We start from the raw sequence: 130,987 nt of genomic DNA, 5'->3' as shown, positions 1-130,987 counted from the left end.
CAGTATTTTTTTTTTTCCCTCCGAGTGAACTAGAGACTGGGTATACCAAAAGGGTTTGATTTTCTCTATTGTTTCTTTGTGATCAAGGATTGCTTTTATCATTTAAAACCATGAGAAAGGATGTAGGAGCAACACTCATCTCTCAGCCTCCTAAATGAGAGCCCTCACAGCTTCACTCCTTCCTCAGATGTTGTTGTATCCCCTTGGGCTACCTTCCAAGGAAACCTTTTCCACCTTGCAAATGGAAGAAATGGTTTTCAAAAGGAGACTGGAGAGGGGGCAGCTGCTACTGCAACCAGATAAGGAACGCTGTTTGGAGTTATTCTTTTCAAGTCTGGATCCTTCTGCCCCTACCAGCTGTGTGACCTCGGGCCAGTTGTCTCGCCCCTTTCTGCTTCCTTTCCTCTTCCAAGAGAAGCTGGCTGAACCTGGTCAAGCTCTGCACTTGTCCTGAGACTTCAGCACTCCCGGTGGGCCAGTGCTCAGAGTCACGTGTTGCACGTCAGAACAGCCAGGGTGCTCAGTATCTCCTGCTGCTGTTAATTGGGTTTCACGCTGCTTTGTGCCACGCTGGATTCCAGTTCTTTCGGAGCCACAGTTCTAACGCTTCTTCTTTTGCCATAGTTTTAGGATTAAAGAAAAACTGCAAAAACCAAAAAATGTTGCAGGGGGATTTTGCCGTTGATTGATATTTGAAGCAGGATTTCAAGTATCCCGGGATGGCCTTGAACTCTTTATGAAGCTGAGGGTAACCTTTGCTTCTGCCTCCTGAGTGCTGGAATAGCAGGCATGTACCTCCTCACCTTGTTTATGTGTTGCTAAGGATCAAATCCAGGTTTCATGTATGCTAAGCAGGGGCTGCACCAACTGGGCCACATCTCCCTCTTTTTCAGAATGACTTAGCATCCCATTCATCCAAACTCTACTGTTAACATCTTTACATTACCAAGGCACATTCATTAAGCTAAGAAGCAGGCTCCAGAATCTGGCCCAAGGAACCAACTTACCTTTCAGGTTTCCCAGACTGCTCTGCTCTGGGAACAGGTCAGTCTTCTCTTGTTTTCCATGACCTTAGCATCGTAAGCTCTGGGATCCCTAAAGAAAGTAGAGAATCCAAGCTGGTTCCATAGTTCAGAGCTTTTCTGTTCCAGAGACTTCTGAGCCTGAAAACTAACAGAGCAAGCAGCAAAGTATGTTGAGCGTCTTCTGTAGCTCTGTGTCGTGTGTGCCAGCTGCCTGCTGTGTCCTAACAGTAATGTAAAGCTGAGAGGGAGCAGGTGTCCTCTCTTCTGAGGGAGGAGGAGCCTCTCAGATGAACCTATTTGCAGACAAAACTTGTCAATGGGGGATAGAATAGGAATATGAGTAGAGAATGGACGGTCCTAGGGGAAACTTGTTTGGACTACTCCTGGACATGGGGGGTTTTGCTTCTTGTCTAAAGGACATCGCAAGCTCTCCCCCATCAACTTCCATCTCGATGGTCCTCTTGGTCCCTATTGGGTAGCCCCTCAAGTGCCAGGGCAGGGAATACTGAATGAAGAAGAAAGTCTCCCATAAGACAGATGCACAGCTGCACATGTGAATACCTTCCAGGGCTTTAGACTTTTCCATTCATGGTCAAGTTCAGACCGCCTCAAAGGGAAGGACATCTGAGGCTCGTTAAACCCAGATTTACATTCTTCCTTAACAAATCACAGTCCTTTAGAAAGTTTGTTTATTTAACATAAAGTGCAATTTATAAAATACGGCTTAGCCTCTAGATTGCAGGAGTTTATGTGACTTCATGTCCCGCTTTCTGGAGTAGGATAAACAAACAAGGAAATGGTGAAGCCTATGGAGAGGTTTCCCGCCTTCTCATGGATGCCTTGCCGTTGTTTATAATGTTGTTGGGTGAAACTCACATGTAGGAAGGGGAAAAAAAGATAGTTTCCTCTAACATAATTGTTTATGTTTCTGGAAGTTGATTAGTTTTGGAAAAATAGAAATTCCACCTTAACATTCTGTAGTAACTTTATTTTTTTCCACTCTAAGTCGAGAAACCGATTTTATGACCCACGGTAAACAGCCTGCGGAAGAACTGTGGATTGGTGGTGCTTCAGACGCTAAAGCTGTCCCCTGTGCATAGGGGACATGGTGGCATGGTGGCACTTGGGGATGTGGAGAAGTGTCCCCAAAAGGCTCATACATTTGAGCACTTGGTTCCCAGCTGGTGGCGCTCTCTCTGGCGGTTGCTGGAAGAAGTGGTCGCTAAGGACAGGCTTTAGCCTGCCCGCCCCCCTCGCACCGGTATGTAAGCTGCGCCCACTGCCGTGCACGACCATCCAAGGTTTGAACTCATGTGTCCAGTGGTTTGGGGAATAGTGGAAACTACCCAGCTCCTATTTCTGAGGTGAAGGTTGGAGAAGGAGAACTGTCTTGTAAAGCCATGCAGCCGAGTGTCCCGGGAGCTACACTGGGATGGTTCTCGGAGTGAGCAGACTTGGCAGACAGGTATGCAGAGCTAATGCCAGGGGCCTAGTGCAAACATGATCAGCCTGGGGGTAGGGCCTGGCATTGACTGGTACCCCTCAACCCTCAGTCCAAGGTGCCAAGGAGACGCCTAACAGCGGGCCCCACCTTTCAACTTCCTTCCCAGGAGACTGGCAGTCTTCCTCTCGGGCCCGCTCTCGCTAGTGTCTTTCATCGCGATTCAACCATCCATCACGTCAGCATACTATCTGTGAGGGCCGTCGGAAAGGCACCACTTTCGGAGTCTATGCCAAAGGAGAGCCGCTGGCTCGACTTCCTTCCCTGCTTGCCGTCGTTCCTTCCCCTAAATGAGCCTGTTTAATGAGTCAAGGATATTCCATTAACCAAGTGAGTGCGACTGCCAACAGAAATGTTCCAAAGCAAACACACGAAAACATATCTACTTCTCACTGCTTGGATGGGCAGCTTCCCTTTTAAAATCGTGGTTCCCGGTCGCTCTCCCCTCGGGTTGTAGAGCATTAGAACAAACTTCCCTGGAGCCCACGCTCAGTCACAGCTCCATCTTTTTTTTTTCCAGCTCTTTATATCCATCTCCCCCACCCCCATGTCTGTTCACAGCCTAAGGCACTGCATGGGAAGAAGCTGAACAGTTAAACACACTAACACTTTGGAGCCATTGGCTTGCAAACATAAACTCAGCATTCAAGTCTAACAGCAAAGCGATTTATTTTAAACTGTGACCTAGCGTTTCTCCCATCCCTTCATGTGACAAATCTCTGTCAAGTGAGGTTGCACAGTCAATAAAATGCCAACATCTCCACATGACTGATATCAACCTCTTTTTCTCCTTTGGCAAGTGGGGAGCCTTCTTGGTTGAAGGCAGACGGACAGCTGGCCTAATCTGCCTTACAGACCCACCACAGGTGCCTGGTGGACCAAACTCCTCTTTTTGGAGCCTCAGGAGAAGGAACCTCTCCCAGCCTCATCCAGGTTGCTCGCAGAATACAGGCCCAAGTGGTTATAGGACTCAAGTCCCTATTCCTTGCTGCCTGTCATCTGAGAACTCCACTTAGCTTCTAGAAGCTTCCAAAAGTTAGCCTTGCCAAGAAGAAAGAAAAGAAAATGTTACTCAGACTTGAAAAAGGTCTCTTAAGCAAAAAATACAAAATTGGAAAAAGAAAGCATATTTAACAAATGGTGCTGGCATAACTGGATATCAACATGTAGAAGAATGAAAGCAGATCCATATCTATCACCATGGACAAAACTCAAGTCCAAAGGGATCAAAAACCTCAACATAAAACCAACCACACTGAACCTCATAGAAGAGAAAATGGCAAGTACACTGGAATGCATTGGCACAGGAGACCACTTCCTAAATATAACCCCAGTAGCACAGACACTGAGAGAACAATTAATAAATGGGACCTCCTGAAACTGAAAAGCTTCTGTAAAGCAAAGGACATAGTCAGAAAGACAAAATGGCAACCTATAGAATGGGAAAAGTCTTCACTAACCCCAATCAGACAGAGGTCTGGTCTCCAGAATATACAAAGAACTCAAGAAACTGGTCATCAAAAGAACAAATAATCCAATAAAAATGGGGTACAGACTTAAACAGAGAACTCTCAACAGATGAATCTAAAATATTAAGGAAATATTCAACATCCTTAGTCATCAGAGAAATGCAAATCAAAACAACTCTGAGATTCCATCTTACACCTGTCAGGATGGCCAAGATCAAAAACACTGATGACAACTTATGTTGGAGAGGATGTGAGCTAAAGGGAACAGTCCTCCATTGCTGGTGAGAGTGGAAACTGGTACAGCCGCTTTGGAAATCAGTATGGTGAATTCGAAGAAAATTAGGAAATAACCTACCTCGGGATCCAGCAATACCACTTTTGGTATTACAAGGACATATACTCAACTATGTTTGTAGCAGCATTGTTTGTCATAGTCAGAACCTGGAAATGACCTAGATGCCCCTCGACCAAAAAATGGATAAAGAAGATGTACATTTACTCAACGGAGTACTACACAGCAGAAAAGAAATGACATCTTGAAATTTGTGGGCAAGTAGATGGATTTAGAAAATATCATATTGACTGAGGTAAACCAGATCCAGAGAGACAAATATAATATGTACTCACTCATAAGTGGCTTTTAGACACAAAGCAAAGAAAAACCAACCTACAATTTACAATCCCAGAGAACCCAGACAACAATGAGGACTCTAAGAGAGACATACATGGATCTAATCTACATGGGAAGTAGAAAAAGACAAGATCTCCTGAGTAAATTGGGAGTGTGGGGATTGTGAGAGAGGGTAGAAGGGGAGGGGAGAGGAAGGGAGGGGAGCGGGGAAAAAGATATAGCTCAATAAAAACAATAAAAAAAGAAAAAAATAGAAAAGGTCTCTTTACTTTGTAAAGTCTAAGTTCTTAGGGGCCATCAAGAGACATTATGCTTGTGGAGTGTGTTTGTTTACACTTTTATATGTGGGTGTACTTGTGTGTACAGACGTGTGTGTGTGTATATATATATATATATACATATATATGTATATATATATATATATATAGAGAGAGAGAGAGAGAGAGAGAGAGAGAGACCAGATGTTGCTATCAAGTCTTCTTGACCTCCAATAAGACGAGATATGTCACCGAAGCTGGAGCTCCCCAGTCTTTGGCTAGGCTGGTTGTCCTGAAAACTCAAAAAATCCTTGCATTCCCTCCCCAACTCCTGACCCCAGCTCGACTTACAGGTGCACACCCCTGTACCTGGTTGTTTTATGTAGGTCCTAAGGCTCTGAACTCAGGTCCTCGTGCTGTGGGACAGGCCCCTTTACCCTTCACCCATTAAGTCGTCTTCTCAGTTTCATGCCTGTGGATTTTTGATGTAATGCCCCTTCCGGGTAGTTATTGGGTATATAAAAGTTCTCATGGTTTAGTTGATTATTTTATGCTGTTCATACCTCTCTTATGTGGCCACGTCAGGGAATCCTGGTGTTGGGAAGTTTTTGCTTTAGTGGTCAGATCTCTCCAAGTAATTGCATTGAATATTATAGTATTTTTAAATGCCAGGCCCCCATAACACAAGCTTGGCTTCTAAGGGTTTTTGTTGTTGTTTTGGTTTGGTTTTTGATGGTGCTGAAGAGCAAGCCTACGGCCTCATACATTTTAGGCATGCGCGCCACCACTGTGTTAGGAACCCAGCCCTTAATTCAAGAGTTTTAACATAAATTTTTAGGCAGTTTACATGTAATCAACAGCATCTATGCTTAGTTCCATTTTGATGGCTTTGAAAAGGGTAAGCCTCTGTGGAATCACTGTGGTCAGTGACACTTCCCACTCACGGTCCCGGTCACTCTCGCCCCTTGTTCCTCTTCCCACCTCAGGCACTGTTGGTTTTGCTAACTGTCACTTGATTCGTCATCTCTGGGGCTGTGTGGACACAGAGCCACACATTTCTATTTTTCCACATATATTTTAAAATCCAGTTTCTTTGGCTTAGTGTAGTATTAATATTTTTGTGTTTTGTGAATGCTGTTATGGATATTGCTATTTTGTTCTTTGTTATTGCTGGATAGTTTTCTATTAGGTGAATATACCATGATGATCTTTTTTTATATATTGTTAGAATCAAGTTGCTAATATTTAATCAAGTTTTTTTTTGCATCTACATTCATGAACAATATCAGTCCGTAGTTTTTCTCTCTTTTAGCTTTCTTTTTTTCTAAATCTGCTCTTTATTTTTATTTTGTGTGCTTCTGTGTGTCTGTGGACGGGTACCCTCAAATGGCAGAAGAAAGCCTCAGGGTTTCTGGAACTGGAGTTAACAGATGGTTGTGGGCTGCCTGGTATAGGTGATGTACTTGAGCTCAGATCCTCCTCAAGAGCAGCAAGTTCCTTTTAACTACTGAGCCATCTCTTCAGCCCCCAGGTTCCATTTCTTTGTTGTTTGTTTGTTTTTAGAAACAGGGTTTCTCTGTTTAGCTTTGGAGCGTGTCCTGCAACTTGCTCTGTAGACCAGGCTAGTCTCGAACTCACAGAGATCCGCCTGCCTCTACCTCCTGAGTGCTGGGATTAAAGGCGTGCACTACCCGGCCTCCAGGTTTCATTTCTTACAATGCTTTGTTTCCATGGGATACCAGAGTGCTACAGGCCACATGAGTGGCGTGGAGAAGTGTTGGGGGTATTTATTGCTATTTGTGGGTGGTTTTTCTTGGCTGCCTGTTGGGCATTTCTGCCCCAGAGGACCAGTGATGTCTTTCCCGGAGCTCTTCTACAGGCCCAGGGACTGTTTAGAAGCCCCTGGCGTTACTCTGAAAGTTTTGTGGCTTCACAGTTATTCTCCATTCCTGCTCAGCACATGGTGTGCCAACAGGGCACAGATGTTCAAACACTATACACGGAAACTCCTAAGCCTTGACCTTGTAAAGAATTTCAGCCACCCTATTGAATCTGGCTGCTTCTGCTTCTTCCCAAAGCAGTGGCCTCAGCCACCAAAAATGCAGGTTCTTTCTAAGAGCAGAAATGGGGAGAGGGAGTAAGTGGCGAGAGAAGGAGGCTGCTCAGCCCTCCAGAAAACAAATTAGGCTTTGCCTGAGTGGAATGGGGTGAGGGACACACCTTAATTTCCCGGGGGGAAGTCCCTGAAGGAAAAAAATGAAAGAAAAAGGTGAATTCCTCCTTAAAGTTGACTGGTAAAACAAACCAAAGAAAATTTAGTTGTACACACAAATTTCTGGAAAAGGAATCTTGCACATCATATAATGCTCCCCTCAACCATTTATCGTTCACAAATATTAACGCTGTCCCTCTTTCCCATCCCATAGAGTTAGCCAAGATATTTGAAAACCACTGTTTCATGAGGTCTGGGGGCCTCCAAGGAAATCAAATTCCTGTGGATCAAGGCTGATTCTCTGTTCTTCTGACTTGGCGTGCAGATCAGGATCTTGGAGGTCTGAGCTAGCAAAGTCAGGACAAAGAGCACATTATGCTGACTTCCCAGCCCAGAACTGGAGCTGCATGGTGATAGAGACACAGCTTGTTGGTGTTTGGGCTAAACATTGGGAGAAAAATCATCAACAGCTGGAGTGGCATTTCAAATGTATTTTAATAAATAAAGACTCCCTGAAAATCTGAGAGTAATCCAGTCCCACTGGTCAGCCTGACAGACCAGATTATGGTAACACACACCTTTATTCCCAGTAGCCACAATAACACACACCTTTAATCCCAGTGGTGCATACCTTTAATCCCAGTTCTAGAGAGGAATATAAAATGGGGCTAGACAGCTCTCACGCATTCTCCTGAGATTCCAGGAGGCAGGATCGCCATTTCAGACTGAGGTGGAGGTTAAGAGCCGATGGCTGGCTGTTTTGCTTTTCAGATCTTCCGATTGAACCCCAATTTCTGGCCCTGAGTTTTCATTTAATCGTGCTTCAATCACCATCAATAAATGTGCTCGAATTCTTACTGTGTTAAGTGAGTGTGTATGTGTGTTCACATACAGTTATAATGGCTGCTTGATGAAGGCATTAGCAGATCTACAGTGCAAAACACAGTTTTGAGATCCTCACAGTGACCTCCAGAGGGTCTGAAACAAGTTGACAAAGAAGTGGCCATTTGTGGAAGCCTAAGAACGTCAGCCCTACACATCTGGCAACTTCATTGTACACCAGTCATGCAGCTTAGACCGGGAAGCCAAAGCAGGTAGGAGGGTTCTGACACAGAGGTTTCATTTGTTAGCAGAGTTGGAATTTGACTCGAACACATAAGACTTGAATAAAGCAGCTGCCAATGGTGCCAGAACCAAGATGGTCTGGGGACACCCAGCAGTACAGACCCAAGGAGGAACATCCTTTCAGACAGGAGCAATCATTTTGTGATGATGGTCCTTCCCCTATACTTTTTGGATGTTTTCTTTCTAAAAACTGTAAACAAAGGACTGGAGGTGTGCTCATTGGCGAGGAGCTTGCCTAGCATGCTCGGGGCTCTGGGTTTGATGTCTTTCCCAGTGTGGAAGGAGGAGGGGAAAAAAGGAAGCTATAAATGTGTGTCCTCATTCATAAGAGAAACGTTAAGGAGGCTGATGATTGCATTATGTCTAGATTTCAGGGCCTAAATAAGAGCGTGAGGAAATGGCTGTTCCTTATTTTGTTTGCTTGTTTTATAATCCTCTATAAAATTTCCAGGAGGTCTGAGCCATTATCACTGGCTTCAGCTGGAGGTGGTGGAAGACTCAGAGATGGCTGAATATCCGTTTCTCCCAGAAGACTGTTGTCTAAAAAGTCTGAGTATTTTTTGTTTGTTTTAAGACAGGATCTTACTATGTAGCTCTGGCTATCCTAGAATTCACTATGTAGACCAGGTTGGCCTCAAACTTACAGGGACCTGCCTGCCTGTGCCTCCCAAGTACTGGGATTAAAGGCATGCACCACCACACCCAGCAATGGAATATTTTTTAATGTAGTGATTTATTAATTTGAGAATTTCATACAATACATTTTGATTATATTCATCCTCAACCCTTGCCCCAATTCTTCCCAGATCTACTCCCACTTCCTATCTCCTTCCAACTTTGTATCTGTTTTTCTTTTTTCTCTGTCTGTCTGTCTGTCTGACCCATGGAGTCCGGTTTGCACTGCCTACATCCTGATAGTGTGTGGAGCCACCCATCGATTGGCTCATGGTCCATCTACCAGAGGTGAGCCATTAAAGAGAACTGATGGCCTGGAGAGATGGCTTAGCAGTTAAGGACACAGGCTGCTCTTCCAGAGAACCTGGGTTCAATTCCCAGCACCCACGTGGCAGCTCACAACTGTCTATAACTCTAGGATCCAACACCCTCACACAGGCAAAACACCAATAAAATAAAAATAAATAAATTTAAAGAAAATCGAGTCTTCTTCCTCCAGAATCCATTGGCTGTCAGTAGCTTCGAGCTTCTCCCCTCTTAGTGCTGGATTTTTGACTGACTTGATCCTGTGCAGGTCTTCGGCAGGCAGCCACAGCTGCCGCCAGCTCCCCAGTCTCCTCTTTTACTTTTAATTGTTGAGACAGGGACTCTCCAAGTTACCCACGATGGCTTTGAACTCACTCTGAGTAGCAGGTAAGCCTTGCAACTTTTGACCTTACTGCATCAGCCTCATAAAGAGCTGGGATTATAAACCCCTGCCAAGAAGCCCAACTGATACCATGAATTCCTTTTTTTTTTCCTTCACTGAAAATCAATCCATGGATTTCCATTTTAGTTTTTTAATCTTTTTAAGAATTTATTTATTTATTTTAATCCCGACAGCAGTTTCCCCTTCGTCCTCTCCCCCCATTCCCTCCCTGCTCCTCTCTGCCATGCCCCCATCCACTTCCGTTTCTGTTCAGAAAGGGGTAAGTCTCCCATGGCTATCAACAAAGTACAACATAACAAGTTCCCATAAGACTAAGTAAGCACTGTTCCATGCATTAAGTCTAGAAAGGCAATCCAGTGTGAGGAATATGTTCCCAAGAGCCAGCCAGGGCATTAGGGCCAGCCCCTGCTCCCGTTGTTAGGAGTCCCACAAATAGGCCAAGCTATACAATTGTCACACATATGTAGAGGGTTTGGGTCGGTTCCATGCAGGCTCCCTGGTTGTTGGTTCAGACTCTGTGAGTTCCTATGAGCCAAGTTAGTTGAATCTGTGGGTTTTCTTGTGATGTCCTTGACCTCTCTGACTCCTATAATCCTTCCTCCCTCTCTTCAGCAGAATTTCCCCGAGCTCAGCCTCATGTTTGACTGTGGATCTCTGCATTTGTTTCCATCAGTTACTGGATGAAGGCTCTCTGATGACAGTTGGTACAGTCATAGTGTGATCATAGGAGATTGTATACACTTTTTCGTTGGGACTACCAGCCCTCAAATAATGACGTGGAGACTTATTTTAATTATGAAAGCTTGGCTTTTAGCTTAGGTTTTTCTCAACTAGCTCTTATAACTTAAATTAACCCATTTATATTAATCTATGTTCTGCCACCTGGCTTTTTACCTCTCTCCTATTCTGTGTGTTTGATTTGTTCTGGATCTTGGTGCCTCCTGTTTTTCTCTATTACCTCCCCTTCCTCTCTCTGCCCAGAATTTCTGCTTATCTCTCCTACCTAGCTATTGGCTGCTGTTCCTCTTTTTATTACACCAATCACAACAATATATCTTCACACAGTGTACAAACATCCTATAACAGGAGATGGCCAGTTCAGGCTATAAGATACCATGAATTCTTAAACAAAGTTTGTGTATGTTTTGTAACAATATCTTGTAAACACAAAGCAGGTCTTACAAACAATTACAGAAAGTGTAAGTACTAAAAGCCCCTGGGAATCCTCAGAGGATCCTGTGATCAGTCTCTCTAACCTTAGACAGCCCCTTCCTGTCTTCATCCCCCCCACCAAGGAGTGCCCTTCCCCATGCCTGTTCTCCCAACCCAGGGTTCAGTGGGCATGTCTATATGATATGCTGATTCTCTGGCCTCCCAAGACTGAGAAAACAGCACAGGAATCATTTTGTACTTTGGGGTTCAGAATCTTCCTGGTCAGTATGGGAAGGGAAACAGGGACCAAAGGAAAGCAGGTGGTTTATTACCCACCAGTCAGTGCTCAGTGGCAAGTTGAACCAACTGGCCCACAACTCTCTACAGGAGCTCAGATGCAGGTTGGGAATCAGTCTTGAAGTTTCCTTGAAGGCATGAAAACAACTACAGCCACCCACGATGGCTAGAAGAGGCTCTTATAGACCCTGAGGAAGAAGGCCAACCTAAAGAGATTGTGGAAGATGGGGAGGACGTGGGCCTGTATCGTTCCATAGTTCTCCAGTGGAGCAACCTATGGTTTGTGCACATGCTCTCGGCCTGTTCTACAGATCTCTGCTTTTCATCATCTCCAATGTCAATATTTCCATCATACATTAGTATCCTTGCTTGTCTAGCATTATGCCCAAGTGCACCATGAGTTTTTGAGAAAATGAAATAAAATGTCTGAGTATTTCTGTCATGTTTGGCATCTGTTAACTGAGGTTTCTGTCCCACCAGGTCCCACAGCCATTTAGTTCTAAATAAACACACAGAGGTCTACATTAATTATAAACTGATTGGCCTAGTATCTCAGGCTTCTTATTAACTCTTATAATTTATATTAGCCCATAATACTTGTCTGTGTTAGTCTGTGTTAGCCATGTGGTTTGCTGCCTTTTTTGGTGAGGCAGTCACATCTTGCTTGCTCTGTGTCTGGCTTCCTGTGTCTGGGTGACGACTGCAGACTGAAACTTCCCTCTTTCCAGAATTCTCATTGTCCTGCCTCTACTTCCTGCCTGACTACTAGCCAATCAGCATTTATTTAAAATACAAGTGACAGGGTACAGACCATTGTCCCACAGCAGTCATCCTCTCCATTCTACTAGACCACAAAGGTGCCTATTAGAACCTTCTGGAGAGATCCAGAAACAGAAATTACAGAACTCTGCTAACTTTGCTTTAGACTAAATGAAACAAGTATGGTTGAGAAGCCATCTTTTAGCTTCTTAGTGGTTCATTTGATTTTAAAAATAAGCTTCAAATCTTTCTGTAAAAATATTTCTATTGCATTTTATTTACTTATTTAGTGAGTGTGTGTATGCCTATGCCTGTATGCACAGAGATCAGAGAACACTTGCAGGAGATAGTTCTTTTTTCCACCATGTGGGTCCTGGGGTCTATTTTTTCTTTTAAATGTAGGGTAGAAGAAATCACAGCAATTGCTATTACTGCTTAACAACATTCCATAAGCTTCCTCCCTTACACCCCTCTCTCAAGACCCTCTCCATTTCCCATGGATTTCTCTATATCTTAAAACTGGCCAAAGATCACTATCTGGGAAACGTTTCTTGTGAATTTACAGTAGAAGGTCCATATTTCTACTCTTGTCCCGAATCTTCTCTATTTACAGATCTTGGCTCTTGGCTTAGCAGCAAGTGATTTTACCCTCTAAGCTATCTTGCCAGCCCACTTTGTACCTTTCTTTTAATAGATGATCAACAAAGGAAGGGACCTTGGTCCCTGTGGGCAAGCAGGAGTGTCATGGAGTCAGATAAAATCTAGTTTTGAATGTTATCCAGGGCTTTGCAAGACCTTTTTGGCCCATTTCCTTCTATTCTCACCAGGAGCTTGTTTCAGTAAAGTCTCATTGCTTCCTCCATTTCTAGAATACTGGAGTCAGACTTGGGGCGGGGGAAGAAAAGTTTGGTTGAGTGAATAGTTTCATGTTTGGGTTCACCGGTCACGGAATAATGGACACGGCTTCAATGTGACCTATATCCTCAAGGTTTATTTATGTATTTAATATGCAGGTTTTACACACACACACACACACACACACACACAGACACACACAGACACACACACACACACACACAGAGTTTTCAGTTGAGTAAAAGAAAAGGAAAAAAGGAATACTTGGTCTCATTTCAAAATTCACAAAATGTGTAGCTTTTGTAGGCATCTCATGCAGGGAGCAGTCGGGACGTCATCCTTACTAAAAGGCCTATGGAAAATGGGCCACTTCTCTTGCTTTCTCTCCTTCCCTTTGGGTAAAGGTGGATGTTCCTACATTTAGGAAAGCCTAGCACTTCTTCCTCTTCTTGTCTTGGCCTTCCTGTTTGGTTCATGACCTGGCACAGCGCTTGTGGTCAGAAGCGGGGTGGGTGTGGGTCATTTCTTAAAGCAAAGTGCTTCTGTTTCTTTTTCTGTTTGAGTGTAAGGGAATGATCCCTCGAAGTTGCTCCTGAGCCTCCCGCCCTCCACAAGACCAGTGATGAGGTTGATGAGGTGTTGGAAGATAGCAAGACAGTCTCCAGCGGCCCACCTTCCAACTTCCTAATTAGGAGCTCTGATGAATGGCTTGCTTGTAAAATACTCACTCACTGGGTGACACCCCAGCACAGCAAGGGGAGGCGAGGAAGTACACAGGGAGATAAAGCAGGGTGCTTGGCTTGCTTCCTCCCCAGTTCTTCCAGTTCATAGCCTTGCAGCTGCCTGCAGCTGCCATAAATAATGTCCCACAGGGCTTCCTGAGGCCAGAGAAGCCAGTGCAGCATAAATTATCACAGATACATAAAATAGCTGGGAGCCTTCACTTGGTGTTCTTCTCTTGAGACTAGAGGTCTGGATCTAGAATTCCCAACATCCTTTTATGTCGGTTTGATAGGATCTATTTGCAATCTTGAGAAACAGGCTGTTTCCAGGTCCTCAGAGTCACACATGAAACTTTCAGGGTTTCTGTCTTTAAACACCTAGGGTCATTGAGCTGTGAGAACACACGTCTTCCAAGTTTTCCCTCTGGAGAAGGAAGGAGCACCTGCTCGTGCCGTGTTGGATATGTGGCCTGATGTTTCCCAGGACTCTGGGACGTTATCTCTGGGACATAGCCACATTTCTTGTTCCCAAGTGAAAAAGTTTTGTACCGGAAAAACTTGAAAGATGAAAAGACAAGCTGATTGCAGATGGACGAGATGCAGGGAAACGGGCCCCTTCTAAGAATAGAAATACGGACCCTTTGTTACAGTTTTACAAGGCATGTTTCCCAGATATGATCTTCGGTCAATTTTAAGAGATGGAGAAGTCCATGGGAAACAGAGTGGCTTGGGAGAGGAAGCACTTATGGGCGGATATGGGAGCAACAGAAGCAATAGTTGTCAGTTTTTCTACCACACCTTTCTGGAGCTTGACTTTAGAAATTTTGATGACTGGAACCTATGCATTTTTATAGCTGTATAAATTCATGGTATTTATTTCCACTGCAGTCAGGTCCCATCACACCAAAGCATTTCCTTTTGCCATCCTCCACGATGTGCTGGAAGCCACCAGTGTGGTCTCGGTCCCATTTTGAGAATGTGACTCACTTAACCTAATTGCGTTTAATGCATATTTTTTCTTTTTCTTTTTTTAATTGATTTGTATTGATCTCTACATTTTTCTCTGCTCCCTTTCCTGTCTCTCCCCTCCCCCATTCAACCCTACCCCAAGGTCCCCACGCTCTCAATTTACTCAGGAGATCTTGTCTTTTTCTACTTTCTACTTCCCATGTAGATTATATCTATGTAAGTCTCTCTTAATGTCCTTATTGTTGTCTAAGTTCATTGGGATTGTGGTTTGTAGGCTGATTTTCTTTGTGTTATGTTTAAAAAACACCTATGAGTGAGTTCATGTGATAATTGTCTTTCTGTGTCTGGGTTACCTCACTCAAAATGATGTTTTCTAGCTCCATCCATTTGCCTGCAAAATTAAAGATGTCATTTTTTCTGCTGTGTAGTACTCCATTGTGTAAATGTACCACATTTTCCTTATCCATTCTTTGGTTGAGGGGCATTTAGGTTGTTTCCAGGTTCTGGTTATGACAAACAAAGCTGTTATGAACATAGTTGAGCACATGTTCTTGTGGCACAATTGAGCATCCTTTGGATATATACCCAAAAGTGGTATTACTGGGTCTTGAGGAAGTTTGTTTCCTAATTTTCTGAGAAATTGCCACACTGACATCCAAAGGGGTTGTACCAGCTTGCATTCACACCAGCAATGCAGAAGTGTTCCCTTTCCCCCACAACCTCTCCAGCATAAGTTGTCATCAGTGTTTTTGATCTTGGCCATTTTTACAGGTGTAAGATGGAATCTCAGAGTTGTTTTGATTTCCATTTCTCTGATGACTAAGAATATTGAACAGTTCCTTAGGTGTCTTTCAGTCATTTTTAGATTCCTCTGTTGAGAGTTCTCTGTTTAGCTCTGTATTCCATTTTTTTATTGGATTATGTGTTCTTTTGGTGACCAGTTTCTTGATTTCTTTGTATATTTTGGAGATCAGACCTCTGTCTGATGTGGGGTTAGTGAAGATCTTTTCCCATTCTGTAGGCTGTCATTTTGTCTTGTTGACCGTGTCCTTTGCTTTACAGAAGCTTTTCAGTTTCAGGAGGTCCCATTTATTAATTGTTTCTTTCAGTGTCTGTGCTGCTGGGGTTATATTTAGGAAGTGGTCTCCAGTGCCAATGCATTCAAATGTATTTCCCACTTTCTCTTCTATAAGGTTCAGTGTGGCTGGCTTTATGTTGAGGTCTTTGATCCATTTGGACTTGAGTTTTGTTTATGGTGATAGATATGGATCTATTTTCATTCTTCTACATGTTGATATCCAGTTATAATGCATCTTTTTCTTATGTGGCAATAATTTGTTCCATTTTATTCCAAAATATAGATGTGCTAGTTTTTTGCATTATTTTATTTATTGAAGGATGTTTCGATTGCTTCTAGTTATTTGGGTCTCTGCTTTTTTTAAAAAAAATGTGTGGCATATCTATCTACATAAACTATCTTACTATGCATTGCACACATACCTACAATGTTATAGATAAAACATAAACTGGTTCATTTAACTGTTTTTAGGTGTATAGTGTGGTAGCATTGATTGCATCTAGTGTTGTGCAACCATTGCTGTTTGATTTCCAAAACTTTTTCTGCACCTAAATAGAAACCGCTAAAACATTAAGGAATAACCTCCCATTCCCTCCAGCTCCTGGTAATCTGTAGTTTCTTTTTTCTCTATGAATTTGCTCATTTCTAGATATCCATAAATGGACTTGTACAATATTTGGTTTTGTGGGTCTGGTTTATTGCTGTTAGCTTAATGATTTCAAATTTCACCTTATGTTGTAGCCTGTGTTAAACTTTTTTTTAAAAGAATTTTCCTTCTGATAGAGTCTTACATCCTCCTGTTGTCCTGGAATTCCATCTGTTATTGAGGATTCCCTTAAACTCCTGATCCTCTTGCCCCTATCTCCAAAGTGCTGGAGTACAGGCATGCTCCAAGAAGCCAGATTTATTTCACTCATCTTAAAGCCTGAATTATACACCATATATCATGTATATATATGTGTGTGTGTGTGTGTGTGTGTGTGTGTGGGTTCGTTTGTTTCTACATTTCTCTGCCACTTGGGTTGTTTTCTATTTTTGGCTATTGTGAGTATATTGCTATGTACATTAATGGACTAATTATATTAATTTATTCATCAGAATTGCCGATTCCAATTTCTTCTCCACCTCTACTTTTAAATTTAAACTCTTAGAAGGAGGGAGATTCCAGTTTCTAAAAATCTGGTATTTTGTCTGAGTCTAGTCATTGTTCTTTGTATTTATATTGAGGAATGAATTCCATTAGTTTTTTGTTCACTCGCTGCCTGGGTCTCCCCAAGAGAAGAAGGGGCCGTCGGGTTGGTTGTGAGTTCAGTAGACACTGAGGGAAGGGCTGACGGCCTGCATGATGCTGGTCTCTGTCTTTGCTTCCTCAGCCTGTGGAATGCTGTTTGTTGCTTGGGTCTAGAGGTGATCTTTGCTAAGGAGTTTGCATGTAGTACCAGCCTGTGTGAGCTAGAGTTTGCCAAGTTGGGAAGAGCTAAGTAGGGGCAGGAAGTACCAAACAGGGAGCACCTTGTCCACGCTGCAGCACCTGCTTCCGTGGAAACTCTGTCCGAACCCACCTGCACCCCACTAGCTCAGGTAATCCCTCACCCTTTAGAGTAAATGCAAGTTGAGACAGTTTGAACCAGGGGAGGGCTGGAGATAGAGTTCGGTTGGTAGAGAACTTGTCTACCATGCACACAGCCCAGAGTTCAAGCCCTAGCAGCACATACACTCAGTACAGTGACACAGGCTTGTAGTCCCAACACTTGGGAAGTAGAAGTAGGAGGATCAGAAACTCAAGGACACAGAATAAATCTGAGGCTATCTTGGACTACGTGAGACCCTGTCACAAATAGGGAATAGATTACAATTATCACTACACTCTAGCCCAACTAGTTATGTCTTTAAACAATAGGAGGGTTTTCTTCCCCTGTTGCTCCTTTCCCTAGTGAATTCCCCTTCATTGATAAACCAAGCAGTAATGGCAGGAGCTCCGTCCAGCCTTTCCTAGCATAAATTTCAGTCCCACAGAAACTAAAGCTATAAAGTTCTTCCGTACAGTTGGGTTTGTCCTCTTTGTAGACTAAATAACCCTCCTTTCCTGTGTTTAAAACTGTTCTTTTGTTTCTAAATGTAACAAATCTTTCATCACATCCTACCCTAGTTTTCCAGGAAGTTGAAGATTCTCAGCCCAAGTGATTCAGTTGGCTTAAATGCTTACATTTCCAGTATGCTGGTGGTGTGCTTGTGTGCGTGCATGCCTCTGTGTGTGTGTGTGTGTGGTGTTGGTGTTTCAGGAAGAAACTTTTAGAAGCACTGTTAACATACTCTGAATCCCTACTGCTGCACTCTGGTCACATTCCTGTAGGTCCCAGTGGTGTGCTCCCACAAGGACCAAAGGTCTTCCCATGAGAAAGTGGAAGAGACTTCTGTAGAATAAAATGGCTGCTCAGAGCCTGGTGCTTGGGCATTGGCATTTCACTGTTTTGAGTACTTCTGTGCATCCTAGCTTCATTGAGTTTTTCCTCAAATGGATTTTTTTGGGGTGTGCGTGGATATTCCTTAAAGTTGACTAGTTTTTCAAAATGGAATAGGGCTGGGGTGTGTAGTTCAGTGGTAGAGGGCTTGCCTAGGATTTGATTCCTAATACAAAAAAATGAAACAAATAAGCAAGCAAACAAACAAAAAAAACCCAAAAAATTGGTACAGGAGGAGAGGTAAACTCACCCAGAAGCCCAGATTTCTGCTCTGAGAGCGATGTCACGCAAAGCCCTTTCGTACATGCTGGGTGCGGGCTGAGAGCTTTCCTCGTGTTCTTCCCTGAACCCCCATGGCAGCCCTGCGTGTTCCCCATTTCACCACACAACAGGCAGACATTCAGGACCATAAGTCACCCGCCCATGTCACACGTGGATTTCAACCCCTGACTCTAACCCTGGTTCCTTCAGAGCCACTCCACTATTGGAGTGAGCTGTACAGAAAATGCACGGCTGTGCTGTCCCCCCAGCGCCTAAGACTCTGGAAGCCGCCCGCCTGACCATCCACAGGTAGGAAGAGAGCACGTTCTGCCATCTGTGTGTTCATACTGTATCTTTTTATTGGCTTTGTAATTGTTTAAAAAATTATAAACAAGTCTTTTATGTGTCAAATAACTGTTTGGTTTTAATAGTTGTATAAAATATACACATAAGAAGTGTTCACCTTGCTTTACGTATTTGTGCATAGTTTAGTAATATTATAATAAAAATGACTTGGATCAACACTGTCCATTCACAGTAGTCCGCCATGCCATTAACACCTCGCGCATGTTAACCGCTGTTTACTTTAAATAAAACCCTTCACAGTTCAAGACTGCATATATTTTGAAGGGCTGGGAGCAAAGAGGTAATGAGAAAGCCGGAAGCGGAAGTGCAGAAGTAACTTACTGTGGTAACGGGGTCTCCACGGCGGGGAGGTTAATGGTTATGCTCGCTCAGCTCTTTGAAGACAGGCCTTTTCTTTCTTTGCTCCTACGATTGCTATCGCATTGAAAAGTCAGCTGCTGCTGTAACCACCACGTGATATGTGACCACTCTTCCCTCCAGACGCAGGTAGGGTGGTCCCTCTGTTGCACTGCCTTAAGGATGTTGGCACTGTGCGGGCGTCTTGAGCCTCTGGGATCTTTGGCTTCTTGCTTCTCATCAAACTGGTATCCTCACTGTGTGGGCTTTTCACCCCCCACCTCTCCATGGTCTGTTGGTTCCTCGTCCTGCACCTTTGTGCCCCCTTCTCATCTTCATGCCTATGTACCTGGCATTATCTGACCATCCTACGTTCGGACACTCTCTCCGGAGCTACTTTTATGTTCATTCATATTCTCTTCAGATATTACATACTTAGGGTTTTTAAATGGCAGGCAGTGTTCTATTTCATTTCCCTTCTAAAAGGTTACTTTCTCTACTTTAGTTTCGTGTGTGCCCATGTGTAGATATGTGCTTGTGGTACAGGCACCCACGGAGGCCAGGCACGCGGGATCTCCTGGGAGCTGGAGTTACAGGAGGGTGTGAGCTGCCAATGGACCTACTGGGAATCAGCTTCTATAAGAGTAGGGCGTGCTCTTGACGGTGGCTTCCCATTTCTCCTTCCACTTCCCTTTTAAAATAAGGTATATGACATATTTTATACAGACATTTATACTCTGCAGTTGGGAAGTTTTAATGACTGTGTAAACCACCACTACACTCAGAGTGGAGACTTTCACCCCCGCCCCCATTTTCCTGAGTCTCTTTGGAAAGTTTTCAGGAAATAGTTCTTTAAATTTTCTGTTTGTTTATTTAAGAAAAAGCACTGGCTGGCCTGGAACTCTTCTGTGTAGATCAGGCTGGCCTGGACCTCTTCTGTGTAGACCAGGCTGGCCTGGACCTCTTCTGTGTAGACCAGGTTGGCCTGGATCTCTTCTGTGTAGACCAGGCTGGCCTGGACCTCTTCTGTGTAGACCAGGCTGGCCTGGAACTCTTCTGTGTAAACCAGGCTGGCCTCAACCTCACAGAGATTCACCTATCTCTGCCTCCTGAGTGTTGGGATTAAAGGTATGTGCTACCATACCTGGCCTCTTTAAATATTCTTAATAAATTAGTTTTCTATTATTATGAGTTTATTCTTGGCATGTGTTTGTGTGTGTGCATGTGTGTAGGTCGGAGCACAACTTGGAGGAGTCGGTTCTCTCTTTTCATGTCTGTATGGACTTAAAGGATAGAACTCAGGTTGCTCCCATGGTGTAGTTAGGGCCTCTACCCACTGAGCCATCTCATGAGGTCCGCCCCCTTCCGGAATGGGAGTGATCTATGTCCTGAGCATGTAGGTATTGTCCCCCAGGTCTCCTAGGCTTTCTTCACATTTTATTCAGCTTTGTTCCTTGTCTTGTTCTCTTTTTGAGACAGGGTCACATGTCAAAGGCCTGCTTGGCCTTGGACTCCTGGCAATCCTTCTGCCTCACCTTCTGCCTCACCTTCTGCCTCACCTTCCGAGGGTTGGGACTCCAGGTGTTCTGCTGTTTGGGTTTGGCATCTCTGTTAGTGTCTTTATGTTCACTGATGTGTCTGTCCCCAGCTTTTTGGCTGAGTGCATATAGTGGACTTACAAAATTTCAGTTTAGTTCGTTTTCATTCTAGCTTTCTCTATTATTATTGTTTTTATTTTGTCCTTTAGTTTCCATTTCTGTGTTTAGAGTTCCTCACAGTTTATTCAGTACATCATATTTTCCTCCAATTTTTTTTTGAGTTTGGTTTTACTAACTGCTTTAAAGATTTTGCCTCTTAACCCACCATCTGGAACTACTCACAACCCGTTTCTGTGGGCGGCTCTTCCCCTGAGTACAGCACAGTTCAGTGTGTCACGGTGCATGCAGTAACTCTGGTGGAAAATCGGGCCTTGTAGAAAATACACGATGGCAACTCTAGATTGTGTTATGTTCTTCTGAGGATCATTACATTTTGGGTTGAGCAGGAGATCACCCTTGTGCTGTACAACAGCCCAGAGCCATTGTTCTATGGCTTCGTATCCTGGCATTTCCCCCGGCTCCTTGGGGGTTCACCTGTTTCTATGTCATTTGGTGGCTAGCTGAGTATTCAGCAGTGAGAGAAGTCAGTCTCAGATTTTCTTGTTTCTAAGTTGTGCCCCGCCCCCTGCTTTTTGATAGTTTTGACCTCTATCTTTGATATTTTAAGCCTAGAAGATTTAATTTTTTAGAGTCGGGAGACAGCTCAGTTGATAAAGTATCCACCATGCATACGTGACTCTCAGTCTCCAGAACCCTCATACAAGCTGGGTGAGGGCATAAACCTCTGTAACCCTAATAAAGGGAGTGATGGATGGTGGTGGGGTAGAGACATGAGACTCTCCAGAGCTCATTGGCTAGCCAGTCTATCCAATCAATGAGTGCCAGGTTCAATGAGAGCCTTTGTTTCCAAAGATAATGTGAAGATGGTTCAGTGTGTAAAGGTGCCTGCTGCCAAGCCTGACATCTTGAGTTTGATCCCGGGAAATAACTCCCACAAGTTATTTCCTGACCTCTACACATGTGCTGTGGTCACCTGGTCAAACACACACACACACACACACACACACATAAATAAATAAAAAAATGTATATTTCTTTTTGTGGTTTTTTAAGACAGTGTTTCTCTGTGTAGTCCTGGCTGTCTTGGAATTTGCTTTGTAGACTAGGTTGGCCTGGAATTTGCAGAGATTCACCAGTGTGTGCCTCCCAAGTTCTGGGATTAAAGGCGTGCACCACCAAAGCCCAGTTTAAATGTACTTTTCTTAAAGGTGGAGAGCGATAGAGAAAGATATTCAGTGTCACTCTCTGCGCTCTCTCTCTCTCTCTCTCTCTCTCTCTCTCTCTCTCTCTCTCTCTCTCTCACACACACACACACACACACACACACACACACATTAACAATAATACAAGTAAATGCACGGTGATTTGTGTCTCCCCTCCCCCCAGATAGGGTTTCTCTGTAGCTTTGGGGCCTGTCCCAGAATTTACTCTGTAGACCAGGCTGGCCTTTAACTCAGAGATCTGCCTGCCTCTGCCTCTGGAGTGCTCGGATTAAAGGCATGTGCCACCACCATCTAGTAATAGATGTTTTTTTTTTAAAGATTCCATTGTTTTGCCACAAGACTTGCTCACAGATGGAATCTATACTTGGCTTAGATGAAGACTGGTCCACTATCCAGGATCAGATTTCTTCTTGGCCTCTGTCCATTTTCCCACTAGGTCCTTTAGGGTCTCCACCCCATCTGCGTGGCTTAGCTGCTGATGAGGGATCTGAGTAGTTTATGCTCACATTTGTAATTCTTCCATGGTTTTGCTGCTGCCCGTGTTTTCCCTGCACGTTCCGTCTGCATTTTCAGCCTTGACCTCTGCTCCCTGGCTCTGTCAGTGGCTGAGACAATGACTTCCCTCCTCTGTCCACAACCGTGTCTGTGAGCATTGGGCATTGCTCTCGGGCCAGGAAGATAGCAACTCAAAAGTCTTACTACTTACTCTGGTGGCTTTGAGATTAATTTTTTTGCCCTTGCTTCTGATTGGTTTTAGATTCTCTCCAAGTTCTTCATAGTCTTTATTGTTGTTATTATGTTTTTATTTTTTAGTTATCCTGTATTTTATAGTTATATCTTTCATGGTCATTTGAGTTGCCCGTCATTTCTGAAAATTCTGCCCATTAGACTCAGAAGTCCATTGTTTCTGTTTTTTCCGTTGAAGCCCGAGTTAGTTCCTTTCTGAGTTAAATCTGTTTTGTTTTGTGATGACCTCTGTGTTCTTCAAAATTAAGTCTTTTTATGAAAAATGTGTTTGATCACTGTAAAGATATTGAGAATGGCGCAGTAGCTCACACCTGTAATCCTTTCACTTGGGTGGCTGAGGAAGAATAATCAGGAGTTCAAGGGCAGCCTGAACTATGGTCAGTTTGTAATAGAACATGAGATGCTACTTCAAAGATAAAAAAGAAGGAAGGAAGGAAGGAAGGAAGGAAGGAAGGAAGGAAGGAAGGAAGGGAGGGATGGGGTAGAAAGAGACAAGGAGACAGAACAACGGATAGGATTTATGTATATCTGGGTAGTTCAGCTCCTGAAGTTCTTGTGTGTTAGTGGTGCTGTTTTCCCACGATCATCTCTCTCTTTTCTAAGTAGTTTTTGGGTTGTGAGCTACCGATTAGATGTGCAGTAAACATGGAGCCCTGATTTGAGCCTGCAGAGTTTTCCGTCTGCCTTTGCTCAGTGTTCTTCAAAGGTCACAGGCCAATTTTTGTGTTTGTCTCTCAGGCTGAGAGTCCTGCATCACACAGATCATATACACGTGTGTCCCCAGTCTTCTTGAGGACAAGATAGTGATCATAGCCCCAAGGAGAGCTTTTTCCCCCTGATGCCTGCAGAGATGCCTTAGGTCTAGGCTGATAGCGTATTTCTCTAGCTCTTCCCATCACCGACTACAGTATAGCTCTTTAAGATTTTGTCATAGTGTTCTATAATGGCAGGAAAAAAGGCGGGTCTTCAGAGTCTTTGTCATAGAGGCAGAAATCCCATCGATGAGGACAATGCCCTCATAGCCCAGTCACCCTTCAACACTGCATTGGTGAGGAGGCTTCAGCACAGTGCTCTGGGTGGCACATAGCAGACAAGTGACCGCAGCTGTTCATCTCTTCAGACACAGTTCCAAGTTAATCCTCTGGGAAGCTTTCTCTTGCTCCCCTGGACAGAACTCTTCCTCCTACCCGTGTTCCCGTAGCATCCTGCACACATTTCTGTCAGCATCTCCACGCTACATTCTAATGGCACGTGCGTATATCACACTCTCCAGCAGTGTGAACACCTCAGTAGCGTTTTCTGCTTGATTCTTCAGGGTCTGTTAATATCCTTCTTCCATAGCAGGGACTGTTGTATTGTTTGATTGTCAAGCAGGCTGGTCTCCACCCTGTTACTGAATGGATCAAGATCAATTCTTAGTGGTCATGATAAAGAATCTGCCATATTTTTACAGGAATCAGAAATACTCTCCACTCAATGCTTAGCAGATTGTTTTGCTGTCCCTGGGGCTCACCATGTGACCTAGAGACTTTCAGTGTATTCCAAGCTGTTGTGTTCTCCTCCTCCAGTCTGTGAGAAAGGCTTGCGGTTCTCTGTTTTCTTACCCAGATAAAGATGTCTCCGTCCATTCAGTTCCTTGCCCAACTCTGGAGCTAGTGCCATCTCTGAAGAGATTCCCAGCTGCCTCTTCTCTTCCTTCTTGCAAAGAATGTGGGTTTCGATGTGTGACTATTTTCAAACTGCTTTGTTTCTTTTTGGATTGTTTAATAATAAAGCTCCTCAAACTTGAACAGAAGCACCCAGTGCAGACTATCTGGAGTAAGAAGCCAATTCCGCCATGTTTTCACTTCCACTTCTTCCTGTTCCAGCTGTCACTCATGGCCGTGGGGAAAACTTTGTCTCCGTTTTGTGTGAAAGGGAATTTGTTATGAACCAAAAGCATTTTCCTGTACTCCACCTGCTGGATATAATGAACAAAAGCCTCCGTAGAAGATCTAAATATTTAGCAAATGTAACCTCAGCCTCTAAACTTTCAAGCCTGGAATACATTTCACAGACTCTCGGATTTGAACCCAGGCCAGATACATGCATACGGATCCTGATTATTTGTGTTCTTTGGCAGCCAGTCTAGAGATGTGTTACAGTTCAGCTGTGTGCACAGTTCTTTACAGATGTTGCTAGTGGAGCTCCCTCTGCCTCAACTTTCTTCTCTCCATCTCTCCCTGGACAGTCTCGTTCATGCCATGCTCCCCACCCCTGCCTGGTTTTGACACTCGAGTCTCACTGCCAGTGTGTTCTCTCTGCCACAGGGACTTGGCCTGGCTGCTACCTCTGTCTGGAATGTGCTTTACAGGCCTTGCTCATACTTCTTCATCTGGGTCAGTTTCTGCTCTGCCTTCGATGTCAGCCTACTTCCTCAAGACATCTCTTGAGTAAGTTAAAACCCACTGTTTTATGGCCCGAGAATGTTGGATATATTTCTCTGTGTGAGCTTTTGTACAGAGTTCATCCTGAAGCAGACTGTCTATATGGGACACATGATACACAGATGTTCATTTTATTGTTAGCTATATATTTATTTTAATGTGTACTTTTATTTCATATTTTAAAATATGAACTCATCACTTTCCCCCTCCCTTTCTGTTTTCCAGCTCCTCCCAGGTATCCTTTCTTCAACCCCTCCCATCCTTCTCAAACTGATAGCCTCTCTTTCTTTGATTGCTGCATACATATGTATATATAGCCACAAATATATATATATATGTACATACACAAATATATATGTATACACACATATATGTGTGTGTTCTGAATTACTTTTTGTTGGTGGTGTATATATGATTTCAAGGCTGACCACACTGCATTGGACAACAAACAAGGGGACTCTTCCCTGGGAGTGGCTTCTCTCAGCGGTCCGTAGACCCCTGCTGTTCTTTGTTTAAAAGGGTAGGACCCTGTGAAAATTTCCCCTTCCTCGTTAGCATGTCTGTTGATATTGCCACTTTTGCAGTCTTGTTTATGCATCGTTTCTAAGAGCGGCTGTTTCACCGCAGACTTCCTGCTGTTCTGGCTCTTACACTCTTTCTGCCTCCTCTGCCTCGATGTTCCCGGAGCCTCCAATGCAGAGCTGTGATGTAGATGTATCTCTTGGGGATGGACTCCCCATGATCTCGGCATTGTGTCTAGCTGTGGTTTTCAGGTTGCTGGAAGGAGAGGCCTCTTTGATGAGGCTTGGTAGCTACAGTCACCTAGGAAAGGTGACTCACGAAGAGAGCTTAAGGACTATGGGTCTTTTAATGGATGCTTTTAAAAATGTGCACAGTCTACTGGCAATTAATAACCCTTTGTGAACATTGTAGGCTATCTGACAATGGCCCTGCAGTAGATACAACTGAATCAATCTTAAATAATAAATTTATAATAAATAGGTAAATTGCCTGAGTTAGAGGTCCCACCCTCAGATAAAGGGCTAATGTGGCAAACAAGCCTTTGAGAAGCAGTATGAAAATGGCCAAGATTTGGAGAATGATGTACTTACAATAAGCTCTAGTAAAGAACTTTCTGGTGCACCACTGTCATCTCCAGGCTTGGTATATAATTAAGAGTTATTAAGAAGTATGGTATTGACTCCAGGCAGTGGTGGCGCACGCCTTTAATCCCAGCATTGGGAGGCAGAGGCAGGTGGATCTCTGTGAGTTTGAGACCAGCCTGGTCGACAGAGTGAGTTCCAGGATAACCAAGGCTACACAGAGAAACCCTGTCTAGAAAAACAAACAACAAACCAACCAACAAAATATAAAAAACTAAAAAAAAATGAAGTATATTGTATGTCTATAATCCCAGCACTTGAGAGGTAGAGAAGAAGGGAGTGTCAAGTCTAGTCCGGACCACACAACAAGACCCTGTCTTGAAATAAATGTTGAAAGGCTGCACAAGTGATTAAGGACCAACTTAACCAGTGTGCCCCTCCTGGGATGATGTCAAGCCAGTGACAGGCCAGGGAGTGGGAAGCTGAGGTTTTCTTGTGGCTCCCCTCTATGGACTACACATATCAGAGGCAGGATGGAACCTTGTAAGCAGAGCTTGTACCTTCAGATGCCAACCGTCTCAGAGTCACAGGGCTATGGGTACTCACTCATAAGTGGCTCTTAGACATAAACCAGAAAAGAAAAAACAACCTACAATCACAACTCCAGAGAACCTAGACAACAAAAAGGACCCTAAGAGAGGCATACATGGATCTAATCTACATGGGAAGTAGAGAAAGAGAAGATCTCTTGAGTAAATTGAGAACATGTGGATCATGGGAGAGGGTAGAAAAGAAGAAGGGAAGAAGGGAGGGAAACAGAAAAAATATGTAATTTAATAAAAACAATAAAAAAATCCATTCAAAATATATGAGGAGTCATATGGTCAGAACAAAAATGAAAACAAACAAAACAGCACCCTTGGATTCAATGTACCATGGATTAAGTACAAGTGACTTTCCCAAAGTTACAAAGTCAGTTAAGAGAAGAACCAGATTTCATGTCTGGTAGTCAGTTTCCAAAAAAGTCTTCTTCAATCTATTTTGATCTAGGCTGATTTAAAATTTTTGGATTGGTTTATATTTTGTTGCTGTGCAACGAGTGTTTCTCCTGCATGCGTCTTAGTCCCTTTTCGTTCATTGTATAAGACACTGTGACCACAGCAACTCACAGAGGGAAGGTTTATCTGGGGCTTATGGTTCCGGGGGGACAGGAGTCTGTGACCAGTGTCTTAGTCAGGGTTTCTATGTCTGTGAAGAGACACCATGACCACAGCAACTCTTACAAAGAAAAGCATTTCATTGAGGTGGCTTGCTTACAGTTCAGACACTCAGTTCATTATTGCCATGGCAGGGAGCATGGTGGTGTGCAGGCAGACTTGGTGCAGGCTACATCTTGGTCAGAAAGTAACAGGAGGGGCTGGAGAGATGGCTCAGTGGTTAAGAGCATTGCCTGCTCTTTCAAAGGTCCTGAGTTCAATTCCCAGCAACCACATGGTGGCTCACAACCATCTGTAAAGAGGTCTGGCGCCCTCTTCTGGCCTTCAGGCATACAGACAGAATATTGTATACATAATAAATAAATAAATAAATTTTTTTTCAAAAAAAAAAGAAAGAAAGTAACAGGAAATGGACTGTCTATAACACTGAGTGAAGCCTGAGCAAAAGAGATCTCAAAGCCTGCCCAAACGGGGACCACTTCCTTTAACAAGGTCACACCCACTTTAACAAGGCCGCACCTCCTAATAGTGCCACTCCCTTTGGGATTATGGGAGCCAATTACATTGAAACGACCATAATAGTCAAACATATAAACTCATGGTGCCGTTCTCAAACCACCATAGTATATCATTGGATTTACGGGAACTGGAGTTACAGACAGTTGTTAGCTACCATGTGGGCGCTGCGAATCAAACCTGGATCTTCTGTAAAAGTAACAAGTGCTCTTAACAGCTGAACCATCTTTGCAGCCCCAAGGTTATTTAAATTAGGTGATAACTAACCCCATGAAGAAGTTCTGAGATGATTAGAGAATTAGTAACTTTTGTTATTTTGATTATTTTTGAAACATGGTCTTGCTATGTAGTCTTGAGCTCATAATCCTCCTGCCTCAGCACCCACCAAGTGCTGGGACTATGGGTGTGCACCATTGTGCCCACCGGCCAGTAACATTCTTTAATTTGAAGGAATCTAAAAATATCAACACTTTGATAAAGATTTTCTCCAGCACCATGTTTTCTCGGAGGAAGGGTCATACCTTTTTTTTAATCTTCAAACTCTGTAGGTCTGGCACAGTGTAGGAGCTATGATTATCCATGATTATGCTTGTCTGTTTATGACCTGTCTGCTCCCAATCCCCGCTCTGTCTTTGCTTTGGGACACTGGAGCAGGACTGCAAACGTTTCTCCTCCACCAGTGTTGTGAGAGTTGCCAGTAGAGGGCGCTGGAGGGACGCTGTTGGAGAAGGGCTTTTGTTGTGGCTCCTGTGGCTTCCCCTCTTGCTGGGGCACTATCTATGGAGACCTGGTGGCTCACAGTCTCTGTTATTACTGTCTAGAAAGTTGCATCTGCAGAGCTTCACCAGCATTCCGATCGGAAGCTTCCTAAAGCGCCATCCAGTGGGCTACAGACGCATGCTCCCAGTACAGCCCGCATCTCTTCATTGAGGGGGCACCAGTTTCAAGTTTATTGCTTCCTCTCTTCAGCCCTGGGAATAGCAGCTGCTCCTTGCACCTGTCTTTGCAGTGATCCTTAGATCTCTAAGGATCTCTTTCCCTCCCTTAGCCATTAAGACCTCCCTGTTCGCATTATTGATGTGAATCCTGTCTCCTGCTTTAATGCTGACTCATAGACAGTAAATGATTAATAAATGGATGTGTTAGTGCACCATCAGGGGTAGATGCTTCTACTTCCTGTTCCTGCTTTTGAGGATGGCACCCCCAGAGGTCCAAGTGTCATGCACGTTGTCGAGCAATCTTAAACTCCGTCTCTCTTTGACTCGGTTAAATGTGGGGGACAGTCTGGTAGCACCCCATTTTCCTCTCGCTTGCCCTCCCTTCAGAGCCTTCCTGGAGCACCTGTGGTGTCAGAGAAAGCCTGGCCCATTCTAAAGCCGGCGCCATTGTCCAGCTCTCAATGCAGGTGTCCTGTTTTGAGAGTGACATAGAGTTTCCTGTTCATCTCCACGGGGACTGCCAGATGCTCAGCTGGTGTCCCCAGACCCTCAGAGTCCTGACTTTCCACCTCACTCAGAAGCTGGTCTGTGTTTCCCTATGGCAGGAAAATGTAAAATGTGAAAACCACAATGAAGTCCACTCCTGCGCACATTGCCTTTCTACGCCCACATCCTCAAACACTTGGACCAAGTGAATGAGCTTCTTAAACTGAATGGAGTTCCCAGCAGGGAGGCCCCTACACTTCGCTAAGGCTAGGGCAGGGTGAGGTTTTGCTTGTTTATGTCATAAAGCGGACACCGGCGTTTAGCTGCTGCTTCTGTAAATTTAGCCCGTGTGGTGCAATGGGGTAGGAGGAGGAAGTGATTTGGAAAATACCTCCTCCCCACATCACAAACATTCAAGCCCCATCAGAAGACCCCCAAATTAGGTCCTGTAATATGTGCTTGGGTGAAGCAAACCCCGGTCTGGCTTCGGGCAGTGTGTGACCTCATTTCCTGTTTTATTAACCAGGGTGTAAAGCTAACAGTGTAATATGTCATGGTCACGATGTCAGCTGCAAAGTGGAACCGATGTTCGGCGAGCTTCCAGCAGTCCTAGCACAGGGCCCCCAAAGTTTGAGGGGATGTTAGTAGAGTCGGTGTGACTGCCTGATGTCACATCCCTGCGCTTCCAGCTCAGGCTGAAAGTTAGAGTGAGTTTTATGTGCAATGGCAAAAGGAAATTCTTTCTGAGGAGCAAAGGACAGGTTTGGGAGGAGGATTATGTCATTTTACTTGTTGTGAAAGAAATTACCCCTAGTGCTTTTGGGATGGAGAATACGTAGTCTCACGGTTCATTTGGGCTTCAGTCGCCCTATAGTGTCATGATGGTCCCTAACAACTTTTGTGGTCTGGGGACATAACTCAGCAGTTCAAGCGTTCACAGTGCCAGTGTGAATGGAGTTTGAATCCCCAGAACATACACAGATGGAACGTGAGTATGATGGTCTGCATGCAATAATTCCAGCTTCGGAAGGTAAAGACAGGCTATCCCCAGAATAAGCTAGCTAGTAGGACTAACTGCATCGGTGAGTTCTGAGTCGATTGAGAGACCTTGTCTGAATAACTAAGGTACAGTGTTGTTGGGGGATGATTTCCAACAACAGCCTTGTGCCTTTATGTGTATGTCACACACTGTGAATGCAATACCCTCCCCTCACATCCACAACATCCATACACATGTGCCCACCACACATATACATACGAGCATGGAAAAAGAAAAAAACTTAATTTGTGAAAAGTAGAAAGACACCATTTTGCTGTTGTTGAATGGACGGACCACTGTTACTATGGTAGCCAATATGACAAGAATGTCCCTGTGCCGTGGGCCTGAGTCCTCTCCCTAGCCCTTCGGCAAACAGGAATTCCATCACATAAGCATTGAAAGTGATGACATCATTTTGGTTTTGCTCTTTGTGGTCAAGGGCACCCCTAAGGGGCAATCTCAGCTCTCCTAACCCCTCAAGCATTTAAAAGGCAGAGAGTCACCTTCTAAAAGCTGACTCATCAAAAATGCAAATTTCAAACTTCGTGTACAGGCTGTACTGGGGCAGCAGTGGTGTTTGCCTCAGTACTGAGTCATGGTGGTAAGGTTTTGTGTGTGTGTGTGTCTTAGGTAGATAAGAGGTGAGAAGATCATTTCCAGAAGCTGCTACTCAAAGGCCCTAGGTATAACTACCCCCCTCAGATCATTTTACGCGTTTCATAGAAGTAATAATAAACTAGGACTCTGTGGCCAACAACAGATCAGAGAGATAAAGGCTGTGAGAGTCAGGGAGGGAGTGACCCTAATAGCCAAAGGGTGAGAATTCTCCAGGGAGAGGAAGCAGACCTGAGTCTCCAGGATTCCCAGCAGGACCTGCCCCGGAGGCCGCAGCGGATGCTCGGGGCATCTCATCATTTTGTTCATTTTGCATTGCTCATGGCTCAGAGAACTCAGCAAGCGTCGGAACAGATGGTGCCTGTACCACAGGATGTCCCTTGTCCTATTTATTCCAGAATGAACCACGTCTTTGTAAACACTACAGTCGTGGCGCAGAATCATAATTGGGCCTCTTCATCTCTGGAAAGGAGAACGGTTGCTTTAAGCTAGCATTTTTCAAACTGTGGCTGTGACCCATTAAAGCTGTGGTCTGGAATCGAGCTAGGTTTGACCTTTTAGTTCACAGAAAGAACACAACGTACCCCATACTTTTTGTGAAATTGTGTTTCAGCCGGGTGTATATGTAAGGGTTTCTATGTTCTGGGTTATAATGGTGAGGGGTGGGGGTACTCCAAAACTCTGAAGTACCACTTAAGATAACTTACAATATTATTCTTATTGTTACTATTTATTGTTATTTGGGGGCACGCATGGTGTACTTGTGGAGGTCAAAGGACAGTCCTGTGGAGTGGGTTCTCTCCTTCCACCTTTTCGTGAATCAAACTGGGGTCTCCAGGCTTGCTCAGCAGCACCTTAGCTGCTGAGTCACCTCCCAGGACTTCAAGCAACATTAGAAGGAGAAGGAGGGTTGATTGTCACTGTAGCGTGAGTGCGGGCTGCCCTTCTGTTTAGCTTCTGCTTTTTGTGGGGCTGGAGTTTGAACCCAGGGCCTCGTGCTTGCCGGGGAAGCTCTCTCTCTCCTCACCTCTCTCTCTCCTCAGCTCTACTCCAGTCCTGCCTGGTTATTTTTCTAGGTGGTCCATGTACATGACTGAGAGAGAGAGAGAGAGAGAGAGAGAGAGAGAGAGAGAGAGAGAGAGAGAGAGAGAGAGAGAGAGAGAATTTAAAAGAGACAGCCATTGAGCGAGAACGTTAATTCTGCCATATGCTAGGCAACAGAGTGCCTGTTCTTAATTCTCACATCACATCTCATCACATCCTAAGACAAAGCCCTTTGACACTGACTGAAAATTTTGAGTAAATCCTTAATTTTACTTAAATTTTTTTCCAGTTCATAATATCTTAGCTTAAGTAGAAGCCTGTCAACTTGACAATAGCTGTATGATCTTGCGCACTGTGTATAAGGAAGAAAAAGTCCTTGAGTTGTTAAGCGTGCCTGTAAGTTTCTAGATGATTCCTCTTCCAAAGATATAGTAAATCCCTCATATTGCCTTGCTTCCAAACAAGGTGGAACTGTTTCTACTTTAGCTTTTCTCATTCGCCTTCAGCATCTCCTACTTAATAGTAGGATGACTGTAGAAAAAGACGCAGCTGACTCTCTGGAATGCCTGATGTCACCTCCGAGATGCCCAGTGTCCTTCCACAGAGATACGCTTAGAAACCCGAGACGTGTTACCCATTAACACAACATTTATTAGTATCTATAAGGTGCAGAGTGTGATACGGGGGGAGGGATGGGGTAAACAACATCAGGCGTCTTCATCAGAGCCTGCTCCGCAGCCAGGGACCGTGGTGACTTTAGGCAGTGTTCTGGGCAGAGCTGGGGATTTGGGCTCCACTGCCTTCAATGCAAAGCAGGGGCCTCATCTTCCATGGCAGCTGATGGACCAGTTAGCTCTTCGTCTGGACACACTGGCGGCCACTGGGGGAAACGGCCGGCTCCATTTCTAGGATGTTACTGTCAAACGCCCATATGCTCCTCATGCTTTGTAGGGAGCGTTGGACGCCTTGTTGCTGTCAGCTTGGAACTGAGTGCATGTGAGAGGCACGTGACAAGCAGATGGCTTTGAGACTGAGTTATGGAAGAGAGTTGCACAATCGAACGTTCCCACGTTCAATGTTCCAAACAGCACAGGGACCCGCTTACTGCTCCCTTTCTGCAAGAACCGACAGCTCTTTTCCTGACTGGAAGCTAGTCCACCCCCGTGAGGCAGACGCAGGGCTAACACTGAAAGTCCTGAGTTTACTTTGCCAAGCTTGTCCCCTATCACTTTGTTGGGGGTTATCTACTGTTCGGGATTTCTAGGGCATACTATTGACTTTGATTCAGTAGGAATCTATGCAGTCTGGGTTTTTACTTGACTGGAGAAATTAATCCAGAGCATCTCTCTCCTCATGAATAGATGCCCAGGGAGAGGATGCCAGACTGGCATGGTCCCCAGGGGCCACCATCCAATGCCTGACACACACCGGGCCTCAGTGTCTATTGAGCAAACACATGGATGGTGGCTTGGTTGGTTGTTAGGGCCACAGGGCACAGCAGTGCTTTGAGCCTCTGAAGTCACAGACTCCGTTCATCAGTGTGCGGTGGTTTTCAGTTTGTCTTGGCCAATGTTATCCTTGGGTTTGGTTCATATAAGAAAAACTAACGACTATTCTAAGTATCGTAGATTGCTTCTCTGTACACTTTTCCTGGCCACATCTTCAAATCATCATACAAAGGCATAGTAACCCATGTTTTATCTTTCCCTGTGTGTCTGAGATTTACTAAAACAAAACAGAATTGTATTAGCTAAGTTATAGACTAAAAAAAAGGTCATGAATCATCTTATTATAAAAAAGCAAAACATTGTTATAATTATTATGAATCTTTTTTAAAGGCAGGGACTCTCTATATACCTACCCCTGGCTGTCCTGGGACTTGCTCTGTAGACCAGGCTGAACTGAGTCTTACAGAGGTCCACGTGCCTCTGCCTCCTAAATTCTGGGATTCAAGGTGTGCACCACCACATTCTACAGAACGTTATTGTTTACCATGTTGTCAGATAACTCAGGTCAGCTCCTCCATCAGCACTTGGAACTCTCAGAGTTTCATCATCTCTCTCCCATCCTAAATATGACCGTGTTGTTATAAGAATTCTTTTTTTAGGGAATAATTCCTGTAGATCCTTGTCAAACAAGTGAAATCTCTCATTGGTTTTAATCCACAGCCACCATATTGTTGCTTTAAATTTTAAAAAAAATGTGTGCATGTCTGGGTGTGGGTTTGTACTTGTGCATGCAGTAGCCCTGGAGGTCAGAAGAGGACATCAGGCCCCAGGAGTTGGAGTTAGAACCAGGTGTGAGCATGGGATGTGCGTGCTGGGAACTGAACTATTCTTTGTGGGAGCCTTACGCTCTTAACCGCTAAGCCACCTCTCCAGCCCCTAGATACCCGTCTTTAAACACAGTAGAAGACAAAGGAGAAAAGCCTCAGGCATAAACGTAGTGTGTTAGATAATTAAGTAGCTTACCCCTCCTACACAGTTGTTATTAGTCTCTGGCTGAATGCGAATCCGTTTAATTCCTTCAAGCTATATAAAATGCGACGAAAATATACAGTCTCACAGTATGTTGAAACGGCGTGTGAAAGGCCTTCCCACGGCATCTGTGTCATATGTCAGAGATGAATAGTGTTTCTGATTTGATGGCCACTTGGGCCAAGTTTACTTTAAGAGGAGGCCTGCTTGGAGACATAACGGTAACAGAAATGGTCTCTTGGGAAAGCCTATTGGTGAGGTTTAACTTTTTTTTTTTTGAGGTATGCTTTCTTTATGTCTTCTAAGTGGGCATTTTATAGGCCCTGGGCCAAAGTGCCTTACAACCATGCTTAACTACCATGGACACTGCCTGAATGTTCAGGGAGACCCAGGTGGTGGAGGCAGAGGAGGGTGGGGTTTGAGGAACCTTCGTCTGAATAGCAGTTTCTGCTCTTGAGAGCGTGGTGGGGAAGCCAACAACATCTACAGGACCTGGGAGCCCTTTCCGAACACAGCGCTCCCCGACCAGCCCTGTCAAATCAGCTTTCATATCCAAACCAAATCCTCAGGTGATCTATATGCATGTACGATTCTGGGGGCATCATCCTGGGACCCCAAAGTTTCTTGGTGACCAAGCACACCATGCCATGGCTTTGCTTTCCCTCTCTCTCTCTCCCCGTGTTTAGAATCTCCCCGTTTTAGAGGCTAGCATCCACAGCTGAAGGCACCCTTCTCTCCTCACCGCTCCTACACCTACTCTCTTAACCATAGATCACTGTGCTTGCTGTTACCAAGAAACCATTTCCAGGGCTCATCCCCTGACTGTAGAGGTTTCCTTGGTAACACCTACTGCTGGGATGAGCCTTCTTACGCTATGCTGAGATCCCCTGCTTCTAGGCTGTCCGCGGAAATGCCACTCCCTTTTGGTTTTAAGTGCCATCTGTGCATGGGGGAGGGGGTGTGGGAGGAGGATTTCTGTCTCCATCATAGAATTCCTCCAGCTTCACTATCGGTTTCTTTGCTAATATTTGTGGGGTGCCGGTGGGGGAAGGGTAGACTTGTTAGGTGCCTGGGGTAGTCAGACCAGGGCTTTCTCAGTAGGGGGAAAGAGCATGGAACTGCTAAGGACCAACTTCTCAGATCCCTCTGGAGGCTTCACATGGCCTCATCTTTGTGTCCTGAGGTGCAGCTTGCGGCAGGTGCCCGGAGGCAACCGGAAATCCAAACCAAGACCTAGACTGACCAGCCAGTTGGCCCCATAGAAGCAACTTGGTCCTTCTGTTCCAAACTGTGCTGGCAGGGGAAGGGCTCAGCAGAAAAGTGAGCTGGCAATTTAGAAGCACTGCTTACGAATTCAGGCTCTGTGGGCTGGGGGTTAGCGCAGCCAATGGTCAAGGGAACATTTTAGGGTCAACCAAAATAGGGAGCACCCAGGCAGATCCCCCTAGTCAGAAGATACCGGCAGGGGGAGAAACAAGATTGCTTTCTGGCCATAGTGAGTCCGAGGACCGCGCTTGCAGCTCCCGTTCTTCTTGAGGCCCACAAACCAGTTCTTCTCCGCGTGCTTCTTGGATGTGTAAGTGTTATAATGGTTTTCTTCCAGCCTTTCTAGGAACAGGCATTCCTCATCTGGTGTCTGCTAAAGGATAAAAACCAAGGGGAGGAGGACAGAACAATTAGTGAGTGGTTTGAAATAGGGTTCCCTTCCTCTCTTGTTCACCAGCTGTGTGAGGATCTCAGATTCCTCCCCACACTGGTGATTTTCACTAAAAGGCTGGGATTTTTGCCTCAGTGTTGTTATGAACACAAATACTTATGTGAAATGTGCTTTGCACATCCAAACACACAGAGGAGCTTCAGTGTGTTTCTGTTGCTCTCAGACAGGCCTTGAGCTCTGGTTCTCTTCTACCTGCCTTCCATGAGCATGTGCCACCATGACAAGACACTTAGAGAAAGAAAAAAAATAATCTAATTTATTTCTATTGTTTCTGAAAAGAACTATACTTCTTAATTTTAATAGAAATGGGTTAAATCAAGATGTGAGAGTTAGCCAATAGGAGGCTAGAGCTAATGGCCAGGCAGTGTTTAAACGAATATAGTTTCTGTGTGATTATGTCGGGTGTAAGCTAGCAGGGTGGAGGGAACAAAGGGCCACGCTCCTCGTGCAACAGTTTGATATATTGCCAGGGAGTAAATGCAGGACCTTGTATATTCTAGTTAAATGTTCTACCACAGAGCGATGTTCTCAACTCCAGACAACTGTTCACATTTCACAAAACTCCCCTATCTCTTTGTGCACATGTAGAATGTATAAGGCTCTACAGATATAGATTCATAACCTGTTAAGGTCATAGTCTTTTTTTTTTATTTTTTTGAGACAGGATTTCTCTGTTTTACAGTCCTGTCTGTTCTGGAATTTGCTTTGTAGACCAGGCTGGCCTCAAACTCACAGAAATCTCTCTGCCTCTTAAGTGCTGGGATTAAAGACATGCACCACCACCTTATCTGCTGTTTTAATATTGAGCAATAAACTGATGAAAGTATATTCAATATCCCTACCAAGGAAAAGCGAAGTTAAAATATTATTAGTCATTTATTAGTTAGGATATCTTTCTGAGTATGACTTGGAGATAGGTATCAAAATCTGAAACATCCTCTCTCCATGTTTCCCTTTCTCTTCTTTGTTCCACTTTTGGGACTTGAACTTAAAGTTCTCCCATATGCTAGGCAAGCCCCTCCTGCCCTAAAGCATGTGTTATTACCTTTGGTGCAGCAATTTCCCTTCTAGGACTTTGCCATTAGGAAGCAGTTGAATGAATATAAAGTCCTATTTTGAGGGTGGATTTTGAAGTATTGGCTATTGTGGTAGTACAATGGAAAATGCCTATGACAAGGTGATAAAGTTCCTTCCTCACAGTAGAATCCAGTGCGGCTTTGGCTTATTGAAATAGCCCAAGCATGTCAATAATACGGTTATTTGGGAAAAGTCTATCAGCTGATATTTTACCTGCAATTATTCTATTGAGAGGGAAAGAAGCCAATGTTTCAAACTTCTATAGGAGCAGATTCTGGAATGCTTGTACTTAATTTGAATTTAAGGCAGCCATGTGGAAATTCTTACGCTATACACTGTCCTTTTGATGACCTGCCATATTGGACTGTGCCTTTACCAAGTCATGATCCTTATGGACTCTTTTCAAGCACAGCTGAGTTCTGATTCCCTTGCCATGGTTTTGGTGTTCTATCAGATCATTCATTGTTCTTTATATGTGGACGTGTTTTATTAGGGTACGAGACCTACCAAATGGAGAGGTGAATCTTGCTAGCCTCTCTGGTCTTGTATTTCCCTTTAGACCCGGCTTTGCGGATGCTGGCTGCTCATTACCTCGCGAGTGGGTAAGCGGAATTCTTTTCTCTTCCTGCTTGGATGGGAGCCAGATTTCTGCTAAGCAGAGTTTACCGCTGAGCGACATCCCAGCCCCAGCGCTTTTATTAGCAAGGAACTATGCAACAGGAAGTGTCCGGCTTCTTATTCATTTATAGTCTGGGGAAGTGACACCTGGGTGAGACATTGTGGACCCTTCTGGAACAAAACAGGCTATAAATATAGTATTTAATTGAATGACTCTGCCTCTGGAGGAACTTGGTCCAGACACTAGTACTAGGGCACATTGTTGAGACAGAAGGAAGGAGGTGGTTTTAGACTGTGTGGGTCGTCATGACCCTGTAGTATGATTACCCCATCATGGCCCTCAGTGGGTGTCGGGTGATGAAGATGGGGTTGGTCTCAGACCCTACCTGTTGTTCTTTGTCACACTGGTGCAGCCGATGTGCAGAGTGGCTGAGTCATGGCTGAGGTGGCCAGCCATCTCAGAGCTACTGCACCACGCAGCCAGACTTTGTGTGTACTTACTATACATTTGGCACAGTGCTGGGTACATGGTCCTCAGGCCCTGATTCATGCCTATTGTTGTGGCTGTTTCTATTTTTATATTTAGCATACTTCCCCTGCCCCAGTTACTTGAGTGACATACACACATTGTAGAAAATCTGGAAAATACAGGAAGCCGTTAGTGTTTTATAAACCCACCCACTTACCACCACTGTAGATAACTATATTAATACTTCGTTATACAGTGTTTCAAACTTAATTTTTTGAAACAAAAATATCTGTTCTACACAGACCACAAATAGGAATTGGAATGGATGAATACCTAAAATTTGCTCTGAGTATGAGAGAGTTTTCAGCTCTGTTTCTTTGTCAATGTGGTATATGCAAAGATTCGTAGGTAGGACATGCTAAGGTCTTATTTGGGTGAATTCAGTGATGGCTATGGTTGATGTGGGACAGGGATTTCTTTTTCTAGAGCCTTGAGAACACTGGATTCAGGCAGTTCTCCCTCACCATTTATATTTAAGTGTAAAATATTAGAATAAGTGTCAAAATTAATTTCAGATAGAAAAAGTCTAAAACCTCAGCACAATCTCTAAGACATAGTGAGTGTGTGGGGCTCACAGGCTGATCGTTTGTCTTAGGGGCGTCATCAGAATAGGGCCCCCCAGGTGCCAGAAGCGCATGAGCAAGTTCCCTGTGCTGTCCCCTTGGACCATATTGAGCCTGTGTAGGTACTGTCTGTTGTGATAGACAGGGCTCACAGTGGACAAACAGCTAGTTAGGATAGGAAAGGTATGAGCTTCATCTGAGGGTCTAAGATGGAATGGTTGACTGATTTGGATTTGATGGGTGATTAGAAGAATTGCCTTAAAGTCCTTTTCTTGGGCAGCAGTCACACCCAGCTCCAATCACCTGCACTGTCTTTTCCCATGACAGCGTTCCATCTTCTGCCCTCTAGTGGGCAGTGGGGTAGCTGCGCTGTGTCCACACCTAGCAGGCTTCTACGCCTGTACTGCTTTGGCAGTTTGATACCACACTGAAAGTCAGCCCACACTAAACCTGCTTTCCAGACAGCCTTTTTTGTAGGCCCCATCTTCCAGAAAGGGAGGGATTTGGGCCACAAATTACAGGCAAGATTCTGATAAGTGCTCGGATACAGAGAAAGAATCACTGAATCCAAAGCATTGCAAGTTGACTTAACATTGTAGGTGACCTTGAAAAAAATCTTCAAATTTTTATACAATTTAATGTTTTAAGTGCTAAACTACTGCAATTTTTATTTTTTAAAAAATCATTAAGAGACGGGAGAAGTAACAATACCCAGTAAACCTGACTTCAGTTTCCAGTACCTACACTAAAAAAACGTCAGGCTTGGGGCATGCATGTCCCAGCAGTGGGTATTGGAAGACAGGCAGACCCTGGCCTTTCTTTTTTTTTCTTTTCTTTTCTTTTCTTTTCTTTTCTTTTCTTTTCTTCTCTTCTCTTCTCTTCGGCCCTCCCCTCCCCTCCCCCACCTTTCTTTCTTCACCCTGGCATTTTCTAGCAAGCCAGCTTAGTCTACATGGCAAGTTCCAGGCTAGTGAGGGAGCCTGTTGAGGACTGACCCCCAAGGTTGTTCTCTGGCCCTCAGTGCTTTTGTGCACACATGTTACCCCCTCCTTGCCCCCAAACAGGCAGGACATTAAGAGACACATAGCTCTCAGTCAACTCAGGGACACTTTTGGACCGAATGAATAGAGTAGGATTAGGCACTCTGGAAGGAGTGCCCAACAAGTTAGCAAATTACCAACCACCATTTCTTCTCTGTGCGATAATTGGAGTATTTTGAGAGAATACCACAAGAAACTCTTTTATGTTCAATGCCTAAAATAAAGCAAGGTGGAGGGTGGGAATCGTACTGGAAAAAATAACAAACAAAGACTAATTGAGGGTCTTTCATTTGCATCTCCCACGTAACAAGACTTCTGGAAACCTCAAGCCTTGGCTGAGTCTGGAGGCGTCAGCCTCATACTTACTGAGCCGTATAAAAGCCCGTCCGTGTCCATGGCCAAGTACTGGCCAGTCTCCGTACCCTTTATATACACTTCGCCCGCGCTTTCCGCACTCAGCTGCAGCTGAACTGGAATGAAAATAACACGAGCAAAAGTCAACAAACACTTTTGCCAGTCGTCCCGCAGCCAGAACAGTCGGCCATGGAAAATTCTGCTCATTCGTTCTGTAGCAGAGGACGAGCTCTTCGGTGAATCCAAACAGGAGTTCCCTTTCCTTTCTGTTCACGAGACGTGACATTCCTGAGACTTGGAAAGACAAGGGCTGGCTTGCCAGTCCATATGCCCTGTGCACACCTGCCCAGCTCCTCTGTCCTCCCCCTCTGTCACCTGAGGGGAAATAATTACAGAGGTGATACTGGTTTCCCTGGTTCCGCTCGGCTAGTACTAGTTCTTGGAGTACTGTAGAGCAGGCAGTGGGCAACAGTTTTAGCTGTCACCCTACTGGATAGGGATGCACTTTCAAGGCAGAGAGTGACATGTTGGCAGATCATTAATATTTTAAACCCAGAAACCATTCTTTTCCTAGAGAGGAGAGAGTTCAAGGGAGTCAGGACTCACCCACAGTGAAATTTAGTAAACCCCTCCACTCCCAAGGCATCCCAGATGGGTCCCTGGCAGAGAGGAAGGAGTTACCCATTTGCCCATAAATGCAGGGACGGGACAAAAGCAATGTTTTCAACTGGGGGTCATTTTCTTCCACAAGGGATGTCTGGAAAAGCCTGGGGGATTGTCTGTGTCATTACAGCTGGAGGGGATAGAGAGGGACACTGGCATTAGTGGGCAGCGGCCAAGCATGTGCAAAACATCCTCTGATGCAGAGAGCACGCTAAAGGGCCTGGGACCCATGCTAAGACACCTTACGACTAAAGGCAAGGATCCCAAGTCGCTTAAGACACCTATCACCATGTGTTCTGGTTGGTCCTCCTAAGGGGCTTTGGGTAGTGATGGACGTATCTCAGAGGCTAATACCCAATGGATAATTGTTATTTTCTTGTTGACCTCTGAAGGGAAGTCGTTAATGGTTATCCTTGGGAGACAGAATTAATGTTGGACTCCTGTGGATAATTTCTTTAGCCTCTAGACAGTCACAACTGTCATTCTGACTTGAAGTGAGAGGGCCAAAAGTAAGTATGTCTAGAAAGTAGATTAGCAGTGGCCATGGCCTAGGCAGGAGTCAGGATTATGACAGGAAAATATAATTAAGAGGTATGTGGAGTTTTATTGCGCTTCTACTCATAATGAAATCAGGACCAGGACGGCAGCCCAATAAACAGGGCTGGGTTGGAGGGCAATGGACTTGACAGATTTCTCTATGGGTCCACTTAGACCCTGTCCCCTCCTTCAGTACAGTGATGGATGCGCAGCCCTCCCTTCTGTACATAAGCTTTACCCTGGGAGATGGAAGCACACAGAAGGCCAATCCTAGAGATGGCACATGTGTGCTTTTCTCGAGAGAGCTGTGCGTGAATGCCAAACACGTAGACTCCCCCTGCGACAGCGTTAGTGTTCTCTTCACACAGTTCTCCACCCCTGGTTTTTCTTAACAGCTGTCAGAGATGAAAGAGGTTGCTTTTGCAGGGTGTGTGTGAAAATTTAAGTGTATGAGTGTTTACACTGTACTTGTGTGTGTTCTCACGGAGGCCAGAAGATAGATTCAGAGCCTCTGGGACCGAATTTACAGACAGTTGTGAGCTGCTCTGTGGGTGCTGGGAATTGAACCCAGGTCCAGTGGGAGAGCAGCCAGTGGTGTTAATTGCTGAACCATCTCTCTACCCTCTTGCGTGTTCTTTTTGCTAGTTGACTTGGGCTCCATTTTGTAGCTATCTGTTCTCTGACCGTTGACCACATCCTGTCAGATGTGCTGCTGTTTCCCTCTTCCCCTCTGCTTTCCTTATCCTGCAATTCACGCAGGAGTGACACAGAGTTCCATCACTTCTAGAAGATGTACCTCTGCATCCTCGGAAGTCTGCTGTAGAGACTCAAGACTTCCGCCTACTTCCTGTGGTGAGCAGAGACAGTTGAAATTACAGGAAGGGAGCTGGGAGCTACCAACTTCCATTCCTACTGGGCTCCCTAACTCTGGTCATCTCTGAAAGTCTGGTCATGAGACAGTAGGGCTAAGAACATCTAGGAGCTGCTCTCTCCAGCCTCTCAGAGCAATCACTTGCTCACTATGCTATACCTGTGTAACTTTCAGTTCGTGTGTGTGTGTGTGTGTGTGTGTTTGCACGCGCACACGTGTGTGAAAGTCATTAGGCTAATATTAGCCGAAATGGTTCTGCCAAGCCACCCTCAACAAGCTGTGGTCTTTGAGTTGTGTTCCCAACACATTCTCTGGAATTAACGGGACCAAGATAAGAGATATGAGACTTGAGGCTGGACTCTGCATCCAGCTAGTGGGGTGACCCTGGCCAGGCTACTTAATCTGTCTTGGGCACAATGGTGGGTGTTAGGTTCCATGTCTATCCAATTCTCTCCAGATCTAACTGTCTGTGAAGCGGGTGGCTATGTATGACCATACATGATGCTCTGGGGACAGAATGGCATGGTGTGTCCAGGTAAAAGAGCACAGCCGTAGTGCATGCTGTGACATAGGGAAGTCTGTGATTGCAGTTGCACGAAAAGCCCAGAATAAGCAAATACGTAAATACAGTGAGGAAATTAGTGGGGCCCAAGGCCTGAACAGGAGCTGGGGTAGATCATGGTTAGGAGCTTGGGAGATTCTTGAAAATCAAAAATCATAGAGATGTTCGTACAACCCCATGAAGAAAAGTTGTAAGGGCCATGAGATGGCTCAGTGGTTAAAAGCCTCTGCCTTGCAGACTACTGACCTGAGTTTAAGCCCAGGATCCCAGGCTAAATTAGTTTTTTTTTTTTTTGAGATAGGGCTCCATGTAGCCCAGGCTGGCCTCAAACTTGCTATGTAGCCAAGGATGACCTCAAACTCTCAATCTTCTTGCCTCTGTTGCCCAACTACTAGAATTACAGGCTTGCTCCACCAAACTCCCCAGGGAAGGTTTGTTTGTTTGTTTGTTTTTAAAGCATTTAACACCTTAGCCCCGTCTCTTGCTGCACGGCTGGGTGAGGGCAAGTTCTTCCTTCTGTGGAATCCCATCCAGGCCTTGGAAAGATCTCACAGAGGTAAACAAGAGCTGGGGCCTGCCTAGAACGTGACCTCAGACCTCCGCCAGGGCTGGTTGGTGTGCCGGTGAGAGTCGGCTCAGGAGTTTCCTCTCTAAATATTATTTCTCCAGGATGTCCAAGTTTCGTAGCTCATTTTCGCTGGGTCTCTTTCTGGCTGCGTTTCCTACACATGTATTTCTGTGAGCATGGCTGGCAGGAAGGCACAAAGCCCAGCCCTCTTGGCGGGGGTGGGGGTGGAACGGGACTCCATTCTAGTTTTGCAGACCTACACCCTCTTAGCTGCTGGCTGTGGGGAACACTCAAGGGAAGAGGAAGTGTGACCTCAGAATCTTTGCACCCAGCTTCCAGCCTGTAGCAGAGCAGGGGAAAGGGTTGAAAGACATTCAGTGTCCCCACACCCCACCCACCCAGGTGTGCTGCAATCTGTGCTCACTGCCAGAGGGGGTTCATGCGTCCAGGACTTACACAGCACTAGGGTGACAGACACACACACCTATGACTCAACAGCTTACTAACAAAGGCCCCTTGTTTGAAGGCAAAAGTAGATACAGGCGGATCTCTGGGAGTTCGAGGCCAGCCTGGTCTACAAGAGCTAGTTCCAGGACAGGCACCAAAGCTACAGAGAAACCCTGTCTCGAGAAACCAAAAAAAAGAAGAAAAAAGTAGATACAAGAGTAAAAGTACAATTAAATATCACACCTGCTCTGCTCCTGTCCCTGTTGCTCTGTTCCTCTCTCTGTCATCTCCTCACCTCTGTTCTTGTAGAGAAAAGCAGGAGATGGTATCCAGCCGCAAAGGGACTGCAGGGCAGTAAGTAAATCCTTACTGGAAACTTTGTAAGAAGCGTGAGCTCGTGTGTATAGCGCAGGAACGAATGTGTGTAAAGTGTAAAACTTCCTGGATACCGGTCAGGGGTGTCCAGCAGCTGCCCTGGGGAGCCTTAGAAGGTGGTAGAGGACCGGGAACCCACAGAGAGACGGTCTGATTCATTCTTATGCTCTGTTTCTATAAAATCAGTTTCACAGCCATCTCTGGGTCCTGGGTTGATGGTGTTTGCTGGTCTTTGGTCTATAGTGTGTGCTTTTGTGTTTTACTACACACTTTCATCGGAGTCACCGTCTCCCACAATTCCTTCTGCCTCCCAGGGCTGGGAATGTTTTAAAGTTCTCTTCCTTGTCAATGGGCAGACCCTCAGAGCTCCCCCAAACCCTCATCCCTTCCCTTTTTTTCCTCCCTTCTTTCCTCCCTTCCTTCCTTCCTTCCTTCCTTCCTTCCTTCCTTCCTTCCTTCCTTCCTTCTTCTCTCCCTTCTTCCTTCCTTATTGTGTGTATAGTAAGTGTCTGTGGAAGGTTGTATGCGAGCTATGATGTATGTGTGGAGCTTTTGGACAGAGTTCTCTCCTTCTAAAACCTTTACATGGCCTCTCTGAAAAACAAACAGTCTCAGGTTTTAGACTTGCAAGCGGGTGCTTTACCCGCCAAGCCGTCTTGCTGGCTCCAAGACTCGATTCTTGCTCCTGGTGACCTCTGAGGTGGGTCCATGACTCAGCTCAGGCTTGAACACAAGGATCCATAAGAGGGGAGCATCCTTCAGACCCAGAACTACTAGAGGTAGGGGTGCAGGATGGGATGGAAGGTCCCAAAAGCCCCGACTTCTCCATATCCAGCACCCTCTACCAAGTGAGCACCCTGAGTGGAGAATGACACCCTCACTGGGAGGGAGACCCTGATGTCTATGAACAGGAAGAGTAGCAGCCCTGGGCATTCCAAGTTGTTTGTTAATGAAAAACAAAGTCAGTAGCTAGTTGAAGACTCCCTCTAGCCCAGGTCTGAAATGGAGACAGCAAATTTTGATTTAGCAGAACAGGAAACAATTTTCTAAAGATATTCTAGTGGGTCGATAGGAAATTCAGAGCCTTATAAAAATTGCCTTGAAGCTCCTTGGGAAAGTCTTGTGTGGTAAGATTTTTTTTTTCCTAAATGACAATCTATCACTCTGTAATCCAGGCTGATCTGGTATTTGCAGTGATTCTCCTGCCTCAGGCTCCCAAGTACTGGACCAGAAAGCATGAGACGCCATCTCTACCTAGTTGGTAGATCTGTTACCTTAAATGTCCTGCTAGAATCCAGGGTTGTATTTTCATATGTTTTGTTCTGTTTCTGGTTTTGGTTTTGGTGCCGGGCATTGAACCCAGAACCTCTTTTGTGCTGAGCCTAGATGCTGGAGGGTGCTGGTTTGAGGATACAAATCATAAATATCAGCCTGAAATGTACAAAATCACCTTAGTGGCTCACGTTCCCATGTTCCGTGCTCACTGTTCATCACCCTGTGGTCTCTGTATGCTCATGCCCCTTCCTGATGAGGAACCCAGCACTTTTCAGGGGCTCCACCAGCCTATACCTGGGTACTTGTGCCTTGTGCCTAAGGAGTTAGCTGACATCCGCTTTCTTTTCTGTGACCAGAACCTTCTATGAGGTCATAACAGTAGCTTGTTCACAGAGAGGCGCTTCGATTCCTTACTTTCTAGAGCAGAAAGGAAGGAAAAGAATACAAGATGGCCGGCGCCAAGAGCAGTGACCTCCGGGCCCACACCCCATGTCCACCCCTGTCCTGCACTAGGGATTTTTTAGAGCAAAGATGACAGCTGGTATCTTGGACTGGGAAGCCAAAGGGGAGGGCCTTGCTTGTGTGTGGCATGGCCTGCCCTTTATGCCTGCTGCCCAGAGAGAGGCCACAGAGATTACGTGCCCAGTTTATTCTGGGTTGGAGACTTCCCGTCCTTGGTTGTGTTTACTCAAAGTGAGGTCAGCCTCATTCAGAACTCAGCCAGGTTGTTTATGTCGGTGGGTTTATAATTAAAGTGTAACCACAAACCAGTCTTCGCAAAACATTAAAGACAGAAGAGGGGAAAAATGGACAAGAGGGGGAAAATTCCAGCGGTTTTAAATGTGTGTGTGTGTGTGTGTGCGCATACATATGGAAAAGACTTTTGCAAACATTCGTAAAGGTGTCTTATCTTTTAACATCTGGGAAAAAATGGCCAGAAAACGTTTTATTTAGTTCGGAGATAGACTGACACACACACACACACACACACACACACACACACACACACACACACACACACACACACGTGTGTGTGTGTGTGTTGGTATGTATATTGTAGTTTTTCTAGAAAAATCTCCATAATCAAGCGAAGGGTCTTGAGTTAGACTTGGGGACCTAAGAGGCTGATATGGCACATATGGCGGGCAGGAGCATCCTGTTGGGAGAGCCCTGCTCCTCTCTCTGGCTATGGCAGCAGGGCCCAGACCTCCCCAATGCGGTTGTTTGGGAAGCTGTCCTGACTTGCAGTCCAAGCTGGTGGGGGAGAGAAAGCCTTTACCATTAAATGTGGAGTCCCATCAGACCAGACAGCGGAAGTCTGGACTGCCCCCAAACAGTGCACTGCAGTGTGGTCTGCCTGGATCCAGGGCAGCGCAGTAAGATCCTTTGGACCAGCCAGCTCCCCTGGTGCCTTTAGGATGTGGCTAGATTTATAAATATTTGATTGGCACACACTCTGCTGAAGAACATTTCCATCTGTGTGGTGAGTGGTGCCGAGGATCCTCCCCCGACACAGCCTCCTTCCTACGTGCTTGGGAGGCTAGGGGCCGTAGGCTCCACAAGGAGGCTGAAAATTCAGGATACTTAGGAGGGAGTGTGCCATTCCTCTCTAGCTGCCGTTCCAGCTGTTGACTTGATGGAAGTGCAAGCCTTCTCCAGAGAGGAAACTCCAGCAGAAAGAGCAGACAGGCATAGGACTCTTTGCCTTTGCTCCAGTGTCTCTGTCTCGGGGAAGTTAGATGGGAAGGGCATGCTGGGCTAGGGCCTGGGAAACTGTGACTCTATGCCAGGTCTCAGGAGCTCAGGCTAGACAGGCTCGGGGAAGATGGGATGGAGTCACCAGCAGTTCTGTGAACGAGCTTAACATTTAATGGCCAGCTATCAGCTAGGTTAGATGGGGAGGCACAGCTAGCCTGTGGAGGGGGACGATGGTGACCTTGGAGAATGACACTGTTTTGAACATTCAGGGGCCTGGCAGTGTGCTGGACATGTGTAGAAACATCACCTTTCACAGCCCGACTTTCCTAAGAGGCAGAGAACTGTTGGGATTCTTGTTTTTTAAACAAAGAAACCTAGGCGCATAGAGGAAAAGTAACTACCACAAAATGTCACAGATTCAGTAAACACAGTCAGGGGACGTCAACCTCCTTTTTCCTGTCTGAGCCACGTGATAGGCTGAACACGCCAATGTATTTAGTTTGTGGGTAGAAATGCTGTTGTCAGGGTGTTAGCATCAGGGTGGTGGTGGGATCCTCAGATAATTCTATTAGAACAGAGGAACTTAGGCTCCACAAGCTGCCCCTGTGAGGGGCCTGGTCAGCGCAATGGTGACTAGTGACCTCAGAGGATTGCAGGTGGAGATGACCATCTGTGCAGGGCCTGGCATGTGCCAGTGCTTGACAGGTACTTCTTGAGATAGTGTTGGGTTTAAATTTATCTGCCAACAATACAAGTCAGCCGCTCATCAAATTAATGCTTACTGGGCACTGAGCCAAGTGCTGGGCAAAGTCACAGTGTCGGCCACCAAGACACAAAGTCCTTGTCCTCAGGGGCCTGTGGGAGAAAAGTCCAGTCCATGACCACGTGAGTGAACACAGAAGTGTAGTCCCAAGGAGAGGGGCACAGATCTGTGACACCTTTTACCTACTCCATGTTCAACATGAACCTCCCCTGCTCCGTGGCTCTCCCTAGACTCTCTCAGTCTCTCAGGGCTGGCACCCAGTTATCAAAAGCTTTTTCACACGCTGCATCCCCAGGGGCTCCAGAATCAGTAGCCCTCCTCACTGTCTGTCTGTCTGTTTCTATCGTGGTTACTATGACATTGTAACTAGTGTTTACATCATGTACGGACCATTGCCCAGAGCTGTGACCCAAGCTTTGGTGAAAGCACAAGCCCCTGAACCCCTGTCTCTACAGGAATCTGGTAGAGACATTTTACTTCAGTCTATTTTGGGATCGCCAGTGCACAGTGTCCCCCAGAGGCTGGTACCACGGGTAAGATACCTGGAAACTGTTTCTCCCGAGGAAGGGTAAGACAGACAAATCAGAATAATTTCCCCACTCTGGGACAGCTTGTCAATCATTGAGGACAAAGAGACACTATGAAAGGAATGAACTTCTGTCTTGTGAGGTCTGAGGCAAGTTCGTCTTGTGGGGTTTATGATTTACCTAAGTATCTCGCTGACTTTTAAGGGCCCTCTTTCTTCAGGAGACTTTGGGGTGCGGCAGTGGCTGTCATGCTCAGACCAATGGTTAAAGAATAGAACTTTCTAAGCTGGGCTGTGATGGCACAGACCTTTATTTAACCCCAGCACTCGAGAGGCAGAAGGAGGTGGATCTCTGAGTTCGAGACCAGCCTGGTCTATAGAGTGAGTTCCAGGACAGTCAGGGCTACACAGAGAAACCCTGTCTCAAACAAACAAACAAACAAACAAACAAACACCGTGTGGCAGATTGTGTGTGGATCGTAACGGCTATCCAGGGCTTCTTCTCCAAACTGCCCAAAGTTGCCTCTGCCTCTGAGGCCCGAGGTTCAAAACAGCAGTGCCACCGTTGGGCAGAAGAGGGCGACAGATCCACACTCAGGGAGATCGCCCATGCCCAGGAGGAGTGAGACCAGCACTCCCATTCCAGGAGGAGGAAGCTGAGTCTCAGTGAGATTAAAAGCCTGCCCAAAATTGGACCTCAGCAGATATTGGGGATTAGAAGAATCATTGGCATCGTTAGCATCTTTAGCAGAGTATTTCATGCAAAACAGAGAGACTATTTATTGTCTGCTTAGAAAGTGGCAGAGTAGGTCGTGAACACCAACATTCCAGGGCCCTGACTGCAGAGGACAGGTGGATTGTCCATTGTGGTTTCAACCGGTACAGGGCAGATTGCTGCTTGTTTATCTTAGCACTGCCCCCTTGGCCCTTGTTCTTAGCTCCAGAGTAAGCAAACAGTAAGCTCATAGAACTGCTTTGAATGTTGGCAGAGAAGGCTGAATCTAGACTCTAGCCCTTCGTGGGTCTGAAGAAGCGCCTTAGTCTCCCATTGCACGTCCATACACTGCAGCAAGTCTAGAGATGCAGGGTGCTAACAGTAACATTGGCTGCTGGCATGTACTGGGCTGTTACCCTGGGCCAGGCAGGCGGTATGTCCAGAATGTTTGCTATGTTATTTCATTTAACTCTCTCATGAAGCCTGTAATCGGTATTCTCGTTTCTTTTTAAGCAGAAAAATAAAGCATGAGTGTGCTCAAGTTCACACAGCAGATATCCCAGCACCCCTTGGGTGCCCACTTCCTTACAGCTCTCTTACTGAGCTATGCTGAGTTCCCAGGGCTTTCTTAAGCCGGTAGGTCGGTGCCACCACAAGCCGTCCCAATGTTATGCACCCAGAGACATCCTATGTGGGCTGATGACAGAATGAGCAGAGGGAAGGCACATGACATTTGTCCAACAATCCAGTAACTGTAGCCTCTTGTTCCCCCGAAGCTTAAGATTTCCAAGAACCAGGCAAGCCTCAAGAAACATGTAACCAGTGATCATCACCTTTGGTTTGGATCTTGGGGACTAGAATATCCCTCATTAGTGCAGGAAACTGATAGGGTTTACAAACATTTAAAACTCAGAGAAGTTAAAGCTTGTTCCCCTGGGTTGTGTGGGTGAACACATGAATTGTATAACATGCCTGATACAATGAGATAAAGTCTAAGTTCATTTGTGAGATGGGGTCTCTATTCTACGCCCGGCTCCAACCGTGTAGCTGGAGGATGACTTCGCTTCTGCTTATTCTCCCCTCCACCTCCCAAGTGCCGAGCTTAGAGATGTATAACGGCGTATCCAGCTTGTATTTGGAGAGGCCTCCTATGCTAGGCAAGCACTCTATCAACCAGGCTACAGACTCAGCCCAAACGTGCTTATTTTTAATGTTCTAGAATCTCTATTTTGGCTTGTTCTGGTACCTACTAAAACATATAGGAGGCCCAATTGAAGACAAGTTATCAAAGCAAAATCCCCAAATCATGAGCCTGCCCCAACTGCAAGCCCTAGCACCTGGCCTTCTGGGGAAGAAGGGACAATGCCAACACCCATCCCAGTCACATGTGCATCTGAGACTGAGCAGAGGGACATCTCAGAAGCCGCCATCGCACGGAGTCTGTGAAGTTTGGGGCCTACACCGGGTATAGTTACACAGAGGCCATGACAACAGCCATGTGCATCCTGTTTTCAAGCCAGTCCCGGGTCTTCCTCCCTCCTATACTCTCCTGTGTGTCTTGACTCTTGAGATTGCCAGTCCTCTATGCAGGGAGCAGATCAGATTTCCCTACACCATCTACTACTTTAGAGGTACTCAGGGACTCCCTGACTCTTGTAGAAAGCAGACACTTAATATCACACACACGCACACACACACACACCAGCGCTAGACAGTACTGGTCGGGAAGATTATTTTCCCTAAGCCACACCTCCATTTATCAATATTGTCGGAAAGCCAGGGCTGCTGGGAAAGCCCGGAATTGTCAGCCTCTCACCCTGTGGCTCCCACCTCTGGCTCCATTAGTGTCTGGAGAATGACTTGACCCCTCCCCTTCTGCATACCACAGCCACATCTGCACAAGGCGCTGCGGGGAAAACTGCATAATTTATAATGTGTTAGGCTGTGCTTAGAGATGGGGGATGCTCAAATCAAGCCGGGTGGGGACATCACCTGGAGAGTCTGTTAACTTGAAATGGAGCCCATATCTTTGTACAGGATTTCCCGTCCCTAACCGTCGGGTTCTTCCCGTCGTGGACGAGCAGGCCCTTGTCTGTCTTACGGGGCCTGATCTTTTGTTAGTTTATAGAAACCTGGGGAGGGGTGTGCAATGACTGAACCAAAGCCAATGTTATGTCAGGTCAGCAGAGAGTCCTAAGCTTGCAATAAGATATAATTAGTTGAGTGTTAGCCCATAGGTCCCTGGCTTCCGAAAGCCAGCCCCTTTGTACATGTACATGTATGTTATCTCACTTCTGAATGCATTCTGCCTACACACAGAGCCTCGGAAAGTGGGTACCGGTACCCAGTCTCATCGTCTTCCCATGCTGGACTAGGGGAGACACAGGAAAGTGCGGGTGCAATTTGGATAGCTGCTTACTGTGCTGGTCGCTTCTGTCCCTTGTCCCATCCACTGTCCCATCTGGAAGGATCCTCAAGAAGTGGCCCCCATTGCTGCAGTAGAGAAGTTTGGGTTTCTTGTAGTTTCCTGCAGGCAGATCAAACCTCTCGGTCAGGGCTGAGAAGGTGGTGATTTCTCCTTCAGCCATGGCTCAGCAGCAACCGGTGGCGGAACTCTCAGGACTGAAAGAAATGAAACACACCTGTAGAATGTTCTTTCGGTGAAGGTATGGTGGACATATTCAGGAAGGGAAGGACCACGCAGGGCCACAGACTGCTCAGGTGGTACCCGAGGTGGATGGCCTGTGAGGTGGCTGGCGGTAGAAGAGGGGTGGTCCCTTGCCTGGGAGACATTTTTTCAGACAATTCTCTCTTCCAAATTGGATACAACTTTGCAACAAGCTAGATCTTTCTTTCTTTCTTTCTTTCTTTCTTTCTTTCTTTCTTTCTTTCTTTCTTTCTTTCTTTCTTTTAGAACTTCAAATTTAATCATTTGGCCAATAGGAAAAACATTGTCCTGGTCCCTCCTTCTGATCCACACACATCCTCAAATTAAATACTGTAAGTTGTACTAAAATAACACCCGGGGTCTGGCTGAAACCCACACAAGCAAAGAGGGCGGGGCTGAGGTTCTGCCTTCCACCCTCACACTGTTTTGACTAGGTACTACCAAGCCAGAGGAGGGCAAGGTGCAGAGATGGCCTGGGCAAAAGGGCACCTGTGAGCCAAGGGTACAGCAGAGGTAACAAGGGGTTAATATATGGCGACCTTCTAAATTTGCTGGAGGAAGGGATGAGGGCAGAGAGAGGGGCCTGGGCATTTTTAAAGAGCAAGTACTGCAGCCAGGACACTTTCTGAGACAGCATCTTGAAGGCTGTCTGACCCCTGGTTTCATAGTCTTCCACAAGGCCCTCTTATCACACATTTTCATCAGGTCTGTCCCTGTACCCAGACCATCTTCATCTTAATTATTTCCTAATATGAGATGCACTTACAACACAGAGCCTATAATAATATTTTATAGACCTCTGACATTATATATATATCCACTCTATGGAAATTCCTACTAATGTAAAATGTATCAAGCATTGACACTCGGGATTTGAAAACAAAATCAATGAAAGTCTTAATTTTGAGCCATACATTTGCCCAACCGTTTAGAAAAAGAAAGTTCTAATAACTACAAAAACAGTGAAAGTTGTTTGCTTTTGCTTTTTTGAGACAGGGTATTTTTGTGTAGCCTTGACTGTTCTGGAACTAGCTCTGTAGACCAGACTGGCCTTGAACTCACAGAGATCCACCTGCTTCTGCCTCCCAAGTCCTGAGATTAAAGGCATATGATACTACTGCCCAGATTTTAATCATATATGTGTGTGCATGTATGTGTATACATGTATGTACTATAAAATGAAATTGTTTTATAGCAACAATGATCATCATCACCAACAACATATTCTGCGCTGAAAGATAATATTTGTTAACTGATCCTTTAATGTGGATGCTGAAACTCCTATTAAAAATTAAATCAGAGCTTAGAGGCGGTAAATTGTCTGCGCAAGGTTAACAACAAGAAGCTAAGGCTCAGAATGAGTCAGTGAACACAAAGCCCCATTTTGTCCTTAATTACTATGAGAAGGTTACACAAGTTCAATGATATGGAAGTGCTGTGACCAGAAGTGGGGGTTTTACCCATTGTACCAAATTACACCTGCCTTTATAAACTTGTTTTTCAGCCTTCCATTATGGTCAGAATGCTAGTGATCTCCAATAACCTCCCCTGCACCTGTTCCCTGCGGTTACCTCTATAGTAGAATTCCACATAGCTGCTGAGGCCCAAAGAAACTCATGCTGGTCACCCTGAACTCCCAAGACTGGCCAGAGCCCCACGTTCCATGCCCTGGTCAGTCCTACATAAGCCCTCGTGGGAATCTGTTCAGTAGTAACCCAAAGCACCAATCTGGGGAACTTGTCTTTGTAACCAACAGGAATTAGGGCTCAAATTGGAAACATCCACCTTTTTTTCTCTGTTGGTAGTTAGTATGTCTGGTATGTGCAGTCCCGCAGGTCAGATAGTGACTTCAGTTTCAGCTACTGTTTGGGAGGCCCCTGCAAGGACACCTCTCAAATTTCATATGTGTGTGTGTGTGTGTGTGTGTGTGTGTGTGTGTGTGTGTGTATGTGTGTATGTGTGTATGTGTGTGTGTTATTACATTCAAAGTCAGACTATCACGAACGGCCCCTCAACACATGGTTACACATTGTTCTTGCCATATAAGACAGTGAGAGACAGATAATGTTATTTACATTAGCTGCAGAGTGATAATTTACCTTGTATAGCACATTGTGCTTTTCGTCCAAATTCTCAATATTTTCCAAGAATCACCCTTTCACCTCAAGCCTCTGGTCTTTCTGGCAACTTCCATCTCCTCTCTCTTTAGCTGCCCACCCTCGCCCATTCCTTACTCAACTTCTTTCTGAATCACTTGATTTTTTTTTCCCCCTGAGAAGTGCTGGAAATAGAGTTTCCTGCGTTCTAATTTGTTGTTGTTTTTCAAGACAGGGTTTCTGTGTAACCTTGGCTGTCCTGGAACTTACTCTGTAGACTAAGCTGGCCGCAAACTTACAGAGATTCACTTAATTCTGCTTCCTGGGTGCTGGAATTAAAGACATTCCCTACCACTGCTCAGCTCCGTACCACTGACTGCACCCTGACTCTCTGGATCCCCTCTGATGAAAAGCAATGTAGCTGTTTCAAGTGTGACTAACTTCATGTGTCGCTCCATTAGCTCACAGATTCCCCTTCTTAACAGCACAACTAAGAGATGGTATATTTTTTCATTTATTTTTATCCCCAGTACTTCCTAAGCTGCACACTTAATTTGCTATGCAGGAAACAATAGCTGCAGTCTAATGGCTACCACTGGAATTGGCAACCTTAGGAGAGCAGAACTTTCTCGTTGTCTCAGGGTCTCCTCCCGCGGTGGTTTCTGATTGCATTTCCCATACTTCCTAAGTTGTGTATTTAATTTGCTATACAGGAAACAATAACCGCACTCTAATGGCTACCGTTAGTATTGCCAGTCTTAGGAGAGCAGATCTTCCTTGTCTCAGGGTCTCCCCCAGTGGCAGTTTTTATGTTTGCATTTCCTCTGATGTGGGCCAGCTGCTTGTCAAGGATGGTCTTCCCTCTTCAGTCCCAGCCAGGTTGTTTGCTAAGTGCTAAGCATGGATTTGGCGCTACCTGCCTGTATTCTCGCTTCCTCCAACTGGGATAAAACTGAATAGATACAGCAGAAAGCTGGATGGGGTTGGAGGTACCAGCACTGGCTAAGGGTGATACCAATGTTTTCATTTACATGTGGGTATAAGCCAGGCAGTCTGGATGTTATCCTCTCAGAACCTTCATCACCAACTCGTGACCTTGGCCAGTCCCAGCAGGCTCTCAGGTGTCCTTCTTTCTGAAGCAGAGTGAGAGCTGAGGTGTGTAAGACCACACCTCTATTCTTTGCCTGCTCATCTCGTGAGTGGGATCGTCGTGGGATGGCTGCACTATTCGGATGCTTCCCTCTACGAAGCCTTCAGTTCACATTTTCTCCCGAATCCCGAAAGCCTCATGTCAACACCTTCAAATCAGCCTGGCATCGCAATGGAGCTGACAGCCATGGCAGCTGGATTTGTGAATCAGCTGAAGCCTGGGGCGAGGGGCACGAAAACCTCTTATTTTCTTTTGTTTGGTTTTTGTTTTTCAAGACAGGGTTTCTCTGTGCGTAGCTCTGGCTGTCCTGGAACTTGTTCAAAGACAAGGAACTGGCCTCAGACTCACAGAGATCCGCCTGCCTCTATCTCCTGAGTGTTAGGGTTAAAGGCATGCTCTACCACCACCACCAGGAAAATTCCTTATTTTTAATTTTCTTTACTATCTACTTATGATTTGAGAAGTAGACAGTTCAGAATTCTTGGACCAATCCCTAGTTTGCTAAGGGATATGAATAAAGGAAGTATATGGTGTGGCAAAACCATAAGGCAGCAACCTTAACAAGTGTCCCTGGGGATTTATACGGATTGCTCTCATAAATGAATCAATTAACTAAGTGTAATCAGGCATTAAACATAATGTGGATTTTCTAGCCCTGCTTTTTGTTACCAATTGTCTTAGTGGCCATCTGGAGAGGGGATTTTCCGTGTGGGAGACAGAGAAGAGCAAGTCCAATGGACTCCCTCTCATCGGTCCGTGCCAAGTCAGCTCCTGGATTTAGGATGCTGGTGCAATTTTGGAAAGTCAGATGATTTTCTTGGTTTCTCAGTGGCACAGAAGTGAGAAAAACACTCAACCTATTGGAACGTCCACGTTAAAAGCTGACGAACTCGCTTAGCTGTGGCCGCTGGACCAGACACATGGAACAGTGGGAGACTTATACCCTAGCCTGGGAGCTCAAGTCATTTCCCATGTGGGGAAACAAGCATCTACTGCACAGCCCTGGGCATACCCAGATGGGAACATGGATGTGCCACCCACTCTGGACCTGCTTCCTCTAGTGATCCCTACTCCACCTACCAAACAGAATCCTCCGAAGGGTTAAACAAACGCAAAATTCTAAAAGCACAAGGGAGGTATAAAAATATAGCCCAACTTCTTAGAGATAAGAGTACATGATTATATTAGACTAGTTGAAGCCAGGTATGGTGTGGGTCAGCTTAATTTAAGTGAGTTATTTTTATTCTCTTCCCCGTGTGGCATAAGAAGCTCAGCTTCTTTTATTAAATCGCAAAGATGAGAACAGAGTAGTTGAAGGAGGCAAAGATCAAGCTATTGCTGCAGACTCAGGTATGGACAGATGTGTGGGCAGGTGTGGAAGTGATTCGGGAATCCTAATGTTCCCAGGAGGCGTTGAGGTGTGGCTCAGGTGACTGCGGAGGAGAAAGACTTGTGGTCTGAGAACCAACGGCAGACAAACATTGGCACCTATAGGTTGGTTTTAATGCCTATTGCTGTTTATGCAACAGAGAACTATTCGTGTAGAAAGGCAAACTGCATACAGACATTGAAGATAGTGGGTTTAGTCCCAGCATGTGTAAAACAGGACTTAGCTCCAGTTCTAAACAATGTCCACATCTCTATGAATGAATCCCTTCCTACTATCTCCAGAGATGTTAATTCACTTTAGATTTTATTAAGTCAGGTGTGTTGTTAAACGTTCAAAACAAATAAAATGTATTTCAGCCAAAGCTGGAAGGGGTGAGAGGGGAGGAGTGAAGTAGGTAAAATTGCATTGTATGAATTATCCAAAAAAATAGAAATGGACTAAATTATTTAGCTATAGGAGCTCTTAAAAATCCATATATCTGTATATATACATACATATATATACACATATATATGCATTCTGGCTATAAGAGATACATTTAAAACCTAGGGATTCAGAGTGGTTAAAATAAAAGGGTACAAATTAAACCTGGGTCAGTGGCTTGCACACTATGGACAAGCACAGCAAGACAGTCTAAAAATAAAAACCCAAACTCTAATGGAGTGAAGAGGCAGCTTATATATGCGAGGAAAACCTTCGCAAACTGACAAATTATCTGTCAATGGACAGAAGGCTGATTTCTCAAATATATAAAGAACCCAAAAAAATTAAACAAGAGTAAGGCAACCGACTCCAAAAATGGATTAAGTAAGGAACCGAACAGAAGTTCTGAGAAGTAGAACTACAGATGACCAAACTATTTTAAGAACTGATCAACGTTCATAGCCATTACGGAAATGAAAATTAAAACTACTCGGAGATCCATCTTATCCTAGTCAGAATGGCTACCAATAAAACAAATGGTAACAAACACCGGTGAGGATGTGGGTAGGGACAACTTTTGGTTACTGTTGGTGAGAGTATAAACCAATGCAGGAGTATGGATATCTGTGTGGAGGTTTCTCAAAAAAGTAAAGTACTATGTGACCCAACTTCACCACTCCTGGGCACATAACCAAAGGACTTCTTGCCTTCAGTCCATTGCTGCCGTATTCACAAAATGAAATCAAGCTAGATGTCAGCCAATGGAAGAATGGATATTAAAAAATGTATATATACCAACGGGGGTTTTGTGCACCCATAAAGAAAGATAAAATTATGAAGTTTACAATAAAAAATGGATGGAGCTTGAAAATACTCCAGTAAGTGAGGTAACCAGGGTTCAAAAAGACTTTGTATTCTCTCTCATATGGAGATCCTGCTTTCTAGTTTTTATATATGTGTATTTATATGTGAGCAACTAGAAAGAGGTCCTTGGGAGGTGATAAAAGACTAGAGAAGAGGAAAGCTATAGCATAGGAGATGCAAATGTGGGAGGGGGATGCTGGGGGTGGAAGGGGGGATGCTGGGGGTGGAAGGGGTGCTGGGAGTGGAAGGGGGATGCTGGGATGAAAGGGAAGATGCTGGGGTGGAAGGGGGGATGCCAGGGTGGAAGGTTTAAGCAGGGATGATGGGGCAGGGGTATAGGTGAGAGGGGGAGGTGCAGGCAAGGCAAACCTAAACTAAGTGTGGAGGAAAGAACCATGAGTGGGGGTGGGGGTGAGGGAGAGGACTCTGTCAGTAAAATGCCTATTGCTCAAGGATGAGGATGTACACTCGGATCCCCATGTGATGTAATCAATGACCCTAGGGTCCTTGAAGCTCAGTGGCCAGCCAGCCTAGCTGAATCAAGATGCTCCAGGCTCAGTGAGAGAGCCTGTCTCGGAAAACAAGGTACAGAATGATTGAGGAAGATACCCAATGCTGACTTACAGCCTATGCACACCCATGCACACGTACACACAAACATGTACCCACCCCCTCACCACTCTCTCTAAGTACACATTTTAAATGTGTAAACACGATAGACAAATAATAACAGAAAGTTACAAACTTGGCCTGGCTACATTGATATGTGATAAAATAATTCCAAAGTGAAAAGAATGATTACAGGCGACAGGAATCATCGCACGACGAATGGGAAAATCCCATGGACAGATTTGGTGGCACAACCTTGCTGTCTACAAGGCTAACATTGAGAAGAGGAGAACAGGAATTGATAACTCCATAATGACGGTGAGAACTTTTGAGACCCCTGTCTCAGCCCATAGAACAATAGATACAAACTATAAACAAGGACGAGGTCGCTGGAAGGGCATGGCCATCTCTTTAACTGAGAGGATCTTCCCTTAATGACAAGTGAATACATTGCTCTTAAGGACCCATGGGGCAAGACTCAACCCAAATGGAAACCTTTGTTTTATCAGACTGTTGTTTGAATAGAAATCGCTTCCACCCAGTGGGTGGTGACAAGGCCCTCTCACCTTTTAAAGTCCCCAGACAACTTCCTCTTTCCCGTTGCTCTCACCAGGACGGCCTTGGCGTGGGCAGTGCTTTCTTCTCTAGCTCTGCTTACTCTGGGCCCTGTTGCTCGTGACCTCCCCACCTCAGCGACCTGAGGACTGCTCTCTCCAGATGTTTGGTTCAGTAGAGTTCTGCCGCCTTTAGGGTGAAGTGCAGATTCCTGCCATGGCCCGCAAGGCTTTTGTGATCTGGTCTCTGCCTAGCTCTGTTGCCTTGTCTAACTGGGCTCTTTATATGTGCCCACCACCCCGCCCTTTGCGTTCCTCTCCTAGGCCTGAGCCCAAAGCTGACAGCATCAGGTTCTCTCTCTCTCCCCTTCCACTCTAGCCTGGCTAATCATACTCACCCTTCAAAAATTCAGCTCTCACATTTCCTCCTCCAGAAACTTCTGTGTGGACACACGCCCCAACCTTGACCTCCTGACGCCTGTCCGCACCACACACACCAGGTCAGATACTGGTTCTCTGGACTCCCTTCAGCAGCACTGAGGGTTGTCACTGTCACCTGCCTTCCTCTGTCAACACCCGCCCATGGATTCTTGTTGCTGGGTAAACACCAAAACCTTGCTACAGCCTGCATGGCCGCTGCGGGTCCAGGTGGTTCCCCCTACCTCGTCTTCCACCCAGCTTCCTCTGCAGACCTAGAGAGCACAGCCTTCCCTCCTGACCTGGGCCGCTTGTCCAGGCTCTTCCGACTGGCTGGGCTACTGTCCTTTCCCTATTTGTCACGGGATCTTAGTGCCCTTATCAGTTCCTTCAGAAGCCTTTTCTGCTTCTGAGAACTGAGCCAGGCTCCTCCTGTCCTCACAGACCCGTTGTCCCCCATCCCTTCATAAGTTTTTAATTACATCTTCATGCTCGTGATTATTTGATTAATATCTCCCTTCGTCACTAGACTGCCAGGTCTGTGGAGGCAGAAACTTGTCTGTCTCTCTCGCCATGGTATAACCAGAAGCTGGCAAGATGCCTGGTACCTAACGGGCCCTTGACAAATATTTGTAGGGTGAGTGAATGAATGCATTTGAACTATGCTCTTGACTGCCTGCTTCATTCCTCTCTGCAGCTCCGAGACAGAAGCCACTGACTCTCTCTGCCTCTAGTACTTGGCAGATACCTAGGCACGTCTGTCCTGGTGGAAAAGTGTTCTCAGAAGGCCTAGTTAGCAGGTGGTGTCCTGCAGATGCTGACAGAGAAGCTGAGCCCAAACCCTTACAGGGTGTCTTCGACGCAGTCGCGTTACATAGGAAAACCCTCTGAAGCGGTCCCTGTTCCCACTTGTAACAATCATTTCCTCGCTTCTTCAGAAGAAATGCTTTTAAAATTACTGAGTCCAGAAGGGCAAGGGTCAAGTTTGGCCTCCATATCTGACCAAAAAATGATTGATAGGGTGGTAGAAGGATTCCAGGTCTCCTTATTTGTGCTGCAGAGCGTCCCAAGGCAGGCACACCCTCAGTGAAGGAAAGTTTGACTGCGGGGAGGGAGACAGAGTGTTCCCAGCCCTCCTTATTTCTCCTGCTGTGTCCTTGGTACTCTGTATGGATCAGAGTGTGATGGAGCTGGCTGGCCTGGGCTGGTCCCCAAGCCAGCTCTCTTCCATGAGCTGGAGTTCTTTTTCCATTATTGACAGTAAACTGTTGACTCAGCTGTGGGGTGAACTTCCACTGGAGTGTGCAGGAGTTGAACCCTTCACGTTCTTGAGAGATCATTATGGCCCAAGCAGAAACCATATTGCCATGGTTAGTAGCTTGAAATAAGCTCCGGTGAGAATGCTTTTATCACAGAAATGGCCTCACAACCAAGACTGGATCAATGGCAATATCAGCAAACATGCTAACATGGAATAAAAAGTTTCACGGGGCCCCACTCTAGACAAAGAGTTACAGGACGCTAATGACAGCTCAGAGGAGAAAGGCTGTTTTCCAGGGATGAGCCCCCTTACTGACTGCCCATCTCAGAGTGGTCAGCCTTGAAACTGTATGTACAAACAACAGAAACGGACTCAACAGATTATATTTATATACTTGTGTGTGTGTGCGCGCATATCTGTGTGTAACAATAATAATCAAAGAAAAAGGATCTCATCTTGGGGGGGCCTGGTGGGGAGGACACCTAGAAGGGGTCAAATGGAAGAAAGGGAGGTGGGAAAGTGATAAATTCTATTCAATTAAAATATTTTTTTAAATGCCGCTCTTTCTTCTCTTTCTAACCATCCCCCACATGGCTGATTTTCAGCCTAGCATTTGACTTGAGTTTAAATCTTGCTGGATATTCATTAGTGAACTATTCTTTCTAATAGAGCCGCAGTCTCTCCATAAATGGCCACTGCACTGAGTCATGGTGAGTCTTTTGTTGTTTTTGTTTTGAGACAGAGTTTCTCCGTGTAGCCCTGACTGTCCTGGAACTCACCTGTGGACCACCAAGCTGGCCTCAGATTTGCAGAGATCCACCTTCCTTTGCCTCCCCAGAGCTGGGGTTAAAGGGACTGAGGGTGTGCACCGCCGCCGCCCAGTGACTTTCAGTTTTTAACTAACTCATCTAAAGTTCTGAACCTGGCCCCAGAAAATGTGTGAGCGTTTGATTGATGCTAACTTGATTATCACCATGCGCAGACTCAGCCATCCACGATGCTGATTTATAACAAGCTTAAGTCTTAACATAACAGTGCTTGAAAAGTATCTCTCTGCTAGGATGGAATGTTCCATCATGACTTACAGGCAGCAATGTTGTCTTTTCATGGGCTTAGACGGGTGGTTCTCAGCCTTCCTAGTGCTGCGACCTCTTTTACACAGTTCCTCATGTCGTGACTCCCAACCATATATTTATCTTCATTGCTACTTCATAACTATAATTTTGCTACTGTTATAAATTGTAATGTAAATGTCTTGTGTACAGGTTATCTGATATGAGACCCCTCTGAAGGGTCATTTGACCCCATAGAGGTCACAACCCATAGTTTAAAAAAAACACTGGTTAAATGGATGTGCTGCACAATGACGGGCTCTCTCTGAGTTTCGTAGGGTTGAGGCTTGTGTTGTCCATGATGAGAGAGGGGCTAAGGTCTTAAAAGTCTTTTTCTCCCGTCTTTTCTTTTAAGCACTGGGAATTGAACCCAGTGTCTCCTACATGCTAGGCAAGTTTGCTACCATTGAGCTACCTCCTTACTCTCCTCTCCAGTTCTTCAGGAGCTTTCTGATCCCAAGAAGCCCCCAAGTTACTGGGCATATACTGTTCCTGGGCAGCCAATGTCAAATGCTTGAGGGAGATCAAGATGGCATACTTTAGGTGTCAATTACTTCTGTTCCTTGTGTCTGCCATAAAGAGGATGCTACAGATGTCCTGGGAATTTAGACAAAGAAAGGAAAAGAAAGCCCCCAAGTCCCTAGTTCCCAATCAAAATCTTAAAAAACTAGAAATACTTTCATAACTGACATCGCGGTAAAGCCTTTCTATTTCCAGTCCTTGTTTACTTATGGAATGTTAACCTCTGTCTAGTCAACTGTATAGTTGCTTTATGTTAGGGAACTGTCCAAGACCCCACTGGGGTTGTTCCACGATGTACGATAGATGAGCCATCCTAACTTCTTAAAAACAAAAACAAAAAAAAGCTTTCGAGATTTTTTTTTTTTAATGTAACTGTGGCTGACCTGGAACTCACTATGTATGCCAGATCGGCCTCAAACTTGCAAAAGTCTATTTGCCACTGCCTCACGAATGTTGGGATTAAAAAAAGGTGTGCCAAAGTGCTTTCTGCCCTTAAGATGTCTATATTCTGCCTTGCCAGACTCGGCCAGGTTCCAGAGAAGGCCGTTGTTGCCTGGACTAAGTGCAACTGTCGTCCAATCCAGGTGCTTCACTCAGCCGCCCAGTCTTAGCCTTTGCCTTGACATCCCTCCACAGAGACCAAGAGAAGCAGATGCACCTCCCAGGAGGGCCATCTCCAACATCTTTTCTTTCTCCTCCATCTGAGATCTTTTATATTCTGCACTCTGACTTATTCACCCCCATCAAACACCTCCCCACCATAACACCATCATCCAACCGGAGGTCGGGCGTTCTTTTAAGTGCCTGCGGAGAACAGAATCCACATGGAAAGGAGAAGCAGAGGGCCTGGCGCAGTGGTGCGCTCCCCTGGCTCCGGTTCTGTCTGAATTTTAATGGGAGACTCTGGTTCAGTGTGTCCCGAAAACCTGTGCACATCTTAAACCGGAATATCCTTCCTGCAGACAGATGCATTAAAGCTGGGGCTTAGAGCCAAATGTTAAGTGATTCTGCAGGGGCTCTTGCAGCCCTCACTCTCCTTCCTTCAACCTCGGCTTACTGATGTGTCTCCAAAAATCTTTTTAATCTGTTGTGCAACTTTACAGTCTCCAGGAAGGGCCCAGCAAGGACATTCCTTACTCCAAGTCAGCTGACTTCCCTGCTCTTTAGAAGACCGTGTTTGCAGAGTCTTTTCTCCCCCACCCCTCCAGCCCCCGCCCACTCTTGACCTAGAAATCTTAGCTTCTTCAAACGCAGACTTTTGAAGTGTGTGCTTGTTATCTGTTTGGACTGTGAAAGGCTTGCCTTACCATGCGTTACCCAATAATCTGCCCTGGCTACAACCAGAAGCAGTAAAAGTTCTTAAATATGTATAGTGTATCAAACATGGTCCTAAATATGCTGTATACATTAATGGATTCTCAAAGAAATTTTGCTAGAGAAGCATTGTCCCCCATTCTGCTCAACAAGGTGGTAAATAAGAGCAGTAGTTTCAACCCAAAAATGTATCCTGGCCTATTACAGTGTTAAAAGTTTAAGATCTGAACCTAGGGTTTTCATATGCCCAAAGTCTATGATTTTAATCATGGATTTAGTGTGATCAAGAGAACAAATGTTCTTTGAACTGGGTGACCCTTCGCCTTCTTTGTTCTTTGTAACCTACCGACCACTGTAACTTATGCAGTCCTATGGACAACTTCAAAGAAGGAGCATTTGCTTTCATGCAAGTACAGTCTTTGCCCTGCCAGCTGTCCCTTCCCATGGTGCTGCAGTGACAACCACCAGGCTGTTCTTCTGATGCCTCAAGGTGACCCAGGGCCACGTGAGATCATCTTGGCCCTCATCAGGTGAGCAGTGGCCACGCTGCTAAGGACTGGGGGGAAGGACCTATTTGGAAAGGGGCTGACTTTAGAAGATTGGAGATGCCCCTGCAAAGGGAGACCTCTCACGGTTTGAGACTTGGATTTTGGTTTCTGTGGTTTCATTAACGCCTTTTTATGACTGGCAAGTCACTTGACCTTTCTGCTCCTCTGTTGCTTTGCCTGGGACTGGGAATGGAGCTCAATGAGGATGGTCATGTTTAGCATGTAGGCCCTAGGTTCCACCTCCAGCAATACTGTAGCCAAGGAAACCAAGAGTGCCAGTCTTGTGATGGTGCTGTAAAGAAGCAGAGCAAGGCCTGGGCAGGAGGTGACACACAGCGTGTCTCGGGGGTTTGGTTCACCTCCAGCAATACTGTAGCCAAGGAAACCAAGAGTGCCAGTCTTGTGATGGTGCTGTAAAGAAGCAGAGCAAGGCCTGGGCAGGAGGTGACACACCCCGTGTCTCGGGGGTTTGGTTCATTAAACTCTTAAGGCATTTGGAGTTTCACGGAGCAGCTTGAACAAACGAGATTCTCTCAGGGACTCATCGAGGACTGCTTTCTACTCTTCCTGCAAGCTACATAACCACCCCATTTTTCTCAACCCTAGACAGCTGTGATGCATAGGGACTGCACAGTTCGGCCAAGGAAACCTGCGGCTCAGCCAAGAATAAAGCCCTCACCCCTGAGGCATTTGCTTATGACGTCACCTCACTATTGGGCAGCCTCACCTCCGATAGCCCCCCGGCTCACTCAGAATGCGATGAAGACAAAGGACAAAACTCACGTTTTGGCCAGACAGATGTTATCCAGGTGTCTCTGGAAGAAGAGGTGGCAGGACCAGCGTGGGGCTGCTGTTTAAGGTACTTGGGTACCGAGGGAGGAGTGAAACCCGTGGAGCTTGCTCATGCACCGTCTGTTCTGGACCTTAAAGGAGAGCTATGGAGGCCCTAGCTGGAGCCCGAGAACTCCAGGCTGAGAGCCAATGGCAGAGCCAAGGCCCATGCTTTGCCAAGGGACCCTGTGGGTGTCACAGCCAAAAGGGCAGGAACAAAAGGGCTCGGATCGCTGGTGCAAGCATTCCAGAACTTTCTTCAGGGACTGCATTAGGACAGTGGCACAATTGTTCCCTTTGGCATTCTTCTCTTTAAGGAGTTGGGTTATTCTTAGCAATCCCTTGTCTTTACCAACTCTCTTGGTATGAACTATGTGAACAGTCCCCAAAGGGCTATGCTTCCATTTGTGCAGCATTTCAGTGCTGCCTGTGGCTCCCAGGACCCTATAATATAGCTTTCCACATATAGGTCCCCATACAGCTTAGCCCCTGGATGGGTATGACGGGATAGAAGTGGAGCAGAACAACATGCTCTTTAGAGGTTCTGGAAGAATAGCCAGTCTTGGATAAGGATGAAATCACTTGGAAGTGAGCTGAAATCTTAGGCCCAAGAACTAACGTAAGAGATAAGTCTGCACTGGTATCTCCTGTCTCCAGGAAGGTACGCGTTAGGGCCAAGACGCCATTTCTCAGAAAATGCTGAGGGTAGGTAGGTACCAATAGCTGCAACTGCCCACCTCTCTGCAGAGGCCTCTCAGTGAAGGTGACTCAAGCTTGTGGTAGTTCAAAGCTCTCAGTTGTCCAGGTCTCATGATCTCCCCCCTCATTTGTTCTATCTGACCTTCCAAAGCCATTTATCTTCTCAGCATCCACTACCCCTCTCATGTTTTAGGAACCAAATAACTGCTGTGTTGGGTGGGGTGGCTTGAAAAGAAAAATGGAGACACTTAAGTTGCTGACCTTTGAAAACAGATTAGGCAACAAGGAGAACAGAGAGGCTTCAAAGGGTCTCCTGTTTTCTTTCTGCTTCCATAGTTCCCTTGGACAGCCAAGGATCTACATTCCCGGATCCTCCCTGGTCTTGGCAAGTTCCAGGGGACTCTTCTAGAGTTCTATAAATCTGAGTCTTTGGATGGGTCCATGGAGTGGGGCAGAAGGAATGCAGAACTCTTCCCAGTAATTTCATCCTACGTGCTGAGTCCCCAGTGGTGCGATGTTCCCATAGGCCTGATCTTCTGGGAAGTAAATATATGTATGAGTATTGCTTTTCGACACTGTTCTCCATAGGGCTAGTCCTTACACTGTAAGATTTTACCGTGCAGAGAGTTTGATTGACGGAAAACCCTTATTAACACCCAGAATTTTGAGGCGGGGCTTCTGCCTCTTCAGCATCAAATTCTGTTGTGCCACCTTCATCCAAGGAAGCTCTCCTCACTGCCCTGCTTCATCTCAGACCTAAATATGCCATGGTATGGTAGTTTATGATGATTACGACTGTCTATTTCACTACTACACACACACACACATACACACACATCCCTGTCCGTACATATATGTTCACACACACAAACATGCGCACAACTCATTAGGTTTCATATCAGGTGTGTTTTGTTCACATTATATTTTCATCATTTTTACTCAACCTGTCTTTTTTCATCCTTGTTCTTATCATTATTAATGTTATATTTTTTAATATAAATATTTACTCCGTTACATTGATTTTTTTTGTTTGTTTGGCTGGTTGGTTTTTTAGACAGGGTTTCTCTGTGTAACAGTCCTGGGACTCCCTTTGAAGACCAGGCTGGCCTTGAGCTCACAGAGATCTGCCTGCCTCTGCCTCCCCGAGTGCTGGAATTAAACGTGTGCACCACTACCGTCCAGATGAGTTTTCACAAAATGCTGCATGGTTGCTAAGTAAGCCTACAGTAACAGCTACCCTCACGTTTCCCCAGTCCCAGCCTTATTAGCTGTCTGGCATTTCTGAGGTATAGCAATCAAACTCTGACTCCCACGAAAGCTTAACAAATGTACACCTCATTACAACTACCTTGCTAATATTTGCACTGACCTATACACCATCAGTCTTATTTTCTCAAAGAGTCTGCTTTTCTTATACGATTCTCCATGCCACTTAAAGCGCAGTGTCAGAGAGAGTGCACTAAAAAACCCCTGCTAAAAACTTAATTCAGATGCATCATTTCCTGGTTTAATTTTTTTATAACTTTGTATTTCTGTAAAGCAAAATCTAAATCCTGGCATGACCTATATGATGCTATGTGGCCCAGCACATTCTCCCACTAATTTGTCCCCACATTCCAGCCTCTCCATCATCTATTCTTGGATCCTGACTTCATTGTGGTCCTTACCACACAGACCTCCAACAAACTGCTCCCTTTCCAGGAATGGCCTTCCCCAACAGTGGCTGTTAGGTGATGAGCAAGCCGGGGGAGAGGGGATGAGCAGATAAATGAAAATTTCAGATTGCGAATTCTTGACCCGAGAATCTGCCACACTGAAGGGCTTTCATGCCCTACTCTACTTTCTGTTGTGATGAACTTTGCACTTCTGAAACAGGTGGCTTTCCCCTAGATGATTTTTTATAGAAAAAGAGGCAAATATAGAGGTAATTGTTGGTTCTCACTCATCAAGTCCCTGTTACTATCACCAACATCCTCTTGAGAGTCTGCTACCCAATTCTGGGAACCACAGGAAACAAATCGACTGACCACTTGAAATGATCCTGCAAAAATAGCCCGGATTTGACCTTCTTCCTGTGGAAGGGTGCCTTTCCTCAAGGCAAACATTACAAAGAAATTTTATCTGCTTTTCGGAGCTTCTCTCTTCAGTCATTCTCTCAGCGGAATTTATCCGGCCAGACTCCGATTTCCGCTCTGCAATCGCCCCCATGTGGGCTAGGTCATTGCTTTAGTCAATTGCTCGTTTATTATTTTGATGCTATTGTTTATGCATCAAAATGGAAAGACGGGAAGAAATCAAGCTGCTGAGTCGTTCTTCCAGGAAAGGAGGGGCTTTCCTCCCTGAGCTCCCGTCCCTCTCCCTCCCTCCCACAGGTTCATGAAGTTTCCTTGTTCTCTGTTCTCTTACACAATCCCCTACTTGGACTGACCAAGCTGCAGGGAGCAGTTGAATTTAGCTTTCATTGTCTAAAAGGAACTAACTCTGTAGGGCAATTACCAACACTTCCCATAAGTCAAAGTCAGCCATAAGTTCCTCGAAAGAAGACTGTCACTGACTCATTATGCCACTGGCTACATCCTGCCTGCTGGGTGCTTTAGGTTACAAATAGAATCGCAGTTCTCCTGGGCAGCTGGATCTCAAACAAGAACTTTCTCCTTTGAACAACAAAAACACGGGACCCTGGAAGGGGCTTTCTTTTACTACCGCAACTGGAAGTGGTCTTCTGTACCGCAGGGGCATGGTGCCCCATGCCTGGGAAAGTGGGATGATTTTTTGATCTTTTGTATTAATTCAACAAATAAGCAGGAGGTAGACAATTTACCTAGGTTGCTTTAAATATAAGGCAAAGACTGGAAAACTGGAATATATATGTAAATAATAATAAAAATGTTTTTAGGGTATATGATTACTTCTGCCAGAATTAACTCCCATTAAATTCTCTTTGTTTTCTTTTTTTTTTTTTTGAGGGTCTCATGTAGTCTAAGCTGGCCTTGAACTCTCTGTGTTATTAGAGTCTTGTCTTGGTCTTCTGATCTTTTTTCCCCTCTATCTCCTGAGTGCTGGATTTATAAGTTGTGTGCCTTGGTGCTGGGCTCTTGTGTTAATTTTTGTGTTACAAGTGTAAACATTTTTGCAAAGTGAAGTTATATAAATATAACTATAAGGGTATCATCATGGTTAATACCGGCTGTCAACTTGTTAGGATCTAGCGTGTCTGAAGAGATGAGCCTCTCTGTGTGTTGTGATGGAATTTCTTCATTTGGTTATATCAGCTGGGAAGACTCACCCTAACTGTGTGTGATAGCATCATGTGGGGTGGAATTCGGTAGTGCATAAAAAAAAATCTTATTCGAGAACTAGCATTCAGCATTGTCTACTTCCTGAACGAGGGCACAGTGAGAACAGCAGCTTCATGCTCTTACCACCATCCCCTCTCTGCCGCTGGACTTCCTCCTGAAACTTTAAACCAAAATGAAACCTTCCTTACTCAGACTGTTTTTGTCAGCATCTTTTATTGCAGCAACATGAAGATTAACAAATGCAAAAAATTGGTACAGGAGTGGGGGGTTTTGCTGACATAAAGCTGAGCGTGTGGTTTGTAAGCCTTTTGAACTGGTTTGTCGGAGAAATGTGGATGAGTTCAGAACTCTGGGCTAGGAATGCTAGCTGCTATAAGCAGAGCTTAGTGGGTCGTTTTGGTAGGCATTTGGAAGATCAGAAGGCTTTTCTTATAAGGCCTTTTCCATGTGATTGTAAGCACCAGGAGAGCAGGGAGATGCACAATAATGGTTTACATCAGCAACTCTAAATAGGCCTGGCTTCCTATCTAGTTGGCACCAACTCACTGGTAACTCTGGGCAAATTCCCCAGAGCCCCTGAATCTCAACATTCTCTCTCATAGACTGAAGATGGTAATAATCCTGTGTAACATAACCAGGGAAAGTAAATGGTATAATGCATTGCAACAGACTCAACATACACGAAGACCTCAGGGAACACGATGAGCTGCTGTCAACTTCCCATTCTACCTGCCACAGGTCCCTGTTGCCAGGGTTAGTTCAGGCAGTGCTAACTTAAGCAGATAAATAGAATCCGCCCCTCCCCACTTGTACTAGATGACGGATAAGCAGCTTTCATCGTTCTGCATGCCCAAGTCTGACGTGTGGCATTTTTCTTTGCTCAGCGTCTTTGGAATTCCTGGGAGATTTGAGCTTCCCCTCCCAGCTGCCTCTCCTTTTATCAGCACAGGACCTACCACGGGGCTCACACCCTGAGCTTTCTGCTCTGTGTGGCCCATCTTCCTGGGAATTATGACAAAGTCCCTTTTCCTAGTTCTAATGTACCAGGACAAGTAAGCTTGGTAAGCCATGTCTAGCAAGTTACTTCACTGTGTGACCCATGGGCCTCGGGAATTCTTTTTTGGTATTAAGATAAAGAAAAGTGGTTCTGCCTAAGGGGAACAAATTTGATTATTTTTCTTCCTTTAGCAAAGTCACTGCAAGTCCAAATCTACTGTGTGTGTGTGTGTGTATGTGTGTATTATGAAGCAGTAGCCCAGGGACACTGTGTGTGTGTGTGTGAGTGTGTGTGTGTGTGAGTGTGTGTGTGTGCGCGCACACGTGTGTGAGATCTGAAGCAGTAGCCCAGGGACACTGTGTGTGTGTGTGTGTGTGTGTGTGTGTGTGTGTGTATTATGAAGCAGTAGCCCAGGGACACTGTTCATTTCAATGTTTATTTTTCTTTCTATTACTCTTAATTTCCTTTACTGAATAATTGTTGTTGCTACGAGGGGAGGAGAAAGCAAAACAGAGCCTGGAGTTCCTTGCTCTGTTGCATGGCAAGAGGCTAGGCCGTGCATGAGCACCTGGACATGACCTATGTTTGTGGGTTTCCTCCGAGGCTTTGCATTGATGGGACCTAATACAAAGGCCCAGACTTGCAGCAAGTCTTCATCTGTCCCGCCTTCCGGCTCCCAAATAACCATATGGAGACTTTTTATTAATTACAAAAGCTCAGCTGATAGCTTAGACTTGTTTCTAACTAGATCATCTAACTTAAGTTAACCGATTTCTATGAAGTTACTTCTGCCTCGTGTCTTTGTTGCCTTTACTCTGTATTGCCCATGCTGCTTCCCTGCTTCATTGTGTCTGGCTGATAACAGTGACTCTCTTCCTCCCAGGCTTCTCTCTGCCCCGAAAATCCTGCCTAGCTATTGGCTGTTCAGCTTCTTATTAAACCAATCTGAGTGACACATCTTCACAGTGTACAACAAGGTTAATTCACAACACAGACCATTGTGAACTAAGCCAGAAAGAGGTCCTGAAGAGTCAGCTAAGGCTTACCACAGCACACAAGCAAGCAAGTCTGTCATAGATGAAGTGACACCCGGCACTGAAACAGGACAGGATTGTTTTGTTTTAGCTTCTTCCTAACCTCATTTTTTTTTAAACGTTGCTTCCAAGAGTTGAAGAATCTGATATGTATTCCATCACCTAGCATGCTTTTAATGAGCACCTGGCAGTACCAGGCATGGGGAAAGGAGTAGAGATTAAGACACACATAATGAGGCACTCTTGAGGTTCACATTCGAATAGGAAAGACACAAGGGATTCTGGATGAACTGGGCATTAGAACAGTGAAGTGAGGGGTTTCAGGGAGCTACATGTCAAGTGATCTACGGGCCTGAGGGATGGCAAGGTGTCCTAGAGGAAGGGTCGTTCCCACTGGGAGGCAGTAGAGAAAGGCGTGGCAAAGGTACTGAGTTCAGAAAGAGCATATTTCCATCGAGGAACTAAAGAGCAGGAGGGCGTGCTGTGGCCGGGGAGTTGACAGATTACTTGGAGCTTTGTGGCCATTTATTGGCAGGACTGTGGGAAACCACCAGACAAGGCAGAGTGGGGAGTGACATCATCAGATTTACAATTTTCAAAGGTCACTCTGCCTGCCCAGTGGAGTGGCGGGCAGGTAGAGCAGGGATGTTCATGAAGAAGCCCACACAGTGGGTAAGGGAGCCTGGAGCTTCCCATGCATGGGTGTGGGCCAGGTGCAAAGCCACTCTTCACAGCTGCCTGACCAGAATATTTTGGGGACATCAGTCCAGGCACCTTCTCTAAGAAGGTGGCAGTATGTTGTGGGAACATGGGACTCAGATGTTGAGCAGCTGACTGAAATGAGGCTCATGATGGCTCACGGGATGATACCTGGCACAGGAGCCAGCTCGCTCTGTTGTGTCAGGCTGGACACTGGGACTGTTGGCCACTCCTCTTCTGCCTGTCTTCTACTCACAGGAGCCTGGACAGACAGACAGTCCTTCAGCAGAGGAGTGTGACCCCAAGGATGCCTTTCCAGCCACACTGCTCTGACTTCTCTGACTACTGCTGACATTCCTATGAGGGGTATGGCTAGGGAAGAGAGCCAGGGCTCCAGATGCCTCCCCACTTCCGGTTCCTCCGGCACTCGGTAATGCCAGAGAAAATAGCTGAGACCCTGCCTGGCTTCTGACCCCCCATCCCACTCCATCCTCTGATGGTGAGCACACCTGCAGAGTTTATAGTTTAGCTGCTTCCTGCGGACCCACTTGGTTTCCAAGCTGTCCTAGTCTTTGTATTGAGAGAAAACAGATGGCCCAGGAGTTCCCTGGCATCACATCCGCCAGTGGCTTCCAGTTCCAAAATATGCCAGTGTTGTGCTCACCTTGGATCTTGCTTCCCTGTTGGCCTGGACCTCTCTCTAGCAGCCCTGTCAATCACCCCCACCTGCCTTGGAAAGACAGGTCATGTCTGCTTCTCCTCAGACTCAGTGTGAGCCTCATGCTTGCTGTCTGACTGTTTCTATTGGGTAGAGCCTCTGTCTGTCTTGCTCAACTTTTTATTCCCAGGTATGGCATATAAGATACGTTTAATAAATATGTTGGCTCATGTACAAAATATACAAACCGAAAATTGAAATGTAGAAGAAATACAGTTTGCGGTTTCATTGAAATGTGCATAACTACTTATCAGTAAATTTTAAAATGTATATGTAAGACCTGGGCATCAAAAGGTACAAAAGAGAAAGTAAATAAACGAAGAGTTATGAAACATTCAGGGTTCCAGAAGCCATTTTAAAATGTAAACTATGCCTGAACTTCTTTGTGAGTTCAAGGAAATATCAATAAAAATGAGTGGAAAAAATACAAAGAGCAACTCAAAATGGATTGACATCTTATGTGTAAAACCAGAAACTATAAAATGATTAGAAGAAAATCCATAGGAAAAAAAACTTCTTAACAATGGTCGGAGGTGGGAGTAGGGGTTGGAAAGATGGCTCTGTGGTTAAAAGCATTGGCTACTCTTGCAGAGGACCAGGGTTCGGTTCCCAGCACCATTCATAACTCCAGTTCCAGGGAATCCAGTGCCCTCTTCTGGCCTCCACGGGCACCAGGCACGTGTGTATGGCATACATATATACATACACACGTGCAGGAAAACACTTGACACATAAAATAAGTAAATCCTTGGGCCTGAAGAGACGGCAAACAATCCCACTATTGAATATATTGAAATCATTGTATTAAGTCAACTTCTCTATTCCTACATCTATTGCAACTGAGATATCTTAATCCTTGTGACTGTTGCCAGTAAGGTGAGGAACAAGCCCAGCCTTAAACTAAAGAAGAAAATGCTGTCCTTTGCATCAAGGTGGAGGAAGCTTGAGAAATTATCTAAGCAGATAAGCCAGGTACAGAAAGACAGAGGCCACAGATCTTGCTTATATGTTGAATCTAAAAACAAGTCAATTCAGAGAAACAGAGAGTGGTCGTTGCTTGCAGATAGGGAATGGAGACAAGAGGGTATTGAACACAAAGTTCTGCTTAGGGTGAGTAAGTGTGGAAACCTGTTTGCAGCACGGTGACAGTAGTCATAATAATGGGTCCTTGGGGCTGAGGATGTAGCTCATTTGGTAGAGTACTGCGCCTGCATGAAGTCCTGGACTCAATCCCAGTATCGTATAAAACCAGAATAGGGATGCACACCCATGATCCTAGCCTTTGGGAGTGGAGGCAGGAGGAATATGAGGTCAAAGTCATCTTCAGCTACATGAGACCCTGTCTTAGAAAGAAAGAAAACAAACAAACAAAAAACAAACTTTAAATTCAAGCCATTTACCTCACTGTTCGATTCCAGCACCAAGGAGGCTGAGACAGGAGGACAGTAAACTCAGAGCCAGCTTGAGCTACATAGCAAAAGGACAAAAAGACCCCAAAGTTTTCCCAAGAAAGAAGTGGGGAAAAAAATCAGGCAATAGTAGTGTATCCTTAACTGCTCAGCAGAGGACCGAAAGCTACGGGAGGCTGTAGGGACGCTGATGAGGCTGATGGCAGAACTCACTTCACATTTCCACATGTATCAGCATACCTCACTGCATGTGCTAAACAAACACCTTTTAAAAACAACCCCGTCTCAAAAACATGGAGTTAAAATCCATCTGTTTGAAGGAAAGAGGGTGATGGGAATGGCGGTGGTGTGGCCATCCTATGTAACATTTTGGTGAGAAAGTTTGCGTTACTTCAGGTTTTCTCATGAAGCAGTGCTTGATAAGCTTTACCAAGTCCCCAGTTATGAACCCAAGAGTGAGACTTTTGATTAACAAAGTCGACCTGAAATTCTATTCATTTTCTAAAACCATTGACCCCTTCCTCATGAAACATTCCAGCTTACCGGAGTGAAGAGATGGAGGAAGAGGTAGGGTTGAGTTAGACTAGTCCTCACTCATTCTTTCAACGAGCATTTAATGGCTGTGACTTAGCAGGCATTGCGTGTGAGGGTAAATAAGCAGTCAACCCTCAGCTCCCATTGCATGCATTCATTCATACAGGGAGAGCTGAGGAGCAAATTGGGGGCCTCATACACACTCGGTAAGTGCTCTGCCAACTGAGCTACAAACTTAGCCCAGTGTATTCCCTTTTTGTTTTCAGAAGCGAGCACCTTGGAGCTGGAGAGATGGCTTGGAGGGCAAGAGCTCAGGCTGTTCTTGCAAAGGGCTGGAGCTTGGTTTCCAGTACCCACGTTAGACAGCTCCCAACAGCCTGTACCTCCAGCTCCAGGGCATCTGATGCCCTTTTCTGAACTCCGGCGGCACCGTCACTCACATGTGCACTCCCCAACATACACATAATTAAAATAAAAAAAAATGTGAACTTTTGACTAAGACAATAGAAATTGGTACCTGTTCTCCTTGCCCCCATTGAGTCGTGGGCAGCAGAAGGGGCAGTGTGTAAGTAGGTAGGGGGTGGGCAGGGGGTTCCCTGCAGAACTGGCATTAGAAGACTTGGGATGTGTAGGAAACCACCTGTGTCTAAGTGTCCTATTGGAGGAGGCTTTGGGCACCCCATCAAGCAGAAGCTGTCATGTTTCCACAAGTGTGATGTTGACCCCCTTTCTTGCACTTGTCCACAGTGGGCAGGGGACTCAAAATAGCCCACCGGTTGCAGGGGCTGCAAGGATCAACACCACCTTTTTATAGGACGGAGGCTTCTGGGGCTTACACTACTTCCATCCTGAACCTGTTCCATCTCCTTCCAGGCCCCCAGGTCACTGTTTCCTCCTCAGGCATCCTGTTGTGTGTTGACTGCCGTGGTTTGTGGCAATCTCTGGGCTCTACAATTACAATCTTTAGCATCCGGGCTTGCATTCCCCCTCCCTGATCCCTTTCCCTGAATCTTCAGTCCTAAGGGGCAGGCTTTGGTTCTTGGGCCCTCCTTTCACCTGTAGATGCAGGTGTTCCAGGAATAGTCACAGACATCTTTACATTAGACGGCTAGGATTCCTGTGTAATACTTTGGAGACATTCCTGCTCCAAAAGGAGATTTGATGTGAGAGAATTGAAAGGGCATGGCGTTGGGGAAAGAGGCTCCCGTAATGTCGGTTACTTCAAGCTATTCCAGTGGAGGTTGGCATAGTTAGGAAATGGAGATTGTGGGGGCACAGAAAGAAGGGCCAGTGGGGACCAGCTGCATCTCCTCCTGTCTTGGTCACGGTAATGTGAAGCAGCCATTGGGAATGTGTCTCAGCCTTCCTGCAAATCCAGGCCACAGATGTCTGGGTTTGCACCGAGATGTCTCATGGCCTTTGGTGAGTTGTTTAGCTGGCTGATTCGGGAGTGTTTGCTGCTATGTTTCCTGTGTTAGGACGTTTATTGAGGGGATTTATTTCCTATATAAGGTGGATATGTTGTCCTGAATAAGTTAGAAATAATCTAGGTAGGCTCAGTTTTTGTTTTGGTTTTGGTTTCTAATTTCCTTCTTAAACTAGGATGAACCCCCCTGGGTCTAGTGCTTTCTAAGAAGGTGCTCTATTGTAACTCAATCCCCAACCACTAGACATACGTCTAGGAGAAGAAACACACACACACACACACACACACACACACACACACAGAGAGAGAGAGAGAGAGAGAGAGAGAGAGAGAGAGAGAGAGAGGCTAATTATGTAGTCAAGAAAGGATGAATTTATATTTCTGATCTTTCTGCCTCCACTTAACGCTGGGATTACAGGCATCTTTCCACCATGTCAAGTTTATAGTTCTGGGAATTGAACCCAAGGACTTATGTACACTAGGCAAGTTCTCTACCAACTGAGCTACAGCCCCCACCACACATACACACCTTTTGAGGCGGGGTATCATATTGTTTGCATTTTCAAGTCGTTAGACTTTAGACTGAAATTCATTGTAAATGGAAACTTGATGTCACCACTGAAAATATAAAAATAGCATCACTCACCATTCATGGGCATTCCAGAAACAAGCGCAATTTATATCAAACATATACATAGCTAATTAAGAGTATATCATGTACCCTATGCATGTTATCTCATGATTAATGTATCATACAGTACCACACTTACAAAGTGAAACTCCTGGTTTTACAGATGGAAACTCGGGCTCTTGAGAAAGCAAGTAACCCCAGGGGAAGGGATATTTCAGAAAACCAAACTGCCTGTGAGTTTGTTTGCAAACAGGGCATATAAAGAGAAGTTCACGGCACTAAAAAGCAGAACAGAGAGTTTGGTTGGAGATGATGAACTTTGAAAGGAGATCTATGTGTTTTCCAACTGTTTACTTTGGAAATGAAATAAAAAATTAGATGAAATAAGGAAAAACAAAACTCCAGACTCCGAATATTTAAGCGTCATTCCTGCACTTGGGGGATGAAATGGGAAGATTGTGAACTTAAGACCAGCCTGAGCTATGAGGCCCTGTCTCGAAAAAACTAAAACAAAGCAAAATAAGACCAAAGCAGAGAACAGCCCCTGCACAACAGAAGCCCTCTTCTGGGAGCAAAGAGATGCATCTGCCCTTGAAGGAGGAGTCAGCGGACCCTCGGCTTTCCATTCACCTCACCCATTGGCTGCCCGTGCCTCTGGCATCACCTTGTCTCAGGACAGGAAATGGGCCTGGAGGGACCTAGAAGGAAGGGAAAGAACCAGGTTTTGGTTCTCTCTCAGCTATAGCTTATCAGCTGAAGTAAGTTCATTCATTTTCCTTGTTTCCTGGGAATGGGGGGCAGGAGGGCAAAGACCTGATGGAAGCCCGTGGGAACAGTTCTAGGTTGTTTCGAGGTTAGAAGACTCACAGGTAAACAATGTGGAGGGCACTGGCCTTGCCTCTGTGTCGTACATGCCCTGGACAGTCAAAGCTACTGCATCCCAACGCAAAACAGATGTCTGAGCGCTAATACAAAGAGGAAACACACAGGCCCCCTGAATAGGCGGGGATTTCTCTTGATGACTTGAAAGAAGGACCAAAGGTAGGTGGCATACAGTGTGCCAAGAATGGACAGGGATGGTAGCAGCTGAATGGGCGTGGCTTTGAACCTGCTGGAGCCACCTCAGTTCTACGGAAGCCTGTGAAGCCATTCTGAGTTCCTGTCTGGAAGAACCCATGCATGTGTGCTGCACTCTGGAATGTGAGCTGCCTTTGGCAAAGACGTAGGGTCCCCTAGGCCAGTGCCGGTGAAATGAGGTCAGAATGAAGATTCTACTCAGAGAGCAGCTCTAGAAACTGCCCTTCTGTTTTGTGTCTCTGTAATATAACTGTCCTGTACGTTGTGTCTTATACAACGTCCCGTACCTCTCCATCTCTCCTCTCGGACACTGACGGCCAGCTAGGAATATTAGTGAGTAATGAAAATGTTAGTGCCTCCTAAAAACACTTCCTTCTCATGAACGGTGTCCAGTTTCTGTCCACACATCTGAGCAAAGCGGCAGTCCCTGCCGGGCTCTGCTAACCTCTGCTCACTTAGTGGACTTCCGAACTTGTCCATCCGTGCACAAGTCTTCCTTGAGGATAGAGATTAAATTAGGCAGTGACAATTTCTGATATTAAGAACTGTGATTAGCCGGGCGGCGGTGGCTCACGCCTTTAATCCCAGCACTCGGGAGGCAGAGGCAGGCGAATCTCTGTGAGTTTGAGGCCAGCCTGGTCTACAAGAGCTAGTTCTAGGACAGGAACCGAAAACTACGAAGAAACCCTGTCTCGAAAATTAAAAACAAACAAACAAACAAAAAACTGTGATTTTAAAAGATAATAGTAATATATATGACTGAAAGGAAAGAATACAAATTACATACATATATATATTTACATACACGTGCATACTAGAGAATACACACACTCCTCAAAATATAGCCATAGTCAGCATCGGGCGGTAAGATTATAGATAAGATACCTTTAACCATCTGTTTTATTTAATACCTATCATTTCATTTTTTGTGTTCTATATTTTCTGTATAGTTTATAAGGAACCTTTCTGATATAAGCAGAGAAATTTTAATAATTAATTTAAAAATACTGAATCTGCCCCTTGCTAGTCCAGAAGTTAGCACCTTGAGTTTGTGCTGAAAGTTCCTCGGTCAAGGGTCCCTTCAGGAAACCAGGGATGCCCCCTCCCCCCACCAAATAAAACCTGAAATTTCTCAGTAGCTGATTTTGAGGTTCAAGCGGGAGGTGATTGCTCAGGGACCCTTGTCATGCATTTAGTATAGAAAAGGGTCTTCTTCTCAGCTGATCACTTGTCCTCATCTTACCCTCATTTCCTCACGTCCCTGTCAGCATACAGCTGTGGTCAGCCAGATGTGCGCTTGTCCCCTGGTTCCACGGTGTTCCCGCCACGGACTCTTTGCCAAGTCATTAGCCTTTGCATACTAGTCCTTCATGTGTATTCTGACAGGCATAGTAAGAGGGGCGTTGAGACGGTGCCCCTTGGCTTGTGTTGGCACAGCCATGCCAGGTTGGCTGCTCTCATGCCCGCTGGCTTCTCCTCATCTTTTCCACCTACCACATGGGGAACTTTGTTCCCAGTTAGTTGGCTCTAAAAGCCCAAACCATACAGCGGGAATGGTGCCCTCCAGAGTGGCCCCAGGAGCACTCAAACACAAAGAAGGCTTAGAACATAGTTTCTGCTTACCTGCTGGCACATGGCTGCCTTTCTGAAGAGATGGCAGAACCTTCAGAGGTTAGAAGATGTCTCTGGCCAGGAATCCCTTAGGAGCCTGGCTGTGCCTGGTGCCTGCTTCTCTCTGTAAGCCAGTGCTCTCTTTAAGCTGGGCCTCTGGCTTCTCTGACTCAGAATGTCTTAGGTCATCCCTGAGCCAGCCTTCCCCTCCCCACCTTCCCTACTTCTACCTGTTTCTCTGGGTTTGTCATCCTTGACTGCCCAGCATCGTCAGCCCCGCCCATCTCCATCCGTCTCTCCTCTACACACACAGCACACAGGTCTTGTCTGAGTGAAAGATTTCACACACACACACACACACACACACACACCCTGCATAGGTCTTGTCTGAGGAAAGATTTCCTGCATTGCAACTTGGGGCCAGAATGCCTTTCCAATGACTCTTGGAACAAAACCAGGCTTTCCAAACTTGAGTTTTGGTTGTTTACAATTCAGAAAGCCAGCCTACTCTTTTTTGTCCTTTCTGTCTGCTATGGCATTCAGTTCTCTGGCTGCTGGTCCCCAAACCTCCCTGGTCTTCCAGATGACATGTTTTCCCTGATGGTTGTTACATTGTATGATAAAGGCCTGCTCATCTTCCCTAGACCGGTAGCTGTGTAGCTGCTGGTGGGATCTCTAGCGGAGAACCAGAGTGATTGGCACACAGTAGGGCCTTAACAAATGCCACGTGAATGAACGAGCAACACAATCATAGTATACACAGGGGACTTAGAGCAAGCCAGCATTCAGGTGGACAGCCAGGCCAAGCCACCAGCCTTCACACACCCTGGCATCACGCCTAGTCTGACTCTGGAGCATTCAGATCGCCTTCAAGCTCCAACAGGCAAGCAGGTCTTCCTGCAGTGTCCCAAGTAGGAGGGTGTGTGCCAGCCACGTCTTGAAGGGAGTGAGTAACTACCCGGGCAGCGCTTAGCTTTAAATCATGGCTGACGCTGTGGTCATCTCCTGAAGCTCCCTGCTTAAAATGGAAAGTGACATTACTCATGACGAAGGGCAGACAATAAAATGCTCATCTAGGTGGGGCCGGACACAACGGTGTGAGTATCCCTGATGTTGGGTGAGTGCATCTGCCCTGACAGTTCAGTCACAGAAGGGCTTTGAGTTACACTTCCAAATTAGCTCATCACTCAGCACCTTGCTCTCTGGGGTGTCAGGCGACATCTCGTTCCTCAGCTATGGCAGGCTTGACGGGAGGAATGTTCCTGAATCAGGATCAGAAGGTGCGAGAGTAAAGCTGGCGCTCAGTCTCAGCTCTTGAAGTTCCTAGCTCAGTGACCCCGGGGTAAATTAGCAGCTCCACCCCCGCCCCTGCCCCACCCCCTCAGGCTCCTCATCTGTGAAATGATGAAAATGACTGTACCTATTCCAGGGTCATTGGGACAAGCTAATATGGAAATCTCTGGAGCACTCCGACTCCAGTGTCTGGTATATGAGTGACATTCCACTGCTGGTGGCTGCCATTGTTAGCTGTTCTCTTGCTGTCCATCCTCTTCCAACAGCCGCCACTGCTTCTCCATCTACATGTTTTTATGTTTTCCTTCCTCCGCTCATGCTGCTTGCCCTGCGGAAGTCAGTTTCTACCTCTAAGATCCTCTGGAGCTCAGGCCGCACCCCAGCCTCCCTCTATGGTCACCAGTCTTCATTCTGTAGAAGGCTGTCAGCTTGTATATCAAGACCCCAATCTGATACCTGACCTGTCTCCATTTCTTTCCATTTTCAGAATCCATGACCCCATACAGCATGAAATAAAATTCATGAGAATGAATCAGTCTGGTTTTCACAAGTTCTCACAGACAGAGTGGACACGAGGGCCTCAGGTTATCAGGGTTCAACGCTGGATTCCAGGGCTGTAGCAGAATGCTAATACATGCAGGAAGACAGCGGAGTGGACCAGTGTCTACTTCTACAAGGGCTAGGCATTGGGTTGCCTGGTAACAGTAAAATAAAATAAAATAAACACTACAAATGTAATATTTCTATTAGGAAAGAATATATGGCCATCTTTCTAATAATACTTTTGTTAGTGAGTTCCTTATAGATTTATGTTTTTCTCAAGATGAATGCTGTTTGCCTACTGCAGGTTATGCACAGGCAAAGGCCTAGATGTGTTGAGACTCTTAGCTTTGCACAGTCTATCTCTAGACACTGAACCAGGAGCATAGCTATCCTCAAGTCTCCTAAGGGCTGGGAGAGCTCCCGCTTTGGGCCACCTGGGACTATATTAATCTGACAGCCATCTCAGGGCAAAGCCTGCTCACTCACGACTCTCTTTCTCAGCACATTGAATGTGGACCCTTCTCTGTCCTGAGCACATTGCTGTGTAGCATGGAAGATATTGTCAAAATAAACGAAGGACGTGGGTTCTAAGCCCTGCGTCTTAGGACTTTAACCACTGTGGAAGATGAATAATATGCACAAATAATTCTCAGAGGGGAAATGTGGCAGATGTCACAAACAATGCATCTAGGTATTTAACTTTGTTTCTTGAGACGGGGTCTCCCCGTGTCACCTACGCTGGTCTGGAACTCTCAGCCTTTCCCGCTTAGCTTCCCAAATGCTGGTATTAGAAGCATCTGCCACCACACTCCTCCCGGCATCTAGCTTTCATTTTGTTGATTGTCTGTTTGCTGAGGGTCTCATATAATCCAGGCTGGCCTCAAACCTGCCATGTAATCGAGGCTGGCCTTGAACTCTGATCCTCCTGCCTTTACCTCCCGAGGGCCAAGATTAAAGACATGTTCCACCCAACCTGGTTTGATGAGGTGCGGGGGTTTGAACCCAGAGATTCATGCACGCTAGGCAAGCACTTTATGGACTGAGCCACATCCGTGGTCTCTAGTTTTAGCAGGAGTCCTTACAGGCACCTGTCAGGGCGGCTATTTGAGGAGTAAGGTAGTTTGAGCTGGTGTGTAAACATGATTAGGGTCTCAAGCCCCTAAGAATGACAGGTGCATCAGGCAAAGGTCATAATGTAGTAAGAAAAAGCACCTGGGAAACACGAGAAACAGGAAACTGTCAACTTTGAGGCGTTCGGTGAGTCCACGGTGGGTGGGTGTGATTAGGGTCAAAAGATCAAAAGATCAAGACATCCCACCGTCTGTCAGTACCTCGGCTTGGAAATGCCCTAATTATCTTTATGTGGCAGAACTGTTGCCTTCCCAAGCTCTCCTTGCTCAATATTTCAAATCTTAGTAAATATCCCCAGTGCCTCAGCCTGAAACAGAGAATCTCATCTCTTCTCATTCAACTTGTCAGCAAGTTCTACCTCCAGAATGTGTGATCATCTGACTCATCTGCCTTCTCCACGACTGCTACCTTGTCCTGGGCCACTTGGCTCCAATCCTTGTGCTCCTCAGTCAATTTTCTTGAGACAGTTTATGTCCTCTCACTTGCTGGAGATGCTCCTGTTGAAGCTGGAGGTGTAGCTCTACGATGAGACGGGTGCTTAGTGGACCTGGGTGGCTCCTGGACTCTCCTACCCTGCTGTTCTCCTCTCCCACATTGCCCACAGCACTCCATCCCTCCTGCAGCTTTCCTTGCCTTCCGTGAATGCATCTAGACAGTTGCTGGTACCTTTGCCCCAAACACTATTCCCTGAACCCTAGATATTCTGGTCCCTTAGATCTTTGCTTGTCAACCTCCTGTCACTCAAATGTCAGTTTTGATGCCACAATTTCAGAAGGGTTTTCTTTGATTCTGAGGGATGCCTCAGGGGACTCATAGGTGATTCAGAGGCATATCCAACTTCAGAAGCTCTGGTCCAGCAGAACGCATAATTCCTGAAGGATAAGTGTTATGAGGTTGGCAGGCTTCATAGGACAGAGAAGAGAAGTGTCTCTCAGATAGAGGGATGGGGTTCTGAGGCCACAGAACAGTCAAGGGCAATGAGCACCTTCACAATGACAGCCTAGCTGAAACAGCTGTCAAGCTAGCAAGACTATTTGTGCGCCCACCCTTTTCTGGATTGTTGGTAACTTGGACACGCTTGCCCCCTTGTGCCATAAGACCTGACTCACTCACACTGGCTTCAGGAATTACCACTGGCTCTCCTGAGTCTTCTTGGAACATCAGCCCATTTAGGAGGTTCATTATACAGTAACCACGAGCCCGGCAGACTTCAGGAACCACGCTCTTCTTTATTCTATTTTGCTGTTTGAATAACTTTCAATATTTCTGTTTTCCCCTGAGCACAAACTTTAGCCAGAGGGACTTCCTGTTTTCCTACCTCCTCTGTGTTTTTGCTTCATGTCAGGAGGAAGGATTTTGGCTCTGAGCTTCTCTGTCCAGCAGACAGGCAGAAACCTGCTGAGTCTTCCCAGTTGTTTTGTGAGTTCCTCTTTATGCCTCCTCATGACCTTGGCCTTTGTGTTTTCTCAGTCTGGAGCTGTCCAGGGCAGAGCTCTTCAGACCGCCACTGGCCCACTGGCTGCCACTAGCGTTTGTCTTCTTTGAGTGCTCACACACCTCCCCGTTCTCTTGCCCTCTCTCTCTCTTATTTAGTCTAGGACTCCTACATGGCCAATAAATGATGATAGTGGCAAGAACAAAGAGCTGCTCGTTTGTGACAGCCCAGGCTGGCTTTGAACTCACAGCCTTTTGCTGCCACCTCCCAAGTGCTGAGATTATAGATCTGCGTCAACATACCTGGTATCCTATAACTGTTCTTACCTAAACTCTTGATAGTCAAGATGTGAATATTTTGACACAGGCTTTCTTTCCTTTTATAGTTAGTAGACTTGATTATTTTTTTTTTTTAAAAAGAGTAGTTTCAGGGTCACATCAAAACCAAGCAGAAAGTGCAGTCAGTACCTTCCAGCCCCGCACAAAGCCTCTGCCATAGTCACCACCTTCAGCTAGAGCGGCACATTTGTTAAAACCCATGAACCTATGCTGACAGCACGTTGCCGCCCAGGCCAGAGTTTGCTGTGTGTTGGCTCTTGGTGGTGTTCCTTCCGAAGATCATAGCAAGCATAACGGTACTATCTACGCTTACAGGATCACACAGCTGATTTCCCTACCTGAGATTTTTTCCTTTGTCCACAGATCCACCATTCCCTCTTTCCTAGCTATGGGTGGCCATGGACATCTTTCTGTCTCCATGATTCTGTCTTTCCCAGATAACCATATGGTAGAGATCGGACAACCCATGGCCTTTGGTTGGCTTCTCTCAGTTATGTGTCTTGAAGATGTTTCCATATTTTCTTGTAACGTGATAGCTCATGACGTTTTAATGCTAAGTAATATTCTACCATGTGGACCTTTCATGGCTTTTTTTTAACTCCGCTTCCTGAACTGGCTAACAGGGTAATCAGAAGCGCAAGCAGAAAGAATCCACAGTATAGTCATTACGGATATTTAGTGAGTACTTAGTACCAGGTACCTTTCAAATGCCCTTCAGCGCGTCCTCCTTTTTAAGCCCATGGCATAGGTGCTATCCACAGTCTTACTTTACAGATGAGGACTGAGACCCAGGGGTTTAATTGTTGTTCGAGGCCATGTGTCCAGGAAGGGGTCTCCCTGGGACTTCAACCCAGAGATTCTGACCTTGGATCTTAAGACAGACATATATTTCACAAGAGGGAACATGGTCAGAGAAGTGTGTCACAGGGATGCTGTCACGTAAGCAACATTGACGCTACTTGTACCAGCTGAGACTGTTACAACATCCTGGGCTTTGTCATCCTCTGAGAATGCCCTTGTACAGCGGCCACGTTCATCCCATGGAGCTCAGGACTGCATTTGACGTGCACCCTCCCTAGAAGGAACACATCATTCTCACACCATCCCCAGAAGGTTGCCTTTTATGAATGTCAATATTTGCAGGTAGGGCTATTGAAATAGTAACAGTGCCTTCCTTTGCTAATGAGAAATTCAGAGCACCACGACACTCAGAAATTACCAGTGCTTCTCCAGTGGGCTGTGGAACTGGAGCTGTGAGCCTTGAGTCTAGAGGGTCAATCTTAGTCCAGAGAGAGCAGTGACCAGTGGATCATCCCATCCATGGGCACAATGACTCTCTGAGGAAGCAAGCAGATGTGCCCTAGAGTCTCACAGTGCTCCCCAACTTTCCTCCCCGTATCGCATGCTGGGCATCCTGCCAGCAATGGGCCAGCAGGTACAACCCCAGGCACCTAGATCTGTCTGTATCTGGATGGCAGCTGTATGGGTACTGCCTTTACCATGGCCCTGTCAAAGTGCATTCACAAGCGTACACACTCATGTACACACACAGAGACACAGACACATAGACACACACATGAGTTTACCCCAGCTCCAGCAACGGGTGGTTTAGCCTGGGCAGATCTGCTCACTCCCTGTCCCCTCCACTTCCTTCTGCCCTGGATTTCCAGACAGAGAGTCAAAAATGGGTTCCCATCGAGTAAGGTTTGTTTTCCTTTAGTGTCATTTTCCATTTATAGCTGGTCTTCTCTTGAAAGGCTCTGTCCTTCCTCCTTCTTTTTTTCTCTTTCCTTTGGGGGATTCAGGATAAAAGCTTGGATTTTTTTTGTAACTCTTGTGGTCAGCTGGCTAACCAGTCATTCGTTCAGAATGTCTCCAGAAAACCAGTGGTTACCTTTACAGACACTTAACGCTAATTTCCATGGCTTCTGAGACCTCCTGGCCTGGTGTTCACAGATTCATGTGAACTGCTGAGCAGACGCGGTCCACTAGCCTGGTAGGTCCTTCCCTGTAGGCTCAGCCTGGGAAATGGGGATAAGAACGGTGCTAACAGCAGATACTGATGGGGCAATGAGTCTCATCCATTCCCACACCGTGGGGCTCTAGAGGAAGAAGTGAGCTCAGGGGTGTGAAGACCACGATCAACCACAACCATTGGGGGTTTGGTCGCTGACTTTGCTGGCCTTGTGTTTCAGCTTCATCAGCCTTCCTCTGGTGCCGTAGATCCTGCTGTAGTTTGACTGTGAGATGCCTCCCTTAGTCTCTTGTGTCTAAACATTTGACCGCTTATAAAATCTTTAGGTGAAGCCTTGCAAGAGGAAGTGGGTCCTTTGGGGCTGGCCTTGAGGTTTACTGGCTGTTCCACTCCCCATCACCTCTTAGCCTCCTGACCACCTCACACTCCTGCCGCCTTGCTGGACTGGAACCCTTTTTAACCCCGAGTCCAAAGTGAGCCCTTCCTCCCTTCAGTTGCTCTTATCAGGTGTTTGGTCACAATGACAAGTGACGAATACAGCTATACTCCATGGCCTCCTGCCACCTTTCCATCCCTCCGTTGCCCTGAACACTCTTACAGCTAATTCACCTGCTCTCCTGCCTCTGCCCCAGTCAGATGTGGCATTACAGCTGCACAGTCCCATCTGCCTCTCCTCCACAGCGCTAGTCAGATCAGAGGTTAAATTTCTACTTTTATTTGAGTGATTTTCCAGTTAATGTCTAGACAGTCCTGGAATCTAGGGAGGGTCCGGGCACAAGTAACTAATGAACACTAACTGGCCATTGTATGGAATTTGCTTCCTCGCAGCCCTTGGTCTCGCCTGGGTCATTTTTCATGTTTTTCTTGCATGACATTATCTAGTTCATCTGCCAGTAATGTCATCTCTGTCTTCTACTCTGTGCATACTGAGGCCTGGCTAGAACAGCCGGGGTCCATCCCTCTGTCTGGCAGATGGGCCCCTGCATGAGAAAAAAAAATGGTAAAGAGGCTCTTTTTCTGCCTGGAAGAAGAGCAGAAAGAGCAGGGCAAGGTGTCTAGGCAGGAGCTGAGGGTTACAGGCCTGTGGCTCACCCGGAAGCGTTTATGGACTTAGTGCCAGGGAACCACAGACTCCCACATCCAAAGGGTCCCAGCCTCAGCTCTGCTCTTGGAGCTCCAGGGAAAACAGTTGGTTTTCTTTTTTCCATGCTGGCTCCTCCCTCCTATTAGACCTTGAACATGATCCTGCGGGCCTGATTAGCCCCCTTTAGCTAGAAGGAAGCCACTTCGGAACTGTGAAGAGTAAATTTAACAGTCACAAGGTGGCACAGATTAACGCCCAGACTGCAGTAAGCAGTTAGGGTGCTGAGAGATGCCCAAGTACTTCACAATACAAACTCCTGCCCAACTAGCCTGCAGAAGTGATGCTATCATAGCTTGACCTCCTCAAAGACACTCTAGCACATTCCTGTCACACAGTAGGTCCTCAGGAACTACTTCTGCAGAATTAAGTGGGTAGAAAACCTCAGCCCCAGGCACACTGTGCTCACACGCGATGTCTAGTGTGTAGCATGGTTCTCTTCTGCTTTGATTTCTGGACCCACTTCCTGTATATCCAAAGTTACAGATTTTCTTCCTGGCCATTAACAAATAAAAGTCACTAAGAACTCAATCCTAGAGAGGAGCTGGAGCCCTGCCCGACCTGAAAACACAGCACAAACTTCGAGAGAGAACACCTTGGGTTCTTGGTGGCTTCGGCCTCAGAAAAGCAAAGGTTTGTTGATGTTAGTGTTGGTGGGGAGAGCTAGCTGCCTTTGAAAAGCTAAAAATCAGGCTCCTCCTTTGACTGGGTTGGAATTGGGGTGGGTGTGATAGAGCCTAGGGCCAGAAGAGGGCGCCATGAGACAAGTGTGCCGCTGCCTCCACAGTGAGACTCAGGGGTTCTTGGCACTTGGTCTCCTGTTTTTTTTTTGTTTTTTTTTTTGTTTGTTTTTGTTTTTGTTTTTGTTTTGTTTTGTTTTCTCTGAATGCTTTTGTGTTCTCTGCAGGGAGCAGAGAGGGTTTCTCCAGTCTATGCCAAAGATAATTCTGTGAAAAAATAATTAAGCAGACCTCACAGGTTAAACACCAAATCCCAGGGATATTGTCGTGTCCACAAAACACTTCAGTGGACTTGAATCCTGATGGCCCTGAACTCTGTGAACAAATGACAAGCCACACTCTAAACATACTGTGAAAAATCAGAGTCTCATTCACGAATTGACTGGTGTAGATGACAGTCCAGTCAGACTGAGAAGGTAGACTGTTACTTTATGACCTTGAGAAGCGGTTCCATCTTTAATCTTCCCCATTATCAGGTTGATCAGAGTTACTTTTGCATAAATACATCCTCTACAGCCTACATCTTAATTAAAAAGAGAACAGCGCAGTCATGAAGTTGGAATACTTAAAAACCCTTGTCTGCGTTTTCCAAACTTGCTTGGGGTCTGTTTTCTTCCCCACACTGTTTATTCTCAGTCCTTCATGGAAGCATGGACGCATCCAAGGAACCCTTTTGGGAAACAGCCTGCTTAGGTGCAGAACCATTGTGGGCAAGCCGGTGTTAAGACTTTCTCCCGCAGTACAACACTTGCCAATTCCCTAAGATGCGTTGTGAAAATCACTGCAGTACTGCATGCAAGAGAAAAATCCTGAAGCCATGGTGCGTCAATAATGGAGGGATAAAGTAAGTTATTAGCCAAGCCAATGGTAGACGCATACGAGCACTTCAGAACAGAGAAATGGATTCTTTAGAGCAGCGTGTGTGGAATTACCTGACCGCTTTAGAAATCACCTGTGTGTTGTGTTAAGGACATGGAAAGAAATCCAAAGACATGAATTGCTCAAGTGGGATGGATGGATGAGGAGAGCTCAACTTTAATTTGTTACTCTCCCCATCTCTAGCTCTGAGAAGTTCGCTGCCATTTCTGGATGTCCCGACTCTCCCTACAGCCCTGTTACATTGCCTTTGCCCCTATGCAAGTCCCTGCTACCTGATGAATTCTCCCAGGGTCCTCGTGCCTGTCTCCCTCTCAGTTTCTCATCTGAGCTTCCCAAAGGAAGTCAATATCGTGGCCAGAACTTTGAATCCTATCCCCAGATAATTCTCCTTTCTCTTGCCTCTCCGGTAACTCTGGCTTGTGACTCTCTTAATACTCTACCCCGGATTCTATTTCTTCAGCCACTCTTTGAGGTATGGTAGCCCCAGGCACCCATCCCAGGGTCTTTATTAATATATATGTTCTCTCTGAGTGCCCTTGTTCACCCCAGAGACAACCATGTCCCCCAGATTCCGTCCTGCCCCTCACCCTAATCCCCAGAGTCACAGTTCCCACCCACTCCAAGAAGCTTCCCCGGGAAGGTCTAAGGAGGGTGTTAAGAGAATACCGTGAAGAATACCATGGTCATCATGGACTCAGTCCTAAAAATACCCCACTGCCTTCCCCTTCTTGCCTTACTCTCTTGATTGATGGCTGTTCAGTGCTTGCAATGTCACCCACGGCGCAGATGTGGCCACATTTCCTGTCTCCAGCTACTCATGGGCATCTGGTGAGGGTGCTAGCCATCGCCTCTCCCTGCCTGCCATTGCTGTCATAGCTCAGGACAATGAATTCCTGATGTACTAGCGAAGTTGCTTCTTCATTTTCTCTTCTTCTCCTTCCTCTATAGCACTGCCAGCCTTTCCTTGTAAACCACCGATCTGATCATGTGTTACTGTTGATCAAATCTCCACTGTTGTTTATCGTTGCCTAGAGACCCAGCCCAAACTTCACAACTTGACTTGAATGAATACAGAAACCTTTATTTATTTAAGCAACAGACCAGATACTAGAGGTGAGTGAGGCCTAGAGATACCTTTGTGATTAGCTCTGGTCCTTGTGTTGAAGGGACCACACTGTAGCAGGGACACACACACACACACACACACACACACATGCATTCCACACACATGCTTCATCATCAAAGGACAAAAAAGATTGAGTTTCCATTCTCTTCACTACCAAGGGACCAAACAGGAATAAAGTGTAAGACTGACAGGCAAGATTCCTCGAAGAGTGACACGCAAGCCAAGGCCAGAAGGAAAAGAAGGGGTAGGGTGCAGAGAGCCACATTCATGGCATCTCTATGTACTGTTGCCTGAAGGGTGGGGACTTTTGTGACTGCACCACTCACAGTGGGGACCCTCCTGGACATTTGGGTGCTAATGCCTGGCACACAGTAAGTTAAAAAACTTATAAGACATGCTAGAGAGATGTCTCAGCAGTTAAGAGCACTGGCTGCTGCTCTTCTAGAGGTCCTGAGTTCAATTTCCAGCAATCACATGGTGGCTCACAGCCATCTGTAATGAGATCTGGTGCCCTCTTCCAGCACGTATGCATGAAGGCATGTGTGCAGACAGAGTACTAATACCTAAAAAGCAATACATAAATAAACTTTTCCAAAAAACACCCCGTAAGATGAAAACCCATACGATGAAAAACCGGATGGAAACATAGACGGATGGACACGTGTGCATGGGTAGAAAAAGATGTGAACTAAGTATGGTGTCTTTTAGGAACAGTTACAAAACCAACAATGCTAAAACCTTGCGGCAGACAGCGTTGGGGGGTGTGTGTGGAAGATGGCTGAAATAAGTGCTCAGGCTCACTACCACTTTGGTTAACCACCTTTTGTGTGTGCGTGTGTGGATGTGTGTGTGTGTTTGTGTGTGAAATGAGTATGTGTGTGCATGCACATGTGTGTATGTGTATGTGTGTATGTATGTGTGTATATGTGTATATATGTGTGTGTGAAATGAGTATGTGTGTGTGCGTGCGTGTGTGTGTATGTATGTGTGTGTGTGTATGTATGTGTGTGTGAAATGAGTATGTACTTTACAAATGGAAGCATTTTTGCATTTTTGTATTTGTCTTCAAGGAATTTATTTATTTATTTATTTATTTAGCAGAAGAGAGAGAAACAGTGTGCATAGCAACTAAGTGCCCAGCCTCCTACAGTGAAATCAAATACAGGCCTAATCTTTTACCCAGATCCTGGGAAACCTCACCAGGATCCAAGTTTCTTTGTCTATGAAGTATGCACAGCTATATCTGCTTGCAGGGGTTGCTGTGAGAACTCGGGACACATGGAGAGAGCTGGCCTAACATTTGGGACAAAGTAAAGTCTCAAAGACCAGACAGGCTGTGATGAGGGGCTGATGTTTCTCTAAGCTTGGCCCATCCAAATGCCTCTGACTGGCTTTCTGAAGGAATGGTCACGAGAGGCAGCAGGGCATATATGTAAAGCTGGCTTTGCTGGTCAAAGAGGAGAGCTTTTTTGGCTTTAGAGTCTCCTTTGACTCCTGCTGTCCCTGAAAATGGCTGAGGACATGAACACAAATTGGACATGTCATCTCATCAGCAAGGTGCAGGGGACTCGCTGATGAGCTCCGGTGAAAACCAGAGCCTGGACTCCCTGTAGAACATGGCTGCTGGTGCTTGTACTCGGACTATTAGGTGGTTAAAAACACCTTGGCTATCATCCATCTTCTTAGGCCATCTTCAAAGTGAGGGACACGCTGTCCCTCTGACTTCTCCAGCTTTGCCCTCGCTGGCCTCTCAGAGGTGATGGGAAAGAGGAACCAGGGCCCCTCTGCCTCTCTAGGAGAGAAGAACTTGTTCCCCTAGAAGGTCCTCCAGGGCCCTTGCTCCGGGTTTGTCTGGTCTTTGCTTGCCTTGGTCTGCCTATTCCTCTGTCTTTATGACTCAGACGGGGCTTTTGGTCTCTCTTGGCTGTGTTGGGGCCCAGGGCGGCTCCTTGGCTGACCAACGCTTTCTGGCTGTGGGCCTTTGCCTCCCTACCCAGGAGGTCTGCCCCTGACCCCACTGTAGGGTCACTCCACAGTGGCCTCTGGCTCACATCATGTGGGAACAGTATCAGAGTCCACCCACTCACCAGCTGATGTACTCGCTCAAACTCAGCACCCGTCCCCACCATGGCCGACAATTCAGGATGACTTTGTCTTTAGTGTACCTCCAACTCACTAGGATGTTTGTACAGCGAAAGACAACCCCATCATACTTCTTATACAATCTCATCTTTGGTTCTAAGCTTGGGAGACAGAGACATTGCCTCTCCCAGCTCCCAGACCCAACAGTGGCACAAGCACCATCTTGTGTCTGCCAGGTTTCATCCTCACCCTTGCCATGCGATAAGAGAGTGCAAGCCATTTTGCAGATCAGCTGAGTGCAATGGCCACAGGTCTGGGCAGTTGAATCAACTGTCTTCTTTGTTCTGTGTCTCTCTTCTTCTCTGTCCTGCCGTCTCAGCCTCTGAGAGGGTTGGGACAGTTTTTAAGCCATAGGACAGGGAGGAACAATGAAAGTATAGCTTCAAAAAAAAAAAAAAGAAAGAAAAGAAAGTACAGCTTCAACTTTGCAAAACCTTCCTCTTTCGGGGCTATAGTCAATGCAGGGCCTGACACTCGGCGGGTATCGTGCTGTGAACCCCAGTCAGGACCTGCCCCACAAACATAGGACAGACATTTTCATCTCCACATGCAAAGATGCTCTTAGACACCAAGAAAATGCTAAGTCCAAAGTTCTGTACCACGTCATACCTCCTAAGAGAACTTCAAGGGACAAGGTGGACAGCAGCCAGTGTTGACCAGGATGTGGAGAAAATGGGGCTCTCATATGGTGCTTCTGAGAATGCAAGATAGTGTGGCCAGCCTGGGAAAGGGTGGCAGTTCTCAACCAGTGTAGCACAGGGTTGGCACATAACCTAACAATCCCACACCTAAGTATATGCCCAAGAGAAAGGAAAGCATATGTTCACATAAAACGAGTCTGCCAATGTTGGTAGAATTACTCATCGGAGCCAAGAAGTGCCTTCATGTGATGGATTAGTCAGCTGCTGAGAGGAACAAAGTTCTGCTACATGCTACAGCATGATGAACCACGGTGTGAAAGACGCCAGTCACATAGCCTAGAATTCCACCTGTATGAAATTTCCAGACTAGATGTATCCATGGAAACAGAAAGTAAGTTGCTTATTGCCAGGGAGTGAAGGCATGGGAAAAATAGGAAATAATAGGTATATTTCTTTCAAAATTTCTCCAAAGTAGATAGTGACAATAATTGCATGATTCTATAAATGTCCTAAAAGCCACTATATTGCATACTTTTTTATCGTTAATTGTAATATGTGAATTATATTTCTAGAAATCTGTTTTGAAATACCCTAATATCTCTCTCTCTCTCTCTCTCTCTCTCTCTCTCTCTCTCCCCCCCCTTTCTCCAAATGCATAGTTTTCTGTTATTTTAGTACTGTGGAGCTGGGAATGTAGCTGGGCTGGCACACTGTGTGCCTAGCATGCATAGGGCTCCGGGTTCAGTCCCCAGCATCATATAAACTAGCAGAGCATCTAAAATCCCAGCCCTCAGAAGGTGCAAGGTCACCCTTTGCTACAGATGAGTCTGAGATCCACCTGGGATACATGAGACACTGTCCCAAAATTTTTTAAGTTGTTGCTAATACACTTACAACAGTCCAATATTAGGTGGGTAACAATATAATCACTTTACAATGGCGTTTTCTGCTAGAAGATAAGCTTCAAGAAGCTGGAGATACTTTTATTGTCTTTATATTTACCATGCTTAACGCAAGACTCAGTTCACAGTAGGGTCTCTATAAATGCTCATTGAATCAAAAGAACCTCCATGGAGCTCCAGTCTTAAATGGACACATATTCTCAGTGGTGATTTAGAAATTCCTTTTACTTCTTCTTCTCTTTTTAAATTGGTGCTGAGGTTTCTGGGGGTCCATCCCAGAGCCTTTTACATGTTAGGCAAATTACCACTGAGCTACACCCCAACTGTTAGTACCTGAGTCCTCGACACATGGGTGTATGGAGAGTGTGAAATGCAGCAAGTGTCTCCGTACCCCCACCGGGAGCTTACAACCAAGGAGTCCCATATTGTCTGCCTTTCAGTGCTACAGATAGAGTACGGATAAGGCCTGAAAGCATACTGAAATGGCAATTGTTTCCAAGTTCCTCTGGGTGGGGTCATGTAAGGGAGTTTGCAAGTTGAGAGTGTGCTAAGAATGGGTGCTGAAGGGAGAGGCTGAGGGAGGAGAAGGTCAGTGAAGGAGGGGGCAGCCTTTGCCAATAGAAAGACCTTGTCGGTTAGGAAGTGTTTCCAAACCATGATTTTATTGTCTTTCTGAAGCATGGAGTAACATCGGGACAGGGCGAGGGCCAACTCCTATTCTTCATCTTGGGGAAGGCTTGGAGAGAGGTGTGGCAGGAAAGGATGACTCAGGGGCCGAAGGGAGAGAGCAAGGGTGTCTGAAGAGATGGGGGAGACTTGATATAATTACCTTGTTCACCATGGAAACTGGGGAAGGAGAGCCAAAAGGTTAAGGCAGAGAGTAAAGAGATACAGGGTGACGATAGGAGTTGGAAGCTAAGAGGTGATTGTCTCTGTGTGACCCATAGTCAATGGGGGAGGCCAAGAAGCCAAACGGAGAGCAAGAAGACATATCCAATTGCCTTTTCCCACACACAGACATCTCTTCATTGCACCTCTCTCACCCCACATTTTCATCTTAACAGGCAAAATTTCTAAGAAACCTTTCAAGAGTTGGAGGTATGAATGGGCCAGGAAGTGATTAAGATGTGAATAAGGCTTTGGAAGAAGGCAGAGAGATGCTGAAGGCTTCAGATGATGAGGGAGATAGGAAGAGACAAGGAAGATGTGGGAAGGATGAGGCTCAAGGTCAAGGATGAGGCTACAAAATCTGGCACGAATCACAAATGGAGGCCTGGGAAGCGAAGAGATGGGTCAGCAGAAAGAAAAGATGCATCCCAAGCAGGCTTGTGAACCAGGAAGCAGATGGCCAGAGCTCTGAGATCTTCCTGTCGAAGGGGCCTGACTCCACAACCCAAGGATGGATGTGTAAATCCAGGGAACCTGAGATGGAAATGAGCCTAGGCACGAGTGAGCCTGGATGGGAGAGGATGCGATACAATGAGGTTTCCCTTTTCCTAGTGTGGTGGCTCCTTTGTGGTTTCTGTTTGCCAAGCCCAGAAGGAGGAATGGGTGGCAGTATTGCTTGATGGTTAGGGCATGGACTTTGAGCACAGAATAGATCTAGTGCTGTGGCTCCCCGGCTGTAGTGCCTGCTGTGCGTACACATGCCACTGTTCTAAGCCTGTGTCCTCTCCTGCACTGACGGGATTCTGCTGGGATGGTGTGGAAGTTGAATCTGGGCTCCTGACCCACTGGGGTGCCGAATCTTTCATCGCCTCAGATGCACGTATTGTAAGTAGGCTGGCATCTCTAGAGTCAGGCTCTGGGCCGTTTTCCCTCAGTGGTACACAACATGGTTTACAGCTTACACTACTTTAGGTCTGGCCAGATGTGGAAACAGGCATCCAGTAAGCAGTAGCCATGGTGCTGGGTAGCCGTTTGCTGCATGGGGCCATAGATATCTCCTTATCTGTTCTCTGGCACTGATAAGCCCTTTACCTGGTGAGTAGGAGCCAAGGCCCTGAGGTCTTGAGTCTATTACAACTTTTAGTGAGAACTGGGCCGGATGATGTCACCTCTCCAACCCCCATTTTCCTCTTCTCCTTCGAGCCTCTCCTCTCTGTACTTAGGAAGTCTCATTCATCATCATCGTCATCATCATCATCATCATCATAGCTGTATGTCTCCAACAGCAATGACTGTCACAAAGTCTCCCTGTACCTGCAGACACTTGGGTCCTTTCCACCCACAGTCTCTGGGCACAGGGACTCTTGCAGAGGCCTCTCCCAGGCTCTGGAGCCTCTCTTCAGTAGTCCTGGGGAGGTCCGTGGGGAGCTCCATGGGGAGCAAGCATTGTCTGCTCTTCTCTGGCTCACTGCTCTGTCTCTGTTTCGTGACACTCAGGATGGAGCTACTGACTTTTAGGCAGACTGGCTGCCCACAAGCCCTTCTCTTTGGAGACAAGGCTGCCGCCTACAATTTCTTTTCTAACTGTCCCTGTTTCATAACCCAAGGCCAGGGATCAGCCCTGGGTCCATGACTGTGTAAGTGGCGAGCCACTCTGCATATGTGATGCCAGTCTGGTTTTGTTGAATGAAGCTCAGCTGGAACCTCGACCCCGTGGCCCTAATACAGAGGACTGGCTGTCTAGTGACATCATGGGCCCTGCAGTTGCCCCCAAGAGATCACGGAACCAGAATATCACTGATGGGCTGAGGGGCATGTCAGACAAACGCAGTCTTCCCAATCCTGATCCTTAGAGAGTCCTGTGTTGCCCTGTGTGCCCTATAGCTCTCCTGAGCACCGCAGCAGCATGGCATCTTTGAGTCAGTCTGGAAAGCATGGTGTGCTATGTGAGACCAGTCAACATCAATCACTCTTTCATCAGTTGGCCCTTTTGTTTGTCTGTGCGTCCTCTGGTGTGTGTTCCAAAAACATGGCAGTTAAGCTGAGCCATGGTGTACAGAGTAGCATATAGCGATGTCTACATGGCTGATAAGCCAAGCCAAGCTCAAGCCAAGGAAAGAAACTGAACAAATCTACATTCTGTTGCTAAATGAAGCCACCTGCAGCGTAACTTGGAAAGAGTGAAGGTTGATTTTGCTCATGGTTCTGGAGGCCGGGACGCTCAAAGTTAAGAGGTCATGCTTAGCAGGGACTCTCCACTCTCCTCAGGGCTATTGATAACATAAGACATCAGATGGCAAGAGAGACACATTACAGAGTCATGGCTCGTGAGGTGGCTCAGACCCAGGGCCTACATGGTACAAGGAGAGAATTAACTATTGCAAGTTGTCCTCTGATCTCTACACAGGTGACATGGCCTGTATTAACATGTGCATATGGACACGTGCACACATATAAATGAGTAAATAAATGTAAAAACTGCAAAAGAAAAAAGAAAAAAGTCCTACCCTGGAGGCAAGGATATAACTCAGTTGGTAAAGTGCTTTCCTGACATGTATGAGGTCCTGGGTTCACCTAACCCTAGTGAGGTGGAATATTCCAGTATCTCAGTCAGGAGGAACAGAAATCCAAAGTCATCTTCCTTGGATACATAGTGAATCTGAGAACAGTCTACATTAGTGACTATCTCAAAGAGGGAGGGAGGGAGGAAGAGAGCGAGAGAAGGAAAAACCAAAAAGAAAAGAAAAAAAAACCCCAAATTTAAAGAGCTACCTTGTAGATCATTTATAACTCATTACTCCATGAGGCTGTTGAAGACCCTCATGATCCAGCCACCCCTCCTAGGGGCTTCCTGGTCCCACCTCTGAATATCTTACAATGCAGGATGGTGTTTCAGCATGAGAGTTGGTGGAGACATTTGGACTGCAACTGCTACCAACTTCTTAGTCCCTCATAGACTGAAGGGGCAAAGAAGGGGGAAGACAGAACAGGTGGCCTTATCTACCAACGGATATGGTGGATGGGAGCCCTGGCTCTGGATCCCACTCTCCAGCTTTCACTTAACTCGCGCCTCAGAAAGAAATGGAGGCAGCACCGGCTGGCCCGCTGGTGGCTGTCTGTGTACAGCTCTCCCACTCTTTCCCGTTCCTAACTTTTCCAACCCGACCGCCTGTCTGGCCCTGCTCCCACTGACTTGGGCTGCCGCAGAAGGCCACCCACCCACTCGTGCTCACAAAAGCAGGCCTGTCTGCATCCCAGCAGGGTAGCACATGGGGACAGGCCCAGGAGCCACACCGCTCTCCTCTGGGGAAGTGCAGTCTAGTCAGGGGGAAAGAAGAGGCGGTGCCTTGTTACACACAACCTCTCAGCTTGGGCAGAGGCAGCTGCATGGAAGCCTGGGTCCAAGTAGGGCTGTGATGAGACATGTCACTGCCCAAGACACACTAGATCCAAAGAGTCTGAACTAACTAAACTTCCATCACATCTTTTATGGCAAACCAGTTCAAGACGTTTGCTTTTTCATTAGAAACTGTTACCCTTGTGTCCTAGATCTGTGGTCCCCAACCTGTGAGTCGCGACCCCTCTGGGAATCAGAGGACCTTTTCATAGGTGTCACGTATCAGATATCCTGAATAACAGATATTTACAATTCATAACAACAACAAAATTACAGTTATGAAGTAACAAAGTAATTTTATGGTCAGAGGTCACCACAACATGAGGGACTGTATTAAAGGGCCACGGCATCAGGAAGGTTGAGAACCACTGTTCTAGGTAATAAGTGCAAGAGAAGATGTGGGCACTAACAACGGGCATTTGTCAAGTCTCAGTGGCTGTGACTTACATGACCTCAGAGAGGCTGCTCTGGGCATCCCTGTCTGGTCAGTGAGCCACCCTGTGAAGGATATTATGGGCAAGAAACATGACTAGACAGACATATGGCAAAAGAATAAAGCTGGAATCATGGTTAGAGACATAGGCTTCAATGTGAGGCTTCCTGGATTTAAAGCCACAAAGTCCGAGCTTAGTCACCTCATCTCTAACAGTAAGCAGCCATAGTTTCTACCCTTGTGTTTGTTACCCGGTCAGAGGGAAGCAGCCATCCCAGAGGCTGGCTCATAAGTAAAACATACTTTTTGAATCTCATCTCACAGCTGTTACTTTTGCTGTTATGCTTAACTCAGGATGAATAAGATAGTCTCTGTGTCTTTGAGAGTGGACGAGAAGCTAAATCACAGATGCTGTATCAGGCTCTGCTAAGTGCCATGAGGGCAGTACCAGGAGCTGAGGATACAGGATTGGGAGTTTTTGTGGAAAATGGGGTGTCTCTGCCAGAAGGACAAACAGGCATTGCACATGGGGGAACAGAATAAAGGAACCTCTTGAACCAAGGCCCATGGGAAAGCAGAGGGCATCTCCCCAGCCTGAGGCCACTGAGCAGAGGGGCTAACAGGGATGTCCAGGGTTAGTGCAAGTTTGACATTAGATCATAGAGGACCTCAAATGATGTCATTCCAGCAAGCTTAGACTCCGCCGCAAGTAAACAAAGGTGAGGCCGTTATGTGTATGTGTGTGTGTGTGTGTGTGTGTGTGTGTGTGTGTGTGTGTGTGTATATATATATAGAGAGAGAGATTTTGAGAAGGAAGTTTGGAAGATGCTTCTGGGAAGACTATAGGACAGTCTGGTGGAGGTTTCAAGCAGAAGCCATGCATCTTCCAGCTCCTGCTTCATGTTTGCCTTTTTTCTGAAGGTACATGTGCATCTGTGTATGCAGGTCAGAGGGCAACCTCAGAAGTCACCCACAGGTATGTCGTCCACCTCCTTTGAGACAGAATTTCCTATTGGTCTGGAGCTCAGTGGTTTGGTTAGGCTGGCTGGCTGTCAAGCACCAGGAATCCTCCTGCCTCCACCTTCCCAGTGCAGGAATTCCAAGACCGGATCTCCATGTCTAGCGTTATGTGTGGGGATTGAACCCAAGTCCTTACGCATGTGAGACAAGCACTTTGGCATCTGAAGTCAGTCTTCTTTGCTAGATGGCTCACCAGTGTAGGCCAGGGCTCCGACACTGCCTTCTCACCAATATGTCTCAGGACAGTCCCGGCGGGACAACAGTTACTGAATTAAAATTGACGCAAAAAATCTGAAACTTAAGCCATGAATGTTGAAGAGCGAGACTAGCTCTGAAGTTACTTAAAGAAGAAAATGAAGAGGATTTGGTCCATGGGTCATCAGACCTATCTCTGATTGTGGAACTGGAGAGCCATTCGCTGAGAGGATGCCCAAATCTATCTGCAGAGCAAATGCGGAACCTGCCTGTGGGTGTGGCTCAAGTAAGGTGAGGGACAGTCACCTATCCGCCCATTGACCATCTGGCAGGCTGAGAAGATGGGCTTGGACAGAGCAGAAAGGGCAGAGTCACGTGGTGGAGAGCAAAGATAGAGGTGCGGAAAGAAGAGCAGCTTGGTTCTCCATAATCCCAGAAGAGTGGGTGTTATGGAGGACTCCCACCTTGTCCAGAGAGCCCTGGCCCCCATATCATGCACGCTCTGTCTTGGGGAAACCTTAAGAAGAGATCAAATCCTGGAGGAATGACAGCACGGATCCTAGTGATTGAGGGATGGACCCAGATGCTGGACATGGACCACAAAGAGGAGCCCCAGAGTCCACTTCAAGACTCCCAGAATTGCTGCTCTATCTCTAATGCCCCATGATGTGAGGCCGCTCCTCTGAAAGAGGCCTACAAGCACTGCCAACCCTGGGCTCAGGAACTTTCTCTCACTTTCTCCTTCATGGATTTTAAGGATCCAAATTCTTGGCCAAGCATCTAAATGACCCCAAAACTGGTGTGAAAGGCCTCATTCTCGTGATACTCTTCCCCACCCTAGCAGTGTGGGCTGTTCCCTCTTCCCTGTTGTGTGCCAAGTGCTCTACGCCCTTGCAACTTGGTCCATGCTGGTCTCTTGACCTGGAAGATCCTTCTCCATCTCCTGCTCATTAACACCTTTTTTCAGGACAGGGGTGGGGGTGGAGAGGATGTTTCAGTCAGTAAAGTGTTTGGTATCCAGGCATGAGGACCCGAGGTAAATCTACTGTACCCATGTAGGGTGGTGCAGGCTCATAACCCTAGTGCTGGAGAGGCAGTGATCCTGGAACTTGTGAACTAGATAGATAAGCCTAATTTGGAAAGTTCCAGGCTAATTAGAGACCCTGTCTCAATAAACAGGTAAATGGCTTCTGAGGAATGACATCTGAAGTTGACCTTCAGTCTACACACACACACACACACACACACACACACACACACACACACACACCACTGCGGTGGTTTGAATAGGAATGGCCCCCATAGGCTGATATATTTGAATACTTAGTCACCAGGGAGTGGCACAATTTGAGGATTAAGAGGTGTGACCATGTTGGAGGAAAAGTGTCACTGGGGGTGGGCTTTGAGGTTTCAAAAGCCCGTGTGAGGCCTAGTCTCCCCCAACCTCCACCTATGGATGAGAATGTGGAACTCTCAGTTCCCTCTCCAGCCCCGCTGCTGCCTCCATGCCACCATGCTCTCTGCCATGATAACGGACACCCGAGTCTCTGAAAGTGTAAGCAAGCCCCTAACACAATGCTTTCTCATGGAAGAGTTGCCCTGATCACAATGTCTCTTCATAGCAGGAGATCAGTAACTGAGACACACACCTGCATACACATGAGAACACACACACACACACACACACACACACACACACACACACAAGCCCTTCTAGGCTCTGCACATATATGCATGTGTACCTGTCTGTACATGCACATACACAAATATGCACACAAATAAAATAAAAAAGTTTTTGCATTCTCTAAGACCTATGTCAAGTTTCTCCACACCAAACACACAAATCTCTCTTGGTCCCTCCAATTAGCTCTCTCTCTTCCTCCCTTCACCCTCCTTTCTCCCTCCCTCTCTCCCTCTCACCTGGTTTCATGGTGTATTGCTTTGCCTAGTAATACTTTATTGCTTCTTTGAGTGCTTGTCTTGTGTGATGGTTTGAATCTGAACTGGCCTCTACAAGTCTGTGTTTTGCATACTTGGTCCCTAGCCTGTGCTGCTCTATTCGGAGGTTCTGGAACATTTAGGAAGTAGTGCCTCACTGTAGGAAGATCCCACCTGCCCCTGGCTCTTCCTCCAGCCTTCCTTGTCAGCTGTGGTGTGAACAAGCCTCAGTTTTATGGGCAGATTGCTCCTGCTATGGCGTCCTTCCCACTATGAGAGACCGAAATCCCTTTGAAACTGTGAGCCTAATTAAGCCTTCCTTCCCTTAAGCATTCCTGTCAGGCCTTTTGGTCACAGCCATGAAAAGGAGTAATTAACACAGCTTGTCTTGTCCTTCCAAGGTTTGTAATAGTCTAAGGATAGAAACCCATTCTGTTGTGTTTATTTTATGTATATGTTCATGGAAGCAGATGTGTGTGTGTGCATGCATATGCAATTTTGTATATGTGTGAGAGATGTATGAGAGAAGGCCATCTTCCACTCTCTCTCCCCACCTTAGCCCAAAAGATCAGCTAGGGTCTGTCAGTGAATGCTGCACTCACTGACTGGAAGCCACTCATCTCTATCCCCAGTTCCCCCAAATGCTAGTTACAAAAGTGTGCAACCATGCCTGTTTTTTTGGGGGGGGGGATCAAACTCAAGTTCTCATGTTTGTACAGCAGACTTTGTAGACACTGAGCCATCTTGGGACACCTTAGTCCCAAGAAAAGTCCTTTTATCATTAATTGTCCTGCAGTGTGGCAGGCCCCTGGCCAGCACCAGCCCAGCACATACCCAGTGTGTGTTGCCATCCAGTCGGATGTGCTATCTGTGATCTTGATACTGAGCAGACACCGCTACATGTACTAAGACTTTGGAATGGCTCCCGTAGCTAGACGGAAATGGGAACGCTTGGCCTTGCCGTCAGCTGTACTTTATTACCCATAGTGCCTACAGTGGTGACTTAAATCCCCTCACGGTTCCACCGTGACATGTGCCAAGAGCTGTGATTCAGAAGAAGAACGTTCTCTACATCCAGCTGACAAACTCAAAACGCACCTGTTCATTTAATTGTCCGCTCTCCTCTGCCTTCCCTGCAGCATCGGCTAGTGTTTAGATTAAACGCTTGCTCTGTTTCTCTCCTTTGCAGTTTTCCATTGGCAAGAAAAGTGTTTGCCCATCCGTGCCCCCTGCATAGCCCACTGAGTACCTCCTACGTGTTTGTCCGCAGTGGTCTGCTCCCAAAGGCACAGGACCTCGGTGAAGTTAGCTCTTTCTGTGGTCTGCACAGCAGAGCTAGTTATTTCTGGATTGTTCTATAAAACCGAGAGCAATTTAGGATGGAACTAGACAGTCCTGCTTTCTTTCTTCCTTTCTTTATTTGTTTAGAGTGGAGGATAGACAGTTATAAAACACAGCTGCCTCCATGAAAAGGAAGACTAAATTCTTTATCCAGCTGCAAACAACAGAATTATTTAATTTTAGCTCTGAAATAGCCAGCCCAGTTCTTGGGAAGGAAGGAAAAAAAGAACCGCTATCTTTAACCACTTAGATATGGCTACTCCCCTTCCTCTCCAATCACAAATGAGGAAAAGGAGTGATAAAGAGAGAGAATATTTTGAGTGGTTTTAGGATTCATGTTCCTTGGTTTCCACAGAAAAGAATGGGAGATTGTTTTCCACATCTTAGTGTAAGTTCCCCCACCTTCACCGCTTGCTCTACCCAACATCCTTCCTGTTGAGTCCCAGAAACCAAAGCTCCAAGGAGAGGCTCTCCTGTGGGCACAGCAGCTGTCAAGGGGCCAGGCTTCAAAGAAATCAGTTCTCAGTTCAGGACCCATAGTTTAGACCCAATAGGGATTTTCCTAACTTACCCCCACTGTGGCAGAATTTCACCAAGAACATACTCGAAAGGCGAGTAATGAGTAACACTGAGGAAATGGGAGGATTTCGAGGCATCTGGGCTCTGACTGTTCTGAAGGACAGTGGCAAAAAAACCACGCCAGCTGGCCCACAACAGAAGGCCCTAGGAATAGTCTCCCCTTTGTACTTAAATGGGCCTTTTTAATGGTAACATGAACACTACTGTCTGAATGTTGATGTGTCCCCAAATTCACATGGTGAGCTGCCCTCCCCAGTATAATACTAGAAGGTGAGGGCTTTTGGAGTAAGTACACCGTAAGGGTGGAGCCCACACCCGTGGGCAATCCATCACCCTTCTGCTGTGTGGGAGAAGAAGCCAGCCTGCTTCAGACATTAGGTCTGACGGCTTCTTTATTTTGAACTTCCCATCACTGAGAGCCATAAGAAATAAGTCGCCTTTACTTATGAGCCACCCGCACTATAAAATTTGGTATAGAACCCAAACACAGAGGCAGCTATGCATAAATGTTTCTTCAGAATCACAGTCAGTGCAGAACTGTTGACCGGTGTCATCACAAGCAGAATATCCAGTAGTAGGAGACTCAATAAAAATCCGAGAGGAATATATATGCTTTCACAACTAAAAATGCTGTTTCAAGAGAATATTAAGTAGGGTGGGGATTAGCTGCAGTTTATTGAGTGAAAAAGAAAGTGAAAAGCCCATATATATATATATATATATATATATATATATATATACACATATGTATATATATACATATATATATAGTGTGTGTGTGTGTGTGTGTGTGTGTGTGATACTATATTTGCTACTTATGTGTGAAGTAGTTGGCTGGTAGATAAAAAGACAGACAGACATAAATACAGGGACAAAACCACAAAGGTATAAATTAACATTATTAATATTTTAACAATAATGAGTATTTTTGTTTTTCCTAAAATTTCTTAAGCTTTATTTTACTTTTCCAATCATAAAATTTACTACTCCAATTATCCAAAAATAATTTTGAGTGACATATTCTCATTAAACCAGGAAAGTAATTAAACAAGAAGATTTTGAGTATTCACTGTGAAGCAGACACTATATTCAAATCAATGAAAAACTAAAAGTGAAAAGACAACAGATTCACTCATGCTGTGCTGCTGGTAAAACACTATTGTGCCCTGCAGTGGTGGCACACGCCTTTAGTCCCAGCACTCGGGAGGCAGAGGCAGGCAGATCTCTGTGAGTTGGAGGCCAGCCTGGTCTACAGAGCAAATTCCAGGACAGGCTCCAAAGCTACAGTGAAACCCTGCATTGAAAAACAAACAAACCAACCAACCACTGTCTCGTGTCTCTTGGGCTTTTTACAAGAATCACGTGATTTTATAGTGTGCGTGCGTTTGTGGATGGGGCCACCACGTGTGGAAGTCAGACAGCTTCCAGGAGTGGGTTCTCTCCTTCCACCCTCTGGGTCTGGGGATAAACTCAGGATGTCATGTTTGGCAGTAGATGATTTTAATCATGGAACCGTCTTGCTGGCCTCCCTGAAGACTTTTCTGTGCCGATGTTAAAACATGATAGTGGAGCTGGGATGTGTCTCAGTGGTAGAACACTTACTAGCATATACAAGGCTCTTGGCTAGTTCAGTCTGCAACACAGCAAGAGAAGTACACACACGCATGCACACATGCATACACACGCGCACACATACACAAGCACACACATGCATACATGCATACACATGCGTACACACATGCACCCATACACAAGCACACACACATGCACACATACACAAGTGCATTTGCCCCATTTGACTTTCCACCCCATTTAAAGGTGTAAAGGACAGAGATGGTACCATGGTGTAAAGAGAATAGTATTTATACACCTTCCAGAAGACTCAGAGGGGCCAGTGTTGGACAAAAAGTGTACTGTACTTAGAAAGCCAGTGAAGATAGCAGCTGTAGGCAATAGACTATATAGATTCTACTAAGACCTGTGATGTGGGGGCTGGATGTTCCTTTGCTCTGTCTTGTGATTGTGGATACACTCTGCCAGCCTTTGGAGGGAAGACATTCAGTGACTGGCAAATTAGAGCTGCCAGCCTGTTTCCTCCAGGGCAGCCCTTCTGACCTCTGTCTCTGATACTTCCCTTCAGTATTCCCACTATCTTGTTGAGTCTGTTCTTCTGACAGGCGACAAATTATGGCTTAAACCACCGTCATCGCCTTTGCCTCCTACTGCCCAGTGGCTCCCCACAACAGTCAGAATAAAACCTCAAGTGGTCTGCATGGCCCTATATTGTCTGCTCATTGCATGCCTCGCAGCCATTCCCAGACCACTTCCTCCTCAGTTCCTGGGATTTCTGTTACATTCTAGAACAAACCAAGTTCTTCCCACCTCAGCAAAAGAAGACTCTCTGCCTACTCGCGGCCTCAGCTATATCTGCCTCTCATAGCCTTTGTCTCTCTATCTTGTTGATCACAGTCTCCCCAGGCTAAGGCTTCCTTGTTCTCTTCCCAACACAGACCTGTCACGGTCTACTAATGTCACCTTCAGTGCACTCTGTGTGAGTGTGTGTGTGTGTGTGTTCTTTCTTTCACCCTGTCCTTGACTCTGCTACAACATGGAGATGTGGGACCACTGCTTCTTCCTCGTAGCCTGTGCAGGCTCAGGAAGTACATGCTAAATAAATATGAAAAGAGAGGATGCAGGGGGAGAGGGAGAAAGACTCCAGGAAGAGGGCTCTCTTCCCAGACAGCCCCGTTTGCTGGGATGGAGGCAGTGTGTCCTGCTTAGTCCTAGCATTACAGTGCAGGTTAAAAATAGCCCCCCTGGGTGGAGTGAGCCGAGAGAGGATGGGGAGAGATAATGAGCAACACAAGCCCGCCAACGCAGCCTAGCAGGATGTGAGGCTGGCCAGGAAGAAAAGGATCTGGATACAGGAAAACCCTGTCAGGGCTGCCACCAGCTGACAAATGGACAGCTCCGGGTTCTTCACCAAGTCCCTCCCTCCATCTGCAGTGTATGAGATGTTTTCTTAAATGTGTTTATGTGAGTGTGTGCTCTGTGCATGTACACAGGTTTGTGTGTGTGCAGGTAGGTACACATGTGCGCATGTGCATGCATACCTATGAGAGGCCAGACGTAGACACTGGCTTCCTCAACCACTTTCCATCTGTTTTTTGTTTGTTTCTTTCTAATGACAAAGTCTCTCACCGACCTTGGAGCTCACTGACTGGGCAAGACTAGCTGGCTAGCGAGTGCCAGGAATCCTCCTGTCTCCAAGCACATCCTTATACCCCGTCCCACTACTATGTTGGGATTACAAATGTGCCCTATGGTCCCCAGCTTTTTATGTTGGTGGTGGGGATCCCAGTGACGGCACGCACTTTATTGACAGAACCATCTCTGCAACCCATGATGCTTTTTAAAATAAGCAAAACAATGAAACTAAAGTCTCACTGTACAGTCAGGCAACCTCTAAATCCCAGCTGCCACCTCAGCCTCCCAAGTAGTAGGATTACATACAAGAACTACCCTGTCTGATGAAAAGACTTCACGTCACCACGTCAGGTTAGATAGGCAAGGCAATTTCCATCTTACAGTCAAAACGAGTTAAAAGATTTTCAAGTCATTTCCTAGAACAAGGGCCCCCCAGCTCTCATCTGACTGCTGACCTCTGAGAAGGAAAGCTGTGATGAGGCCCTCCTTGGCCCATCTTTCTCCTGTCCTCCCCGCAGGGCCCATCCAGCGTGGGATCCAAACCTCCCACTCAGCACAGTAGGCTCAGGCCAGCTACCCCAAGGTGAAGCCGCCCTCCAAAGTCTTGGCTCAAGCTGGGGCTGCGTAAAGCAGGGAGGGTCAGGTCAATGGGTCACTAGAAACAACTGGGACTTCGCCTTAGAAACGCCCTCCCTGCTTGCTTGCACTGCCTGCCTCTGGTTCCACCCTGATACAGCTGCGTGTTAAACCCTTAGGCCTCAGTGGGAGGTGGGGGAGTATCAGGGAGGGCCAAAGTGGGACTGGAAGGCTTCCAGCTTCCTTTCGGGAGAGTATCAATCTTCGGTAAGCAGCTGTCTAAAGTCCCAGGAGAGCAGTAGGGTTTGAATCTGTATTACTGGCTGAGCCACAGGGATAAAGGATGAGCTGAGTGGGACTGGGTGCAGCCAGCATCGCCTCCTCCAGACCTCGGGCTGGAGCCTTTGCCAGACTCCATCTCTCGAAGCTGCTTCGGCAGCCAAGTGATGCGCTCATGGTCACCTGGTGCGAGACAGGCAAGCCTCAGACCACGGAGACATAGATCACCACTGGCTGTTTCCAGGTCCACGGTTCTGAGATGTCACAAGGGCAGGACAGGGAATTGAAGCATCAAGAGAGACAGTTGCACTCTGCTTCACGGGGCACCTCCAATCTGACTCTAGCCCTCCCCTTGCCAAGGCTTTCTCACGGAGAAGGAAGCAGAAAGAGGAGTTCCTTAGCTGGAGCCATTAGGAGGGAGGGGGGAGCACCAGACAAGCAATGGCTGTGCAGTCTGCCCCCTGCTCAGCCGTCCCTATAGTCTTTATCACCCCTTTCCAAATGATCTGAACCCAACACTAGCCTCTGGTACACTGAGCAGAATTTTTAGGGAGGCTCTGTCTTAATGAACCGGTGTTCCTCGGATAGGAAATCCCAAGTCTTTGCATGCATAGGTCAAAAGGAACAAAAGCCTGCATGTCCCTAGTCATTGTTAGGAGCATCTAGAGCTCAGTGTGCTAAACAGGGAACCTGCATCTACTCCAGGCTTCGGGCTTCAGCCTTTAGAGAGCTCTTGCAGGCTGTTTCCAGGTTCCTGCTATGAAGAAAAGTCCAGAACGACAATCTTCCCTTTTAGGGGGCACAGGGCAGAGCTGCCGGAGTAAGCAGGGCCGGGGAAACCTTCATCGTCCAGTACTTTTTATTTTAAGTTTAAAAATGTCCGTGTGAAGATTTCCAGAAACCTTAGGCAGACTGCAGAGCCTGTCATAGTGATAATAGTTCACATGTCATTGAGGAAATGTTAGCTGCTGTCTCTGCATTGTGTATTAAGACATGGTGGGTGCTATCACTAACGTCTAACCCTCTGAGATGGGGACAACTGACGCGGAGGCAGCTCTGACAGGTACCGTGGGTTTTACCTGTATTAACTCACATATTCTTGGCAAGAGCCACAAAGGGTGGGTGCTACTGCAATGTTTATTTAACAGAGTCTTAAATATTATTAGGCTTGACTGGGAACACGCAGTTATGGAGTGCCCGATCCAGAGTTTGAACCCAGACCCTCCTACCCTCTTGCCGTGGTCCTCCACCTCTATGCTATGCACTTGAGCACCACAGGCTCCAGAGAGATGGGTAAGAACGGGAGCTATCGGGAGACTTCTTGGCCTTCTACTCGGAGCCCAAAGGCTTTGCTTCCCCCAAACTAGTCTGGTAGAGTGAGGATGAGGATGGATTTACGCAGCCAACTACATGAAAATTTCACTGTTGGGAAGAAACCTTTGAAATGCCTCTACCATTTGGAAATGTCCCACTCCCAGACATAATAGTTAAACCAGAGGAGGAATACTGTGCCATGCAACTTACTCCAAAAGGCCAGGTCACCCAGCCTGTGACTCTGAGAAAGGGACTTGCTCTCTATCCAGGGCAAGACTCTGAAGCGTTTGTTCCTAACGCCCACGCTGGCTTTGTCAACTCTGATAGGTATTCTCTGTAAGGCACAAGGAAAGCTGCATCTTTAGAGGCACTTTCTTTCTCCAGAGTCTCCAGAGGGCACCTTGCACACACTGGGTGATCAGCATGAGCCACCCCGTTATTCCCATCACCCCAGGGAAAGCCAGATCCCCGTGTCCTTTCAGAGAGCTCAACGTCAGTCGCTTGCGTTAGCTGCACCTCAGCCATGAGGTTATTCAACTCTACGTGAATAACTCACCTAGGATGAACTTTGGGCTGCCTAAAACAGTGGCTCTCAACCTTCCTAATGTTGTGACCCTTTAATACAGCTCCTCATATTGTGGTGACCCCCCCCTGCCATAAACTTATTTTCATTGCTGACTTCACAACTGTAATTTTGCTATTGTTATAAATCAGAATGTAAATATCTGATAGTTTTGACGGTCTAAGGCAACTCCTGGGAAGGGTTGTTCGACCTCCAAGGGGTCACGAGCCACGGATTGTGAAACTTTAGCCTAAAGTGACTGCAGAGATGACACCTAGCCAGCCAGACCAGAGCAGCCGAGAACTGGCAGGCTCTGGACTCGGGTTCCGCAGCTTTGCTCTCAGATGCAAAGGGGGTGTAAGGATATCGGAGGGGGTGGGGCAGGGTATCTCATTGCTGCCCCTGGCCTTGGCTCTCTTACTCCCAAGATGTATCCATTGGCTCATTCACTCACTCGACATTCTGGCTACTGAGCTCCTCCTACTCTGTCCTAGGTACTGGGGAGGGAGCAGGAATCAAGACCAACAAGGACTGGTTCCTGCCTGCGAGGCTTCTGTTCTAATAGAATAGACAACAACGACGTTTTTAAAATTTGGCAAGACAACTACCGCTTGGGGTAAGCACATAGGAGAGACAGGGTAAGACTGGAGTGACGGGAAACCTCTTTGAGGTAAGGCCTGAGGCTGAGGACAAACAAAACAAGACCCTCCGCTATGTGAGGAACTCAGAGAAAAGCATTCTGAGCCGATGGCACAGTGGCAAAGTCTCAGGGGCAGGAAAAGGTCAGCAGATAAAAGAAGGGAGGTCCCGGGGCTCAAGTGGAGCACATCATGGCTGCCCCCCCCCAAGTTACTCTGTGAATTCATCCTTGTTAACCATCCCCAGTCTCTCTCTTTAAATCCAAAGGAGGCCGGGATTCCTTCTGTGGCAGACAAGGAACGTGGTATAAACTGCATTCAGTTTTTTAGAGCAGACTTTTGTGACCGGTGACTTATTTGTTACTGGTAAATTTCCAGGGAAAGGGACTGCTGTGTGAGGTAATCAGGCACCTGATAGGGCGCCAAGCCAAAGCCAGCATCCCACTGGGTGGGGGTGGGGGCGCCCCGCATTGTTTTTTAAATCTTTCTAAAAAGGCGGTCCCTATTTAGCCCAGGCTGGCCTTGAACTCTGGTCCTTGAGGTTTTACCCACTTCCCGTCTATCATGGCTTCCTGTCTACAGGTACAATGTGATCGGATACCCTGCCCTCCTACCAGCCGTGTCTTCCCTGCCTTGATGGGCTCTACTTAGTCTGTCAGCCAGAATAAGTCCTCCAGGCCTTCAGCTGCGTCTTTTAAGGCATTTGATACAGCAGGAGGAAAAGCAGTTGATACACTGTGCCTAACTGTCTGCTTTGACACCCTCTGCTGATGGAGCCTCATGGCTGGAACATGGTTCTCCTCTCTTAGGCTCATGTAGCCACTTGAAATCGAGGAGCTGGCATCCAGGGCTCCTGGCTGAGGCCTCATACCAGCCTCTCTAGCCCTGTTTTGAATTGAGTTTCTTTATACGCAGTCATAACCTTTAAGATGGGGTTCTCAACCTGGGGGGGGGTGTTGTGATCCCTTGGGGGGTCTGATATCACATATTCTGCATGTCTGATATTTATAACAGTAGCAAAATTATAGTTACGAAGTAGCAGTGAAGTAATTTTTTGGTTGGGGGTCACCACAACGTGAGGATGTATATTAAAGGATCGCGGCAATAGGAAGGCTGAGACCACTGTTAGGCTTTCTGTGAGGTCACAGCTTAAGCCCCTGTGATGGCTGTTTGTGGTTAGCATCTTGACACACTTGAGAAGAGGGACCTCACAGGAAGAACTGTTGCCATCAGATTGGCCCTTGGGCACTTGGGCACGTCTATGGGGGCATTTTCTCAACTGCTAAGTGACAGAGGAGGGCCAGCCCCACTGTGGGCAGTGTCGTCCTGTAACTGGTGGTCCCTCCTTCTCTTCCGTCCTTCCCTCCTGAGCCTTGGACTTTTTTAGTATTCTCAAGAGCAACCTTTAAGACAACAGAAAGACACAGAATGTCACTCCAACTTGGCGCGGTGTGTTGAGCCTCACCTAGATCCTCTCAAGGTCAGGGCCTAGAGGCAGCACTAGGAACATGGCTTCCTGCAGTGTGACTTGGCCAGGGCTGCTGGGTAGAGTCCACAGAATGGGTGAGGAAACAACGAAAAGGTGTTTTCAGGTTGGTTCCTCTGAGGGCTATGGGAGAGACTCTGCTCCAAACCTCTCTCTTTTGAAGCTGTGTCTCCTCATACCCTCCTGCCTCTGGTATGTCTCTCTGTGTAAATTTCTCTTCTTTATAAGGACATCAGTCATTTCAACAACCTCTTGGTAACTTGGATATCACTGAGAAGACCCTAGTTCTAAATAGGGTCGCATTCTGAGGTTCCAGGGGTTGGGATGATTTCAGCAGTGAACTTAACCCATGACGCCTGCTTCCACACACCCATTTCCTCACCCTTCTAACTTATTGAACGCAACAAGGATAGAGGGGTGTTGACGGAGGCCAGTCATTCATTCCTGGCTGCTCAGACTCAAAATAACCACACAGAAACTATAGTAATTGCAATACTGTTTGTCCAATAGCTTAAGTTTATTTTTGGCTAACTCTTAATCTTAAATGGATCCATTTCTATTAATCTGGGCATCCACCACAAGGTCATAGCCTACTGGCAAAGTTTCAGTGGGCTCTAGCGCAGCTACATGGCTTCTCCCTGACTCTGCCTGCTGTCCCTATATATCTTTTCCAGCCTGGCTATATTCTGTTAAGCCATTGGCCGGAAAGCAGCTTCTTTATTAACCAATGGTATTCACATCATGCAGAGGGGAATCCGACATCAGAGGGGTGTGGGAACATGTCTTCCTCTGGATAAGTGCTTAAGTGAGCCTGGGAAAGGTGGGCAGGACGAGAATGGGAACTAGAGAAGGAAGCCCCACCTAAGAGTGAGAAAGGAGGGCTGAGCCTATCTTACAGAACAGCCTCTCAGATATACATTTGGGCTCTGCTAGTTGGGTAGAGACTGATTCAAATTCCAGATCTGTAGTTTCCTGGTGGCAGAACCTTTTTTTTGCATTAGGGAGATGCGTGCAGTAATAGCATCTACCTTGTGCAATTGTAGCAAAGGATTCATGAGAGAAGAGCACCATGGGAGCAGGATGGTGTCCCAAACAGTGTTGTTATAATAGGTGGAAGGTCTCTCAGGCAAGTCGGTGTGACAACGAAGAGGCCAACTGTCACTCACGCCACACATACGACTGTGTTCCCCTTACGACTAATAAAGAGGGAGGACCTACAGTGGGTAGCCAGATCCAAGCTTTTCTCATCGTGGCCACTGACCACAGGCATAAGGTCAATCTGGGCATCACTGAGGAAATACAGAATCCTGAGTCCCTCAAGAAACATTGAATCACTTCTATGCATAGGATTTAGAAATCTGACTCCCCACCCCACTCCCTTTACAAGGCTGAGGATTAAACCTAGGGCCTTGTGCAGGCTAGGTGGACCCTCTCAGCTATACCCCCACCCTTCTCTCTGTTTTTCATTTTGAGATAGTCTCTTCAAATGCCCAGGCAGGCCTGCACCATTGAGTCCAGCCAGAATGGACCAGAGTACAGTTTCTGGAGGGGTAGGGTTGTCATGTCCTTGAATAACCCTCCATAGCAACACAGCCTCCTATGAGGTAGGTATGCCTTTTCAACCTGTCGGCACCACCAGCATTCCTTGAACAAGGTTAGCGAGATGGTCTTGAATGGTGATGTGGACACTCAATCTCTGCCGGTTACATATGGATATATTCTTCAGAAAAGTCAAATCTTTGACTTAACCATAAACTTGCCAGATTAAGACACTTTGTTTTAGATTATCCACTCTTCCTGTCTCTACAACAGAGGCTTGCCCAATGTTACCCTCAGACTTAGCTCAGGCAACTCTAAACTTAGTCCTGGTTCAGCAATCTCTTCATGCCTGAGTCTGTTTTTAGCCCCATTTCCTGTATTCTTGAGTCTCACCCACTTCCTGGCTCAGGAAAACTGGGGGCCACAGTGCCTGTGCAGCCTGTCTGGTTTCCAAAGGACCTGTCACCCAAGGCTGTCTGTGTGCCCAACCCTTGGACGTTGAGACAGGTGCTGTCATCCACAAAGTTCATAGTCAAGAATCATATATTACATTACAAAAAAGAAATCCCCCCAAAACGTCCTCATAATGTTTTAAGTGAGTTTATAACTTTATTTTATCTATCTATCTATCCATCCATCTATCTATCTATCTATCTATCTATCTATCTATCTATCTATCTATCTACCTATCTATCTATCATCTATCTATCTATTTATTTTGGTTTTTCGAGACAGGGTTTCTCTGTAGCTTTGGAGCCTGTCCTGGAACTAGCTCTTGTAGACCAGGCTGGCCTCGAACTCACAGAGATCCGCCTGCCTCTGCCTCCTGAGATTAAAGGCATGCACCATCACCACCCATCTGAATTTATAATTTTGTGTTGGGATGCATTCATGGTTCTTTTGTGGAGTCCATGTGGTCAATCAGCTGCATATCAATCTTCAACTTTGAGACGCTGCCCATGACGCAAGCTAGGGTCTTGCCATATCTAAACAGTTGTTCCAAATTCTAACCTATTCTCTAGGGTCTTCAGATGTTGCTAAATTCCTGTCACTAAGTTCCACCTGTCTCTTAGGATGCCTCCCCAGTTAGCACGGACCTGTTGGAGAGCCTGGCTGACTCTGCCCCTCCAGCTGTGGGACCACCAGTAAATGGCCCCTCTATTGGACCTCAGTCCTGCATCTGAACCAGCCCGTGCCTCACTGGGCTGCTGGAGAACTTAAAGCTGAGCCCAGTGCCTAAATACAAACAGGATGAGAACATGGTTGACAAGGACAATAGCTGTTCTGTCTCCAGATCATCGCAAATGCAAACAAAGTCCCCTGCCAAAGCAAAAGTGCCAGAGGGTGGCACTTGGGGCATCCCACCCTCCTCAGCACTCAGTATCACTGGCTGAAAGCTAAGCAGTGTACTAAGGCTGTTACTCATTTGATCTTGCCCTTAGCAAGGTTAGCATTTTGTCACCCTTTTTATAAACGAGGAAGCTGAGAGGCAAGTCACAGCACTAATCAGTGACAGAGTCAGAGTTTGGACCTCCAGCTGCCTTACTGCAGAACTCATACATTGACCCACCTTGTCACACCGTTTTTCTCACGTGTGTGTGTGCTGTGTACATGGTTATGTGTATGTACATGTGTGTGCAGGCACATGAGTATACATGTATTCATGTGTATGGAAGTCAGAGGTTGACTTTAGGTGTCTTCAATTGCTCTCCACCGTGTGTGTTTGTGTATGTGTGTGGGGGGGGGTTGTGTTCATTCACGTGCGAGTGCAGGATTGCACTTGCTATGGTGTGCTTGTAGAGGTCAGAGGACAACTTTAGATGTTGGCCCTTCCCTTCCAACTTGTTTGAGATCAGGGTCTCTCTTTGCTGTTCTCGGTGCATGTGTGGACTCTCTAGCCCTCAGACTTCTGGTGGTTCTCCTGTTTGTGCTTCTCACCTCACACAGGAGCCCTGATATTACAGACGTGTGCTGCCACGCCTTTACATGGGCGCTGGGGGAGGGGACCCAAACTCAGGTCCCTATGCATGTGTGGCGGTGAGTATGTCCACTGAGCCATCTCCCCAGCCCCTACAATGCTCTGTCTCACTGTGATGTAAGAACTAAACCAGCTGCTGTTCCCTCCTCTGCCTCTTTGTCTGTTGTCCCTGCAGTCTACTCCCCTAGAGCCAGCTCCTGCCTTCTGCCTTGGGTTAACTTTTCCCCAACCCTGTCACCTGAATACTCAGTGGCTCCCTTCCCTTGTCTATCTGACTGTGCTGGAACCAGTCACCTCTGTTCTGGGACACCTTGGTCATTGATGAAAAACTGCTTGTTTGTGAATCCTTTCTTAAGATTTACCCACTTGTAAACTTTGCACAGTGAATAGAGATTGTCTCTATTTAAAACAGGGTATGTCCGTGGCATGAATGACTGTGGTCTCCTGTCCTAGCAACTTAAACCAAGGGGAACTGTGTCAGTTAAGCAATGCCTTGACAACAGGCAGAAGTGGGTATACCCTCTGCCCTCCTGGAAGCTGGTACACAGGGTGGCAGGTCCTTGATTGTTTACTTATTCAGAGTCCACAGAAGGCTGGCTTCAGCATCTCTCCCCAGGCTAGCTATCCCTTTGCTAGTGTAGACGAAGTACCCACCTGCCATCACTCCCGAAAAGAGCATCGGCATTGGTGGTGCCACTCATCTGAGACCCAGACCATTTAACCATGTCCTGCTTTCTCAAATCCTTGAAAGAACCAGGCAAGGACATGTAAACACGAAACTTTTTTCTTAACTTTTCATGTATTACTTTTAGTGTTTCATCAGCAAATCTGTGTGTTTATACTTTAAAAGGCAGTGACAACCAGGAAAAAGTGTTCCCGCTTTCTCAGCATAAACTGTTGAACTTGTCTTCCAAGATGCAACTTTTAGAGGGGCCTTTCCTGGGAAGCCTTCAGTGGAGTTTGTGGCTGTGAATCAGAGGCTCCATCAAGCCGCACTGTTCATACAGGCAGCAGTCCTTATGAGGGCAGCCCACTCTTCCTGGCTACCACTACCCCCAAAGCAAGGTCATTTGTTCTCAATGGTGTGTGTGTGTGTGTGTGTGTGTGTGTGTGTGTGTGTGTGTGTGTGTACACAGGTGTACATGTGCATGCAGAGGCCAGAGGACAACCTCAGGTGTCATCTCTCAAGAGCTTAGGTTTTGCTTGTTTGGTTTTTGGTTCCTGGAGCTCAGTGAGTGGACTAGACTGGCTCGCTGGCTGGCATGCCCCAGGGATCTACCTGTCTCTGCCTCCCTGGCACTGGGCTTTCAAGCATTTACCCTCTGAACCCAACTGAAAAAATAGCAACAACAAAATCCCCCAAGCCCAAAAGATAGTGACTTCTGGAGGCCCAAATCAGGCTTTCAAGATTGCGTCTTGCCAGCTGAGCAACCTTTTTAACATTTTGCCACAGTGCCAAGCCATGGCAGTAACCGGGAGTGAGGAAGCAGGGCAGCCTCTCCTGGGATGCCTGTCTTCCCCTCACTGCAGCATGAGGAGCTAAACCTCCATCCATGACATCCCCATAGAAAGGCAAAGCAAAGGTGCTGGTCACCAAAGCGGATAGGAAGAAAGAGAAGAAACAGCAGATGCTAAACAGCCTAAAGAAGGCATGAAGGCTTGCATTCAGCTGAGATATAGGGAACTCTCGGGACTGAGGTGGGAGGTGAGGTCTTTGTAGAATGGCCCTTGACTAAATACCTGAAATTCCTCCACGAGCACCCAGAGGTCTGAGAGTCTCAAGGCCTCCTGTCCATGAGCCTTGCACACTTTGGGTATGTAAATACAGTCCCCTTGGGGGAGCCTGAGGGAGGAGTCCTGAGATGAGCCTGCGACTGTGAAAGAGGATTAGGAGGTGCTGAGTGGCTCAGGTGCCAGGGCAGGGAGCATCAGCATCCACCCTATGAAACCCTCCAGCTGCTCTATGAAACGGCCGATAGAAACCTGAACTTCCCATGGGTTTTCCAAGGCAGCCGAGTTTCTAGGCTGTTGGGTAGAGAGAGCATGACACAGCAAGATAGTGCCAGGCAGACCCACTGTGGCCATAGCTTTCGGCTTCCACAGCTCCCAAAGGCTGCATCCAGGGCTTCCGTCTATCTTCTCCCCACCCCCTCTGCTCTTCTTAGCCTGGCGCTGGAGGAATGATGATGATAGGGCAGCCGGGTGTAGGATTACTTCTGCAGTCTCTAACCTGTAAGTGCTATTTTTCCATGTCTGTGCTCTCAGCGGGCCCTTCTTCCAGAGCCGGCTGCACCCCAGTTCAAGCCAGCCATAGGGGCGCCCATCCAAGACACTGGCAGGCATGCTGGCTCCCTGCTAACAGTTCAAAAACACCTCTCTGTCCCTCGTTTTTTCCCTTTCTACTAACTTTATACACACTCTGGAACAAAACAGCCAGACCCAGCTCTGGATCTAACACACTCCCTAATCCTTACCTGAAGAACCGGCAGGCTGGGGGTTCTCCTCACTCCAGTTGCTCACAAGGGGGTTGGAACTCACTCGGTGGCCTTTGCTCTGTGTATCGCGGTTCCGGTGCCGAGACTGTCCCTTCAGCCGGCTCTCCGAACCTCAGGATTACTGCAGCTCTGTGTGGGGAGAGGGACGGGCTGTGGCATGCACATCAGGTTGCTGGACCGCCTCCAGACACTATGCCAGTCCCAGAGGGCTGTGTGGGAAGCAGGGAGGTGGGTGGGGGAGCGGAGAGCGCTGGCCTCTAGGTCTGCCTTTGGCCCTTGTTCATCAGCCGGAGGGGCCCCGCCTGCAGCCCACCACCCAGCCGCACCCCACCACGTCAGTCCACGTGAAGCTCTAAGTGCCCCTAGCTCTTGACGGTCTGCAGCAGACCTGGGGACTGCAGAGATGGCAGACAGTGACAACAACTATCTTGGGTGTTATTTTAGCATGGTTTGTCTCGGGGCAGAAGCCCGAGCCCAGTGTATTACCGTCTGAGCAGAATCCTGTTTATTTTGAAGCCTCTGTCACCAGGGAAACAACTGGTAGTGTTGAAAGACATTCCTCTAAAACCGGGCGGCTAGCGAAAGGGAGCCCTTTTCTGTCCTGTCATCGGTCCCCACGCATGGTGTAAGTGTCTGTCTATATGTCTACACCGTTCCCAGAGCCAAGCCCTATTGAGGGCATTCTGTGGAGCTAGGCAAGGAGTGGCCGCCTGGTTAGGGCTAGGGAGGGGTGTCAGAGAGTGTCCCCAGCATTTGTCATTACAGTTCCCATCTATCCTGGCTAGATTAGGGGGTCCTCAGGTGAGCCTGGGTCTCTTCGGTGAACCATAAATGTCATCTTCATACCATAGAGAAGGAAGGAAGGGAGGTTGCCTCATAATACATATGACTCTGGCTTGAAGGTAGAGAATGAAGTGGACTCAGAAGACATGGATCAAAGAAACCGGCTGGAACCATATGATTAATTGTGGCTGATCATTGACGAAGAGAACCTCCCTTGCACAGGCATTTCAACCTGGGAGGCATGAGTGAGCATTCATGCGTGTGTGGGCTCCAGCCTGCTCACCTGATGGTTCAGATAGAAAGAGGCACGTGGACCTGAGGGAACTGGCAATGTACTCCAAGGTCTCTCTCCCTGATCAATGTAGTCGATCTGGGGTAGTGAATCCAGGGAGGGCAAGATGCGGGGGAGGAGAACAAAGTCTGAATTTGAAACTCACACATTTTGAACACTTACTTGGTCTCTAGCTTGTGGCACTAGTTTACAGGCTGCAGAGTCTGTAAGAAGTGGGCCTGGCCGACAGAATGAGGTTGGCAGGAGCAGGTCTTTGACCATTGTACCTACCCCTGCCTCTGGTCTAGCTCTCTCCACTTCCTGGTCCGTACCAGGTGGCAGCCACCCCTCTGCCTTCCTGTCACCATGCCTTCCCCACCACTGATGGACTGGAATGTCTCTGAAACCATTAGCCACCGTGAGCCTTTCCTCACACAAGTCGTTTCTGTCGGATATCTTGTTATAGTTAACAGTGGGGGTGGAGGGTCTCTTGGCTGAAAGAGCAACCAGGGCCATTCCTGGGCCTTCAGAATGAGGAGTCCCAAGGAGCTCGGCTCCTGAGGCAAGAGGCTCAGACATGACATGGCTCTGACCACGGGTCTGTCAGAGGGGACTGGTTCTCAGAGAAGCCCTGCAGAGGGATGCCATCACAAATATCAAACCTCGTCTTCCTGGGAAGAGCAGAAGAAATCTAGGCTGGCTAGGTCCCTAACTAGAGGGGAACCTTCTCCAACCCCTCCCACCTTGACACTACGTGTCGCACACAGATTTCTGACTGTGACTGAGGGTGCCATGTGCAGCTACCCTCACGCGCAGTGCTGTGTGTGAGCATGGGCCCAGCAATATTCTTATTCAGGAGAATGGGTCACTTGTTGAAATCCAAAGTTTTCAGTGTGGAAATTACACCCTTGAGATTCACTCAGATGAGGGCAGGTGCCAGGCGTTTCTTGTTCAGTCTGTCAAGCCGAGAAAGAATAGTTCATTCTTGCAGGAAATGACAGTGTGCACATTTTGGATTCTGCAGGTTTGATTCAGGAAGCCACAAGCGTTGAACCTAAATGGTGTTTATGGTGGTCTGGATGGGATGTCCCCCATAGTCTCTGGCATTTGGATACTTGGTTGCCCGTTGGTGGTGCTATTTGCTTAGGCTTAGGCAATGTGGCCTTGCTGAATGAAGGATGTTGCTAAGGGTGGACTTTGAGGGTTCAAAAGCCACATATCCCTGGTTGTCTTGCTCTGTGCTTCCAGCTTGAGGTTTCAGAAGTGAGTGCTCAGCTTGCTGCCCCTGCTGCTGCCCTGCCCGCCTGCTGCCCCGGCTGTTGCCCTGCCCGCCTGCTGCCCTGCCCGCCTGCTGCCCTGCCCGCCTGCTGCCCCGGCTGCAGCCCTGCCCGCCTGCTGCCCCGGCTGCTGCCCTGCCCTCCTGCTGCCCCGGCTGCTGCCCTGCCCGCCTGCTGCCCCGGCTGCAGCCCTGCCCGCCTGCTGCCCCGGCTGCTGCCCTGCCCGCCTGCTGTCCCGGCTGCTGCCCTGCCCGCCTGCTGCCCCGGCTGCTACCCTGCCCGCCTGCTGCCCCGGCTGCTACCCCGGCTGCTACCCCACCTGCTGCCCCGGCTGCTGCCCTGCCCGCCTGCTGCCCCGGCTGCTGCCCTGCCTGCTACCCCGGCTGCTACCCTGCCCGCCTGCTGCCCCGGCTGCTGCCCTGCCCGCCTGCTGTCCCGGCTGCTGCCCTGCCCGCCTGCTGCCCCGGCTGCTACCCTGCCCGCCTGCTGCCCCGGCTGCTACCCCGGCTGCTACCCCACCTGCTGCCCCGGCTGCTGCCCTGCCCGCCTGCTGCCCCGGCTGCTGCCCTGCCTGCTACCCCGGCTGCTACCCTGCCCGCCTGCTGCCCCGGCTGCTGCCCTGCCTGCCTGCTGCCCCAGCTGCTACCCTGCCTGCTGCCCCGGCTGCTGCCCTGCTCGCCTGCTGCCCCGGCTGCTGCCCTGCCTGCCTGCTACCATGCTTTCCTGCCATGGTGGTGATGAGCTCTCATCCCTCTGTAAGCCTGAATAATCTCTTCCTTTTATAAATTGCCTTGGTCATGGTGATTTATCACAACAATAGAAAAACAATACGATGTCAATGCAGTAAGTGTGTGTCTGAACAGGGGCAGGTCAGCATGCCGGTGGGTCTGATCTGAGAACTGTGCAGCTATGGAACGAAGCCACCTCGTGGAAAATCTTTGGGATATTGTAATGATGCGCTCAAAGACCCTTTCTGAACAAAAGACACAGACCCAGTGTTTCGCCCAGAGTCACTGTGTGACTAGCCCTCTCTCTCCCTGGTTTAGTCTAACACTCACTAACCTGAGCACGCTATGTTCTTGGCCACTCCTGGACAGCTCAGCTCTTCCAGGCTCCTTCTTTCCTAAGGACCTCAATAAGATTTCCAACTTTCGGCTTCCCTGCAAACTTCAGAGCACCATGGCAATCAAATGCTAGCATGCTCAACTTGAAGGTACAAGTGGAAGCTGTTATCTAATTTCTCCATTGTATCCACTATCACACACCTCACAATGCAATCCCTAATGACTGGCGTGTACTAATTTCTGTGCTGTAGTAAGTGTTTAGCAATATTATGGTCCAAATCCTGCAAAAAGGACCTTCAGTTCTTTAAGATACATTTATAATATAGTTCTCTTAATGATGACATTTATTTTTTTTACATTTAGCATTTCTCAATTTAAATGTTTATTTCAACATGTGTAAAGGATCTATACTATCTTGGAAACAATATGCATGGAGTTTTTAAAATCCTGAGTGATGTCTCTTGGTCCAACTGTTACCTGGAGTGGGAAGAGACTGTGAGATTCCCCAGGAGGAAAGTCTGGCCCTAGAATAGACCTGAGCCCTACACCAGGAAATAGTCTGGGGAAAAAATAGCTGTGAAAGCCACTTATTAAGCACCCACGATTCTCTAGGTCCTTCTGTGTGTGACAGAAATCATATCTTCTCTCCAACTTCTTCAGCCACTTTAAAACCCTCCTCTGTCACAATAAGACCTTTTGCAGAAACCACATGCCTCTGTGGAGGTGTGGCCTGAGGAAAACAATAGATCTTTGAGGATGGACCAAACTCCTGGTGGGGTTATCCTCAAAAGATGCAAGCTTGTCCAGAATTATCTAAGGCTAAAGTGCTGGGGCTGTTAACGGAGGTGCATCCTTCTTCCGAATCTTAAGAGCCAGACTTGGCCAGCACTCAGGCAGTTGCTTCTACAGAAACTGGCTCCAGACTCTTAGGGAGAGCTCTAGAATAGTGGTTCTCAATGGGGCAGAGGCCAGGCACCCCCTTTTGTAAGCCACTAATGCTGCCACCTTTTAATACAGTTAAAAGTCATGTTGTGGTGACCCCCAACTATAAAGCTATTTTTGTTATTACTTCATAACTGTAATATTGTCACTGTTCGGATTCAGACGATAAATATCTGTGTTTTCTGAAAGTCTTAGGCGACTCTGTGAAAGGGTTGTTTGACCTCCAAAGGGGTCACTACCCACAGGTTGAGAACCACTGCTTTAGAAGGTCCATAAAAGTAGAGGACAGGCCGGGCGGTGGTGGCGCACGCCTTTAATCTCAGCACTTGGGAGGCAGAGGCAGGCGGATCTCTGTGAGTTCGAGACCAGCCTGGTCTACAAGAGCTAGTTCCAGGACAGGCTCCAAAACCACAGAGAAACCCTGTCTCGAAAAACCAAAAAAAAAAAAAAAAGTAGAGGACAGCATTTCTTTTCTTCCTCTCTTTGCCCCCGATCCCCAACCAATTTTATGTTCAGTGCTTCTGAACAGCAGACTCGGCACCCTCACTCGGGTGGCGTGAAAGAAACACCCATGCCGCATCGGTTGGCAAGCTTTAGAAGGTTGCCAGGAAGCACACTTTCTTCCTCTCAGGCAGAGCAGCCGCCCTGGCATCTTCTCCTGGACTCTTAAGGTTGACATTTCAGAGTGGCCTCGGCCTGTCTCCCTCCTTCATCCTGTTCAAATCAGAGAAGCCGCTCCGCGAGGCTCTGTCAGACTCCTGGCATTTTCTTCCTAATCTCATTTTGACCTTGTTCAGGGCCCAACAAATCCTAATCAGCTGACAGGCGGAATCAGATGCTGAGTGCAGCTCTGCAGCCAGCATTTCCGCCTGATTATGCCCAACCGGGGCCACTCAGCAAGGGCATCCTGGCCACCTGGTGAGTCAGCTGCCAAGTGGACAGGGAAGCAAGGCAGACATTCTCAAGAAACTGCGTTAGTGACCCGAGGCAACCTCAAGGACAGACTCATCAGCAGAGCTGGAGGGTACACCGGGTACAGTAGCTCACAGAAAGGGGTGCCTGGCCCTGCCTCACTGTTACCCAAGAACATTAGCCAATTTTTTTTCAGCAGCTATAGGTGGGACACTTGAAAAGGGCCCCTCGTACAAGTGAGCTGCTTCAGCTCCGTTAGGACCCCCACCCCCACCCTGTGCTTCTTCTAGTTTCTTTTTTCTTTTTTTGGAGATAAGGTCTCCTGTATCCCAGGCTGGCCCCGGACTCCTGTGTAAGCTAAGAATGATCTTGAACTCCTGACCCACCTGCCTATACCTTCCGAGTGCTGGGATTACAAACACGTAGGCCATTACATCCAGCTTCTGGGGTGCCGGGGAGCCAATCTAAGGCCTTTAGGATGTTTTGATACAAAATTCCACTCGTTTCCCTGGGCTGGTTTTGAACTCAGTGTAGACAGTCTTTCTGCTTTGACATCCTACTAGCCGAGAACTACGGGTCTGCTGTACTGCCAAATCCGGCCTGTGTGATTACACTTGGTATGCCGAAGCTCTTCTGAGAACATAGAGTACCAAAGGGTGTAAAGTGGCCCTCACCAGATCAGTCCTCCCTGAAGATGGCCAGGGGTGTGGGATTTGGCTCTCTCAGGCAGAAGGTGACTTTGTGCCCATGGCTATGGTGGCACATAGGAACAGCTCGCTGTGCGTTTACAGCGCTCTTTGCTTATTTGTTTACCCACAGACCTCCGAGCCCTGTGAGGTAGTGCAGGCCTGGAATCCCAGCAGTCCGGAGGTGGGAGCAGAAGACAGAGAGTTCGAGGCTAGCTTGGGGTACAGAATGAGATTTGGGGACTTTGGTCTAGTTCATCCAAGCATCAGTCTCTCCTTCTGGGCTTATTGATTTCCGTAACTTCCCTTTAACTTGTCTTCTCGTCTTTGTCCCTTCAGCCCCATGGGACCGTCCAGAAGAACCTTGCTAAAAGGTAAGTCAGATTGCATCTCTCTTTGTTCCCAATCGTCTGTCTGGTACCCTTCCTTTGCACCGAGAACAAAGCCAAGCTCATGTGTCCCACCGCATCTCTCAGCTCAGCCCATGCTCACCTCTTCACTCCTTGTGTTACTTGTACATTGCTCATTACATAGTGCCAAGCCTGCCCAGATGGACCCAGCGCTTTCTTTGTAATGGTGCTTTGGTTTGCAGTTTTTTCTGTGTTGGACTTAAACCTTCTCAAAGTCTTTGGGACAGAAAGAATCCAAGTGTTGTCAGCTAATATGGTTTTTCAGCTCCATTGACCCAATGGCCAGGGATGAGAACCCTTCTGCATTAGGGATCCAAGGGGAAGCCCATGAGAGAAACTGCTGTCCTTAGCACACTGGGAACACTGAGACCCTAACCTGGCACAGCTGTCTGTCGCTGGGAGTGATAAGTGTGGCTGGAACACCCTGGCTGCGCTCCTGGCTCAGATGCAAGCCTGGTGCTCAGAGCCCTGCAGTCTGGTCCGCAGCAGGCTATGAACTCTAGACCATCTCAAGCCCCTGAAAATCTGATGAAAGTATGAGCCCATCCCCAAGAAAAGCAAGTATGTTTGCTCACACACACATTTTTATGTTTCACTTTGGAAAGAATCAAGATGCCCCAAGCCCAATTTAGTCTCACAGTAAGAATGCCTCGTTTGGTAACCGCCTTACTGTTTGGCAAAACAAACAAACCTATCTGGATCCCCAGTCTACCATTTAAATGAACCAGAAGCCTGCATGTAAAAGATGATAAACCTTAGGGGAACGTCCTAGGGAGCACTACAGCAGAAGTGAATGAGATGAATTGACAGTGAGCGTTTACAGAGGCATGATCTGAAATCCAGGTGGAAAGAAAGCAATGCAAGCAACACAGCCTTTAACCGGACCTATGCGAGGAGGCAGGACGTGTCCTGGACCCTTCTTTTCCATCTATGGTCTTCCCATTGGCTGTCCCCACACTCTGCGGGAGAGACCTGAACTTACCAGAGCACAATAGGCCTCACCTTCAACTAACCCCATCACTGGGTTAAGATCCCACTGAATTTCCGTGCTGGCTAGATTTTTGTTTGTTTGTTTGTTTGTTTGTTTTTGTTGTGGTTTTTTGTTTGTTTTGTTTATGTGACAACTTGACACAAGCTGGAGTTCTCTGGGAAGAAGAACCTTGATTGAAAAAAATGTGATTGTTTGTCGGCACCTCTGTAGAATATTTTTTTAAAAGTTAATATTGGGTGTGGGTGGTGCTACCTCTGAGCAGGTGGCCCTAAACTGTTTTAGAAAGCGGACCAGGCAAGCCACAGAGAGAAATCCTGTAGCAGCCTTCCTCCATGTCTTCTACTCCAGTGCCAGCCCTGACTCCTCTCAGTGATGGACTGGAATGTGGAACTAGGCTGACATTAACCTTTTCCTCCCCACGTTGCTTTTGGTCATAGTGTTTTCCCATAGAAACGGAAACCCCAACTAAAACAATTTCTTAACGTTTTATTCAGATATAACTCACATGACCTACAGATCACGTGTTCAGCATGGTGATCTTACTATAGTCACAAACCTATGGAGCCATAAGCACAGTCACTTTAGAATATTTTTGTCACTTCAAAAGAAACTGTGTCCCTTAGTGGTCAGCTGACATTTCCCCCTTCCTGTCAGGCTCAGACAGCCACAGAGCTCCTTTCTGTCTTGAAGATTCCCTCTCCTGTCCATTTTGTATAAATACGATCATTCAATGTGGGGTTTTCCCCTTAGCATAATATCTTCAAATTTCAATAATATTGTAGTAGTATGTATCAAAATTTATTTCTTAATTTTGCTGCTGAATGTTTCATTGTAAGGATACATCACATTTTACTCCATCCACCAGCTGATAAATATCTAGGGCTATATATTATAAATAATGATGCTGTGAATGTTTTTTATGAAGATATGCAGTGTTTTAGATTATTTTATGTATATGCATGTGTGCCTGAGTATGTATGTATGCACCACATGCATGTGGGTACCTTCAGAAGCCAGAAAACAGCTTCTGATCCCGTTGAGCTGGAGTTACAGGTGGTATACAACCACCTGATATAGGTTCTGGGAACTGAACCCAGGTCCTCTGCAAGAGCAGCAAGTTCTCTTAAGCCCTGTGCCATCTCTCCAACCTGTAGAGGTTCATCTTTTTAGTATTAACCTAAGGATTCAGACGCTCAGAGGAGCGATACTCAGAGCACACACTTGTGTATGTGCATGTATTGTGTGTATGCATGTGTGTATGTGTCCCCGCATCATAATCATATGCAAAAAGCAGGCAAGCATGGATGCTAAGTCCCTCAGATCGCTTCCTTTCCATTGGAACCTTCTGGGTGATCCTGGGACTTGATTCAGTCTCAGTCTCCAAGGGGGATTATGTCATCCCTAGAAGGAAGGTGGCAATGCCAGCTTGTGACCCTTACAGGGCAGTGTGAAGATAAATGGAAGAAGTCCAATGGGCTCTATTCTTCGGAGGGTCAAGTCCATAAGAATAGGCTAGTGTGTGCTCCCAGATGGAGGGTGTTGTTTGCTCCCAGGCACCTGTTGCAGCTCAGAGCCCATGGCTTGGGGCTTGAGAGCATGGATGGTATTAGTCTCCATTTATGATGACATTAAGATGTGGTTTCTCTTGGGATTAGAATCTGGTCACCTCTTGAATCCCAGAGACTATTCCCTAAAGAAAAGCCTAGCCCTTTTCTGCTTGACCATGCTGGGCAGGGCAGGGGCAGGGGAAAGGGCAGGGTCCCATCTAGTGACCAGTGCCCAGAGGGTCAAGCTTGAATTCTAAAACTTATCTTTGAACTAGTTCTTGGAATGATCACCCTGCCCTGTGATCACCCTTTTCTCTGTAAAGTACCTTGTTCTCTATAGAACCCTAGAGTACCTCCTTCCATGAAAGTCCTTCCGTGATCCCTTGACTTCTGGAGAGGGGTTGAATCCAATAAGGCCTCCTGTAGAGAGGTACTGAGAAGTCAGGTGATGGAGAGGTGTCTTAAAACGTCTGAGGGTCCTATGTAGTCTACCAACTTCCTTGGGTCTCTTGGGCTTTAAAATCAGGCCCCAGGAGATGGCCCTGAGAGGCATCTCTATGTTAAATGGAACAGTAAATGAACTGGCAGGCATGCCTGGGGCACACCCCAATATCACTATTCACTGGTTGTATGAGCAAGGGCATGTACCTCCCCCACCTGAAATGACTTAGTAGTAGGGTGTGCCTGGTGGGCAGATTCACTGTGGAGACTTCATGGGATGGTGCTACAGGGGCTCTGCCTGCATCCCGAGCTTTACCAGTGTTTGCTTTAAAGTCAGAATTGAGGCCCACGAGCAGGCCAATGTTCTGTTGGTCAGTTAGTTGAACTCACTTAATTGGGCACCAGTTATGCAGCAGATACTAGCAAAAGGCCTGGGAACAAAACTTACCTTTCCCCCAAGGTTGCAAAATTCAGGTGGAAAAGAAACTAAACATTATGAAGTTTTTGTTTGTTTGGTTTGAGACAGGGTCTCACTGTGTAGCTCTGACTGGCCAGGAACTCACTATGTAGACCAAGCTGACTTTAAACTCAGAGATCTGCCTGACTCTGCCTCCCAAGTGCTGGGATTAAAGGTGTGCACCACCATGGCCAGCTCCTCAGACTTCTTAAAGAATACATAAACAGCAGTCCTGACAATGCCATTCAGGTTCAGAGAAGAGAGACGGCAAAAGTGTCTGGAAGGGTTGGACAAGGCCACAAGGAAAGCAATACTCTGAGGTGAGCAGTTGCAAGGCAAGATGAATTCCATCAATAGAGCGGAGGGAGGACTGGGGACAAGGGGAGTGGAGGACAGAGTAACGTACGGCAGAGGCAGTGAGTGACAGCCTAGAGTAGTCAGGGCACAGCGCTGGTCTAGACCTGAGCCAGCATCAGCTTTCTGGTGTTAGTTCCTTCCTCACTGCCAGGGGTCTCTGGGTACGACAAGGCAGGCATCTCTTAGTGATCTGTTCTACCAATAATTACTCTTCCTCTGAAACTTCTTATCAATAACACGGAAGAATGAAAGGAGAAGGGAGACCGAAGTTACCATTGCAGAAAGAGCCACATAGTAGCAACTGTTGGGCTCCTGTAACCAGCCCCCTTCTCTGGGGATGAACACTTTGATTGCCTTTGGGGGAGTCACCCTTGTTACTCTCAACCCAGGTGGCATTGGAGAAGATGACACCCCCACTCCACGGGAGCAATAGATGCAGGCCTTTCCACGTTGGTTCTGTGAGACCCAAGCCTAAGTCCAGCTGGAGCGGGATGTCAGTGGGATGTGGACTGAGTTGCTGGCAGCCACACTGCCACTATCACGGCAAGTCCTTCTGGGAACAGAACCTGACCAGGAGCCAAAGGCAAAGGATGGAGAGAGAAGGACTCAGGATACCTTCCCACCTAGCGCCACTGTACCAAAGCCTCGGAGATATACCATCTTTTTGCCCGAGTCTCTTCACTCTCGGTTTAGATTATGATCATTGACAGAATCCAGATTTATGCAAGTACGTGGCTCCTGTTGGGGTTTTGATGACGTCTTCTTAGCATGGATAGATGCTATGTCTGCAGTAACAGAACCCATGTGCTGGGCATAGCGGCCCCTGTACTCATCCTCAAATGGTGCGCTCAGGGTTGCAGAAGGCTACACCAAGATGCAAACTGCCCTTCTTTCTCCCTCCTCTGCTCACCCAGGAACTCTCCCCAGACTCCTGACTCCATTCCTCTTTTTCTTAAAGTAAGGAGTTATTGAATCTACTAAGTATATTTTTGCAAGACACTGAAACACCAGGGAGGAACAAGAAACGGAAGACTAGCAAGTCTTAGTTTTGTTTTTTTTTTGTTTTCCTTTTTGCTCCTTAGGGGAGAATCAGCTATTTCTTTTATTTCCTGTTCCATGCTGTGTCTTTTAGAAAGCATTAACTTTATGGTGATGGGATTTGGCTAGTTTACAATTTCCTGGCTACCTCTTCTTGGATCTGAGCACAGATAATTCACGGGGTAGGAATAATTTCCTGCTTCCTGGCTAAGAACTCGTCCTCTATAGTTCTTTCTGGGGGGTGAATTTGCCTCTGAATGAGAGGTAGGAATCTTTGAAGACTCCAGTCTATCTTTGACCCAGATCTGGGAGTGGGGGTGCAGGATTGAGGGAAGGGGGGAGGAACAAGTGGAAGGCGAGGAGCAGGAACACAGGCACTCACCTCTGTCTCTGTGGTGGTGGTGGGGCTTTCTTTCTGGGGTGGTGACAGCCGCTGCAATCACACTGGGCTCCCAGGATGCTGCAAGTAGCCTGCTGAAAAAGGGCGGTTCCATTCACCATTAGAAGGGAGTGTCCATCCAGAAAAGGAGGCCTTTATTCCCTGGAGGTTGTTGAGCCACTTGTCCTTTCTCTCTATGGTGTGAACGGAGCTGAGGAGACACCAACCCCCCAAGGGAAAGGCTGTGTGAAACCATACACCCCACTGGCCACTTAGCAGGTGGCTTCTTGGCTTCGGGGGGGCCCCCAGGAGGAAGGTAAGGCCGCCCTGTCCAGCCCCTGAAAGGTTGGATGGTATTGGTACGCCTACAGAAGGCCAAGGCCAAGAGCCCATGTTCTTTCATTTCCCCTCTGATGTGATTTATTTTTGGACTAGACACACAGGCTATTTGGGGGCTGGACAGCTGCCAGGTGAAAGGACAAGTATGTTGGCCAAGTTGTGTCTATGCCCTGCTCTGAACTTGCCCTTGTCCCTTCCCCCACATGAGATGGGGGGGGGGGTCTTGCTCTGATTAACTTTTGCAACTCCGCATGCTTTTTCAACTAGTTGATCGCTGCCCTCTGAGCATGCAACGGGAACTGTCTTCCCTTCTGCATGTGAAGCAGGTGGGTTCTGAGGCTGGTGGTCGTGCCACATAGGCAAGCACACTATTCCAAACAAGGAGACCCTCTAGTCAACACAGGGCGGACCCTGAGGCTAGAAGGCAATGTGTAAACAGTGTGGGGAAAGCTAGGCTCGGTGACCACGCGCCCAATTCTCCCTCGCTCTCCTGGTAGTTCCTGTTTCCTAGGCTTGTGGGGCACAGCGTTGAAGTGGGTAGATTTCTCACCTCCCATTCTTCGCCACTGAACGGGAATGGAGAGCTGAAGCAGGCATGCTTGACCTGATGGCGTGCACCTTAACCTCATCGCCTCCACTGTCACAGCTCTTACTCCTGGGCTCTCGCCGAGTGCCCTGAACGCCGCCTCTCCCCTGCCCCAGCCCCTTTCATCCTCGGGGCAGCCAACCCTTTGCTCTGTGTGGCGGCCAGGGAAGCTGAGATGTGGAAAGGCTGAACCTTACCTTCAGAAAGGTTGAGGTGCTGGCTCCAGACTGTCTGCCTCCAGGGCTGGCGCTTTTTGACCACTTTGCTCTGCTGCCTTCTCAAGTAGAACTGGTTAAGATTTTGCCACCTTTCCCCCCAGAGAACGAAGGAACTAGAGCCTCAGGGGTGAATCAGACCCATTGATTCAGCCTTCAATTTCATCCCCAAATTCGGGTCTTGAAGAGGAGACAATAGCTTTTTTGTGTGTTAACTGTCCCAGGCTGAGTCTAGGTACAGGATGGAATCTCTGCTCTCCCTTGTCCTTGGAGACATTTCCCTGTGAGTGATTCACTGTGCAAACATTAGAGCAAGCTGGGTCGAGCTGCCCAGGCTGGTCTCCCAACCCGTCTGAGCTCAAGTGCCCAGTTTCTTTAGGAAGAGCCAGAGGTAGCACTCAACTGCTTGTCCAACGCTGCCCTCTTCAGGCTCTTGTGTGCCATTACACCAGGGCAATCATCTACGGACTATCTCAAAAATGAGTTTTTAGAATCCTTTCCCAGGTCCTTCAAAAGTTACTTTGCCAGGGGATGTGTCTGTGCCGATAATAATTCTTCCCCTTTTGTGTAATAGTTGAGAATTCACATCACCCTTGCAAATCTAAGTAAGGTGTCTTTGCCCAAAATGAAAAAGAAAAGAAAATCTCCAGGTTTCCTAATGATCCAGACGTTTTCTTTGATGATTTAAATCAACTTTCTTTAATGATAAATTAAGCATTTCCTCATTGAACAACCACTTCCCCTATTGGCTCATTATTATTGAACTGCAGAAGCAATTTAAGGTAATATTAGAAAAAAAAAGCCATCCCTGTGTGTTTTTGTGTGTGTGTGTTTGTGTGTGTGTGTGCATGTGCGTGTGTGTGTGTGATATGTGCACACCTGTTTTATGGGCATGCCAGCTGTCTTCTTGTATTGCTCCCTGCCTTAGTCTTTAAGATGGGTCTATTGCATTCCTGACTAAGTTACTTACGGTTAGTTACATGGGCATGGGTGAGAGATTA

At 46.7% G+C, this 130,987-nt stretch overlaps 1 protein-coding gene across 7 annotated transcripts; it reads right to left on the bottom strand.

Annotated features, from left to right (window-relative positions):
* Positions 1-32,502: 32,502 nt before the first annotated feature.
* On the bottom strand, positions 32,503-130,317 carry Fgf1 (fibroblast growth factor 1). 7 transcript variants are annotated; one of them, XM_075968785.1, is made up of 6 exons: positions 129,969-130,317; positions 128,850-128,941; positions 117,271-117,420; positions 51,667-51,869; positions 40,260-40,363; positions 32,503-35,988 (listed from the first exon to the last, which is right to left on the bottom strand). In XM_075968785.1, exons 4-6 carry the CDS (start codon positions 51,833-51,835, stop codon positions 35,794-35,796), a joined length of 468 nt encoding a protein of 155 aa, XP_075824900.1. In that variant the 5' UTR covers positions 51,836-51,869; positions 117,271-117,420; positions 128,850-128,941; positions 129,969-130,317; the 3' UTR covers positions 32,503-35,793. The 7 variants fall into 7 exon arrangements, with proteins under 7 accessions (XP_075824900.1, XP_075824905.1, XP_075824899.1 ...); XM_075968790.1 differs by having other exon boundaries at positions 32,503-35,985; positions 128,850-129,057; positions 129,969-130,268; XM_075968784.1 differs by lacking the exon at positions 129,969-130,317 and having other exon boundaries at positions 128,850-129,196.
* Positions 130,318-130,987: the final 670 nt, after the last annotated feature.

This window comes from Microtus pennsylvanicus, chromosome 4 (assembly GCF_037038515.1).
Source record: "Microtus pennsylvanicus isolate mMicPen1 chromosome 4, mMicPen1.hap1, whole genome shotgun sequence".
NCBI lineage: Eukaryota > Metazoa > Chordata > Mammalia > Rodentia > Cricetidae > Microtus > Microtus pennsylvanicus.
Note: the sequence above shows the minus strand (reverse complement) of the source record. Positions and strands in the feature narration are given on the sequence as shown.

Excerpts from the sequence above, each read along its gene's own strand:
- Fgf1 (XM_075968785.1), bottom strand. The coding sequence starts at position 51,835 with ATGGCTGAAGGAGAAATCACCACCTTCTCAGCCCTGACCGAGAGGTTT. Across the intron at positions 40,364-51,666 it reads GGACAGAAGCGACCAGCACA|TTCAGCTGCAGCTGAGTGCG; the intron begins GTAAGCAGCTAT and ends TTTTCATTCCAG. Across the intron at positions 35,989-40,259 it reads ACGGGCTTTTATACGGCTCA|CAGACACCAGATGAGGAATG; the intron begins GTAAGTATGAGG and ends TTTATCCTTTAG.